This window comes from Haliotis cracherodii, unplaced genomic scaffold (assembly GCF_022045235.1).
Source record: "Haliotis cracherodii isolate W230 unplaced genomic scaffold, xgHalCrac1.p SCAF_14, whole genome shotgun sequence".
Taxonomy (NCBI): Eukaryota; Metazoa; Mollusca; class Gastropoda; order Lepetellida; family Haliotidae; genus Haliotis; species Haliotis cracherodii.
In genome coordinates this window covers 34,206,996-34,341,367 of record NW_027266269.1, presented here as the reverse complement: position 1 = coordinate 34,341,367, position 134,372 = coordinate 34,206,996, and the positions used below count along the sequence as shown (strand labels likewise).

Genomic DNA, 134,372 nt, shown 5'->3' with positions numbered 1-134,372 from the left:
GTGGGAGGAAAGCCCGAAGTGATGCAGGTCTCAGACGTTTACCACTTCGGTGAAACCCACGAGCACGGGTATGGTGCTGACAAACCTAGAAACATAATCGGGATTCGAACCCACAATCATAGGTTTCTGGCGTGTCCAAGGGACATACTGCTGAGCCATTGACGACAGGGCCGCCCGTGAACCCTTAACAGTGAGTGAGTGAGTGTGGTTTTTCTTTGCTTTTAGCAATATTTAGGCAATACCACGACGGGGGACACAAGAAATGGGCTTCGCACATTGTACCCATGTGTGGAAACGAACCCGGGTCATCGGCGTGACGAGGGAACGCTTTAACCACTAGGCTACCCGACCTACCGAACCCTAACAGATGACGAGACCACAATGAACGTGAATGATTAGCAAGGTCAAGATGTTTGCATGGAACATAGTTAAGGGTGAATTATGGTATGGTTTTGAGGTTTGCACAACTCGATCTGTTGTGTATCGTGACTCATTTGACGACACATTGGACGTCCGTCTATCACCTTTATGAAGGCATGAAGCAGAGAATCATATAGACGGTCTTTTGTACCATATAAAACGGTGAATTTGCCCAAACTTGTGACGGCTTGGTACACACCATGTTCCCCCAACACAGGTGAATGCTTACGTCCAATGTGTGACATAGTCACTGTGTTTAACCCTCTTGGTGCCACGGGACCATATATGGTCCTTCACTTTTCACACCCGCATAGTGCCAGGGGACCATATATGGTCCCGAGAAAATGCCCCTTTTAAACTGTGAATTTTGATATTCAACACTGAGTGCGCTAAGTCAAAACTATAACCATCATCACCCAAATCATCTTAGCTTTAACATCGTGTAACTCGTACTTTATACAGTGCTACGGATTGCGAAATATGGCGAGATTAGTAAAGTGGCTACCGCTCTTCTCGGCCTTTTTCTGCCATGTTTGAACACCAAGCGAATGACGGCGAATTTTGATTATGCACCCATGTCACATACACGTAAATATTTTCAGACAAAATCCTTGTTCATAAGAAAAAATATGACCTGAGTGATCAGAAAGACATATTTTTCCCAACTGTATACTTATTCACGTAAATACAATTCTGTTCACTCCTTATGAACAAGTTTATTTACACGTTTTGTATACTTTTATCGACTATCGGTAATGGCGGAATGGTCGGTACACATGAGAAAACGACAGTGTATATTACATTTATGACGTACATTGAATGAATTTATAACCATCATCACCCTAATCATCTCAACTTTAATATCGTGTAACTCATATTTTATGCAGTGCTACGGATTGCGAAATATGGCGAGATTAGTAATGTGGTTACCGCGCTTCTCGGTCTTTTTCTGCCATGTTTGAACACAAAGCGAATGAAGGCAATGTTTATTATGCACCCATGCCACATACACGTAACTATTATTATATCAGACAGCCAATTTGAAAAAGAAATCTGATCGTGCTGATCAGAAATGATTTACTTGTCCCCACTGTACAGTTATTGGCGTAAGAGTACTAACGTTTAGTCGGCCACGGTAGTTTTTTGTTCCAAGTATTGCATATGTTTATCGACTGTGTGTCATGGCGATTTAGCACGGCGCTACATACCAACCGACAGTGCAGATTGTCTTTTTATTTATGATGCTGAATTACAGAAAATATTCAAATCAAAGATATGGAAAGATAGCTATAATCGTTAACATTAAGTTGGTATTGTGTATATTTATGGGCAGGAGGTTCATGATCAAAACCTAAAACATTGAATGGCCAAGCCCGAAGTGATCGACAGGGCACGTTCGCCTCATATCTGTGCCGCGATTTCTTGTTTACAGGTTGTCCTACATACTTGCCCGTTCAGACAAATAACTGCTACTTTTTTCATATGAAATGACTAAGAGTCATGTGTGATTGCTCAAACTACCTGACCGTGTGAGTGACTTGCCCTAACTGTTTCACATTTTGTCGCAAATGGAGATTTCAGAAGTGTGGCCACGACATCTAACGTGAGTCGACGCCATATTGTAAACAAATTGTGTCAAGGTCGGTTCCACATGTGGTAGCTCAGGCCCCGTTTCTGTCGATGGTACACGCGATACAAACATAATGCAACTACTGAAAACATCAACATAACTTCTACAATGATGACATCAATACCTTTTTGTATTTGGATTAACCGCTTATGGATACGTTAATGTATTTTCTCGTCACAATTAATGATATTAAATCACAAAACAGTGTCGAATAACGAATTTCTGTATTTAGAATTTCCATGTCAAATATTTGAGGTTGGTGTTGGAAAATTCAAAATGGCTGTTACTGACGGTCTCATGTGGGGTCAGTAGTTCTGCTCTCTGATTGGTCAGTCTCACTTTGAGGCATAATAATTGACTATGTGCTGCTGTCGCCAATCAAGATGATTTTCTTGCATGGACATGTTTGACTCACTGCCGCGTTCACCAATACACCAGGGCAGGTGATGGTCTTGAATGGAAATGCCTGAATTAAATAACGAGCATCCCAGATTTTCTTTCATTCAACTTGAGGTAGGTTTTGGGCACCCGTGAGCTTCTGTTTGACACACGTATGGACAGTGCAGAAATAGTTTCATGGATGGATATACTTCTGTTGTGTTTGAAAGCAAGAAACAGCCGTGCATACTCTGCACTCAGCATAAAAATGATACCAAAGACATATTTCCTAGTGATATATCCGGAGGTTCTGCATATAGCGTGAACAATATTGGAGTCAGTTTACAGATCCTTGGCGGACACTAAATCCCCAGAAGTTACTTTATTTAAGAGAACAGATTCGTATCTTCCTGCAAGGTACGGCCTAAGCCAGCACCGCACCACGTTGTCGTGGTGTGATGGGATAAGGGTAAGGCTATTTTTCAGGGCATGGTGAAAGGCGACAATGCTTCTTGAAGAAAATCCTGAATAAGTCGAGCACTATGAGGCCGGGCGTTGTCATGTTGAAAGGTAATGCCTGGGCCATGACGACGCAAAAACGGTAGAACAACAGGGCCGATGATCTCGTCGCGGTAGCGTTGTCCATTGAGATTTCCCTCTATCAAACGGGTTCTCTGTTTTGCTGTAATCCCACCCCATACAATAAGGCTGCCGCCCCCGAACCGATCTTCTTCCATGATACAATGATTGACGTAACGTTCACCTCGACGTCGGTACACTCGAATCCGTCCATCGCTGTGGCTGAGGTGAAAACGAGACTCGTCAGTGAATAGAACTTGTCCCCACTGCATGGCCGTCCAGCGTAGACGCTGTCTGCACCACTGTAGACGTGCTTGACGGTGGTTTCCTGTCAAAGCACTCGTTCGGGTCCACAACGACATCTTGACATCTTTTGGGCAGCGGAAAATCACTCTTCTTTTTCTCCTTGACCTCTCATCTGCTTTTGATACTATTGATCACGCAATTGTATTACACAGACTCAACACACGACTTGGCACTCGGGGAACAGCTCTCCAATGGATCCAGTCCTACCCGTCTGACCGGACCATGTCTGTTAAATCCATGATCGTCATTTTACAACATGCAAAAGTCACTATGGTGTACCACAGGGTTCAGTCCTTGGACATGTGCTATTCACAATTTACATCCTGCCAATTGGAGATATTATCCAGAAACATGCTCTAACTTCCACCTCTATGCGGACGATAACCAGATCTACATTTCCTTTAAAACTTCCGAACTGTCTCTGAACCTCGCCGCCCTTGAGCGCTGTATTGATGACATACGATCCTGGATGAGCTTCAATTATCTCAAACTCAATGAAGAGAAGACTGAGTTTTTAATCCTTGGTTCGTGACAGCAAGTCAGAAAGCTTCACCCTGACTCTGTATACCTTCATATTGGTGATACCACTGTGTACCCAACTGCCAGTGCCCGTAATCTGGGAATCACCTTTGATTCAACAATGGCCATGGACACTCATATTTCACTAACCAGCAGAGCATGCTACCATAGCATCTATAACATCAGTAAAGTCCGCCATCTACTTGATACTCCAACAGTTAAATTGTTGATGCAATGTCTTGTGACCTCCAAACTGGATTACTGCAATGCATTGTATGCTAATCTTCCCATGAAAGCCATATCAAAGCGACAACGCATTCAGAACTCTGCAGCTAGATGCATCTTTAAAGTTCCAAGATCCAATCACATCAGTCCTGTCCTCAAAGCACTACATTGGCTTCCAGCCTCCTTTCGTATAAACTATAAGATATGTATCATCACTCATGACTGCCTCAACAATAGCGACTATCCAGACTATCTCAAACATCTTATATCCCTGTACTCCCCAGAGCGTGCTCTCCGATCCTCTGGTAGAACTCTACTGTATCAGCCTCTGTCTACTTCTGCTATGTCTGACCGTGCCTTCTCCTTTTGCAGTCCACAGTTATGGAACTCTTTACCTTTGAATCTGAGAAACTCTACTTCTAAGGAAACGTTTGTTTCTCCTCAAAACCCACTTCTTCACTTCAGCTTTTAAATAGATCTCCTGATTGTTGGCATATGTACCTAGACATTACTTTTTAACTTTGTCACAGCGCGAGTGAGCAACTGTCGATGGATATTAGGCGCTTTACAAATCAATTATTATTATTATAAATGGGACGTCTGGTGGGTCTTCTGGCGACAATCCCTGCACATCTGAGGCGATGACGTACGGTTTGTGAAAATATTCGTTGAAGGCCAGGGATGCTTCTTACAGTCACTGTTGCTGGCTGGAATCGATTTCGTAGGTGAGTTGTTCGTACCAGTTGTCTTGTCGACGATTATTGGTTACGCAGGGCCTGCCACTCCGAGGATGGTCTCTGGCTGCATTCTTCTGTTGCCAACGTTGCCATAAACACCAAATGGTGTTTCTGTGGACGTTAATTTGTCTTGCAACATCACATTGACTCGATCCTGCTTCAAGCATACCAATGGCTTGCAGACGCTCATTTTCGGACAAGCGTGGCATTTCGTTAGGTTGAATAATTGCGTAATTTTGTTGTTTTCTGAGTGGTTGTTGTCAGCACGATGCTAAACAATGCATATAGAATCCCGTTAACGCACATGTTTTTATACCCATTCTTGGGTAGTGAAATGCATGGGGCTTGCATAAAAGTCAACTTTTGCATGGAATGCATGCTTTTCTGTAGCAGTTGCATTTTTGTGACTTGATTCCATACATGTACTACAATAATGAAAACCAAACTTTACTTGTTTGAAAAATACACTAAAATATTGGTGTCACAGTAATTTTTGTTGTTGAGTTTATTTAAAACTATAATAACTGTGAGAAAACCTGACCTAACCTTGATGTAGTTATTCATAAAATATACTTTATTAATAAAACATAACGTTGGTGAAACCCAAATGAAGGAGGTGGGTTTTATGCCTCTTTTATCAAAACTTTTAGCAATATCACACGCGGGACACTAGAAATGGTCTTCACATACTGTACCAACGGGAAATCGAACCAAGGCCTTTGGTGTGACGAACGAACGCTTTAACCACGAGCCTACCCCACTGCCCTTTTTGGTGAAGAATAAGACCGCCTCCGTGGTCTAGTGGTAGAGCGTCCGCCCGGAGCGTGGAAGGTCCGCGTCATACCAAAAGACGTTAAAAGATGGTACTTGTTGTTACCCTGTCTGGCGCTCGGCATTTAGGGACTAAAACAAGGACTGGTCGGCTCGGAGTCAGTATACTGTGTCTGAGTGGGGTGTTCATGTTAAACTGCGGCATGGTATCTCAGTGGGCTAGCACTATAAATCGGCATCAGTCCGGACTAGTACAATCAGTCACATCCCACTCAGACACAGTATACTAACTCCGACAAGTGCTTGATTTAGCCCCTTAATAGCGAGCACCGATTGGTTTGGTTTGGCGTTTAACGAAGCACTCAGCAATATTCCAGCTATATGACGGCGGTCTGTAAATAATCGAGTCTGGACCAGACAATCCAGTGATTAATATCATGAGCATCCATCCACGCAATTGGGATCGATGACATGCATCAACCAAATGAGCGAGCCTGACCACCCGATCCTGTTAGTCGCCTTTTACGACAAGCATAATCGCCTTTTACGGCAAGCATGGGTTGCTGAAGACCTATTCTACCCCGGAATCTTCACGGGTTGAGCACCGATTGGAAAAGCCATAGAACAAATGCCCAAGGACCACTAACACAAGCCCCTTTTGAGCTTCGATCGTAACCCCCAATTGCTTCCTGCAGGAACGTGAAGGGCACCATCCTTCAAAGCGAGCGCTCCGACTGCCTCAAGTCAGTATAGGCCTCGGTAAGCTTTCAACATGTTTTATGGTAGATATGTGGAGGATATTTCCAAATTTAACGCATCCGTGACAGAAATCATGTCCGATGCAATTCCCTATTTTGATTTTTACATGTTCCCGTGTTTTTTTCAGGTGAACAATTGACTTGCCTTTGCAAGCGTTTGTGACGGGTGACACCTGTGGTCCGGGATACGCTCATCTTTAAGCACGCACTTCGTGACGTCACTATTTGGCAGTGAATCATAAACACATGTCCGATGCAATTCCCTATTTTAATTTTTACATGTTCCCGTGTTATTTTCAGATGTACAATTGACTTGCCTTTGCAAGTGTTTGTGACGGGTGACACCTGTGGTGCGGGATACGCTCATCTTTTAGCACGCACTTCGTGACGTCACTATTTGGCAGTGATTCATAAACACATGCTCATGATATAGTCGAAATCGTACAATTGCAGATATTTCTAATGAATGGAAATGTGTTTGTCGCTTAATTACAAAGGAATGGGACAAACGACTGTCTTAGCACGAAGACCGCTTTGTGGAACAACCCCCACAGAGCTCCAGATAAGCTTTTGGTGTTGTGGGTATTTTACACATGCATTCATAAAATCATTGGGTATCAGTAATTCTATCTGGGTATTCAAATTTCTGTAACCCACTAGTTTTTACACGTGGGCATTTAAGTTAAATATTTAACAACACTATTCATCTAGTCCCTGCAAACTGGTGTCGTGTGGGTTCGAGAGCTTTACAGGACTCACAAATACCATGATACTTCCACAAGAAAGTGTGATGGCAAATGATCATGATGTAACTGTCATCGTGGAGTTTGGCAAGATTGACGGAATGCCCGTTTATAATTTCAAAATAAGTTGCTGATTCGCTGATCGAATACGCAGGGTTACTTCACCATATATTGATGATACGCACAAGTTTTATTTTTGTAGCGTATCTGTAATGTTCGTTGCGTATTTGATACGCTTGTATTTTATTTTACTGCGTATTTCTGCATTTCTGATGCGTAATTTACGCAGATACGCAGCTTATCTGTAGCTCTGTGTCAGATCTGTTTGTCGACAAAGCTCCCCCAGTCAGAGAAACATATATGTCGTGCGAAGTAGATGCGCATCTGTCAGCGTTAACAGCTGTCCTGCCTTTTCACAAACAATATTGCTACAATTGTTTATTTAATTGTACACAAAACTTATAACATATTCTCTAAATGTACTATTGCCGCGTTATCTCAATTTTTATTAACCTATTGTTTCTCTATGGCAAAAAACGAAATACACGAAATAGAAAATTACTTCGTGTTGTTTTATGAACGTGTTTATATCGTTTTAAGATAAATGTAAAAATGGAAGATCGTTTTATCATCCAAAACTGGCTCCCACAAGAGATATCGCTTGGGTGAGATCTAGCGATATCTACACTGTAGATATCGCTGCAATGAAATTGCATCACCATGCAATGTCACTAGTTACCATGACAATCAAATGACATCACTAATGGCTCTGCTACTGAAGCTGTTAGCAGTACATTTTACACCTAAGACACTGTTTATTACTGTCAACAAACTGAAAAAGTTGGAAAAATGATGTTGGGTGATAAATAAAATCTCACCCTCGTGTCTTTTGATAAAAAATATATCAACCCTCGGAGTTTTCCACACTTATCAACTTGTGTTAATATATTTCATATCAAAAGACACTCGGGTGAGATTCTCTATATGTGCCATAGTAGGTGTGGTGGTAAAAAACAACAAGCAAAGTTTTGTTTGTTTGTTTGTTGTTTAATGCCGCTCTCAGCAATATTCCAGCTCTATGACCGCGATCTGTAAATAAACAAGTCTCAACGAGACAATCCAGTGATTGACATCATGAGCATCGATCCAGGCAATTGGGATACGATGACATGCAACCTGTTAGTCGCCTCTTACGACAAGCAGAGTCGCCTTTTACGGCAGTCATGGGTTGCTGAAGACGTATTCCAACCCGGATCTTCTCACCAGTATCGCGTTCATATTCAAAAGTACTTTGGCCCAGGTTGCCCCCGTTCTCAAGGCATATGCAGAGTTATGCCCCTTAAGGACGCCAGGAATTTACGATCATGGATTTGAATCAAAATTTCTCCCTGATTATGCTTCTGCACCTTAACCAAACTCGTGCATTACCGTATTTCCTACAAAAATCGGCTTCTCACGGAGCAGAGATTGATACAAACTTTTAATGTTTACCATGTTGATGAAAGCAAAGGACACGGATGTGGTGCTTGTAGATTACAGTATGAACAATATGTTTCCTTATCTAAATGTTTAACATACATTAAAGCAGGCTACTATTTTCTCATACCTTTGTGTAAATAATACTAAATTCACGTTGTCCTTGTCACATATAAAACCCCAGCAGAAATGACCAGAACTGGTTGTAGATAACACCTCCCTTGTTAACTGTTTGGTTAACTGTCTTGGAGCTTTTAGGACCTCTCCTGTGGATAGTTTGTATGTGGAAGCTACTGAACCTTCCCTCAAACTACGCCGCATTAAACTATCACTGCAATACATATCAATCAGTCAAACCAAGCATACAATGGTGTTTAAAACCCTCTGTCTGAAAAGCTGTTTTAATTTTTTTCAAACCTGGTTCCCAAACTTGGAATCAGAATTCAGCCATACATTGCTGCTAAAATAGATCTAAATATTATATCACTTTACCAACTTCTGTCTTCTCCTGCCTGGCAGATGGTATAGCCAGAGGTAGACCTCACTCTAACCCTGCTAAAAATTCCAAAACAAATCCTTTGGTACATCAACAAGAATATAACCAATTATGAAAAAAACATAATTCTCACAGATCCAGTCATACAGACGGGTCCAAGGATGGTGTCAAAGTTGCAAGTGCTACTTATCATTGGATTCAAAACTGTTTCATCAAGAATCCCCGATAATAGTTCAAACTTCACGACTGAGACCAAAGCTATCTTAACAGCTTTGACCTACATTAAAAAACAAATAACAAAATAACTGTAATATTTTCATAATATTTTCAGATTCCATGTCTTGTCTTCAGGCACTTAAAAGTGTCTCCTCAAATCATCCTATTATTATTATTCTGAAATAATAGTTTTAGAACCATATAATGATCTTTCTACTAGCCAATGTAACGTCTTACCACGTCATGTAGGCTTGACAGGTAACTCAAAAGCCCATGCTGCAGCTAAAGCATCTCTTGACAAACCATTATCTCCACTCCTTATACCGTACAGCGACTTCAAACCGACCATCAAGATTTATACTCGGGATCTCACGCAAAAGAGGTGGGACACCCAGGTAGCAATAAACTTCACGAATTAAAACTAACAATCAGTCATACCTACTTGGGCTGTCAGTTAAGACATGACAAGGTCGTTTCACGACGATGTCGTATTGGCCATGGTCGGTTTACCCACGAATATCTGCTTAAAACAGATGAGGGCGAACCTCCTAAGTGAATCCTTGTGATGAAAGGTTCACCGTCAAGCATATTTTGCTTGACTTTATAGACTTTGCAATTGCAAGGGATTTATATTACCAAACAGTAAATCTGAGAGCTCTCTCTTCCCGCATGAGTGGGTATCTGATTATTAGCTACTGGAAAGAAATTGATCTGTATCATAAAATTTAAATATCAGTATATACATGCATGCGAAAAGATTTTATTTTAGCAACAAAGATTATTGAAGGCCCAGGAGGTTAATGTACTGTAAAATGATTGTGACGTATTTGTCATCATCATCAACCAGTGTTTTAAGCCAACTCATTGCTGAGCATTTTTAATATTGGCTGGTATTGTGCACAGCCACCAGTGGCTAAATGACGTAAATCCTGCTGGGTATCGTGCAGGAGGCTCAGGTACTGTAAGTCTCCATGATCCCCAGCGAGGCGGCCTAGCTTTGGTTACTGGTGGCCTATAGTCCATGTTCTAAACAGTTGTAAATAATACTGTTGTGATAAAATATGTTTGAGAAATTTGTTTTTAAATTTAACTTTGCATTCAGGACTCAACTGTGTATAAATCAACATGTTCTCGTCGCCATTATATTAGGAGATGTTAAATTTTAACTTACTCACTCACGCAGACGAACGGGCGAATCTGGAATTAAAACCTGCAAATAGCGGATCCTGTCTCAGTCAATATAGGCAACTCTACACAGCCGACTGCCCTAGCAGAGACCACTTGGCCACCCGTGCCCCTAGATTCCGGGGTAGAATAGGTCTTCAGCAACCCATGCTTGCCGTAAAAGGTGACTATGCTTGTCGTAAAAGGCGACTAACGGGATCGGGTGGTCAGACTCGCTGACTTGGTTGATGCACGTCATCGATCCCAATTGCGTGGATCGATGCTCATGATATTAATCACTGGATTGTCTGGTCCAGACTCGATTATTTACAGACCGCCGTCATATAGCTGGAATATTGCTGAGTGCGGCGTTAAACAACAAACCAACCAACCCTCGGATGGTGGTTAACTAGGGACCATAATTGCAACCAGCATACCTTTAAATGAACATTTGTGTCATTTTTTTTCACCATCTGTTACTGTGACACAGCCCCCCCTGGAATACAGCTGCGATGATGCCTTTTCGTCCACGTGTGCACGACTAACTGTATTTAAAACCACCTGCGCCCACGTGTGCAGGACTAACTGTATTTAAGCCACCTGTGTGTCACCGACATCTTCATCCTACGGTGTCACAATGAAGGCTCTTGTAATCCTGTGTTTTCTCCTACTGCATGGTGAGTAAATATCGATAGGATAAAATATATAATATCTAGTTGCATGAAAGGCCATAGATAGAGGGATACGAACTATGTATTGTTTTACAAGTATTTCAGTTTCTAATACAGAAAGGTGTGTTAAATTATATAGGTACCAGTTGTTTGTTTGTTTGTTGTTTAACGCCGCACTCAGCAATATTCCACCTATATGACGGCGGTCTGTAAATAATCTAGTCTGGACTAGACAATCCATTGATTGATATCATGAGCATCAATCCACGCAATTGGGATCGATGACATGCATCAACCAAGTCAGCGAGCCTGAACACCCGATTCCGTTAGTCGCCTCTTACGGCAAGCATGGGTTGCTGAAGACCTATTCTACCCCTGAATCTTCACGGGTCTTATAGGTATCAGAGCGTGGGCTGTTTGATGCTGTTGCACGCCATCGTTAGAGGCACATATGTTTCATGGGGAAATAAATCTTGAAAGGTTTCCGGAAAAAGCCACATATGTATTATGTGCCAGTCAAGAAGTAAAAGTAAAATATTTGGTATGGCTTGACCAGTTAACCAAAGCTAACAACCGAATCCAAATAATTCACTTAAAACACGACGAACGCTTTTCTCCTTTTCTCCCAAAGAGATCATATTTGTACCAAGATTTCGCTTACTAGCTAAACAATGATCCCTTACAAGTGCCTGGATCCTTTGATAATTCCATATCTCACATCCATTCGTGGCCTAGTCGGCTAGGGCGCTGCAATTCGCTGTTCAGAGTTGCGTCCCTTGGGCCAGAAACCTATGATTGTGGGTTCGAATCCGGCTTCGCCCCGATTATGTTTCTAGGTTTGTCAGCACCATACCCTTGCTTGTGGGTTTAACTAAGTGCTAAACGTCTGAGACCTGCATCACTTCGGACCTCCTCCCAAATAAAGCTGACACGCCGTGATATAACTGGAATACTGTTTAAAGCGGCGTTAACCCCCCCCCCCCCCCCCCCCCCCTCTCTCTCTCTCTCCATAGGATGGGAGGATTATTTTGATATTGGTGTCCAGTAGTTTAAAGCAGAATTTTACCATATGTCCACATAAGATTAAGAACGCTCAAAGCAAACCTTTTATTACCGACTAAATATGATTAATGGATGCTCAAAACTGGCGTCTTCAATAGACCAAGATACGTAAAACTACCGCACCTGATTGATCATTGTGAAACTATTTGTCACTATGTCTTTCGAAACCGTAACTCCGATATGTGTGTGACCCTGCTTGTACTAGTCCGGACTACTGCCGGTTTTATAGCGCTAGCCCACTGAGATACCATGCGGCAGTCTGACATGGAAACGCCAGCCTCACATAGTTTACTGACTCCGAAACGGTCAATTACTGTTTTATCCCTTTAATGCCTAGCGCGAGGCAGGTTTACAACAAGTACCATCATTTAATATATTTTGGTATGACGCGGATAGGGGACCGAACAAACGACCTCCGACATTCTTGACCGACATTCTATCCACTACACCAGGGGATGGCTGCGAAAATAGAAAGAACAGCTGATTTAGATCTGGACAGAGTTCTTGTCCTCCGTTACATGGATCCAACTATCTGTGGCTTATTCATTGATAAACAGTGAAAAAACTCTGTATTAGTACACAACCTTGTTCGGATCACGGGGACACTCAAATCAGAATTCTGGTCCTCCGTTACACGAATCCAACTATCTGTGGCTAATTCATTGATAAACAGTGAAAATAAACTTGGCTTAACACACAACCTTGTTTCAGTCCATGGGGACACTCAAATCTCTGAGTACATGTTCCGTTACATACAGAGGCGGTCGGGTAGCCCAGTGGTTAAAGCGTTCTCTCGGCGCGCCGAAGACCCGAGTTCTTTTCCCGTCATGGGTACAATGTGTGAAGCCCTTTTCTGGTGTCCTCCGCCGTGATGTTGCTGGAATATTGCTTAAAGCGGTGCTAAACCACACTCACTCACTCTAAAAAATGAACTGTACTGGCGTTTAGTCAGCACTCAGAGAATACGTCTACATGGTTTTGATTAAAAACTTTTTAAAAATATTTTAAACATTCGCAAATTACACAGCTACTGAGACATCTTATCTTCAATCAACCACTTTGCATTTTTCGGCAAAATCTTTTGGAATATTACTCACTCACTCGCTCCGTTACATCGCACAAAAGCACATATTGATATAGATCTATTTGTATTATAGAGTTAACCTCACAGATCAATATTATCTAAAAGATAAAGAAGCCTAGATTTGTCATCCGAGTTAAAGGCCTTCTTGACATCTACAACGGCTACATGACATCGGCCTTCCCGCTCACTTATAAATATTTTTATATACACGTTTCTAGAGTATACACGTTTAATTATAATAATTATTAATTATTTTACTAGATTAGAATTATAACGAACTTGTCGAACAAAGAAGTTACAATTTATAAAAAACCCATTACAGATCAGAAGAATTTTAATCTAACAAAGCTTTCTCTGACTTAAGTAAATATTCAATTCATGTTACAAAAAGTGCACCCCTTGGACATATTGAGAATATATTCTTTCAAATAAAGCGATCTACCTTTTGCACACAACTATAACATACTTTGAGCCAAATAGGAAACAAACATAGAGAAATAGAATTGGTCAGCACAAATCTGTTTGAAAATAATAGCAGTATAATTCCATTTTTTCTGAAGGTGACTTGGAAGGTCACGAAGACGGCCTTGTTCAAAGACGAGGTCAAGATCCATGTCCCCCCGGAGTACCACTGGTCAATTGTTTTGTTGACCCCTGTTCGGTCGCCTCTTGTCCTTTATATCCAACAGCAATCTGCAGGTGAGGCCCTGATGTCTTGTCTCTGCATCTCAAACCATCCTTGTACAGAATCACAGTTTACTGGCGTATGTCTGAATTAACGTCACTATATAATCTTGGACGCGACGTAACCCCATTTCACCTCACCTCACCATTTCACCTCACCTCACCACTACACCTCACTATTTCACCTCACCATTTCACCCCACCTCACCTCATCTGTATTAATGGGGTGAGTGAGTGGGAGATTTAACGTGCGCTTTCCGACTAATAGCGTGTCTCGCACACGGACCCGGCCAGGCCATTTAGTGTGTTTCCGAAAAGGGGAAAGGTTGTTTGGCAACCCATTTGGGGGCTTTGAGTGGTTGCTTAAATAGAGTTTTGGAAATTTTGAGATTTGGAATAAATGTCGAGGGGGTTGGGTGGAGGACTAAGGGAGCATAGTGTGGAGGTTTGTTTGTTTGTTTATGTGATTAGGGTTTGGTAGTTTAATGGATTTTTAGATTCGATTTATAAGACCTGTTTTGAGTAAGAATATGCCTAAGGCTTTGAAATTTTCTAGTTTACTATTAATGGGGCCTTCTGCCGAGCTTATATACTGACGAGTATTCACCTGTGCCTCACGCTTGTTTTAGTAAATTCATTTTGATAGCACTTCCTTGGCATTTGATTGGCTAACCAAGCAATATTTTGTGTGATTGTTTCCATTAACCGACTATAGTTAGACCAATCCCACTTAGAAATTATCCTATTCCTGATTGGCTGATAATAGAATGGGCGGGGCTTGTATTGCATCATTGCGCTGAACGATGCCACTTATTCCGAACTGTTGTCTACAGTTCCGTGTGTGTTAATCATCAAACAAACAGTCTATGAAGTAAAAGCACCTTTTATTGTGATAAAAACGTAAAAAAGAGTGTGCACATTTTGTGTAAATTCATTTCGTGCAGTTTTCACACTGGTTTTTACATTTATGTCTCCATAAACTCTTAAAAATATTCAAATCAATTCTTAATGTAGTATGTGAAGAAACCTATGATCATGGGTTCGAATCCCGGTTCGCCCAGGATTTGGCACGGCCACGGCAACGGCCAATACAGTTGGAATATAGCGGTAATGTCACTTAAATCTATATGAATGGGTTACCTACACGTTCTAACGCCTCTCGTGCCAACGGGGTGGTCGGGTAGCCTAGTGGTTAAAGCGTTCGCTCGCCTAGCCCAAGACCCGGGTTCGATTGCCGACATGGGCACAATGTGTGAAGCCCATTTCCGGTGTCCCCTGCCGTGATATTGCTGGAATATTGCTAAAAGCGGCGTTAAACCATACTCACTCACCTACCAACAGCGTACACAACGTCTCTTAAGTTCATTCCTCCATTAACGCAAACACAATTGCAGTCAGGTCTTAAAGAGACGACAACATGAGTATCGGATGATTTTTAAAACGTGAATTGCTGATTTTGTGATAATCCCCCTCACGGCTTCAATAACACTGTACGTGCTGACAAATACTGGTCTACTGGGCCAAGATTATTACAGCTTAAATTCAACACAGTTTTTACATAGTTTGATGTTTGCTAACTGCGGTATATAACACCACTCACTCAGCATAGCCTTCCTGCATCTGTTTCCAGGTTTGCTTTCTTGCATCTTAAGCTTATTTCACCCTTATGTTTCAGATCAAACTTCTGCGGAGGGTGCAATGCCGAATTCTTCCTAAAAGTTGAATGCAATTGTGCTGCAACCCAATAACTTTGGCATGTGCAAATAAAAAAATATAATATCAATTATGTTTAATAGTTACTGTTATTCCTGGGGCACGGGTGGCCCGGTCGTCTGAGGCGCCGTGATTCGCTGTGCAGAGTTGCGTCCCTTGGGCACGCCAGAAACCTATGATTGTGGGTTCGAATCCCGGTTCGCCCTGATTATGTTTCTAGGTTTGTCAGCACCATACCCGTGCTCGTGCTGTTAAAGGCGGCGTTAAACCCAACTCACTCACTACTGTTATTTCTAAGTTTCGGATCGGAGTTGTAGTGACCATTTTCATTTTCCTGGGATATTAATATAAAGTAGGTCAGGAGTTAGAATAGGTCTTCAGCAACCCATGCTTGACGTAAAAGGTGACTATGCTTGTCGTAAGAGGCGACTAACGGGATCAAACCGCCGTCGTACGGCTGGAATATTGAGTGCGGCGTTAAACAACAAGTCCTTGTTTTCTCTGCTGACATAGGCATACCTAGATTTTCTACTTCACCTGTAGATATACCAAGACGTTGTACTTCACCTGTAGACATAGTTAGATGTTCTACTTCACCTGTAGACATACCTAGATGTTGTACTTCACCTGTGGATATACCTAGATGTTCTACTTCACGTGTAGACATAGTTAGATGTTCTACTTCACCTGTAGAGATACCTAGATGTTGTACTTCATCTGTGGATATACCTAGATGTTCTATGTGATCTGTAGAAATACCTAGATGTTCTCACCAATAGCAAATACCTAGATGTTCTACCTCATCTTTAGGTATGTCTACAGGTGAAGTAGAACATCTAACTATCTAACATCTAGGTATATCCACAGATGAAGTACAACATCTAGGTATGTCTACAGGTGAAGTACGTCTAGGTATAAATACCTAGATGTTCTACGTCACCTGTAGAAATACCTAGATGTTCTATGTCATCTGTAGATATGGCAGGTTTTATGTGGATGAATAAATCCCAAATAAAAACATCAAGAACTTTAAGAGAGAAAAGTTTTATTCTTGAGCCTTTCGCTGAAGCGGAATAATACTTGTATTCATTCAAAATTGCGTGAGCATCATAAACCAGGTTAATCCAAGTGCGACCTTGACAAAACAAGTGTAAACTTTTGTAAACAATGTGATGGGTGTCGTAACGGAAAGTTTTGCTTGCTTGTTTGTTGTTTAAAAGCAGCTCTCGGCAGTTCTATTGCATCAATCTAGGAATTAAGAAATTACCTTCATGATAGAATCAATGTTTTACGAGGCACTAGTATAATTTAATAACTATAATTGATAAGTATATGGATCAGATATCAAGCGATGATAACAATGTTAGAGGTGAGGTGAAATTGGGTTCAACGTCGCGTCCAAGATTATTGCACTTATATAGCGACGTGCATGTACGTGTGTTTGTGTGGCTGCTTGTACTAGTACGGACTGATGCCGATTTATAGTGCTAGCTCAATGAAATACCATGCCGCAGTTTAACATGAATACCCCACTCAGACACAGTATACTGACTCCGAGCCGACCAGTCCTTGTTTAGCCCCTCAATGCCGAGTGCCAGACAGGGTAACAACAAGTACCATCTTTTAACGTCTTTTGGTATGACGCGGTTGGGGATCGAACCCCAGACCTTCCACTTTCAGACAAATAATTAAGCAGTGATACAAAAACTGTTAAGATATTCTTTGTTATATAATAGGCATGAGTTAATAAACAATTGCTGGTTTTGTGATCTCACTTTGAGAACAATGCATCAACTTCAGAGACGTCTCAGTACCTATTCAAGTTACAGCCTAATATAACATTGCCTATGATTACGTAACACATTTATAATTAAAAATTCCATTTGTAAAATAATAACAAAGTGTAAAGTGTAAGCTCAACTCATTGGATATTCATTTATATCATAGCAGTGAACATTTGATATAATGCAGACATTATTATCAATTCACATTAAATCACGCATTGATAATTACTCATAATGTTTGGTATATATTTAAGGTAATCATAAATAACATCTGAACAATGTTTACAAAAAGCATTCATATGAAAGATTATAACAACACCTTTCTTGAACAATGACATCCCTTATAACTTATTGTAACTTAAATACAGTACATGTGACGTCATGAACTATAGCCGATTCAGATGTACACTTCAGAGTTAAATAGTGAATACAAGATTTAATACGGTAAATAATACTGGGATCCGCATTCAATGACTGAATACACTATACTAACTTCAGATAACAGCTATGCGCAAAATGATTAAATACGGTACGTGACGTCACTGCCGAGCGCTGGTGAGTGCGCCGTTATATAACAATGAGCGGTGCCGCCTGTGCATTCCGCGCTATGCGGGTCGAGCTTATACAAATCACACATGAATGAATACCGTATTTGAAACTTGAAATATATGTGAATTAAAACTGATTAATAGTGAACGTATATTCTATTGTGAATGTTTATGAACCTTATTGGAGATTTCGCCAAACAGAAAAATTGCTTGTGAACTGTAATTTAGAAATGGATATAAACACTGCTATAGGAAAGCCTGTTTCGTTATAACTATTCTACAACATAAAACTACTACGTTATCTTTAGCGTCCAATTTATGCTTAAAGTATAGTATCTGAGATATTCTATACAGCATCCATTCATCTTACCGAATGGAAATAATATGCATAAATTGGAAAACATAAATTTATCAGGCATTGCTTAAATTGCGTGCATTTATCTAGAACAAAAGTTACGTTGGAGTATTGTGGTCTAGTGCTATCTATGCCCTCACAAAGTAGTTACCTAATAAGAAACATATTTTTTTCAATATGAATAGTCTCCTGTACAAATATCAATCCGGCTTTGTACCAGGACCTTCTACTACCTCACAATTAATAGAAATGTATAATGATATTGTCTCATCTGTTGATAAGCACGAATACTATTGTATGGTATTCTGTGATATATCGAAAGCATTTGACAGAGTTTGGCATAAAGGATTACTTCATAAATTACAAAAATACGGTGTAACGGGCAAGCTATTACTATGGTTAGAAGACTATAGTAGTCAGAGGAGACAAAAGGTTTTTGTAAATGGCAGCTTTTCATCTTTGAAATTCACCAGAGCCGGTGTCCCCCAGGGCTCGGTATTAGGTCCCTTTTTGTTTCTGGTCTACATCAACATCTCGCTGATAATCTAGTGAATTCCACTCGCCTTTTTGCAGACGATACTTCCATTGGTACATCATCTCTTCACTTACAAATGATAGAACAGATTAAACAGTGATCTTGAGCTTCTCAATGCCTGGGCCATTAGATGGCTAGTTAAGTTTAACCCGGACAAAACAACATTTATTCTGTTCACTCATTGTAAAAAACGCACTGCAGATATTATTTATAACTATACCGCACTTAGCGCATCTATCTCGCACAAACATCTGGGCGTTACTCTCTCCCATGATATGAAGTGGACAACTCACGTTGATAACATTTGCCGCTCAGCTTCCAAAATGATTTGTTCGTTTAGAACCGTTAAATATTTACTTGATAGACAAACCCTGTCCGAAATCTATCTTGTTTTCATAAGGCCTATATTAGAATATGCTTCAGAGGTATGGGACAACTGCAGTCATGAAAATTCCGAAAAACTTGAAATGATTCAACTCGAAGCCGCTCGCATAGTAACAGGTCTCCCTAAATTCTCCTCAAGATCGAGTTTATATTTTGAGACAGGATGGGAATCATTATCTTAGAGAAGGTTAAATAAAAAACTTTGTAAATCTACAGTATTGTTAATAACCTATGCCCATCGTATTTACATGACATGTTACCACCCAAAGTATCAACTTTTAGTAGATATGAGTTACGAAATCAGAATAATCTGAATTTGCCGCAAGCACGAACAGTTACATACCAACAATCATTTATACCTTCTTCAATCAAATTATGGAATGAGTTACCCCCTGAATACAGAAGTGCAACATCATTATCAAATTTTAAACATATGATTAAAACAACCATGACAGCTCCACCTCCATACTTCTCAATCGGCAGCCGAAGAGCTGATATTTTACATACACGCCTAAGGCATTCTTGCAGTTCCCTAAATGCAGACCTCCTTAAAGTAAATTTATCTGATACTTTGTCCTCCTCTTGTGGAAACCCATGTGAAAACAACATACACTTTTTTCTTGAATGTCCCAATTACACTATTCCCAGAAATATCATGTTCGCTAACATTATAAAAGCTGGAACTACATGTACAATACAAAATATTCTCTACGGTGATCTATCCCTATCTGAAAGTCACAATAACCTCATCTTCAACAGCGTTCAAAAATATATACTGTCGACTAATAGATTCGAGTAACCCTTTATCATTAATACAGAATATTCTAGAACCGTATTTATCAGGCATAAGAACGCAAACAAATATACATAACGTAAATTATATCGAGTAACTGGGTCATGATAATGCATATTGAAGCATTTTTGCGATAGTGGCCCTACTATTGCGATACTATTGCGATAATTTTCACTTGCAATTATAGCAGGCTTTAGCAGCATATATTTCAGCATTTTGACTGACACCATCAAAATAATTATAACTTTCTGATACTATTTGTAAAGAAAACAAGAAATTAGAAGAAAACAAGTTCAAATTGACCTCTCGAAAACATTTTAATACAAAATTTCACTTCATGTAACTTGTCTTAGGTTACTGCAGTGTTTTAGCACCAATGTGAATGAATGTGATTGAATGACTAGTATTTGACTATACAAACTGTCAAACTAATTGTCACATTGGCATTCACTGAATGACTAAATGCGATTCAACATATCAATTAAGAAACAAAGTTAACAAAAACTGACATGTGGCGTCCGCCATCTTGTCAATGTTGCCTAGCGACGAGTAGCTAAGGGACGTAATTCTAAATCAAGCAGACAAAGTAGTGCAATCCAAAGGAAAGCACGACAGAGGTTAGATGATCATAGCAGTTGTTTCTATGTCTTTTAAGAAAGTAAATGTACCAAACAAATTAACTATCGCCAATAGTATCAATTGTTTCAAGTTGCAATCGATAGTGTACTATCGTGAGACAAACAATCGCAATCAATCGATTGTTCGATGTATCGTTACACCACTAGTCGAAGTACATGTACCTACATGTGCCTACATAGAGGTACGTCAGAAAAGGTGTCGGAATCCTCTGTTGGTGTGAAATCTTGTCTTGAGAAATATTTCAATCCAATACGACAACCTGGCATCAGCCACGGCAATACATGCTCACCCTTTTCGCGAACACCAGGTGTCATCACTGATTTTCAGTGATACACTTCCATACTTTTCACTGCTCCTTTGCCTTTCACGCCAATTTGAGCCCGTTTTCTCGGATAATCGAAACTGGTTATCCTCTTCCTTTGACGTTTTGTATTTACGTCAAGACGTGAACGTCACAAGGTCAGAGCAAACTCATGCTGTACATTGGGTGGAGCTGGTACGGCGTTATCAGAGGGGTGCTAAAGCGAGGTAGGTTAGCACTATGGTAATGATACATGAGTTCCTCTAACGATAGAAAGGATGCCGCTTTGTTGCTCTCCAGGAAGTAAACGTCCTCCTGAAACAAATGTTGTTGACAAATACTTAACATGTACATAAACTAGTGAGTGAGTTTGGTCTTACGCCGCTTTAACAATCTTCCAGCAATATCACGGCGGGAGACACCAGAAATGTCGGGAATCGAGCTTCGACGTGACGAGCAAACGCTTTAACCACTAGGCTACCCGACCACCCCAGTACATAAACTAAACTGGTACCCATTTTAATAAGACTTTTATCTATGATAGTCGGCGACTAGTTCAGTGAAAGAGTTTTTAGTTGTTTGTTGTTTAACGCCGCACCAATATTCCAACTATATAAAGGCGACCAGACAATCCTGTGATTGACATCATGAGCATCGATCTACGCAAAGGGGAAACAATTATATACATCAACCAAGTCAGCGAGCCTGACAACCTGATCCCGTTAGTCGCCTCTAATGACAAGCATGGGCTGACAGATGATATGCTTGTGGTAAGAGGCGACTAACGGGATCGGGTGGTCAGATTCGCTGACTTGTTTGATGCATGTCATCGATCCCAATTGCGTGGATCGGTGCCCAAAATATTGATCACTAGATTGTCTGGTCCAGACTCGATTATTTACAGGCCGCTCCTAGATTATACACTCTCAAAAAAGAAACGCAACCCCTATAATTTCAAGATGTTTATCTCAATATTCAAGTTATTATGACACATTTATTATTGAAGACAACAAAATGAAATTTGGCATGGTGGCAGTACAGTTATGCAAGTTTAAGTCCAGACTTCGACAGTTCTCTCACTAAGATTGACTTGAGGCAAGGGGGCGTCTTTCTCAGTACCTCGTATGAGCGCCACGAGCTGCGATCACAGCATTACACCTCCTAGGAACAGAACGGATTAGACGCCGGATTCTTTCCTGAGGGATTGCTCTCCACTCCTCCTGCAGTGCAACGGCTAGTGCATCCAACGTCTGCGGCGGCGGTGTACGTGGACGTACTCGTCGGTCCAGATAATCCCAAAGATGTTTGATTGGGTTGATGTCTGGTGATCGGGAGGGCCATGGTAACATGTTGACGTTAGAATTCTGGAGAAAATTCACTGTTGCATGAGCAATGTGCGGCCGGGCGTTGTCGTGTTGATAGAGCTCCCTCTGTTGGTCGATAATCGGCAGAAGATGAGGCTGTAAGACGTCATTGATATAGCGCTGGGCTGTCAAATTGCCACGAATGATCACCAAGTCTGATCTTTGGTTGTAAGACATGGCTCCCCACACCATGACGCTCCCTCCTCCAAATATGTCGACCTGCCGAACACAGTTCGGGGCAAAACGTTCGTTTCCTCTTCTATAGACACGTTGTCTTCTGTCACGGCGTTGTAAGAGAAAACATGATTTGTCACTAAACCAGATGCACCTCCAGTTTCTGATGGTCCATATCCGAACGTTGGTGCACCACCTGAGTCGTTGGCGTCGATGTTCGTGGCGTAAAACAGGTCCAATAAGTGGTCTTCTTGCACGTAGACCGGCCTCTCGTAGACGGTTCCTACTTGTTTGTGCGGACACTCTTCTAAAACCTGGCACTTGTGTTGCAGTGACGGTAGGTGTGGCTAGCCGATTACGTAGGTGGGTGACCCGGATGAATCAATCCTGAGGTGGTGTGGTAACACTTGGCCTACCACTTCTGGGGCGATCTTCATTTGCATGAAACTGGGTGTATCGGCTCCAAAGTCGTGAAATCGTTGTTTTATGAACATAGAGGTGCCGGGCAACGTTTCCAAAGCTTTGTCCGGCCTCAATACGACCAATGGCGATTTTTCGATCTGCAGCACTCAACCGTGTTATATTCAACCTTGTCTTTCGGTGAAAATGATAGAGTAAATCGCAAATCAACACATGCTTTTATAAACCCATACTTCTACTGCTCTTTCCATGAATTGCACGTGCATGAGGCTTTTGGCATGGGCCACGTGAAAATTTTGCTCACTATGATAAAAGTAACAATAAAATGCCCTTGTGCACGAAAATTGGTGTGTTTGGGCGCTTACGTTAATAAAAAGTGTACATGGTATAAGTGCATATCAGCGTTATTAAAGCTATGTGAGTATAACCTATGTTTTGTGTTTAATCCTGGAGAGTGCAAGGGCTGGCACACGAATGCTGAGAGCGATAGTTCGGAGCCAGAGTCGATAGACCAACTACCCGTGACTTAAATAACCGTTGGCTGACCAGGCAAGTGGTGGAGGCATGCCGCGCTTTGTCCACAACGGGGTTGACGACAATAACATAGGTACCTGTAGTAGGGCTCAGTTAACCCCACAACGCAGCTATGACCGTATCGACTGTGAATACATGTAATGCAAATTGAAGCTTGGTCCTTACACCCAATGTATAATCACATGAATACCTTATATCTGTTTGAATGGTCAATAATGAAAATAAATAAATAAATTAAGAGATACCTGAATGAACACTATAGTAAAACAAGTGGTTGACATCATGAGCAACTCATGCTGTCTGTATACAGTGATAGCAATCAACCAAGCCCGACCACAGAGAGCATAGAGCAGGACCTTTTCTAACAATATTGTATTCCTATGTTAAATGCTACGACTAATGTGCTTAGTATAACATATGCCTGGCACGTAAACAAATTGACTTATGGCTGGATAAATGAGTGAGTGAGTGAGTGAGTGAGTGAGTGAGTGAGTATGGTTTTACGCCGCTTTTAGCAATATTCCAGCAATATCACGGCGAGGGACACCAGAAATGGGCTTCACACATTGTACCCATGTCAGGATTCGAACCCGGGTTTTCGGCGTTACGAGCGAACGCTTTAACCACTAGGCTACCCGACCGCCCCACAATACTGATCAATCTCTCTTCATATATATACATATCTATAAATGAACCTGGGTCTACAGCGTGACGAGCGAACGCTTTAATTACTAGGCTACCTGACCGTCCTGTGGATAAATGAGAGTTCATATCAAGGTATACACAAGTGAAGAACCCAGTCACCTAGGGGCTCTTCATGTATCGTTTATTGGATTTAACCATACCTCAAAACATATCCTAAACTTTCTTGTGCTGCCTTCTAGAAACACAACCAAGACCTTCTGAAAGAGAATGACAATGGTGACAGTGTGGAATTTGTTCAGTGGTATGTTTTGTTTGTTTGTTCGATGTTAAACGCCGCACTCGGCAATATTCCAGCTATATGACGGCGGTCTGTAACACAATCGAGTCTGGACCAGACAATCAAGTGATTGATATTATGAGCATCGATCCACGTAATTGGGATTGATGACATGTATCAACCAAGTCAGCGAGCCTGACCACCCGATCCCGTTTGTCGCCTTTTACGACAAGCATAATCGCCTTTTACGGCAAGTATGGGTTGCTGAGGACCTATTCTACCCCGGAATCTTCACGGGTCCAGTGGTATGGGTGTCGTGGTTGTGCTTGGTACTGGCGTGTCAGAACTTTTGGCAAATGCGTGTGCAAAGGAATGTTCATTTTCCTTTATGTCTGGCATTTGAAGGCATTTTTTAAGAGTCTGCTACATGTAGAGGTTCTGTTAGTTTGAAATATCTTTTGAAAATATTCGATGGAATATAAGTATCAATGGAATATTACTTACCTGTCCATCTGTGCCATCCCTGACCAGATATACACCATCCTCGCCAAGAGTTTGAATGATTCTGGGTAAACATATCCATGGATGTCAATTCTATGTCCACAATACTGATGAGTGAGTGAGTGAGTGAGTGAGTGAGTGAGTGAGTGAGTGAGTGAGTGAGTGAGTATGGTTTTACGCCGCTTTTAGCAATATTCCAGCAACATCACGGCAGGGGACACCAGAAATGGGCTTCACACATTGTACCCATGTCAGGATTTTCGGCGTTACGAGCGAACGCTTTAATCACTAGGCTACCCAACCGCCCCACAATACTGATGATTCTCTATTCATATATATACATATCTATAAATGTTATGAATGATATATATATGGCAGCCTTAATGTTTTGATCTGTAAACATGTACTTGTCTCTTTTTGATTGGTTGGTTTACATCGCAAACAGCAATATTGCAGCTGTATGACGGCGAGTCTGGATCAGACAATCCAGTCACTGTTACAATGAGCATCGATTTACGCAACTGAAGGCCAATTAGAACCTGGATAATTGTGTTATTTGGTAATGTTAATCGGATTAATTATTGGTAAATGGGTAATATAAAGCCTTTACAAACAGGCCTGATATTAAAGTCAGTCAGGGTACGATAGTAATCAAATACTCACGATGAAGCCTTTTCCTTATCAGACCTGAGGTAGTGGATCGATCCCCAGTAATTTTTCTTTTTCTTCTCCGAGACAGCATCTGGGTCCTAGACAATGAGAAGTCGTTCGATGCTGCATTGTATCAAATAACCAGATTATTGTACTCGAATTATTACTATGATACAACAGGTCATGAAAAGGTCACAAGTACACTAATTGCAGGTGGACATATGTAGCGGCCATAAAATTTCCGAGTCCCGTGATGGGATTCGAACCACGGACCTTCTGAACCGAGGTTGGACGCCTTGTCCACATGACCAAAGAGGTTAACCCCGTTAGCAAGCTGACAAGGTAAGGATGTCATCTGTGGGATGACTCCACGCCCTGCTACATACTCCCCCGTCAACAGAAGGCACGTCTCGGGCCGCATAGTAGGGTACTGACGCTTATTTTGCTCAAATTTAATATGAACGTGCTCAGCACCACGTTGGGCGCCAATGTAGCGGCCATAAAATTTCCGAGTCCCGTGATGGGATTCGAACCACGGACCTTCTGAACCGAGGTTGGACGCCTTGTCCACATGACCAAAGAGGTTAACCCCGTTAGCAAGCTGACAAGGTAAGGATGTCATCTGTGGGATGACTCCACCCCCTGCTACACATACAGGTAGGTAAACTAGGTACAAGTGTTATATCAATGCAGAGTGAACACAGGTGAACTATTCTGTGCAAAAAAGCAGGGATACTTTGTTTTGAGGTGAAACTACCCGAAAATACACCAATATCTGGCAATGAAAGTAAGTGATTTATGGGGCAAGAACATTTCCGAAGAATCATGCGACGTTTGCAGAGTGCAGACCGTTTAGTGCCATAGGCATGTTGCAGGTCAAGCACACGTCAGAATATTGTTGACCAAACGCTCCAGCTGATTGTCAATCTGTCATCAACAGTTTGTGGGTTCGATACTAAAAAACACATATAACATTGATGATTGCCGATGATTAAACTAGCTTCCATGCAGATCAATACATAGTAGATACAGGTGGACATAGGTAATCTAATTACAGGTGGACATAGGTAAACTATATACAGGTGGACACAGGTAAACTAATTACAGGTGGACGAAGGTAAACTATCTTCCATGCAGATCAATACATAGTGGATACAGGTGGACATAGGTAATCTAATTACAGGTGGACACAGGTAAACTTGTGTATACCTGTACGTTGTTGAAACATACCATCCTTGTGTATACCCGTACATTGTTGAAACATACCATCCTTGTGTATACCTGTACATTGTTGAAACATACCATCCTTGTGTATACCCGTACATTGTTGAAACATACCATACCTGTGTATACCCGTACGTTGTTGAAACATACCATCCTTGTGTATACCCCTACATAGTTGAAACATACCATCCTTGTGTATACCCATATATTGTTAAAACATACCATCCTTGTGTATACCCGTACATAGTTAAAACATACCATCCTTGTGTATACCTGTACATTGTTGAAACATACCATCCTTGTGTATACCCCTACATAGTTGAAACATACCATCCTTGTGTATACCCATATATTGTTGAAACATACCATCCTTGTGTATACCTGTACCTTGTTGAAACATACCATCCTTGTGTATACCTGTACGTTGTTGAAACATACCATCCTTGTGTATACCTGTATGTTGTCGAAACATACCATCCTTGTGCATACCCATATATTGTTGAAACATACCATCCTTGTGTATACCTGTACGTTGTTGAAACATACCATCCTTGTGTATACCTGTACGTTGTTGAAACATACCATCCCTGTGTATACCCGTACATTGTTAAAACATACCATGTTTGTGTATACCCGTATATATATATATATATATATATATATATATATATATATATATATATATATGCCTCATAGCATTTATTCACCTGATGAAGGAGTAAGCATATACTCCGAAACGTTGCGTTCCTCATAATAAGAAGTTTACTTCCATAAATTCTCTTCCTTATGTGTATCACTTCTAAATGTCTTTCAAAGAAAAATTCATTTGTGTTTTTGATTATTTGAAAACTTACGGTCAGTGCCGGGGTATCTGCTTGTTCCTTCTTTTCCACACTAGCTCCATCAGGTGTTCCCCGTCTGAAATAACGAAATACACTACACAATAATTCATGACACACACACACACACACAACTGAGCGTTCAGTTAGATTCGTTTTTAGCCGTAAATCGGCAAGAGAGTTAACTCACTTTAAAAGTCCAGTTTCCACCCTTGCCGAACTAGGCTGGAATTCCTGGGCTCGATTGTAGCGCCACCAGTGGCTGTTGCCACTTATGTCACTTCTAAACCTCTCCTATGGACCAATCAGATTCCACCTCTCGTATCACTTACGATCTGATCGATAATCAAGTTCTATATCGTGATAAAACGGGTCTTACATCGTGAAATGCATCAAATCACGTGAGCACCTTGATTAATAATATGAAGAGATTTTGGAAAATATCTGCTGACAACGAGTGGCCAGTGCACATGCTTTGTAAATCCTGCAATCAACCAAAATCTGCACGACAGTTTACAAACCGGATTTCGATTTCGGTGAGCGATTTCGATTTGACTATGCATAGACTCGTTAGTCCAGACAAAATGTAACTCCATAATACCAGCCTAGTTCGGCAGGGGTGGAAACTGGACTTTAGAGTCAGTTAACTCCATCGCCCCGGGAAGATGTAATTCGGATACTACAGCAGAAACCAAGTTAGCTTAATGTCGGAGACCGTTACAAAATGACACAGGTTGTAGACATTCATTAACAACGTTGGTGAGGTCACGAGTATGGTAGAGACACACAAATGGTTATAATCGGGGCGAAACTAAGAATAGAACCGGTCAAGCAGATCAGGGAAGCTAAGGCACGTAACTCTGCACACAGAATTATAATTTGTTCGGTCACCCATAAACCGTTGTTTCTCCCTGTAATTATACATGTTCTCGAGACCCCTGAAGATCTGGGGTGTAAAGGTCTTCAGCAACCCATACTTCTCATAAGAGGCGACTTTCGATCAGGTGTTCCAGTTCACATTCTTGGTTGATGCATGTCATCGTATCGCAAATGCGTGGATCGATGCTCATGATATCAATCACTGGATTATCTGGTCCAGACTTGATTACTTGCAGACCGCCAAACAAACAAACATGTTCTGGAACATGTATTAAAGACGGCCACAATGGTCTAGTGAAAAAAGCGACTGCCAAGAGAGCGGAAGGTCAGGGGTTCGATCCCCGTCGCATCATACGAAAGACGCGAAATTATGGTACTTGTTGTTACCCTGCCTAGTGCTTGGCATTAAGGCGATAAAACAAGAACTGGTCGGCTCAGAGTCAGTATACTGTGTCTGAGTGGGGTATTCATGTTAAACTGCGGCATGGTGTCTCATTCGGCTAGTACTATAAAATCGCCATTAAGTCCCGACTAGCACAGGATTTGGTCACCTTTGTTCACCTCCTTTGTCCCTGGATATTAACGCCGCTATAGCACGCTCTCTTATCCGGCACAAGTCTGCATCTTCACTGTCTGAAATTAGAAATTAATGTAAAAAAACATTCAAACCTACATGAATTACCAGAATTACCATTTATGTTTCAGTACATTGAGTGAGTGAGTTTGGTTTAACGCCGCTTTTAACATTATTCCAGTTATATCACGGCGTGTCAGCTTTATGTGGGAGGAAAGCCTGAAGTGATGAAGGTCTAAGACATTTACCACTTCGGTGAAACCCACGAGCACGGGTATGGTGTTGACTATCCTACAAACATAATTGGGGCAAATCGGGATTCGAAAACACAATCATAGGTTTCTGGTGTGCCCAAGGGACGCAACTCTGCACAGGGAATCGCGGCGCCTTAAGCCACTGGGCCACCCGTGCCCCCTTTCAGTACATTGGTTCAGCTTCATGATTTGGCTGGCTCAACTTTCGGGTTAAGGGTAATTCCAGAATCTAGGATGACACGCAATCAATGTCACCGTCTGATCGCCCAATCTATTTGTTCGCCTCTTACGACCAACATAGGTTACTTGAGATCTGTCGTTACCAGTCTTTGCAGATAGAACATAAGTTTGTTGAAACAAGATGCACTTTCCTGCACCCTCAGTAGAATAAGAATTTATTTCGTTAAATGAGTTAAAATATTTTAAACCCAAATTAAATAAATACCTAACTACACACTTATTTCTTGTTTCATTTTGGCGTACCAAAGCTTATCAATCAAAAACCATAAAACCATAACTAAAAACTGATAAAATTGTATTCCTTCTTACAATCTCCCTTTCGTTTTGCTGTGTAGCTTTGTGGCACAACAAACTCCTGCACGTTGATATAGATGTCTGATTCAATCTCTGAATAAAACCATAACTAAAAACTGATAAAATTGTATTCCTTCTTACAATCTCCATTTCGTTTTGTTGTGTAGCTTTGTGGCACAACAAACTCCTGCACGTTGATATAGATGTCTGATTCAATCTCTGAATATATATTTGAATCCTCGGCACTGTAATCTCCCAGATCTCTGATTGGTCGCGTGGTCCCGAGATTTGCAAGTACCAATTCGGTCTTTATCATTTTCATACATTCCTGAAACGTGGAGAATTTAGTTAACATTGACGTCAAAGGAGGGCTATTTCTGAAACTGTTTGTTTGTTGTTAAACGCCACACTCAGCAATATTCCAGCTATATGACGGCGGTCTGTAAATTATCAAGTCTGGACTACCCGAACATGTCAGTTGCCTCTTACGACAAGCATAGTCGCCTGTTACGGCAAGCATGGGTTGCTGAAGACCTATTCTACTCCGGATCTTTACGGGTTATTTTTAAAACTGTTGAGGGTTAGCCCAGTCTTCTAAGACAACCGTATTCGCTGTGATAAATAAAAGCAGCGATAAAATCCTTTCCATATCAAAAGAAATCTCTGCATAAAGCACAGTCGATTGTACGATTCCGACTATATTATACTACTCAAAGGAAGTTAAGGATCACCTGATTCTTTCATATTACTATAGCTAATCTCTCATGTCATGACAGATTAACTTTACCATTATGAAAGAATCGGGTGATCCTTAACTTCTTTTGAGTAGTATATTTATACTGGAGGCGAGTGGGACAAAAAAATTAACAACTAACGAGAGATGCATAAAACCATATATCGTGATACTGCTATGATGTGTTTTAATTAATACATATCAATCTCAGAGTCCTTGTTTAATATACATATTGTTGATAATAATAATAATATAATAATAACAAGCATGAAATACTCATGTCGGGTCTGTGCAATGCATTAGCTCCTGTGAACTATGTTCACTGGGCCTTTTTGTAAAAAGATATACTACATTTTTCAAGATCTGCTTCGGAAACGAGGACTATCGCCATTTTCGGTCTAAATCAAAGTCTTTGCCATGGAAACTCAAAAAATAACTCTTAAAAAAAATCCCAAACTATCCAAAGGCACTAGTTCACCACTAGACCAAACAATGTGCAAAATTTGGTGAAGAAAAATGGTACGGTTTTCAAGATCTGCTCCGGAAACGAGGACTACTGCCATTTTCGGTCTAAATCAAAGTCGTTGCCATGGAAACTCGAAAAATAATTTTTTTAAAAATCCCAAACTATCAAAAGGCACCAGTTCACCACTAGATCTATCTATGTGCCAAGTTTGGTGAATAAATATGGTATGGTTTTCAAGATCTGCTCCGGAAATGAGGTTTATCGCCATTTTCAGTCTAAATCAAAGTCGTTGCCATGGAAACTCGAAAAATATATTTTTAAAAAATCCGAAACTATCAAAAGGCACCAGTTCACCACTAAACCTATCTATGTGCCAAGTATGATGAAGAAATATGGTACGGTTTTCAAGATTTGCTCTGGAAACGAGGACTACTGTCATTTTCAGTCTAAATCAAAGTTTTTGCCATGGAAACTCGAAAAATAACTTTTTTTAAAAATCCCAAACTATCAAAAGGCACCAGTTCACCACTAGATCTATCTATGTGCCAAGTTTGGTGAAGACATATGGTACGTTTTTCAAGATCTGCTCCAGAAACGAGGACTATCACCATTTTCAGTCTAAATCAAAGTCGTTGCCATGGAAACTCGAAAAATATATTTTTTAAAAATCCGAAACTATCAAAAGGCACCAGTTCACCACTAGACCTATCTATGTGCCAAGTATGATGAAGAAATATGGTACGGTTTTCAAGATCTGCTCTGGAAACGAGGACTACTGCCATTTTCAGTCTAAATCAAAGTCGTTGCCATGGAAACTCGAAAAATAACTTTTTTTTAAAATCCCAAACTATCAAAAGGCACCAGTTCACCACTAGACCTATCTATGTGCCAAGTTTGGTGAAGACATATGGTATGGTTTTCAAGATCTGCTCCAGAAACGAAGACTACCACCATTTTCAGTCTAAATCAAAGTTTTTGCCATGGAAACTCGAAAAATAACTTTTTAAAAAAACCGAACTATCAAAAGCCACCAGTTCACCACTGGATCTATCTATGTGCCAAGTTTGGTGAATAAATATGGTATGGTTTTCAAGATCTGCTCCGGAAATGAGGTTTATCGCCATTTTCAGTCTAAATCAAAGTCGTTGCCATGGAAACTCGAAAAATATATTTTTAAAAAATCCGAAACTATCAAAAGGCACCAGTTCACCACTAAACCTATCTATGTGCCAAGTATGATGAAGAAATATGGTACGGTTTTCAAGATTTGCTCCGGAAACGAGGACTACTGCCATTTTCAGTCTAAATCAAAGTCGTTGCCATGGAAACTCGAAAAATAACTTTTTTTTAAAATCCCAAACTATCAAAAGGCACCAGTTCACCACTAGACCTATCTATGTGCCAAGTTTGGTGAAGACATATGGTATGGTTTTCAAGATCTGCTCCAGAAACGAAGACTACCACCATTTTCAGTCTAAATCAAAGTTTTTGCCATGGAAACTCGAAAAATAACTTTTTAAAAAAACCGAACTATCAAAAGGCACCAGTTCACCACTGGATCTATCTATGTGCCAAGTTTGGTGAATAAATATGGTATGGTTTTCAAGATCTGCTCCAGAAACGAAGACTACCACCATTTTCAGTCTAAATCAAAGTTTTTGCCATGGAAACTCGAAAAATAACTTTTTAAAAAAAACGAACTATCAAAAGGCACCAGTTCACCACTAAACCTATCTATGTGCCAAGTTTGGTGAAGAAATATGGTACGGTTTTCAAGATCTGCTATATCATGAGCATGTGTTATGAATCAATATCAAATAGTAATGATACAAGGTGTTCACGAAAAGGTGAGTGTGACCTGCCCCATCGGTGGCACACGTCACAAACACATGCAAAGGCAAGTCAATTGTTCACCTGAAAAAACCATATGGTTCAAGTGAAAATAGGGAATTGCAACAGATATAAGATTTGTCAAATTTGTAAATGTCCACGTCTACCATAAAACATTTTAAAAGCTTTACTGAGAACTTGAATGTTGAAACCTTGTTCAAACTACTTATGAGCAAGAGTCGTATGATGTTGTTTGAAACCTGTTTAGATCTTGCAAGGAAGTTGATACTATACGCGGTATAGTCACAGTCACTCATGATCATTCAACCGCCTTCTTTGTGCAGTGGACAGAGAGGAAGGCCGGTGTTTCGATTCCCTGCCGCGTCACACCAAAAGACGTTTCTGTTAAGATGGTACTTGTTGTTACCCTGCCTGACGCTCAGCATTAAGGGGCTAAAACAAGGACTTGTCAGCTCAGAGAAGCATACTCTGTCTGTATCCTTGTTAAACCGTCATGGTATCTCAGTGGGCTAGCACTACCAAACTGGCATCAGTCCGGACTAGTACAAGCAGCCACACACGTGCATGCACGTAGCTTTGTTTGTTTGTTGTTTAACGTCACACTCAGCAATATTTCAGCTACATGATGGCGGTCGCCTTTTACGGCAAGCATGGGTTGGTGAAGACCTAATCTAACCCGAATCTTCACGGGTAAGTAATACAAGTGTAATAATCTTGAACGCGAGGTCAAACCCCCGTGAAGATCCGGGAAGGAATAGGTCTTCAGCAACCCATGAATATTTTAGTTTAAGCAAAAAATGATGAGCAATGACGCATTTATGTTGTGAATAGTTTCTTTTATAATTTGTGACGGAGAGTGTGAAGTACAAAGCGAGCAGTAGCCCATGCTTGTCGTCAAAGGCGACTATGCTTGCCGTAAAAGGCGACTGTGCTTGCTGTAAGAGGTGATTAACAGAATCAGGTGGTCAGGCTCGCTGACTTGGTTGATGCACGTCATCGTATCCAAATTGCTTGGATTGATGCTCATAATGTCAATCACTGGATTGCCTGGTCCAGATTCGATTATTTACAGACCGCCGTCATATAGCTGGAATATTGCTGAGTGCGGCGTAAAACTACAAACCAACCAGCCATTTCACCACTTCATTGTCAGTTGTATCTTGTCATACCTTCATTTCTTTCTCTGATGAAGCTGAGAATAAATATGTCTTGTAATCCGAGTAGGCGTGAACTAATTTGAAAACCCAAGGTGCTTCCTTTGGTGGAATCTCAAATGCCCTCGAAACACTGAAACATAAACAAACACATAAGTCCCTTGTACAGTACGAGTTAGGTGAGTATCATCCTGTCTTTCATTGTGTCCGCCGTGATATTGCTGGGATATTGCTAAAAGCGACATAAAATCATACTCACTCACTTTCATTGTGTGTATTTATGCAGGACCCGTGAACATCCGGGGTAGAATAGGACTTCAGCAACCAATGCTTGCCGTAAAAGGCGACTATGCTTGTCGTAAGAGGTGACTAACGGGATCGGGTGGTTAGTCTCGCTGACTTGGTTGATGCATGTCATCGTATCCCAACTGCGTGGATCGATGCTCATTATATCAGTCAGTGATTGGGATACAATGACATTCATCAACCAGGTCAGCGAGCCTGACCACACGATCCCGTTAGTCACCTCTTACGACAAGCATAGTCGCCTCTAATGACAAGCATAGTCGCCTTTTACGGCAAGCATAGTCGCCTTTTACGGCAAGCATAGTCGCCATTTACGGCAAGCAAAGTCGCCTTTTAAGACAAGCATAGTCGCCTTTTACGGCAAGCATAGTCACCTCTTACGACAAGCATAGTCACCTCTATCGACAAGCATAGTCGCCTTTTACGACAAGCAAGAGTTGCTGAAGACCTATTCTACTCCGGATCTTTACAGTACGGAAATAAAGTCTATCTTTAATGCTTTAATCGCTCAAAATTCTCTTGAACATTTACTACAAACAAAACAAAAACAACAAAACTCACGAATTATATCCGTATAAGGAAAATGATCCAACTGGTGCACTTGCAGTTTCTTTGTAGTAGTAATACAGGCAGCCTTCACATAGCACCACAAACACTTTTGGCCCTTAAACATGTGTTTGGAGCATGAGATGATCATTAAATCAATAATAATAATAATAATAATCAAAATGAAGGAAAAAACAAGAATAAATATACTCAACAACAAAAGTTCCTGTGACACCAATATTTAAGTGTATTTTTCAAACAAGTAAAGTTTGGTTTTCAATATTGTAGTACATGTATGGAATCAAGTCACAAAAATGCAACTGCTACAGAAAAGCATGCATTCCATGTAAAAGTTGACTTTTATGCAAGCCCGTGCATTTCACTACCCAAGAATGGGTATAAAAACATGTGCGTTAACGGGATTCCATATGCATTGTTTAGCATCGTGCTGACATCAACCACTCAGAAAAACAACAAAATTACGCAATTATTCAACATTACAAACTGCCACGCCTGTCCGAAAATGAGCATCTGCGAGCCATTGGTAGGCTTGAAACAGGATCGAGTCAACGTGATGTTGCAAGACAACTTAACGTCCACAGAAACACCAACTCGTAACCAATAATTGACAAGACAACTGGATTCAAACAACACACCTACAAAATTGATTTCAGCCAGCAACAGTGACTGCAAGAAGCATCCCTGGCCTTCGACGAATATCTTCACAAACCGTACATCACCGCCTCAGATGTGCAGGGATTGTTAGCCAGAAGACCCGGCAGACGTCCCAGTAGGGACAAGTTCTATCCACTGACGAGTCTCATTTTCACCTCAGCCACAGGGATGGACGGATTCGAGTGTACCAACGTCGAGGTGAAAGTTACGTCAATCATTGTGTCATGGAAGAAGATCGGTTCGGGGGCAGAAGATGGTATGGAGTGGGATTACAGCAAGACAGAGGACCCGTCTGATAGTGGTAGAGGGAAATCTCAATGGACATCAGCCCTGTTCGTTTTTGCGTCGTCATGGCCCAGGCATTACCTTTCAACATGACATCGCCCGGCCTCATATTGCTCAACTTGTTCAGGATTCTCTTCAACAAAACAACATGAATGTCATCCCCTGGCCGGCTCGCTCCCCTGATCTCTCACCGATCGAGCACATGTGGGATGAGATAGATTGGCGCCTACGATGTCAACCACGTGTTCCACAGGCACTCCAAGAACTTCGAAACATGCTCCAGCAGATATGGACAAATATCCCACAGGACTTTGTGCGATGCCTGGTCCATTCCATGAGACGAAAATGTGTTGCTTGTATCGCAACCAGAGGTGGACACACACGCTATTGATTTGTAAATTGACATTTTGGATAGTTCATGGTTTTTATGAAATCACGCATTTCTGAAGTCAGTATGGCAAATTAAACCATTTGAACACTTACAGGAGTCATTTATCTGTAGCAAACAAAATTGTTTCAGATTTGGTTAAAACATAACTTTGCATTAAATCTAATTCAATGTCAAAAGAACTTTTGTTGTTCAGTATATAAATGTGTCAACATCACCAAATTACAAACTGAAATTTTTTCTTCTATTTCGGAGGACCTGTGGTCAATAGTCTTAGTTAGATCCATCAGTCGCGCCGGGTTAGAAGTGATCTTCAGCAATCCATGCTTGTCATTAGAGGCGACTAACGGGATCGGATGGTCAGGTTTGCTGACTTGGTTGATGCATGTCATCGTATCCAAATTGCATAGATCGATCCTCATGATGTCAATCACTGGATTGTCTGGTCCAGACTATTATTTCCTGACCGCCGTCATACAGCTGGAATATTTGAGTGAGGCGTTTGACAACAAACAAACAAACAAACTTTGCTTTATAAGGATCCCATGGTCGGCATTCAAAATTCGCCTTAGTCATACATGTATTAGCACCGTGCACTGGGGCTTGACCAAAGTGGTAAAACCTCTAATTGAGACGTGCATCACTTTGGGATGGGCCACATTAAGCTGAACGCTGTTTTGTGACAAAGCTCTTCAAAGGGGCGGCTAAGTCAATTCCCTCACCCGCTATTAGTGAAGTGAGTATGGTTTTACGCCGCTTTTAGCAATATTCAAGCAATATCACGGCGGGGCACACCAGAAATGTGCTTCATACTTTGTACCCATGTCGGGAATCGTATCCGGTGTTGATATATAGTCTGCTAATCTAGTCCAACTGCGCATGACGGAAGTGGGGCTGCTGGGAAAATCTTGTGTTGTGAGAAAGTGAGAGAGCATGTGCCGGCCGGCGTGACAGGTTGTTTTTGTGTGAATGGTGTAAAGCTGAGGAAGAATAAAATAAGCAAAGTGTCTACAGCGGTTGGTTTTGGTTATTGGACTGGCATTAACGTCCGGGTCTTCGGCGTAACGAGCGAATGTTTTAACCACTTGGATGCCGGACTGCCCTTCACCCACTATTAGCGACCTTGCACTCACAGTGAAACATTCGTCCCTTTTTCCACAGACACTGCTTCCGCAGCCAGGATCTGTGGCCACATCCTGGCAGGGCCTGCAACTCCAGACATCCTGAGAATGGAATATCCCTTATGATCAAGATCTATCTAGTAATAAAAAGGGTCTTACCTCGCAAAGTTAATAAAATTACTTGAGCACCTTGATTAAAAACATGAAAAGATTTGCAAAGTATCTGTCTACGCCAAGTTGGCGGTACACATGCTTTGCAAATCCTGTAGTCTACAGAAATCTGAACGTAGGAATCTATGTTGTTTACGAACTAAATGTCTAGTTCGTCACGCAATTTTGATCGGACTATGCATAGACACGTCAGTCCATCCAAAATGTAACTCCGAAATTTCAGCTTAATTCGGCAAGGGTGAAAAATGGACGACAGTTAGTAATCTCCTTTGCCTCGTGGAGATTGTATACATGTAGCTGTTTGATATATGTATGGCTATAGATCTATCTGTATGATATATGTATATGTCCGCATACATTTAGCTGTTTCATACATATGTATGTTTGAACCAAAAAAATAATTGCACTGAATTACCCAGATTATCTTTTGGCAAGACTCCAATATCGATAGTTCTTTCTTTGGGAGGTTTGAGATCTGGAAAAAATAAACTTTTCATTCTAGAACCATCTCACAATCAAGGGATACACTGCCGGACAACAGAAACTATTCACTTGAAAACATTAAAAACGCAATCAAAATGCAGAAGTTGTCCACAAGTGGCAACCTTCAGTGGACCACCCATGGCGTGTCCATTTTGTTGTTGTTGTCGTTTAACACCACACTCAGCAATATTCCAGCTGTATGGTGGTCTGTATATAACAGAGTCTGGACTAGACAATCCAGAGATTGACATGAGCATCCATCCACGCAATTGGGATACAATGACATGCAACCAAGTCAGCAAGTCTGACGCCGTTAGTCGCCTCTTACTGCAAGCACAGTCGCCTTTTACGGCAAGCATGGGTTGCTGAAGACCTATTCTAGCCCGGATATCTAGCTGATATATGAAGGTCCAACGGTGGCAAGCCACTACACCATAACCGAGGTATCATGTCCCAAGCACCCCATTCCTGATCGTAAGAGGCGATCGAATCGGGCTGCCCGTGACGATCCGGGGTAGAATAGGTTTAGTTGTTGTTTGAGTTGAACATAGGATTGGTTGGTTGGTTGGTTTGTTGTTAAACACCGCAGCTATATGACGGCGGTCTGAAATAAACGTGTCTGGACCAGACAATCCAGTGATTGACGTCATGAGCATCGATCCACGCAATTGGGATACGATGACATGCATCAACCAAGTCAGCGAGCCTGACCACCCGATCCCATTAGTCTTTAGTCTGTATCATGTCGTTCAGTGTCTAGCACTGCTTTATCTAATCGATGAAATGTACCTTAGCGGAGTGCATTGAAATTAATAGAAGGGGTCTCAGCCAAGCAGATGCTGGCATCGACATGTACATGCTAATTTTACCTACCTGGTAGCAACTGATGCTGGAAATACCACACACTTCCTTCAATCTTCATGTTCTGTAGGAGTCCAATGACATCCGAGTCGGTGACAATGTTCACGATACCTGGTATCTTCTCCTTCATAATTTCTTTGGTGACATTGTCAGCATGGAGGATACAAGAACAAATGTTGACGCGACTGAAAACGAAAAAACATATTTCTGTTGTTTGTTTGTTGTTTAACGCCGCTCTCGGCAATATGCTTTATGACGGCAATCTGTAAATAATCAACCAGACAATCCAGTGATTGATATCATATGAACATCGATCCACGCAATTGGCATGGGATACGATGACATGCATCAACCAAGTCAGCGAGCCTGACCACCCGATCCCCTTATTCGCCTTTTACGACGAGCACAGTCGGTTTTTACGGCAAGCAGAGGTTGCTGAAGACCTATTCTACCCCGGATCTTCACGCGTCAACATTAAAGTACTGTCGGAAATGCCAGAAAAGCATTTATTAAATACGAATCATGGAACCATGAAAATAGCACATATGAAAATAATGCAAATCTACCTATTCTAACTGACACTGATTACCCTAGAAAGGGACTTTTAAAGGAAAACTGATGACAAACTTTGTTTTCTCTCTTTTTTTTTTGAAATTTCAAGATGCTAAGTTGAAATTTCAAGATGCTAAGTTGAAATTTCAACTTAGTATGATGAAATTTCAAGAAAAAAATAAAAAACCAAATGTCCCTAAAAGGTTTCCGTAGACTTCCCTCATTGGACATTAAATCTGAATAAATCTGAAATATGTTAAATCACAGGTAGGTAGATCGGTAGTTTCAACATTCTATCTTGTTTTAAGAGGCAAAAAGTATTTTTCTAGCATTTGATGGTGATGTATTTGATACGGCCATCATAGTTTTGTTTTGGACTTTTTTTTTGCAATTTGGGGGGGGCTGTTTTCAGCTAAGTAACGTTTTGGTATGGTTTGGTCAAATCCAATTTTCAAGTGAATACTTCTTTTACCCAGCAGTTTAGTTTGATTGTTGGTTTGTTGTTTAACGCCTCTCTCAGCAATATTCCAGCTATGGGACGGTGGTCTGCAAAAGAATCGAGTCTGGATCAGACAATCCAGTGATTGACATCATGAGCATCGATCCACACAATTGGGATTGATGACATGCATCAACCAAGTCAGCGTTTTGTTTGTTTGTTTGTTTCTTGTTTAACCCCGCACTCAGCAATATTCCTGCCATATGATGGCGGTTTGTAAATAATCGAGTCTGGATCAGACAATCCAGTGATTGACATCATGAGCATCGATCCACACAATAAGGATTTGTGACATGCATCAACCAAGTCAGCGTTTTGTTTGTTTGTTACTTGTTTAACGCCGCACTTAGCAATATTCCAGCCATATAACAGCGGTTTGTAAATAATTGAGTCTGGATAAGACAATCCAGTGATTGACATCATGAGCATCGATCTACGCAATTGCGATACGATGACATGCATCAACCAGGCAGCAAGCCTGACCACCCGATCCCGTTAACCGCCTCTTACGACTTTACGTCGCCTGTTATGGCAAGCATGGGTTGCTGAAGACCTATTCTACCCCGGATCTTCACGGGTCTTTAGTTTGAAGTGGTACCTCGCTGCTTTCACTAAGGCCTCTGACTGTAGGACCAGCAATGTAGGCCCTGACTTCTGTAAGCGTTTAGCCACTTCCAGAAGCAGCACCTTCCTTCCACATGAAGGGTGTGTTCTCAACTCCACTTCCGCTGCGTCAATGTTATGAGTTAATGCACAGAACTGATTCAGAGTGAGAAACCACAGCGAATCTTCGCCTTCGCTGCAAACACAGTCGGTGATGGCCACAGACATCAGGAAAGCTCTGGTAACTTTTAGGTACTTCTGTTCAGGCATTGCCAATGTTACTGGCACACAGAGCCGTGACGTTTTAGCCTTAATGGCATCAATTGCGTGACAGAAAAGGACATCGTCTGTCACATCAGTTTTAGTCAGGAGACCAAAGACAACACTAAATTGTTCATCCGTCAGCTGCCGGATCCCTTTCACTAATCCTTTAGCGATGCTCTGGGTGTATTTTAATGCTTCACATTTTGCCTTCCTTGTGCTCCTGTCTTCAATGACTGTAAAGACAGTAGTTGGTTTTCCTGTGAGAAATAGAATCACATCATAAAGGGCCTCCTTCGGCTTGGGCTTGGAGTTGATATTTGCTGATACAGCCATCGACCTTGCTGTGAAGGCAAATCCGGTGTGGCACGATATAGCCAGCAATCTCTCCCTGATAGCAATAAGGACCTTGTCATCAAAACCTGGGGCCACAACTGGATAGATACACATCCTGCCTGAAAGTGGAAGTGAAAGTGAATGTGGAAGTGAAAGTGAATGTGGAAGTGAAAGTGAAAGAGGAAGTGAAAGTGAAAGTGAAAGTGAAAGTGGAAGTGAAAGTGAATGTGGAAGTGAAAGCGAAAGAGGAAGTAAAAGTGAAAGTGAAAGAGGAAGTGAAAGTGAATGTGGAAGTGAAAGTGAATGTGGAAGTGAAAGTGAGAGAGGAAGTGAAAGTGAATGTGAAAGTGAAAGTGGAAGTGAAAGTGAAAATGAAAGTGAAAGAGGAAGTGATAGTGGAAGTGAAAGTGAAAGAGGAAGTGATAGTGGAAGTGAATGTGGAAGTGAAAGTGAATGAAAGTGAAAGTGGAAGTGATTGTGGAAGTGAAAAAGGAAGATGAAAAGAATAATTTCCTTAAATAACATCTAAAAGATACATCAATAAACAAATCTATATATTTTAAAGAAGATCATGTTTAATGTCAAACAAAATCCACGATGATTGCTCTAACAACAACGAGGCAGTCGGGTAGCCTAGTGGTTTAAGCGTTCACTCGTATTGTCGAAGACCTGGGTTCGATACCCGACATTGGTACAATGTGTGAAGCCCATTTTCTGGTGTCCCCTGTAGTGATATTATTGGACTATTGCTAAAAGCGGCGTAAAACCATACACACTCACTCGCTTTAACTACAATATGGTGTTTAGGATCAGATCATTGTCCCATATATGACAAAATCTAACAGACTGTGACCATATATTAATCAATAAATAAATCAATCTCTGCTGTTTCATAGTTTGTTTGTTTGTTGTTTAACGCCTAACTCAGCAATATTACAGCTATATGACGGTGGTCTGTAAATAATCGAGTCTGGACCACACAATCCAGTGATTGACATCATAAGCATCGACCCACGCAAGCATAGTCGCCTTTTACGGTAAGCATGGGTTGCTGAAGACCTATTCTACCCCGGATCTTCACGGGTCAAGCTTGGGTTGCTGAAGACCTATTCTACCCCGGATCTTCACGGGTCACTGATGTTGAAATATTACCTCACTCACTCTGACCACCTGATCCCATAAGTTGTCTTTCACTGACAAACTGTTTAATGGTCATATAACAGTCCTTAGATGCGACAACATTGGAGAGATTGTAAATAGAAATGACCAAAAACTATTCAATTGCAGACGGATAGATCAAAGTTATTAATACCTTCTTGGAACACATGATGTTGTATATTGTCAAAGCTGTTGGCGACTTGCCAAAAATGAGGGGGGTTATGATCAAATGACTTCACATTTACTTCCTGTATCCGATTTTTTGAAACTTTTTCTGAAAAAAAAATCACAATATCAGCCTTGACAGCAAAGTACGGACAGAGACGCAATGATAAAATTGTTTTAATTTTACGTTCATGTTAACATAAATAAAATAAAACCTTTTCCATAATTAAAATATGTTTCTTCTAAAAGCAGAATCCACTGCAAGATTCGGACCGTATTATGAGCATGTATTTATGAATCACTATCAAATATTGAGGTGAGCGTATAATTCCCACAGGTGGCAGCAGTCACAAACACATGCAAAGGCAATCAATTGTTTACCTGTGTTAAGGAAAATCACCTTTTTATATGATGCTTGTTTGTGTGTTTATTTGTTGTTTAAGGCCGAGCTCAGCAATATTACAGCTATATGACGGCGGTCTGTAAATAATCGAGTCCGGACCAGACAATCCAGTGATTGACATCATGAGCAATTGGGACACGATGACATGCATCAAACAAAGTCAGCGAGCCTGACCACCCAATCCAGATAGTCACCTCTATAATATGGACTCAGTCACATATTCAGGATTTTTACTGCCGTCCTTGATAGGACCATTCCCGATTAAAATTTGTCAAAAGTCTGATCAAGATTCCTGTGATTCACAAACAATCAGATAGTGTTCAGGAAGAGTCCCGATTCAGCCGTTTCCAGTCGAGCTCGTCCCCATTCTCCCGTTCTCAATCCGAATCTGATCAGATTTGTATCTTCCGCATGATAAAAAACGACAGAATCTGTCCCGACAGCGTCCCGATTCTCCCGATTGCGATCCGACAGAGATCCGACAGAGAACTGACAAAGACGGTTCGCATTCGGCTAGACCTGGATGCAATCTGGACTCAATCGACAAGAAACGGCAATGAACAATTCATGCCCGTTCATCGCGACAGCTTACCAATCCACAGGATAGCATCCCGATCCACAGGACACCGTCCAGACAACACAGGAAAACATCATTACGATTTTGATCCGATACAGCAGAGTCTGGCACGACATCGTCACGATTGTAGGCTGACTAGACAAAATTGGCTGAGTTTCCCGAATGTTACGGGACGCACCATACTGTCGGGAGTGCTTGGCCGACCTCTCTGGATCTCTCCCGATCTGTAGGACTCTGTTACGAACGTATACGACTGCGTTCAGACAATGAAAGAACATTCCAGATCATTGAGGATAGTAATCCGACTTTTTCACTTTTCGTGTGGTAGCGCTGTCTGATCTCAAATGGGAGCAATAATCGGCACCGTGTGAAACTGGCCTTACGACAAACATAGTCGCCTTTTACGGCAAGAATGGGTTGCTAAACTTATTATCTGAGCGAACAAGGGAACACATGGTACAAGTCAAACTAGGGAATTGCATCGGACATCATTTTACAAGTCACTGATGGGTCACGAAATGGTGAAAAATAACACTTACCAGTTAATTTGGTTTGTTTGCAATTTGACATGGCACTTGAGACTCTGAAAAAAGTTGTAATAAAACATTACAATAAGTCAACATTTTTCATATATTAAAAAAAACGCCACATCTTTTGATAAGTAAATAACACACAGGTCAAAATTAATACCAAAGGTTCTAGATGATTAAAAAACGTTAACCTTTATAATACTTCCATGTCAGAATGATGAGATCTGATTGGTCCACATGATCTTGATAAAATACTATGTATCCCGCCGTGGAAGGAAATAAACATTTCAGTGGGAGAATAAGTCCCTTCAACCCAAAAGCAAAAAGCTGCACACTTTTTCAGAGTCGGTGAAAGTCTCGTGACATTGCACAAGTTAACCTCAGCTCAATCGAACAGCTGTTTTCTATCAATTTTGAATTTGTTCTAATTCTTTGATGTCATATTAAAATATATCGGTAACACAAATTTGTTATACCAGGATCATACGGAAGAGTAGTAGGGCCACGGTGAATTTTTATGTGTGTAAGTATCTCCTACGTAGGACTTATTATCTCCTACGTAGGACTTATTATCTCCTACGTAGGACTTATTATCTCCTTAGAACTTAGTATCTGCTACATAGGACTTACTATCTCCTACGTAGGACTTACTATCCTCTACGTAGGACTTACTATCCCCTATGTAGGACTTAGTATCTCCTACGTAGGACTTAGTATCTCCTACGTAGGACTTACTATCTCCTACGTAGGACATCCTATCTTCTTAATTCTAAGCCATACTAAATCCTACGTAGGAGATAGTAAGTCCTACGTAGGAGATAGTAAGTCCTACGTAGGAGATACTAAGTCCTACGTAGGAGATAATAAGTCCTACGTAGGACTTAGTATGGCTTAGAATTAAGAAGATAGGATGTCCTACATAGGAGATACTTAAGACAAAAAATATTTCACTGTTGCCCTGCTACGTTCCGTAGGATCACGAGGGGTACATGGGGTTTTATGTGTCCCCTGTGGTAGCCGGAGTGGTAGAAAACCTCACCCGGTACGCATAAAACCCCATGTACCCCTCGTCTTCCTGCTACAATGTATAATATCACTGACTAAAATTAAACCGGTAGTCACAATGTGGGTCATGGATCTCATTCACAAAGCGATTTTAGCTGTACCGACGTAATCCCACTTGGCAAAAACTTTTGAGAGCCCATGGTGCTAAGATCGCTTTTAGAGGCAGGGATGATTGCTTGTCATGGAACTCTAAGGGTGTAGATCCTTGCCCATCTCTTAGCAACTGGTTTGCTTGTCCCAGACTCAATTTTTATCTCCAGACAGCAATGTTTGTTTGTTGTAAATAATCAGACAATTCAGTGATTGATATCATGAGCTTCAATCCACACTATTGGGATCCAATGACATGCATCAACCAAGTCAGCGAGCCTGACCACCCGATTCCGTTAGTCGCCTCATACGCCAAGCATGGGTTGCTGAAGACCTTTTCTACCCCGGATCTTCATGGGTCTAATAGATTATTAAATTCATTTCAATTAATGGCAATTAAGCTATACTAAGCCAAATATTATATTACATCTCAGAAGTCGTCGTTGCCATTCCAGAAGCTCTAGTCGTCTTGGGGAATCGGTTTTGTACATGTCATAGGCTTCAGGTCCGGCTCTGTGGTAAAACATCAGCCCGTTGACTGCTGGAACGGCAACTTCAAGAACAAATAGTTTGTCACGCACTTGATGAAACTCTATCTTCACAGTGTCTGGAGATAAGGGTGTTGGTTGAGCTTCAACGTCAAATGGAAGAACCAGTGTTTCAGCACCGATCTTCTCCTTGATGAAATCTTTAAGCCTGGAATGTTTCTCAAGTGGAACAGCTATTCCTGTGGTTGAGTAAACTTTTGATCTGTATGCTTCATATATTTTTTCTCGTTCTAGGATTCCGAGATAAAACGATCCGCCACCATCGATCTTCGTGAAGGCGCTCATGTAATGTCCAATCTTTGCTCGGTTCCAGATGTAATCTGCCAGCTTTGAAGGGTTATTAAGCAGCTCCCTCTCTATATGTTGATCACAGTCTTTGAATTTGAAACCCTTAACTTCAATGCTGCGGCTCTCTCTCAGCTCCTTCAGACCTCGTATTTTGCTAGTAGTGTCTTGGAATGGTATCTTACGTGAAAGAAATTGTACAATGTCAGAATTGCACGGATCGATGATACTGTTGTCCAGGGGGAGTTTCGTCTTAAAATCCACGGTAACAACTGTGAGAGATGGTATCACTGTCACACTAACTACACCCCGATATTGATTCTGATCTATACCACCACCTGTATTTCTTCCCACATAGCAATCCTCTTCATTAATGTTTTCTTCAACGCAGGTCAACCAATTCTTTTTGTACACTTGGACAAAGAGGCTTCCGTCTTCAATAAGATCATTGAGCTTTGAATCAACTAATTCATGAAAATGGTCCAGATAGCTGTCTGCAACATCCAGATCATGAATATGTACAAATACGGCACCGCCCCCTGAATTTCTCAGGGCTGAGGTGTACTTTTTCAATTCCCCAAGGAAATGGTCACGGTTGAATCTCCAGTCTTTCTTCTTCTGCTCAGATACTGGAGGCCTGTGGTGGTTGATGAGCGATGCATCCACGTGTAGAAACAGAAACTGATCTTCAGAGGATAGAATAGTATCCGAATTCTGGGATAATTTCACGCAGGTGGCACATTCTGAAAGTAAATGGTATTGCTGAAAATGTGACAATGACAATTCTTTTTTACCCGCAAGATAAGGAACGATGGGGAGCCAAGTGGTTAAAGCGTACGCTCGTCACACCGAAGATCCAGGTTCGATTCCCAACATAGGTGTGAATCACGTTTCTGGTATCCATGACTGTGATATTGCTGGAACATTGCTAAAATCAGCGTAAAACCGCACTCACTCAACTCACTCACCCGCAAGAGAATTCTTTGTACATATGAAAGTGCTTGCAGATTGAATACATAAAATGACGTAAAAAACAAAGATTTGGTGTTGTTTGTTGTTTAACGCCGCACTTTGCAATATTCCAGCGATTTGACGGCGATCTGTGAATAATCAAGTCTGGACCAGACAATTCAGTAAATTAGCATCGATCCACGCAACTGGGATACGCGAATACATGCATCGACCAAGTCAGCCAGTCTGAACACCCAATCCCGTTAGTTGCCTCTTACACCAAGCATAGTCGCCTTTTACGCCAAGCATGGGCTGCTGACCCCGATCTTAAAAAAACCAACGAGAACTAAAACAGGACAGAACGCATTAAAATAACAATCATTTAAGAGACTGGTACTTGATGGGATAAAAGATCTTAGAGATATATTTATTTTTTAACGTGGCAATAAAAAACGAAGAAGAAAGGTAGAAGTGCATACTCTTGGTTTAACAAATGGTCGCGATCAGCTAAACGTTTCAGTGATGTGCAGTACATAGAATATTCTTCACTTTTACTTGGACATGTTTTATGCTTTGAGAAATACTTTGACAATAAACAACAAAGTAATACTCAACCGATAGCATAAACTTGCAATTTCAGTTTTCCATTACATTATACCCTTCAACAGCCAGTCGCCTAAGGTGCCGCAATTCGCTGTGCAGAGTTGCGTCCCTTGGGCACGCCTGAAACCTATGATTGTGCTCATGGGTTTCACCTGAGCGATAAACGTATGAGAACTGCATCACTTCTGGCTTTCCTCTCACACCAAAAATTTTAAAATAGGTCTTAAACGCAACTCACTCACACCAATATTCAACATGCATAGAGGTGATATCAGTAAGTCTATATTAACCAACCATGTAAGTATCAGTAGTGTATTACCCATGTAGTTTTCTTTTGACATCAAATTTGGGCTTGTTTCGGAAAAAGTACCGTCTTCAGTAAACTATGAATATAACAAACACGCTTATAACGATCTGACCGGTATACCGAACTTATCTTTGGGTCCCGGCCAACTGCTGTATATATGTTGTATATATGCTGATAAAACGAACTATACTCAACAACAACAGTTGCTGTGACACCAATATTTTAGTGTATTTTTCAAACAAGTAAAGTTTGGTTTTCAATATCATAGTACATGTATGGAATCAAGTCACAAAAATGCAACTGCTACAGAAAAGCATGCATTCCATGCAAAAGTTGACTTTTATGCAAGCCCCGTGCATTTCACTACCCAAGAATGGGTATAAAAACATGTGCGTTAACAGGATTCCATATGCACTGTTTAGCATCGTGCTGACAACAATCACTCAGAAAAACAACAAAATTACGCAATTATTCAACTTTACGAACTGCCACACCTATCCAAAAATGAGCGTCTGCAAGCCATTGATATGCTTGAAGCAGGATCGAGTCAACGTGATGTTGCAAGACAACTTAACGTCCACAGAAACACCATTTGGTGTTTATGGCAACGTTGGCAACAGACGAATGCAGTCAGAGACCATCTTCGGAGTGGCAGGCCACGCATAACCAATAATCGACAAGACAACTGGATTCGAACAACACACCTGTGAAATCGATTCCAGCCAGCAACAGTGACTGCAAGAAGCATCCCTGGCCTTCGATGAATATCTCCACAAACCGTACGTCGTCGCCTCAGATGTGCAGGGATTGTCGCCAGAGGACCCGCCAGACGTCCCATTTTGACAGGAAACCATCGTCAAGCACGTCTACAGTGGTGCAGACAGCGTCTACGCTGGACGGCCATGCAGTGGGGACAAGTTCTATTCACTGACGAGTCTCGTTTTCACCTCAACCACAGCGATGGACGGAATCGAGTGTACCGACGTCAAGGTGAACGTTACGTCAATCATTGTGTCATGGAAGATGATCGGTTCGGGGGCGGCAGCCTTATGGTATGGAGTGGATAACAGCAAGACAGACGACCCGTTTGATTGTGGTAGAGGGAAATCTCAATGAACAGCGCTACCGCGACGAGATCATCGGTCCTGTTGTTCTACCATTTTTGCGTCGTCATGGCCCAGGCATTACCTTTCAACATGACAACGCCCGGCCTCATATTGCTCGACTTGTTCAGGATTCTCTTCAACAAAACAACGTGAATGTCATCCCCTGGCCGGCTCGCTCCCCTGATCTCTCACCAATCGAGCACATGTGGGATGAGATGGATCGGTGCCTTGGACGTCAACCACTTGTTCCACAGACACTCCATGAACTTCGAAACATGCTCCAGCAGATATGGACAGATATCCCACAGGTCTTTGTGCGACGCCTGGTCCATTCCATGAGACGAAGATGTGTTGCTTGCATCGCAACCAGAGGTGGACACACACACTATTGATTTGTAAATTGACATTTTGGATAGTTCATGGTTTTTATGAAATCACGCATTTCTGAAGTCAGTATGGCAAATTAAACCATTTGAACACTTACAGGAGTCTTGTATCTGTTGCGAACTGAAATTGTTTCAGAGTTGGTAAAAAACATAACTTTGCATTAAATCTTATTCAATGTCACAGGAACTTTTGTTGTTCAGTATACGATTATTACGAACTAAAATTAGTGGTCCAATGTAGTTCGTTATAAATGTAGTTTACTGTCTTTGCAATTTGCGCTAACGATGTAATGTTAGTATCTAACTCTGGTTTGATGCTTGTCATGGTGGTCAGGCTCGCTGGCTTGGTTGATGCATGTCATTGTATCCCAATTGCGTGGATCGATTCTCATGATGTCAATCACTGGATTGTGTGGTCCAGTCTCGATTATTTACAGATTGATGTCATATAGCTGGCATTTTGTGTGTGCGGCGTTAAACAACAAACAAACAAACAAACAATTAAACATAAGTTATTATTACCTTTTTCCATTGCCTCAAGACGCCATCTGAAAATATATAACAGGTCACTGTAATCAGGGTGACCATCCATTTGGCAATCTGTAATTATTAGAAGCATTAATTTGTTAAGTATGATAACATGTGGAGATCTTTTGAGTACAGTGTAATTGCTGTTATTATCGGCATAAAAAGCATAGTGCCACAACATTATATGGTTTATAATTAAAAAAAATGAAAATTGTAAACCATTTTCAGATGATTCTGACCCTGGACATCACTGGCCACTCTGATCAAATATTAACAAGAAAAGCTGACGCAAATATTAGTAAAATCTAAATATTTTTTACATTTGTATACTTATCCTGCATTACTCCGTATTGCATTTACTGCTGTCTTTTGACAGAGAGACGAACTGTGTGAGATCCAGCTGCTGAAGAAAGTTGTCCCAACCAGTACAGGAAGTAGCGCCCTCTCACATCGGCACGTGACCAGGAAGTCATGACGTCACATCAAAACACATAACTGCTTTAAACATAACATCGGAAACTTCGTGGGGAGGCAGCGTAGCGAAGGGAGGGTACTTAGACTGCGTAAAGCAGGATAAGTATACAAATGTAAAAAATATTTAGATTTTACTATTTTTTTTAACTTATCCTGCATTACTCCGTATTGCATCTTTATCAGACGGCATGGCCGGTTGGCATACCTGCAGATGTTAACCATAATAAACCCACGTCAAGGTCCGATGAATCCGCAAGACATACAAGTGATGACCGGAACATCTACGACCAATCCTGTCTTCAGGAAACAAGAGTCGATGCATAAACGAAACAACCGAATAGGTAACCAAAATAGAATGAGGCGGGTAGCCATAAACTAGAACTTACCGAAGAGCGAAAGCGAAATGCAGTAGAGCCCTCTAAATCTGAGGTGATAAACACCAGAGAGTTCGACGGGCCCCGCTCAGGGGTATCGAAGAATCAGCGACCAATATCTACGACCAATCCCAAGAGCGAATGCGAAACGCAGGAGAGCCCTCTTGTCTGGAGGCGAGGAACTCCGATGAGGTCGACGGGCACCGCTCAGGGAATCGGAGAATCAGCGGCGTTGGCGTTGGCGCCGGTGTCAACATCGGCTACCATTCCTGTCGTCAGGAAACGAGAGTGGATGCAAAAAGTAAAACACGGATAGGAGACAGAAATAGAATGAGGCGGGTAGCCCAAAACTAAAACTGACCTAAGAGCGAATGCGGAACGCAAGAGAGCCGTCTTGTCTGGGGTGATAAACACCAGAGAGGTCGACGGGCTCCGCTCAGGATATCGGAGAATCTGTGGCGTCGGTGATAGGTGACCTGCTGGGCTACAACCAGGGACCAAAACTGTGAACGCCATCTTCCAAGGCTACATCACGGAAGTAGTATAGTCTCAGTCCGCAGGAACCCCTTTTGGTTGATCCGGTTGATCTAGACGATCCAGACGGATGCGAATGTGATTGGTTGATCCAAGTCACGTGATCGGATAGGATGACTCATGCATCAACACCGCGTCGGGAAAGGGCGGGGGATGAAAGGCGTGTGTGTTTATAAGGCAGAAAAGAATTCGTAAGTAAACAAAAGTAAAGGGTTATGAATAGAGCTATGTGTATGGCGTGCTACCCTGAACAGACAAGCAGCCCAGTTTGAATTGAGCGCGCTTGACAACTCACGTGACCTCATCGTTTCAAATTGTTTATTGGTAATAATAGTTTCGTTTATTTCAGGCGTTAGTAGCAATTACAAATAGTGTACAACTCACGTAGTCGTTTCAAATAACCCGCGCTCGCTAGAGCGTGCGACCTGGTTTGATGAATACAGGGTGTGTGTTGAAAGTACATCATACCACAATAGAGACGGGTTGTGTCACTACGATATACGCCGGGTAATGTAGGAATAATAAATGTACGTCTAGCTGGATCAAATTCATCTTGTACGATCTACACGTTGTACACCATGAACGTTAGACAACCTATATAGAAAAATATATAGGCAAAATATATAAGACTACACAATCAGCAAGCTAGCAGTGTCGTTTAATTACATTTAGATAGAAAACTGATAAGTACATGTACCAGTGTGACGGCACGAAGCTAGGTTTGTTGGGAAAGTGATGGAAACAATCTATAGGACATTTTCATGTTTACAATACTCACCCTTAATTCGAAGAGAGAACAGAGTTTATCATGGAAAATTGTTTGACAGGAAAATGTTTTATTGGAAATATATATGTCGAAGCAGGTTAATTCATAGCTAATGTATAGCAGAGTGACTAAGCGACCGACCGCCCATAACAATGTCAACATACCCCGGCCTTACATTAATGTCAACATACCAGCCTCGCCTGAGGCTTCCCATTCATAAAGTTTGTGACCAGTGTCCCGTATTTATGATATGTTAGGGAAGATGTGTTGTACGTTTGTTATTCTAAAAGGGAGTTACTTCAGAGAGGATATATATGGGTATTCCCCTCATTAAACCTTTCTTTCGTTGGTGTCTATTAAACGTATCCTTTATTTAATACATTTGAATGATGTAGGAAAGTATGTGCGTGTAGATGTTGTACCTATATCCGAACACGAATGTATGACACCTTTCAATAGATCAATTACAGTTCTAACCACGACACGCAACATGACTATGAGCGTGGTTAGCAGTTCATATTCATAAACACATCGTAAATGACAGACTTCTGATGAATGAACTCGCCCGCACACATGTCTATAGGGTTATGTTCGCCCGAACTGTAAACAGTGACACATTGATAACAGGAAGGGTGTGTGGAATGCACTCGTCCTTGTAAAGTTAAAATACGCTTTTAAACTCACAATTTAAATGATGACATTACTTTTTAGATGTATTCGTATCAGTGAGGGAGTGAATTTAATTTTCCGCCACATTCGGCATTATTCCAGCTCTAGAACGGTGGTCTGTCAATAAACGAGCTTGGACCAGACAATCCAGTGATCAACAGCATGAGCAGCGATCTGTGCAACCAGGAACCGATGGCACGTGTCATCCGAGTCGGCGAGACTGACCAACCGATCCCCGTCAGTCGCCGATAAGCATGGGTTACTGAAGGTCGATTCTATTACTCTCGCCAGCAAACGTATTGGACGTGAACAACATGAAGAAAGCATCAGAGATTAGACTTGACCCTAGAGATATATTTAGGAAGACTACGTTGAGAAAATCACAACAGAGAAAGAAACCACAAGCAGCCAAGAAGTCGACGCTGAAGACAAAGAAGAGACAGGTAACACCTAAAATGAAAACGATGACAACCAAACAGGGATCGAAGACAACACCCCAACCCGTGAAAATACAACATGTGTCGGAGGTGAAGGCTGTGCTGGAACGGGCACTTGCTGCCTTGAAGCGTCAACAGAGTCAAGGGTATAAAAGAAAGCTTCATACCCTCTAATCGCACACCGTATTGGATCACCATGGGGGTTGCCACCTGTCCGGACTGTGAAAAAATGTTTTCAAGGAGAGATGTCATGTTACGACACAGGAGAAATAAACATAGCATACCACCGCCGTTGCAAGCCCACCCGCCGCCGCAAGTCCACTGGCCATTACAAGCCCACCCGCTAACCCCGCCGCCGCAAGCCCATCCGCTACCGCCGGCGCCGCCGCAAATCCACCCGCCATTACAAGCCCCCACGGTAACGCCGCCGCCGCCGCAAGTCCACCCACCGCCGCCGCTGCGTCGAGCCAACCCGCCGTTACAAGCACATCCGCCGCCGCCGCCGCCATCGCAAGTCCACTCGTGGCTGCCTCATTTACCATGTATATCTGATCTTCGAGAACAATTCAAGTTCCTGATTCCCTCAAATGCGCTCGTTGTGGGACCCAGTGGTTGTGGAAAGTCTGTGTTTACCTCATGTACTCCGGCATGGGCTGATCCAACCCAAACCTACCCGCATCGTTTGGTGTTATACTCAATGGCAGCCATTGTATCAGGACTTCGGTGAGTAGCTGCCTCAGCTGACCTTTGTAAAAGGAATTCCCTACGATATCTTGGACGAAGATTACTTTGATGCTCGTCAACAGAACGTGTTGGTCCTGGATGATTTCCTGGCCGAAGCAAAGCACGACAAGCGTATTTCGCGGCTGTTTACTCAAACCTCACATCACAAGAATGTATTGATCTTGCTCTTGATACAAAATCTGTTTCCGAGAGGTAAGGAATCGAGAGACTTTGCTTTGAACGCGCATTATGTCACCCTGTTTCATTCCCCCATAGATAAACAGCAAATCAAACTCTTCGCTCGTAGAATTTTCCATGAACATATGGATCACTTTATGGCTATGTATGAAAAGGTTGCTGAAACACCCTATGGACAACTCACCATCAATCTGAAACCTACCACCAAAGATAAGGATCGACTGCATGTTAACCTCATAAATGAGGAAAACAGGAGAACAACAGCACAGTCTGAACCTGATCTGCGTAGGGAGAAGTTGACTACAACAGAATCTCTGGATAGTCCTCTGACACAAGAAGAGAGATTGCCCCAACATCAGCTTACTCCAATTGAAACCGATTCAGAAACGAGTAGTGAGACATCATCGACTATGGCCAAGGCTTGCGCAGATTGCTCGGATGCTGATAGATAACATGCACGATCTACAGCGACATATCAAACACTGGTGTCTGGCCAATAGCCTTCAACCTAAGAGAAAGCGTGCCAGACTCGAGAGTGATGACGATGACAGTGACTTTGACGACCTAGCCTCTTCCCAGAAAGGCAGTGGTCTTGCCGTCAAACCTTCACCTGGGAAGTCAACGTTCACTAATATGGAAGCCGAGGAGTGGCAAAATGTAGGCTTACAACGCATCTGGAAGAAGGTGTACGATACGTTTCATGACAAGATGAAACTGCAGAAAAAACAGTACAAGCGACAGGGACGAACGCAAGAATGGATTGAGAGAAGATTGAAACTGAGGTGGGAGGATCTAGTGCGTAGTACTCTCAACTATGCGATGGAATATACCACGTACTTTAAAGAGGCACCTCTGTTTCAAAACATGTTCTACAACCTGGGAGACATGAATCCTTCCACGGAACAATCCGTTCTCAAAAATAAAATCAAACTCCTCCTAAAACCCAAGATGAAAGAGATCCTGCCTTTGATGGATATGCCGTAAATAGAAAGTGAGACTGAATCTGATAGCGTTGCAGAGGATAACGACGGTGATGACGAGGAGGAGGATGATGATCGTGAGCAGAACGATTAGGCATAAATACCCATCACTACTATATCAGTCTAACAGTCAGAAGAGAATGCCGAGTCAACGCCACGCGTCTAGTTTGATTGATATTTTGAAAACACCTCGTAAACTGAGGCTTTTGAACGATAAGAAACGTCGAATTTCCCTCTACGTGAGAGGAATTGTGAAACTGGGACCTCCTGGACGGAAATCGTTACAAGCAATGGATAAAGCATACACTATAGACAACCATTCAACCTTAAAACAGCGTAGGAAAGGAAACATTCAACAGTGCGAAATGTGTTTCAAAACATGGACTCGCTGTTTAAACAATAGGGCCTTCGAGCAGCAGCAGCATGTGTATATGAGTGACTAAATAATGTTCCAGAGTAAATACTATTGTCCATTCGTATATCACGGCTTTGTATGGAACCGATTGACTCGAATCAATAAATGATATACGAATGAAATGTTTGTTTTTTCTCAGTTTTTGCATATTAGTATATAGTCTTCGTCATACTACACCCGTGAAGGTCCGGGTTATAGAATCGACCTTCAGTAACCCATGCTTATCGGCGACTGACGAGGATCGGTTGGTCAGTCTCGCCGACTCGGATGACACGTGCCATCGGTTCCTGGTTGCACAGATCGCTGCTCATGCTGTTGATCACTGGATTGTCTGGTCCAAGCTCGTTTATTGACAGACCACCGTTCTAGAGCTGGAATAATGCCGAATGTGGCGTAAAATTAAATTCACTCCCTCACTGATACCAATACATCTAAAAAGTAATGTCATCATTTAAATTGTGAGTTTAAAAGCGTATTTTAACCTTACAAGGACGAGTGCATTCCACACACCCTTCCTGTTATCAATGTGTCACTGTTTACTGTTCGGGCGAACATAACCCTATAGACATGTGTGCGGGCGAGTTCATTCATCAGAAGTCTGTCATTTACGATGTGTTTATGAATATGAACTGCTAACCACGCTCATAGTCATGTTGCGTGTCGTGGTTAGAACTGTAATTGATCTATTGAAAGGTGTCATACATTCGTGTTCGGATATAGGTACAACATCTACACGCACATACTTTCCTACATCATTCAAATGTATTAAATAAAGGATACGTTTAATAGACACCAACGAAAGAAAGGTTTAATGAGGGGAATACCCATATATATCCTCTCTTAAGTAACTCCCTTTTAGAATAACAAATGTACAACACATCTTCCCTAACATATCATAAATACGGGACACTGGTCACAAAATTTATGAATGGGAAGCCTCAGGCGAGGCTGGTTTGTTGACATTAATTGTAAGGCCGGGGTATGTTGACATTGTTATGGGCGGTCGGTCGCTTAGTCACTCTGCTATACATTAGCTATGAATTAACCTGCTTCGACATATATATTTCCAATAAAACATTTTCCTCGTCAAACAATTTTCCATGATAAACTCTGTTCTCTCTTCGAATTAAGGGTGAGTATTGTAAACATGAAAATGTCCTATAGATTGTTTCCATCACTTTCCCAACAAACCTAGCTTCGTGCCGTCACACTGGTTCATGTACTTATCAGTTTTCTATCTATTTTCAAAATAGCACGTTCAGAAGTAAAACTGTGCACATCATGTTACACGGTTAAAACTCAAACCGTAGGGCTTATTTGTCATCGCGTTTAATGGAAAAGCTAGCATTGAAACATCAACTATGCAAGTCGGGACAGGGCTGAATAATTCTTTACAAATGGTTCACAATAGTACGCAGCGCGAGTGATTCGAAATCCGGCTGCCTTCAGCGTTATAGTCAATGCAGGGTGACATGACTACCTCGTTCTTGCGCGCTAAATGTAATTAAACGACACTGCTAGCTTGCTGATTGTGTAGTCTTATCTATTTTGCCCATATATTTTTCTATATAGGTTGTCTAACGTTCATGGTGTACAACGTGTAGACCGTACAAGATGAATTTGATCCAGCTAGACGTACATTTATTATTCCTACATTACCCGGCGTATATCGTAGTGACACAACCCGTCTCTATTGTGGTATGATGTACTTTCAACACACACCCTGTATTCATCAAACCAGGTCGCACGCACTAGCGAGCGCGGGTTATTTGAAACGACTACGTGAGTTGTACACTATTTGTAATTGCTACTAACGCCTGAAATAAACGAAACTATTATTACCAATAAACAATTTGAAACGATGAGGTCACGTGAGTTGTCAATTCAAACTGGGCTGCTTGTCTATTCAGGGTAGCACGCCATACACATAGCTCTATTCATAACCCTTTACTTTTGTTTACTTACGAATTCTTTTCTGCCTTATAAACACACACGCCTTTCATCCCCCGCCCTTTCCCGACGCGGTGTTGATGCATGAGTCATCCTATCCGATCACGTGACTTGGATCAACCAATCACCTTCGCATCCGTCTGGATCAACCGGATCAACCAAAAGGGGTTCCTGCGGACTGAGACTATACTACTCACGGAGGCAGTGGTTGGCGAAGGCGGTGTCCGATTGACAAGAACAGGCTTCCATGAGCGTCTGGATGTACAGTTATACTGTGAAGAGCCATGGTGAATGCGATCCGGCGGCTTCATAAGCTTTGAGGATGACCGCCCGGTGCCACAGGGAAAAGTATTCCGGCTGACCAACGACTGCGACGAAGGGGAGACCGGCAGAAAAAAGGTGTTTCCTAGACTTGCGGCAGGCTTTAGATCGTCGTAGAAAACCTTCTGTGCCCTTACTGGGCATAATAACGCTCCTCCTCATCCTCGGCACCCACAATGGATTAGGGGGGAGAGGATAATGAATTATCTATCAGACTGTCCTGGGAGTTGATTCTTAACGATGAAGTCCCAGCACGGTCCATGATGAACGGCGCCCTGGGTACAGCATTCGAACCGGCACGGGAGACGTCGAGGGCGTGGAGCTCATTGACTCGAGTGGCAGCAGCCCAAACCAGTAGAAACACCGTCTTCTTCCTTAGGTCGTAGAAGGAAGAAGAGTGGAGTGGTTCGAAGGGAGCCGCCCAAAGGGCCTTTAAGACCACATTCAGATCCAACGCAGGCGGTCTGAACTTGGCCTTTCGGTCTTCAAGACGGAACGAACGCAGCCAGGCCTGTAGTTCGGGAATTTTCGTCATTCTCCGATCGTCCAGGATGACAAGAACGGAGTTCATGGCGACCAGGTATTTGCAGGTGGTAGAGCCTTTGTAGATGGACGGTGGGCTGAAGCAATAGCTTTGGCTGCTCTAGCAGAATAGCCCTTGGCTCATGGGGCTTTCTGCAGATGTGCCAGGCGTGCAGACGAAACCATGCGGGTTTTAGGGTGTGGCAACCGACTGTGTGGATGGAGCAGAAAGTTGGACCACACCGGAAGTTCAAGGGGTCGTCTCTGGTGATGTTTCCGAGGTCGATAAACCAACTTCTGGCCGACCACCAAGGCGCGACCAAAATCAGTGTCAGGTGCCGAGTGGCCTGGATCTCTGAAGAACCCTGGGAGGGAGAACCGGGGGCGGAAACGCGTACGCGTCTAATCCTTCCCAGGAACAACTGAAGGCGTCGTATCCGGCACCGGTGAAATGTAAGGCGACACTGGCAGTTCAAAGATGTGGCGAACAGATCGATGTTTGGGGTGTCGACCGTTTGACATAGTCTGGCGAAGACCTCTGGGTGGTGCTTCCATTCGGTGGGAGCCACCTAGTTAGGCCTGGACAGAGCCTGTGCCAGAGCATGCTATTGTATGGGGACTTGATATTTTTTCAGCTACACCTGCAAAACCACATATTTTAAAATTAAAACTATAAGTCTAAATAGCATCTTGCAATGTATTTTCTGTATCTGATAATTATTTTAAACAGCCTAACGTATAACTAGTAGTAGACTCATTTCAAGCATCACCTGGACAATTTGTTTTCTATAATTTTCTATAAAATCCCAGCCCCCAAGAAATGGTAGGTCGGTTTATTATATAAACGTGTGTACAACAACCTAGAATGTTATGAATGAGTGAGTATGGTTTTACGCCACCTTTTGCAACATTACAGCAATATCACGGCGGGGGACACCAGAAATGGGCTTCACACATTGTACCAATGTCGGGAATTGAACCCGGGTCTTCGGCGTGACGAACGAACGCTTTAACCACTAGGCTACCCGACCGCCCTAGTGACGCTTTGAATAACACGGTAATGTAAGGCTCTTTTGTGGATTAAGCAGCGCTTTGAATTATCGCTCGATGGACGCCTTTAACGCATTTGTGTCAACCACAGATTTCGGATAGCTGATAAGCGACATTCTTTGTACGATATGATGCAAAAAATATGTCAGCACATTTTCATAATCGATACATTTCATACTTATACAAATGATTGATATGTTTGCATGGAAGGGAAAGAACTCGTTCTTCGGACTTCAGAGGTCAAGGACGCTCGATAACATCATTTCCTTCGCGATCGCCTAACAACAACGTTCGGGACAGGGATTTATGAAATAATATTTCAGTATTTCAGTCAGGCCTAAAACAATTTGTTTGTTTGCCTCACAACATGTGTCAAGCGTATATTGCTCTTTTTATGTGACTAATTCGACTTGTGGTCACCGGGCGTCCGTGCAAGCTTTATGATGGCGGTCTGTAAATACTCGAATATGGACCAGACAATCCAGTGATTGACATCATGAGCATCGATCCACGCAATTTGGATACGATGACATGCATCAACCAAGTCAGCGAGTCTGAGAGTCGCCCCTTACGACAAGCATAATCGCCCTTTACGGCAAGCATGGGTTGCTGAAGACCTATTCTACCTCGGATTTTCACGGGTCCACATCGAATGACGACTTAATAGACAACTGGGTCATCCGTGTCTTCCTGAGAATAGAGAAACGTATGTACACTTTGTCCTATATGTTGTCATGCTTAGTCACTACGAGAGTTGCAAAACCTGTAACCTGAGAACTGACGATACGTTCCACGTGAGGATGGCGCTTTCAAAGCTGCTCGGGCGGAACCGGGAAGACTCGTCGCACAGCACTCGAATCCCCGGGGTCAACAATTAAGACATTGCGTAAAACATACGCTGCTTACATCAGGGTCAACGGATACGACATGGAAACTGAAAAAAACCCTGCTTGCTCAGACAGTTTTCTGTTGGTTGGTTTTCTTGTCTATGGGTTACGCCAGTTAAGGTTCACATCGATGTATTTGGGAAGAGCGTGTCATTTATTTGACAACGTGTCAGTTTCACACGTGGAGGCATGCGATGTTTGTTGTTTGACGCCACAGTCAGAAATATCCCCGCAATAACACGGCGGCTTGTAAATAATCTAGTCTCGACCAGACAAACCACGGGTTGACATGATAATCAAGATGAAGTGAGGTGAAATGGGGTTTAACGTCGCGTCCAAGATTATTGCACTTATATAGCGACCGCCTCCGTGGTCTAGTGGTAGAGCGTCCGCCCGGAGAGCGTCCGGCCGCGGCCGCGTCATACCTAAAGACGTTAAAAGATGGTACTTGTTGTTACCCTGTCTGGCGCTCGGTATTAAGGGCTCAAACAAGGACTGGTCGGCTCGGAGTCAGTATACTGTGTCTGAGTGGGATATTCATGTTAAACTGCGGCATGGTATCTCAGTGAGCTGGCACTATAAATCGGCATCAGTCCAGACTAGTACAAGCAGCCACACAAACACACACACACACATACATGCACGTCGCTATATAAGTGCAATAATCTTGGACGTTAAACTCCCATTTCACCTCACCTCACATTCCAAGACTGTCACGAAACTGTCACCAGTGAACTGCACTTACCTTCTGGTCAACAGAACCTGCGATACATCTTCGCTATCCACGTAACTGTGAGAATACCATCCATAAAATTCACACGGCAAATCGAATGGTAGTGGACTCCAGCCAACCTACGTACTGTAACACTAGCTTGGTTATCAGACCGAGGCAACCTTCTCCAACAAGACAAGTCATGGAAAGAACTTCCTGGTCTATAAATAGATGTATACCCAGCTAGTGATCACTTTACTGTACATCATGTCAATGATCTAGTTTTAAGGGAGGTTGTGTAAGCCATCTCAATTCACTGTACAGCACTACGTCCCCCACCCATACAAGAAACCTATGATCGTGGGTTCGAATCCCGGTTCGCCCTGCTTACGTTTCCCTGTTTGTCAGCATCATAACTGTGCAGGTGGGTTTCCAAAAAGCTATAAACGACACCACGTTTTTTGTGTTTTATTTTAACGCCGCACTCACCAATAGCCAATAGTCTGGACACAGCATACTGACTCTGAGCCGACCAGTTCTTGTTTTATCCCCTTAATGCCGAGCGCCAGGCAGGGTAACAACAAGTACCATAATTTCGCGTCTTTCGTATGATGCGACGGGGATCGAACCCCTGACCTTCCGCTCTCTGGGCAGTCGCTCTATCCACAACACCACAGTGACCGTCTTTAATACATGTTCCAGAACATGTTTGTTTGTTTGGCGGTCTGCAAAACGGTTTTGGCCAGATAATCCAGTGATTGATATCATGATCATCGATCCACGCAAAAGGGATCGATGGCATGCATCAACCAAGTCACCAAGTCTGACCACCAGATCCTGTTAGTCGCATCATATGGCAAGCATGAGTTGCTGAAGTTCTATTCTCAACCCGGATCTCCAGCATGAAGCCGACACGCAAGTTGGTTTAAACGCCGCTTAAAACAGTATTCCAGTAACACCATGGCGTGTCAGCTTAGTGTGGGTGGAAAGCCTGAAGTGATGCAGGTCTCAGACGTTTACCACTTTGGTGAAACCCATGAGCACGGGTATTGTGCTGACAAACCTAGAAACATAATCTGGGCGAACCGGGATTCGAACCCATAATCATAGGTTTCTGGCGTGCCCAAGGGACGTAACTTTGAACAGTGATTGCTGCGCCTGAGACGACTTGACTATCGCGTAGATCGATGCTTATGATGTCAATCAATGGATTGTCTGGTCCAGACTCGATTATTTACAGACAGCTGTCATATAGCTGGAATATTGCCGAATGCGGCGTTAAACGTCCAACAAACAAACAAAACTGAGTATGTTAATATGTTTCAACAAATAAAAATTATATTATCGAGAGTATACTTCATTCGAGGTCTCTAGCGGAAAGAAAGAATGTCTGTAAAATTATGTTACTGCAATTGAGAAACCATATTCAGCGGGCGTACCCCGTGACGATCCGGGTTAGTATTGGTCTTCATTAACCCATGCTTGTCGTAAGAGGCGATCCACGACTGACGTGATCGGGTGGTCAGACTCGGTTGATGCCTGTAATTGTATCCCAACTACCTCGAACGATGCTCATGATATCAATCACTGGATTGCCTTGTCCAGACTCGATTATTTACAGACCGCCGTCAAATATCAGGGATATTGCTGTGTGCGGCGTTAAACAAACAAACAAACAAACAAACAAAGAATCCAACACTCAAACATCGTGTATTACATTACAACAAACAGAAAACAATTATTTAACTTAATCACACTTGTTATATATCCGTTGTCTGGAGAGGGCGACAATTTTACAAATACAACACATCCACCCTTCAATATGCATTATCTTAATAGTACAACACATTTCATGAACACAACAATTATGTAAACAAGATATTTTTGTCTAATACTAGAAACCTATTAGTTTGCCTAAGGTTATACAATAACAATTCACCCGTAAAGATCCGGGCTAGAATAGGTCTTCAGCAACCCATGCTGTCCGTAAAAGGCGACTATGCCTTTCGTAAGAGGCGACTAACGGGATCGGGTGGTCAGGCTCGCTGACTTGGTTGATACATGTAATCGTATCTCAATTACGTGGATCGATGCTCATGATGTCAATCGCTGGATTGTCTGGTCCAGACTCGATTATTTACAGACCGCCATCATATAGCTGGAACATTGCTGAGTGTGGCCTCGATCTACGCAATTGGGATACGATGACATGCATCAACCAAGTCAGCGAGCCTGACCACCCGATCCCGTTAGTCGCCTCATACGAAAAGCGTAGTCGCTTTTTATGGCCATCATGGGTTGTTGAAGACCTATTCTGACCCGGATCCTCACGGGTGAATTTAAAGCTTGTACATTTTATAAACATCCTTATAGAAGCTGTACATTCTGTTGATATCTCATGTAATAAATATACGATCCGTGGTCATAATTTATCGAACAATAAAACACTGCAGTGAGAATAAACCACGCGTTTATTGTACGATAAACAGTTCCTACTCGTCGTTCTTTTTTTAAACATCTCCCTGAAAGATCTGCTCACACGCAATGTTCAACTCAATGGTAATACAGTTGAAATGCTGACCATGCAATATATTGCTAGTAAGTATGTAACAGCTAATAAATAAACTGAGGGCCAAAAGAAACGTTACCAACATTAACTGATTTGACACTTTGAAACAAAGATGCCAACGAATACAGCCTTCATGTTCTCTGTCGTTCTTTGCACGTGCTTAACGGATTTTGGTCATTGGTTACGATGATTAACACCAACGAACATGCCAAGACTGACCGCTGTCCAGAGGGAGAGAGCCATAGGTATGCTGCAGATGGGAGCGACGCAGAGAGCGGTTGCCATTAACATGAACTGCTCCAAGATGACCATTACCAAACTGGTCGCACGTCTCCGACAGACTGGAAGAACCGCAGACAGACCACGGAGTGGCAGACCAAAGGTCAAGACCCCGCAGGATGACCGCTTTTTACGGGTACTTCATCTGAGGAACAGATTTCTTACCGTGACGTCATCAGCTGCCAACAGCTTAGGACATCCGGTCAGCAGACAAACAGTGACCAGACGACTACGACATAATGGTCTGCGGGCTTATAGCCCTTTCAAGGGCATGACCTTGACCCGTCAACATCGACGTGCCAGATTGACGTGGTGCAGGCAAACTCAGCGATGGCAACAAAGGGAATGGTGGCGAGTGCTGTTTAGTGACGAGAGCAGGCTCCAACTCTTCAAACCTGATGGGCGGACGCGAGTTTATCGACGACATGGTGAACGTACGGCTCTTGTTGTGTCCAGGAGGTGGAACCTTATGGGGGCGGAAGTGTGATGGTCTGGGGCGGCATTTGCGGGGACGAGAAGACGGAACTTGTCATCATCGAAGGCAATCTGACAGCACAACGCTACATTGACAATATGTTACGGCCATGCGTTCTTCCTTTCATCCAGCGTCAACATTGGACGGTGTTCCAACAAGATAACGCCACACCCCATAAAGCACGTATTACTAGAGGCTTCCTCAACGCCTACAACGTGACTGTCCTGCCGTGGCCAGCTCGATCACCAGATCTGTCACCTATAGAACATCTCTGGGACCAGCTGGGGCGTCGTCTCCGGAAACGTCAACATCCTCCCTTCACGAGACAAGCGCTGATCGTTGTCCGAATGGAATCGGGTACCTGCAGTCGATGTGCCTACTCAGTTCGACGCCGTATTCGAAGATGCATTGCCGCTCATGGAGGTCATATTCCGTATTGAGCTGTCTGGGCTGTCGTCACCTTAAAGTTGTAACCAATGTTGTTGATCGAACACTGGACGAATGACACCTTGTCAAGAAATGTTCCTGTTGGAGGTCAAGGACTTTGTTGTTGAATTAGTAAATTCGCATTTTACTGTTCTGAATGATGAATTTCTAACATCCAATTGTTATTGCTGCTTCAAATTGTGTTTGTCATATTTTAGCCTAGAAATATCGTTGGTAACGTTTCTTTTGGTCGTCAGTTTAACTGCCAGTGCCATCTGTATTAAGAATTAACTTTTCACAAACTTAGAGCTACCACTGCAAAAAAAGAGGTATAAAACTAACAGCTATACGTAGACCAAAGTACTTATTGCCAAACCTGCAAAGCAACATTGTCTCTCATTAACAGGAGGGAATTCGACAACAGTTCACGATATCTGCATCCATCAAAAATGGTCACCATCAATAGTGTTGACAATCCATTAGGTTCACATTCAAAAATGAAGATCCGGGGTAGAATAGGTCTTCAACAACCACTGACGTTGGACTGACGTTATCACGTTGTTGGGTGTGTTCCCTGTTGATTGGACTGACGTTATCACGTTGTTGGGTGTCTTCTCTGTTGGTTTGACTGACGTTATCACGTTGTTGGGTGTCTTCTCTGTTGGTTGGACTGACGTTATCACGTTGTTGGGTGTCTTCTCTGTTGGTTGGGGTGACGTTATCACGTTGTTGGGTGTGTTCCCTGTTGATTGGACTGACGTTATCACGTTGTTGGGTGTGTTCTCTGTTGGTTTGACTGACGTTATCACGTTGTTGGGTGTCTTCTCTGTTGGTTTGACTGACGTTATCACGTTGTTGGGTGTCTTCTCTGTTGGTTGGGGTGACGTTATCACGTTGTTGGGTGTGTTCCCTGTTGATTGGACTGACGTTATCACGTTGTTGGGTGTGTTCTCTGTTGGTTTGACTGACGTTATCACGTTGTTGGGTGTCTTCTCTGTTGGTTGGACTGACGTTATCACGTTGTTGGGTGTCTTCTCTGTTGGTTGGGGTGACGTTATCACGTTGTTGGGTGTGTTCCCTGTTGATTGGACTGACGTTATCACGTTGTTGGGTGTGTTCTCTGTTGGTTTGACTGACGTTATCACGTTGTTGGGTGTCTTCTCTGTTGGTTTGACTGACGTTATCACGTTGTTGGGTGTGTTCCCTGTTGGTTTGACTGACGTTATCACGTTGTTGGGTGTCTTCTCTGTTGGTTTGACTGACGTTATCACGGTGTTGGGTGTGTTCCCTGTTGGTTTTACTGACGTTATCACGTTGTTGGGTGTGTTCCCTTGGGGTGGGACTGACGTTATTTCCTTCTTGGTTGTGTTCCCTGTTGACTCGACAGACGTTATCCCATTGTTGGGTGTATTCCCTATGGATTGGACTGACGTTATCAGATTGCTGGGTGTGTTCTCTGTTGGTTTGACTGACGTTATCACGTTGTAGGGTGTGTTCTCTGTTGGTTGGGGTGACATTATCACGTTGTTGGGTGTGTTCTCTGTTGGTTGGACAGACGTTATCATGTTGTTGGGTGTGTTCTCTGTTGGTTTGACTGACGTTATCACGTTGTTGGGTGTGTTCTCTGTTGGTTGGACAGACGTTATCACGTTGTAGGGTGTGTTCTCTGTTGGTTGGGGTGACATTATCACGTTGTTGGGTGTGTTCTCTGTTGGTTGGACAGACGTTATCAGATTGCTGGGTGTGTTCTCTGTTGGTTTGACTGACGTTATCACGTTGTAGGGTGTGTTCTCTGTTGGTTGGGGTGACATTATCACGTTGTTGGGTGTGTTCTCTGTTGGTTGGACAGACGTTATCATGTTGTTGGGTGTGTTCTCTGTTGGTTTGACTGACGTTATCACGTTGTTGGGTGTGTTCTCTGTTGGTTTGACTGACGTTATCACGTTGTTGGGTGTGTTCTCTGTTGGTTGGACAGACGTTATCATGTTGTTGGGTGTGTTCTCTGTTGGTTTGACTGACGTTATCACGTTGTAGGGTGTGTTCTCTGTTGGTTGGGGTGACATTATCACGTTGTTGGGTGTGTTCTCTGTTGGTTGGACAGACGTTATCAGATTGCTGGGTGTGTTCTCTGTTGGTTTGACAGACGTTATCACGTTGTTGGGTGTGTTCTCTGTTGGTTGGGGTGACATTATCACGTTGTTGGGTGTGTTCTCTGTTGGTTGGACAGACGTTATCACGTTGTAGGGTGTGTTCCCTGTTGGTTGGACTGACGTTATCACGTTGATGGGTGTGTTCCCTGTTGATTGGACTGACGTTATCACGTTGTTGGGTGTTCTCTCTGTTGATTGGACTGACGTTATCACGTTGTTGGGTGTGTTCTCTGTTGATTGGACTGACGTTATCACGTTGTTGGGTGTGTTACCTGTTAGTTGGGCTGACATATCACGATACTGGGTGTGTTCCCTATTAGCTTGACTGTCGTTGTCACGTTTTCTGGTTTGTCCCCTGCACCTTGAACTGACGTCAATCGTTGATGGGTTCCCCCTCCTGCAGGACAGGAGTGTTTTGGTGGTCTCCCACATCGGTTTGTACACAGACAGGTAGAAACACAATCGGAAACAATCATAGATTGTGTCCAGCACAAATAATACAGGAATCGGTGGATGTAAAATACTTTGTGCCTCATTAGAATTTAAAAAATAAAAAACCAGTTCCATATATGCGAATACTATAGCTTGAATCATGACCATTACAAAGGTCAGTCTCATCAGTTTGAGTTTCTTCTGTGTTTCAGAGATGGCTCTGAGTGTGTAATCTGGTTGCACCCTTCGTCTGTGATAAGTTACTTTTAGCAGTATCACTACACTTCCAATTATTATCAAACAGCTTTTAAGTAGGTAACCCACTGTCCACCATGATGTTGCAGCGTTCGGATTGGGTAATAAAATGATTGCTTCACAGTCCAATACAAAAAAAGTCATATGACAAAGGTATCAATCCCCAAACGAAGCACAGTATCCAAGTTGTTATTATGATGACTACGACCCTTCTCCATGTGACGATAGTCTTGTAGGATGCTCCCTTGCAGACAGCCAGATACAAGTTGACGTTGATGGCAAACAGGAGACATAAGCTGACAGATTTACCTGTTTGCCTCAGAACCTGAGCAGCTTGTTGATATGAACTACCTCGTGCCACGGCCCTGGTATAGAGAAACGTCATGCTGGATACTTCTTGTATCAACCATGCTACCTGTTCGTTCAACAGCAAAACTCCAGAGAATCCCCTGAGTGAGGGTGTCAGGCTGATGATCACAATAAGGGAGACTGTGTTGACCACACATACCGATTCAGCTACATATATTGGAATATGACTTCTAAAAGATGTTCCGTTGCACTGGTCCATATTGGAACATGAATTGCAGAAACAGTTGTGATGTTACACTGCTCCTTCGGTCTGAAAGTGAACACATGGAAAAGGATATGCTACCACTTGTGACTAGGACAGCTGTGTGATTCCATAAAGCACAGAGCACACCCACTGATCCAACGGGATGTCAAGAGTTGTACGTCTTCATCATTCCGAAGATGAACTCACAAGACAATCACATCTGAGAAACTCCCAGTCGCCAACAACAGTGAAATATGATAGAATAGAAGAGATGTATGTGGTCGCATTAACTCTGAAATGTAACAAAGGTCTCAGCACGTATTGGGAGAGGGCGTTATAACAATCCCACTGGGATTGATATTAGAAGCATTAGTGAAAGAATCTTTGTTTTGTAAATGTGTCATTACCCATTAACTATCTACAGCGTAGGGTAACTGGCGTCATGTCGATTTTGCCAAGTCTGTCCACGTCAGCAGTCATTATCTGACAAAGACAGTGGTCCACCTGAACTCAATGCATTGTGTCTTGTTTACGATGAATATGTTAATTGGTCCTACCACGATAGACCTTCAGGCACATCTCCTTGGTAGCAAAACAAGAAATATAACCAGGGTGAATCTGGGATTTGATTCCACGATCATATATTATTGACACGTCCGACAGTATTTCATGAAAAGAAGATATACAGTAAACTACGGTTAAAACGAACTCAAAGCGACCACTGATTTTAGCTTATATACAGCAAATGGCCGGGACCAAAAATATGTTCGTTATATCCGTCAGCTCGTTATAAGCGTGTTCGTTATAAACGTAGTTTACTGTATTGTGCGAATTTCAAACCTGCTTTCAGATTAGAGTTACTTGCGTTGGGTTTGAGTAGTGACAGGATGAAAAAAATAAATTGTCAGCAATACTGTATTCATTCCTGTTACATTGATTATTATTGATTATTATAAGTATTGATATAACTTCCGACGATATGCAGTGCAATGTAATATTCAAAGTACAGTAAACTACGTTTAGAACGAACTGACGGATATAACTAACTTCGGTTATATCGAACAAAAATCAGTGGTCCCTTTGAGTTCGTTATAACCGTGGTATGTTCATTGAGGACAATTGTTTAGTGACAAAACTAAGTATTTGAAAATAAATTGGTACACAGACATGTAACAATTTATGTCGCATAATTCCATTGGCTTTCTCTAGGAAATTTAATTTGAATGTTAATACTACTAACAAGGATTTCCAAAGGCTGATTCCCGTAGTTCGACCATTCTTTCAGTAGATCAGACATCAGACAATTCTAGATTATATGCAATTGTTGTTACTGTTGGTCCTCTACTGTTAGTCCTCCATATACTATATATATTGTGTACAATGTTCGCCTTTAGAGTGTTAAAGACGGTGTTATCTATAAGGGGGCACGGGTGGCCCAGTCGTCTAAGGCGCCGCGATATTCGCTGTGCAGAGTTGCGTCCTTTGGGCACGCCAGAAACCTATGATTGTGGGTTCGAATCCCGGTTCGCCCAAATTATGTTTCTAGGTTTGTCAGCACCATACCCGTGCTCGTGGGTTTCACCGAAGTGGTAAACGTCTGAGACCTGAAAAATGTGACCTGCATCACTTCGGGCTTTCCTCCCACATTAAGCTGACACGCTGCGATATTAATGGAAATACTGTTAAAAGCGGCGTTAAACCCAACTCACTCACTCACTGTTATCTATAAAGTGTGTCTACTTTGTAGATACATCTACCTACGCCTAGAACATTCAATGTAACTGACATACTTATGTATCATGCAAATGCACCATGAATACAAATGTATTTGACCCGTGAAGATCCGGGGTAGTATAGGTCTTCCGCAACCCATGCTTGCCGTAAAGGGCGACTATGCCTGTCGTAAGTGGCGACAAATTGGATCGGGTGGTCAGGCTCGCTGACTTGGTTGAAACATGTCATCGATCCCAATTGCGTGGATCGATGCTCATGATGTCAATCACTGGATTGTCTGGTCAAGACTCGATTTTTGTCAGACCGCCGTGATAGAGCTAGAATATTGCAGTGCGGCATAAAGCAGCATAGCAACCAACCAAACCATCAAATCGACGACGACATGTACACATTCTTCAAGTCAACACAGGGACATCGACGACGACACATTTTTCTGTCAACACAAGGACATCGTCGACGACACACTCTTCTGTCAACACAGGGACATCGACGACGACACCATTCTGTCAACACAGGGACATCGACGACGACACCCTTCTGTCAACACAGGGACATCGACGACGACACATTTTTCTGTCAACACAAGGACATCGTCGACGACACACTCTTCTGTCAACACAGGGACATCGACGACGACACCATTCTGTCAACACAGGGACATCGACGACGACACCCTTCTGTCAACACAGGGACATCGACGACGACACATTTTTCTGCAACACAAGGACATCGTCGACGATACACTCTTCTGTCAACACAGGGACATCGACGATGACACACTCTTCTGTCAACACAAGGACATCGACGACACACTCTTCTGTCAGCACAGGGACACCGACGATGACACACCCTTCTGTCAACACAGGGACACCGTCGACGACACACCCTTCTGTCAACACAGGGACATCGTCGACGACACACTCTTCTGTCAACACAGGGACATCGACGACGACACACTCTTCTGTCAACACAGGGACATCGTCGACGACACACTCTTCTGTCAACACAGGGACATCGACGACGACGACACTCTTCTGTCAACACAGGGACACCGTCGACGACACACTCTTCTGTCAACACAGGGACATCGACGACGACACACCCTTCAGTCAACACAGGGACATCGACGACGACACTCTCTTCTGTCGACACAGGGACATCGACGACGACACACTCTTCTGTCAACACAGGGACACCGACGACGACACACTCTTCTGTCAACACAGGAACATCGACGACGACACACCCTTCTGTCAACACAAGGACATCGACGACGACACACTCTTCTGTCAACACAGGGACACCGACGACGACACCCTTCTGTCAACACAGGGACATCGACGACGACACACTCTTCTGTCAACACAGGGACACCGACGACACACTCTTCTGTCAACACAGAGACATCGACGACGACACACTCTTCTGTCAACACAGGAACATCGACACGCTCTACAAGTCAACACAGGGACATCGACGACGACACACTCTTCTGTCAACACAGGGACATCGACGACGACACACTCTTCAGTCAACACAGAGACATCGACGACGACGACACCCTTCTGTCAACACAGGGACACCGACGACACACTCTTCTATCAACACAGGAACATCGACGACGACACACTCTTCTGTCAACACAGGAACATCGACACGCTCTACAAGTCAACACAGGGACATCGACGACGACACACTCTTCTGTCAACACAGGGACACCGACGACGACACACTCTTCAGTCAACACAGGGACATCGACGACGACACACCCTTCTGTCAACACAGGGACATCGACGACGACACACCCTTCTATCAACACAGGGACACCGACGACGACACACTCTTCTGTCAACACAGGGACATCGACGACGACGACACCCTTCTGTCAACACAGGGACACCGGAGCGACAACCTTCTGTCAACACAGGGACACCGACGACGACACACTCTTCTGTCAACACAGAGACATCGACGACGACACACTCTTCTGTCAACACAGGGACATCGACGACGACACACCCTTCTGTCAACACAGGGACACCGACGACGACACCCTTCTGTCAACAGAGGGACATCGACGACGACACACCCAACACAGGGACATCGACGACGACACACTCTTCTGTCAACACAGGGACACCGACGACGACACCCTTCTGTCAACACAGGGACACCGACGACGACACCCTTCTGTCAACACAGGGACACCGACGACGACACACTCTTCTGTCAACACAGGGACACCGACGACGACACCCTTCTGTCAACACAGGGACATCGACGACGACACACCCTTCAGTCAGCACAGGGACATCGACAACGACTATATGGAGACAGTTTACTTCGTAGTAGCTGCAGTATTGCTACTGGCGACTACAGAGGCACGTCGGACAACATACTATCGTAGAACGTCCATTTCGTAAAGGTATTATAGTGTACGTAAACATTCGGATAGACTGACATTAAGCTTGTTTCGCCGTCCGCCCCTCCTGTCCATTTTTTAAGCCCTGTTAAACTACTTTTCTACACTGATTTTGTTTTTTGACAAGATTCCATCGTTTTGGGCACACCATGCCGGACTCCATTAGGAACATGACCGTGGTCACCATGGCCTTTGGACCATCTCTTAATAGTGTCAAGCAGCAGGCTGTACGACCCAACGGTGATGTTGTTTATGGGAATAAACTTAATTTTAATAACTTTGTAACATTCAACAAATTATATTTGAAAACTTACCCCTTGCGACGCAATCAATTTTGACAAAGGGAAACAATTGAAAGAAAGCTGTTTTTACTGGCCTTATCACAATATTCGGAACATACAATAATTACGTTTTACAGCTAGCCTTGCGGTGAAAATTGGTTGTTGTGCTGCATGCCTGTTATCAGTAGAAGCAACAAAGCCATTTCCATAATCATAAGAAATCTCCGCTAAAAGGCTATTGTACGATGCCGACTATGTCATTATCATGTACTATTGAACATTACTGTAAATCTTGATATTAACGCCAGCGTGAATTAAATGCGAAAAATGCGAGTGGTCTTTGCTCGCATCATTAAACATCGCATTATGTGAACAATAAGACATTTTGGATAGCAGAAATACCAACTTAGACATACGCTGAAAACAAACAACTATGTATTCCACATCACTGTTTATTGAGCAGCAATTGTTACAAGTATATAAACAATGTCATTCAAACACTAATAAAAACCTGTGAATTGTCACTGCTGGGGTCAAGACACACTTAGGTCATCACTGATCACACCTGCACGTCCAGACAGACGCCACCCAACATGGTGTCTTTGCTCTTTGCGACTGCATCAAAGGCCGACACGAGCCAGCGTGCACGTATTGTTTTAGCTGAAGTACTCTACTAAGCGCTAATAAGCGGTGCTATTTGGTGTGTGATTGAATTAATGTAAGGTTGGATTAAGGTGTGGATTCTCCTGTAAACCTGTATTACATATTGCATGAAGATACTTCTCTGTCGTGGATAACTTTCATAAATTAAATAAAACATAAACTACCGAGCAAAAGAAAGTTTTCACCGACTTCACTTGACCAAACAGCAAAAAAAAAGGCATATGTGAGATTTATGATGATTAATTTATAAACAGAAAACATTTTCCATGAATTATAATGACAATGCATGTTAAAGCCGATATTGCATTCTCCGCAATACACAAAGAAAGAATCAAGGGGTCCAAATTTAAAATTACACAAATCAGAGTTCATTGAAAAAGTGCATGAAGAGTCCATTAATGACACAGTAGTCAGGTAGCACGTCATCAATAGCGAGTGTGACCACCCTGGGCATCCATGCACGCCATTGACGTCGTCAGTCGGCGGATAACGTAAACAGGAATCTTGTTCCATATGTGTTCAATAGAGTCTGTTCAAGTTTCTGTCGGTTCGCTGGAGTCGGTACATGTTGTCTCAGCTGACGATCAAGATGATCCCAGAGATGTTCAATGAGGTTCATGCCTGGAGAACGGGTGTGCAGAGTTGCGTCCCTTGGGCACGCCAGAAACTTATGATTGTGGGTTCGAATCCCGGTTCGCCCCAATTATGTTTCTAGGTTTGTCAGCACCATACCCGTGCTCGTGGGTTTCACCGAAGTGGTAAACGTCTGAGACCTGCATCACTTGGGGGTTTCCTCCCACATTAAGCTGATACGCCGTGATATGACTGGAATACTGTTAAAAGCGGCGCTAAACCCAACTCACTCACTAATTGTTTTTTTTAAAAGAAATTGAATTGTTCCATAAATTTTGATTAATGTATTGAGTAAATAATATAGTTTTTTGTTTTTTGTTGTTGTTATAATTGGCAGCATAAATGTGATAACTAAGATTGTTAGTGGCTGTATCCTCGGAGGGGGTTGAAGTAGTGTAAAAGATTGTCCCCTGGAGAGGGTATGTGAGACCACGTCATTCAAAGTAGATTTATTCTTTGAACACCCTTTAATCGTAGAATATATGTTGTTTTAAAAAAGCTTATTATGTTGTTTTTTTATAACATTTTAATAAATGTGTTCATAATCGCCAACAGCTGAAGGGATGATGTAAATCCGCCTGGGGTCCTTGCAAGAAGCTAAAGTACCGTAAGTCCCCATGGTCCCCAGTGTGGTGATCTATACCTTCAGTTGTTGGAGACCAATATGTAGCCTGTTTTTTATATTTTAAGTATTTTTCTGTGATAAGTCTAGTTATTTTAATGTCCTGTGCTGGCATTTTTTTTTTATATGTATCATTCAAAGTATTTATGATGTTTAACCTTTGATAGTCACGATATGGCAGAAATATTGCCGATGTGGCTTACAATTTAACTCACACATTGACATCGGCACACGCACGCACGCACGCACGCACGCACGCCCCCCCCCCCCCCCCCCCCCCCACACACACACACACACCTGCACCACACACACACACACACACACACCACCACCACACGCACACACTGAAATAATCGGTTCCCAACCCGGCAAGAATGATAGCCAGTTCCCGGAGCTCTCTATTACCGAGAGTGTAACGAAGGTGTCTCGGCTGGGAAGGAGCTTGGTTGTCAACAAGAAAAGGGAGGTAACTCTCAAAATATACATGAACCAAAATGGCGTCTCTTGTTGCTAGTCAAACGTAAACAAAGACATTTAAAGGCAATTGATCTGTTGAGTTCGGTGTTTTCTTATTGACATTCGTGATTTTAGGCATTTTAATAAGCTGTTTCGTTGAAACGCAAGAATGTAGTTAACCTAGCACTGCCTTTGCGGGCATATCTTCCTTTTGGAAGATACATGTCGGTTGATAAGCGAACAAAGCAGCTGATCAGTTGATATAGCACTTGACAAACCTTATTTGTGATACAATGAAAATATACGTTCAGCCTATACCTTCAATATGAGTTCGAAGTATTACCAGGACTATCAGTTGTGTATTCACATATTTCTTTCCTTGTGATGAAATGCCACAAACGCAAATGTTTTTTTAAAAAAAACTACACGTCATTATTCATAATCCTAAACAACAAAATCCTCTCTCAGTCTGATCTAGATCTACTGGAAACTAGTACTTTGGATTTGGCGACAAATAGGAGTTGTTAATTAAATAAATCTTTGGAAAATTTGAAAAAGTGCAAAAATTTCAAATGTGTGGCACACTTGAGCAAGGTGTCAAACATTGTTGTGCAGAGTTACATACCTTAGTTGTGCCAGGAACCAGTGATCATGTGTTTTGATTCCCACATTTACCATGATTATATATTCTGCTTTGTTTATGTAGAATACCATTTGTTTTGCAAAGTTGGGACTGTCTATGTAATGCCTTGAAATATGCCAGAAGACTTCATGTCCGATCATTAAATCATTTTTAATCAGACTGAGGCATACACACATGATTGACAAGTTGCAATCTTAAAAATTATTTTCAGGCCAGACATTTTTATTTCTTTATGATTTTATTCTTAAAAATCATATCTGTACAATGTGATTATTTTGCCATGTGCCCTGTGATAAGAAGAAAATGCAACAAGATCAAGACTTGATTGTTTTTACAAATTCTGTTCTTCCTGTCATTTGTGTAATTGTTTCACTTTGTCCATTTGCTATACATAATAAAACCAGCTTGTCTTGTTCAATTGTATTGTAACTGGAAATGTATATGCAAAAGGAAACAGAAATATAGAAATATACCAAAAAGATATTAAAAAATGTTTTTTTTCTGATATAGATTTTTCAGTTTTCATTTTTCCAGGTCAGCAAATTCCATAAAATGTTAAAAAATAACTCTTCTTATTCTCCCTTAGTGAGCATCCCTGATGGGGTGTGGGAACAGTACATCAAGCTCTGGAGAAGACCTGGGGAAGAAGGGAGAAGGCGGGAAGAAGGGAAAAGAGCTGGAGAAGAAGGAAGAAGACCTGGGGAAGAAGGAAGAAGACCTAGGGAAGAAGGGAGAAGAAGGGAAGAAGGGAGAAGACCTGGGGAAGATGGATGGGAAGGCAGATCAAGAACAACATAGTCAACAGCACAATAGCCACCAAACGTTGCAAACATCACCAAGTAAACAAGTACCTCCTACAGGGCAAGGTTAGGTTTAGATCACTGCTTGGTAGGCGAGCCAATTTGAGAGAAAAGACACCAGTGAAGATCCAGATTAGAATTGGTATTCAGCAACACATACTTGTCGTAAAAGACTAGTCTCTCATGCAGCGCCAGAAACAAATATATCCAATACAGACCTTGCAAGTCTATAAGTATAATAGTGAGCAAGTCTAGATCACTGCAGTTTCTGAAAATGAAGAGTCTCTGGGCTCCTTTTTATTATCTTTTATTAAGATGATTTAACAACTGTTTTTCTGTAAAATATGCTCATTTCAGAAACTAAATGTTAGTCCAGTAAGAGCTAGGAGACTACACTTGTAGTAAGAGGCAATTAACAGGATTGGGTGGTCAGGCTCGCTGACTTGGTAGATGCATGTCATCTTATCATAATTGTGTAGATTGATGCTCATGATGTCAATCACTTGATTGTCAGGTGAAATTGGACTTAACGTCGCATCCAAGATTATTGCACTTATATAGCGACGTGCATGTACATGTGTGTTTGGCTGCTGGTACTAGTCCGGACTGATGCCGATTTTATAGTGCTAACCCACTGAGATAGCATGCCGCAGTTTAACATGAATACCCCACTCAGACACAGTATACTGACTCCGAGCCGACCAGTCATTGTTAAGACCGTTGATGCCTAGCGCCAGGCAGGGTAACAACAAGTACCATGTTTTAACGTGTTTTGGTATGACTTGGCTGGGTATTAAGCCTCGGACCTTCTGCTCTATGACTGGACAATGGAGACAAATGAACTGATCTGAAACCCTGTGTTGTATCTCAATACTTCTTCACATCATTTATGGCTATCTCAGTGTTTTGTTACATTTTCCTTTGCAGCTCAAAATAAAACTTCCAATGCCAATACACCTACGCCAGAACCCACATCAGAAATAAAAACAAAAGAAAAGGAACATGCAGTTCCTACAAAAACAACAGCAGAAGAAAAACAACAGCTTGAAGGAAATCTAGCTATGTCAAGCTCACCAAGAAAGACACGTATTCAGGGTGCTTCCCAGGGAAAGACAACTCTAGAAGCTAAGAAAATTGAGAGTGAAGCAAATGAGAGTTATCTCCCCCTGGAGCCTGAATCACAGCGACGGTTTGATGCAACGTTGCAATGTTGTTGTTTGTTGTTGACTCCAGACAGTGTTATGAATGCAGTAGATAAGAATGTCACACGACTACAGCTGCACAATGCTTTGCCCTCAACACATTCCGTGTTTCACTTGGTGAAGAAACTTCAAAATTTACGGGTAGGTATGAAAATCATCAATCTCATTAAAATCAGATCTTAGTTCTCGCTACCACTAAACAGAGATCTGAGGACATCCCATTAGGGGTCACGTCAGAACGAGCTTTCATTCGACCAATCATGAAAGTGACTTTTGGAATGTGATTTCTAATCATGCAGCCTCGAAAACTTTAAAACGGGGTATTTCGAACGATAGTTACGGGCTTAACTACTGAATCTATACAATTTAGACCATATATTAGCCATTCGAGAATGTTCTTTTGTTCAGGTTTCAAATTTTGAAGTGAGAATTTGTCAAAATATGTTTCGAAGTGTAGTTGCCGATTTGAAATTAGTGCCGTAAAGCACGAGAAAGCTGCCTTCTGATTGGCTAATGTCGACTTCTTGTCAGTAGCTCCATTGGTCGGCCAGAGTTCGCGTAAGGTCAGTCTGATGTGACCCGTAATGGGATCTCAGATCTTTGTTCAGTGGCGACGAGAACTAAGATCTGAATTTAAGGAGATTGGAAAATCATGAAATTGTTGACAGTGATCTCACTGGGTATGACTTGCATGGACCAAACACTCCTGTAACTAGTGAGACCAACTTGCTTTACAGATTTTTTTTACGGGAAAACACCTGTTGGTAGGTGGAGAAACAAAAACAACTAAAAAATCAGTTTTTTAGTTTTCTGCTTTATACAGGTCCACTGGTTTTAAAAATTATAAATGGTTTAACGTGGGAGAAGAGCTTTCAACACAGCCGTTGGTTTAACCAATGCAAACTTTGGGAATACTGTCGTTCATCTATGCATCCTATCAATTTCAGGAAAAACAACAAACTTTATTTGGATTCCCATGTTTAATATGTGTCAACTTTAGTGGGTCCTTATTTAGCAAATATGTTTTGGGTGCAATATGCTGTCAGCTTATCGGTGGGATAAAAAAAAGAGAACAAATATGTTCCGTTGCAACAAAATTTACAGTCGTCCGATCCGTAAAGCAAGTAAAAAACGTGTGGCCTCTATAACAAAAGACTTACATGGCCAGAAATATGTATTAAAACAGGAAATGCAGTTATGGAGTTCAGTGGATCCTAATTTGCCAAATCACCAATCATTCTGAAGTCTGTTCTATTTTAAGGCAGTAGACAAGGGTAATAGACATATGTTAGACAGTTAGACACATGCTGTAGACCTTAGACATGTATTGTACTCGAGAAATGAACACTTGATAGACAGTCGAGTTGAGACCACAGCTTGTAATGGGCATTAAACAATTCCAAAGTCCATGTTTTTATTCTCATTTTATTCTCTCTCTCTCTCTCTCTCTCTCTCTCTCTCTCTCTCTCTCTCTCTCTCTCTCTCTCTCTCTCTCTCTTTCTCTCTCTCTCTCTCTCACCATCACCTACTCACTCAACCATCCACTCACACACTCACTCACCCTACCATCCACCCACCCACCCGCCCACCCACCATCACTCACCCACCCACATACCCATTCATTCACCGACCATCACTAACCCACCCACCCACCCACCCATTCACTCACTCACTCACTCACTCACTCACTCACTCTTGCAGGTATTGGACCTCTCCGGCAATAATCTTGGCCCCCAAGGTTTCCGGAGTGTCTGTTTGGCAATGTGTTCCAACACTTCAGTCATCAGGCTCAACCTCGCAGACAACAGATGTGACACAGACAGTGCTGTGAGTATTTGCAGCAATAGACCAGTGAAGACCTGGCAAGAATAGGTCTTCAGTAACCCATACTTGCCTTAAAAGGCGACTATGCTTGTCAGAAGAAGCGACTAACAAGATCGGGTAGTCAGGCTCGCTGAGTTGGTTGATGCATGTCAGCATATCCCAACTGCGTTGATCGATGCTCATCAAATCAATCACTTGATTTTCTGGGCCAGACTCGATTATTTACAGACCGCTGTCATATAACTGGAATATTGCTGAGTGCGGCGTTAAACAACAAACCAAATCTGCAGCAGGTACTAAGCACATGCTTGGAATTAGTGGTGCCTTGCTTACTTGTTTAAATAATCCTGGTGAAAGTTAACTAAAATCCTTAAATCGAGCCCTGGCACTAGGATACACATTATAGTAAGTAAGTACTGTATTTGATGTAATTAGCGCCCCACTCTAATAAATGCCTACGGCCATATTTGCTAAGCATGCGAATAGTATTTTTGTAAGAGACATGGATGTCTAAGGGGGTAAAATACGGATACAGATTGTTTTCTGCGTTCGCCAAACCACAAAAATTTACCTGCATTATAATAAGTGCCCTCCTTTTCTAATTTTGAGAGCGCCCTGGGCTCTTATTATGTCAAATATAGTATTGTTTTACGTTGCTTTCAGCAATATTCCAGCAATCTCACAGAAGGAGACTAATACAGATTATAACATTTGCTGTAGACGAGATGGTGCCACAAATCTTTTGGACACCCAGGGGGCACAGATGGCCCAGTTGTCTAAGGTGCCATGATTCGCTGTGCAGAGTTGTGACCCTTGTGGGTTCGAATCCCGGTTCGCCCTGATTATGTTTCTAGATTGTGGGTTCGAATCCCGGTTCGCCCTGATTATGTTTCTAGATTTGTCACCACCTCACCCGTGCTCGTGGGTTTCACCGAAGAGGTAAACGTCTGAGACCTGCATCACTTCGGGCTTTCCTCCCACATTAAGCTGACACGCTGTGATATAACTGGAATACTGTTAAAAGTGGCGTTAAACCCAACTCACTCACTCATTGCCTGGGGCTTTGAATCCCGGTTCGCCCCGATGATGTTTCTAGGTTTGTCAGCACCATACCCGTGCTCGTGGGTTTCACTGAAGTGGTAAATGTTTGAGACCTACATCACTTGGGGCTTTCCTGCCACATTAAGCTGACACGCCGTGATATAACTGGAATAGTGTTAAAAGCGGCGTTAAACCCAACTCACTCACTCATTGCCTGGGGCTTTGAATCCCGGTTCGCCCCGATGATGTTTCTAGGTTTGTCAGCACCATACCTGTGCTCGTGGGTTTCACTGAAGTGGTAAATGTTTGAGACCTACATCACTTTGGGCTTTCCTGCCACATTAAGCTGACACGCCATGATATAACTGGAATACTATTAAAAGCGGCGTTAAACCCAACTCACTCACTTACTCACTTTTGGACATCCAGAATAAGATGATTATGAAAAGGAATGTTTTGTTTTTGATTTGTACAAAAAGTAAAGAATGGAGATTGCACTTAGTTTGAGCATGTCATGAATATTTAGCTTTGAGAGTTTTAATCACCGACTGTGTCCTGCCACCTCCAGGAGTGTGTAGGGAGACTGGTGGCTCACAATACGTCTCTAGTGTACCTGGACGTCTCCAGTAACAATCTGGGAAAGGATTACTTTTCTCGCTGTGTCGGACCAGCTCTCAAGTCCAACTCTACTCTACAAACACTGAGGTATGTTTTTGTTTATTCCATCTTTTTAATTGTGAGTGAGTTATATCGTGGCATGCCAGATTAATGTGGGAGCAAAGCTCGATGTGATGCAGGTCTCCGATTGAAACACAGGGGAACGGGTATAGTGCTGAGAAACCTAAAAATATAATCAGGGCGAACCGGGATTCGAACCCATGAGCAAATGTTTCAGGCCTGCCCAAGGGACACAACTCTGCACAGAGAACTGCAGCACATTAGCCAAGTGGGCCTCAATAATACAATTGTTTAAAAGCACAGTAGGTTTTGAATGACTTAATTCAAAGGTTGGTAGGTAGGATTCGGTCCCATGTCAAATATTAAAGTTAAATATAATATTGAAATATGGAAATATTGGACAATGTGGAATTAAATCGAAATAGAGAATCTCACCCAAGTCTTTTGATATCAAATATATCAACAAGAGTTGATAAAAATGGAAAAACTCCAAGGCTTGCCGAGGAGTTTTTCCACTTTTATCAATGAGTGTTGATATATCTGATAATAAACAAGACACGAGGGTGAGATTTTATTTATCATCCAACATCATTCTTTCAACTTTTTCAGTTTGTAGACAGTAATAAGCAGTGTCTTAGGTGTAAAAAGTACTGCTGACAGCTTCAGTAGCAGAGCCATTAGTGATGTCATTTGATTGTAATGTCATGGTAACCGGTGACGTCACAATGGTCTGCAAAGCATTGTGATGCAATTTCATTGCAGCAATAGCTACATTGTAGATTTTGCCTGATCTCACCCTTGCGATATCTCCTGTGGGAGCCAGTTTTGGATGATAAATAGAGGTTATCACGCGAGTGTGTTTGGGGATGGTAAATATCCTGCATTAGGAATAAACATTGTATTTAGCGAGCCTTGGTGATGTATTTTTGTGTGACCCGTAATGGGATGTCCTCAGATCTTTCTTTAGCGGCAACTTAGATCTGATTTTAATGAAATTGCTTTCATACCTTACCCACTTGCACAAAGTGACCATAACTCTAAGACCATTGTTTAAATCCCATACTTTAACGTAGACTTACAATTATCTCAGCGTGAGATTGCCTGGTGTAAGTGGAACCTTGTCCTTTGCAAGGAGTGCCAATTATCCCAAGCAGAGTCTCCCTTTAACACCTAGTTTTGCTGCTCCCAGGGCGAAGAGCATCGGTTCAACCAACATGAAGGTGCTGCTGGACGTCCTGGTGGACAACATCACGCTGTCCAACGTAGATCTCAGCAGCAATGGGCTGTCCGACCGGGCCAGTCTCGGGACAGCATTCTCCCACTGGATCAAGGTAGGGGCCAGTCTTGGCACAGCATTCTCCCACTGGATCAAGGTAGGGGCCAGTCTTGGCACAGCATTCTCCCACTGGGTCAAGGTAGGAGCCAGTCTTGGCACAGCATTCTCCCACTGGTTCAAGGTAGGGGCCAGTCTCGGCACAGCATTCTCTCCCTGGATCAAGTAGGGGCAGTCTCGGCACAGCATTCTCCCACTGGATCAAGGTAGGGGTCAGTCTCGGCACAGCATTCTCTCCCTGGATCAAGTTAGGGGCCAGTCTTGGCACAGCATTCTCTCACTGGATCAAGGTAAGGCCAGTCTTGGCACAGCATTCTCTCACTGGATCAAGGTAGGGGCAGTCTCGGCACAGCATTCTCCCACTGGATCAAGGTAGGGGTCAGTCTCGGCACAGCATTCTCTCCCTGGATCAAGGTAGGGGCCAGTCTCGGCACAGCATTCTCCCACTGGATCAAGGTAGGGGCCAGTCTCGGGACAGCATTCTCCCACAGGGTCAAGGTAGGGGCCAGTCTTGGCACAGCATTCTCTCCCTGGATCAAGGTAGGGGCCAGTCTTGGCACAGCGTTCTCTCACTGGTTCAAGGTAAGGCCAGTCTCGGCACAGCATTCTCTCCCTGGATCAAGTTAGGGGCCAGTCTTGGCACAGTATTCTCTCACTGGATCAAGGTAGGGGCCAGTCTCACCACAGCATTGTCCCACTGGATCAAGGTAGGGGCCAGTCTCAGGACAGCATTCTCCCACTGGATCAAGGTAGGGGCCAGTCTTGGCACAGCGTTCTCTCACTGGTTCAAGGTAAGGCCAGTCTCGGCACAGCATTCTCTCCCTGGATCAAGTTAGGGGCTAGTCTTGGCACAGTATTCTCTCACTGGATCAAGGTAGGGGCCAGTCTTGGCACAGCATTCTCTCACTGGATCAAGGTAGGGGCCAGTCTTGGCACAGCATTCTCCCAATGGATCAAGGTAGGGGCCAGTCTCGGGACAGCATTCTCCCACTGGATCAAGTTAGGGGCCAGTCTTGGCACAGTATTCTCTCACTGGATCAAGGTAGGGGCCAGTCTTGGCACAGCATTCTCTCACTGGATCAAGGTAAGGCCAGTCTTGGCACAGCATTCTCTCACTGGATCAAGGTAAGGCCAGTCTTGGCACAGCATTCTCTCACTGGATCAAGGTAAGGCCAGTCTTGGCACAGCATTCTCTCACTGGATCAAGGTAGGAGCCAGTCTTGGCACAGCATTCTCTCCCTGGATCAAGGTAGGGGCAGTCTCGGCACAGCATTCTCCCACTGGATCAAGGTAGGGGTCAGTCTCGGCACAGCATTCTCTCCCTGGATCAAGTTAGGGGCCAGTCTCGGCACAGCATTCTCCCACTGGATCAAGGTAGGGGCCAGTCTCGGCACAGCATTCTCCCACAGGATCAAGGTAGGGGCCAGTCTCGGCACAGCATTTTTCCCACTGGATCAAGGTAGGGGTCAGTCTTGGCACAGCATTCTCCCACTGGATCAAGGTAGGGGCCAGTCTCGGCACAGCATTCTCCCACTGGATCAAGGTAGGGGCCAGTCTCGGCACAGCATTCTCCCACTGGATCAAGGTAGGGGCCAGTTTGGGCACAGCATTCTCCCACTGGATCAAGGTAGGGGCCAGTCTTGGCACAGCATTCTCCCACTGGATCAAGGTAGGGGCCAGTCTCGGCACAGCACTCTCTGACTGGATCAAGGTAGGGCCAGTCTAGGCACAGCTTTTTCCCACTGGATCAAGGTAGGGGCAGTCTTGGCACAGCTTTTTCCCACTGGATCAAGGTAGGGGCCAGTCTTGGCACAGTATTCTCCCACTGGATCAAGGTAGGGGCCAGTCTCGGCACAGCATTCTCCCACTGGATCAAGGTAGGGCCAGTCTCGGCACAGCATTCTCTCACTGGATCAAGGTAGGGGCCAGTCTTGGCACAGCCTTCTCTCACTGGATCAAGGTAGGGGCCAGTCTTGGCACAGCATTCTTTCACTGGATCAAGGTAGGGGCCAGTCTCGGCACAGCATTCTCCCACGTTGCTATATAAATGTCATCATCTTGAAGCAACTTTGAACCACATTTGACCTCATCTCACTGACGTAGGTAGGCCACATTGTTCTCATTGATGCTTTAAGATGACTGATGAAGGGAAGGGATTTGATAAGGAACGTTTCGTCCACGGGTAATGTAAAATTATTAATAGAAAAAATGTGATATTGTTTTTCTAGTTATCAGACATGTTTGTATGGCTGACAGGCAGCCTCATAAGCTTTTATATAGCATCATCAAGCACAGCTGGACTGCTGGAGTAGAGCTGAAATGGGTGCAGTAGGGTGTTTTTTAAACTACCTTAGGAAAACTTACTATTTCCAATTCAATGCTGTGTGTACTGTCTTCACTTCAAAGCAAATTATCTTCTGAAATTCTCCTAAAAATCCGAATTTTGACACATGGCAATATCTGTGAGGTCTTGCATATATAAACTGTCTGCCAGTATGTTTACAGGTCTGACTGATTGGTCATGTAAAGTTGGACTATTTTCGTTTCAGAAGCCAGGCTGTTGTCTCACCTGTGTCTCACTCAGCAGCTGCGAGATGAACCCAGCTAGCCTGTCTCTTCTGTGTGATGCCATGTCTCACAGCAACTGTCTCATTTCAGAAGCCAGGCTGTTGTCTCACCTGCGTCTCACTCAGCAGCTGCGAGATGAACCCTGCCAGCCTGTCTCTTCTGTGTGATACGATAGCTCACAGCAACTGTCTCATTTCAGAAGCCAGGCTGTTGTCTCACCTGTGTCTCACTCAGCAGCTGCGAGATGAACCCTGCTAGCCTGTCTCTTCTGTGTGATGCCTTGTCTCATAACAACTGTCTCATTTCAGAAGCCAGGCTGTTGTCTCACCTGCGTCTCACTCAGCAGCTGCGAGATGAACCCTGCCAGTCTGTCTCTTCTGTGTGATGCCTTGTCTCACAAAGACTGTCTCATTTCAGAAGCCATTCTGTTGTCTCACCTGTGTCTCACTCAGCAGCTGCGATATGAACCCTGCCAGCCTGTCTCTTCTGTGTGATGCCATGTCTCATAACAACTGTCTCATTTCAGAAGCCAGACTGTTGTCTCACCTGTGTCTCACTCAGCAGCTGCGAGATGAACCCAGCTAGCCTGTCTCTTCTGTGTGATGCCATGTCTCACAGCAACTGTCTCATTTCAGAAGCCAGGCTGTTGTCTCACCTGCGTCTCACTCAGCAGCTGCGAGATGAACCCTGCCAGCCTGTCTCTTCTGTGTGATGCGATAGCTCACAGCAACTGTCTCATTTCAGAAGCCAGGCTGTTGTCTCACCTGCGTCTCACTCAGCAGTTGCGAGATGAACCCAGCTAGCCTGTCTCTTCTGTGTGATGCCATGTCTCACAGCAACTGTCTCATTTCAGAAGCCAGGCTGTAGTCTCACCTGTGTCTCACTCAGCAGCTGCGAGATGAACCCTGCCAGCCTGTCTCTTCTGTGTGATACGATAGCTCACAGCAACTGTCTCATTTCAGAAGCCAGGCTGTAGTCTCACCTGTGTCTCACTCAGCAGCTGCGATATGAACCCTGCCAGCCTGTCTCTTCTGTGTGATACGATAGCTCACAGCAACTGTCTCATTTCAGAAGCCAGGCTGTTGTCTCACCTGTGTCTCACTCAGCAGCTGCGAGATGAACCCTGCTAGCCTGTCTCTTCTGTGTGATGCCTTGTCTCATAACAACTGTCTCATTTCAGAAGCCAGGCTGTTGTCTCACCTGTGTCTCACTCAGCAGCTGCGAGATGAACCCAGCTAGCCTGTCTCTTCTGTGTGATGCCATGTCTCACAGCAACTGTCTCATTTCAGAAGCCAGGCTGTTGTCTCACCTGCGTCTCACTCAGCAGCTGCGAGATGAACCCTGCCAGCCTGTCTCTTCTGTGTGATACGATAGCTCACAGCAACTGTCTCATTTCAGAAGCCAGGCTGTTGTCTCACCTGTGTCTCACTCAGCAGCTGCGAGATGAACCCTGCTAGCCTGTCTCTTCTGTGTGATGCCTTGTCTCATAACAACTGTCTCATTTCAGAAGCCAGGCTGTTGTCTCACCTGCGTCTCACTCAGCAGCTGCGAGATGAACCCTGCCAGTCTGTCTCTTCTGTGTGATGCCTTGTCTCACAAAGACTGTCTCATTTCAGAAGCCATTCTGTTGTCTCACCTGTGTCTCACTCAGCAGCTGCGATATGAACCCTGCCAGCCTGTCTCTTCTGTGTGATGCCATGTCTCATAACAACTGTCTCATTTCAGAAGCCAGACTGTTGTCTCACCTGTGTCTCACTCAGCAGCTGCGAGATGAACCCAGCTAGCCTGTCTCTTCTGTGTGATGCCATGTCTCACAGCAACTGTCTCATTTCAGAAGCCAGGCTGTTGTCTCACCTGCGTCTCACTCAGCAGCTGCGAGATGAACCCTGCCAGCCTGTCTCTTCTGTGTGATGCGATAGCTCACAGCAACTGTCTCATTTCAGAAGCCAGGCTGTTGTCTCACCTGCGTCTCACTCAGCAGTTGCGAGATGAACCCAGCTAGCCTGTCTCTTCTGTGTGATGCCATGTCTCACAGCAACTGTCTCATTTCAGAAGCCAGGCTGTAGTCTCACCTGTGTCTCACTCAGCAGCTGCGAGATGAACCCTGCCAGCCTGTCTCTTCTGTGTGATACGATAGCTCACAGCAACTGTCTCATTTCAGAAGCCAGGCTGTTGTCTCACCTGTGTCTCACTCAGCAGCTGCGAGATGAACCCTGCTAGCCTGTCTCTTCTGTGTGATGCCTTGTCTCATAACAACTGTCTCATTTCAGAAGCCAGGCTGTTGTCTCACCTGTGTCTCACTCAGCAGCTGCGAGATGAACCCAGCTAGCCTGTCTCTTCTGTGTGATGCCATGTCTCACAGCAACTGTCTCATTTCAGAAGCCAGGCTGTTGTCTCACCTGCGTCTCACTCAGCAGCTGCGAGATGAACCCTGCCAGCCTGTCTCTTCTGTGTGATACGATAGCTCACAGCAACTGTCTCATTTCAGAAGCCAGGCTGTTGTCTCACCTGTGTCTCACTCAGCAGCTGCGAGATGAACCCTGCTAGCCTGTCTCTTCTGTGTGATGCCTTGTCTCATAACAACTGTCTCATTTCAGAAGCCAGGCTGTTGTCTCACCTGCGTCTCACTCAGCAGCTGCGAGATGAACCCTGCCAGTCTGTCTCTTCTGTGTGATGCCTTGTCTCACAAAGACTGTCTCATTTCAGAAGCCATTCTGTTGTCTCACCTGTGTCTCACTCAGCAGCTGCGATATGAACCCTGCCAGCCTGTCTCTTCTGTGTGATGCCATGTCTCATAACAACTGTCTCATTTCAGAAGCCAGACTGTTGTCTCACCTGTGTCTCACTCAGCAGCTGCGATATGAACCCTGCCAGCCTGTCTCTTCTGTGTGATGCCATGTCTCACAGCAACTGTCTCATTTCAGAAGCCAGACTGTTGTCTCACCTGCGTCTCACTCAGCAGCTGCGATATGAACCCTGCCAGCCTGTCTCTTCTGTGTGATGCCATGTCTCACAGCAACTGCCTCATTTCAGAAGCCAGACTGTTGTCTCACCTGCGTCTCACTCAGCAGCTGCGATATGAACCCTGCCAGCCTGTCTCTTCTGTGTGATGCCATGTCTCACAGCAACTGTCTCATTTCAGAAGCCATACTGTTGTCTCACCTGCGTCTCACTCAGCAGCTGCGAGATGAACCCTGCCAGTCTGTCTCTTCTGTGTGATGCCATGTCTCATAACAACTGTCTCATTTCAGAAGCCAGACTGTTGTCTCACCTGTGTCTCACTGAGCAGCTGCGAGATGAACCCTGCCAGCCTGTCTCTTCTGTGTGATGCCATGTCTCACAGCAACTGTCTCATTTCAGAAGCCAGACTGTTGTCTCAGCAGCTGCGAGATGAACCCTGCCAGCCTGTCTCTTCTGTGTGATGCCATGTCTCACAACGACTGTCTCATTTCAGAAGCCAGACTGTTGTCTCACCTGTGTCTCACTGAGCAGCTGCGAGATGAACCCTGCCAGCCTGTCTCTTCTGTGTGATTCCATGTCTCACAGCAACTGTCTCATTTCAGAAGCCAGACTGTTGTCTCAGCAGCTGCGAGATGAACCCTGCCAGCCTGTCTCTTCTGTGTGATGCCATGTCTCACAGCAACTGTCTCATTTCAGAAGCCAGACTGTTGTCTCAGCAGCTGCGAGATGAACCCTGCCAGCCTGTCTCTTCTGTGTGATGCCATGTCTCACAGCAACTGTCTCATTTCAGAAGCCAGGCTGTTGTCTCACCTGCGTCTCACTCAGCAGCTGCGAGATGAACCCTGCCAGCCTGTCTCTTCTGTGTGATGCCATGTCTCATAACAACTGTCTCATTTCAGAAGCCAGGCTGTTGTCTCACCTGTGTCTCACTGAGCAGTTGCGAGATGAACCCTGCCAGCCTGTCTCTTCTGTGTGATGCCATGTCGCACAACAACAGTCTCACTGAAATTAATCTCAATGGAAACGAGGTAGTATAGCTGTTCTCACTGATTTCTCAAACCAAATGTTCTCATTTCATTATCGTGTAAGGTGCCACAAGTCACTGTGCAGAGTTGCTTCCCTTAGGTTCGAATTCTGTTTGCCCTGAGTAGGTTACTTGGGTCTATCCCCCGTGAGTGAGTGAGTGAGTGAGTGAGTGAGTGAGTGAGTGAGTTGGTTGGAGTGAGTGAGTGAGTGAGTGAGTGAGTGAGTGGGTGGGTGGATGGGTGGGTGAGTGAGTGAGTGAGTGAGTGAGAGTGAGTGAGTGAATGAGTTGGGTTTTATGCAGCTTTGAACACAATGTTTCAGTCAGCAAGAATGCAGTATACCGGACACCTTCCTCCATTTTGGTAAGGGATGTGCACAAGCTCATTCCCCATTAATGGTTTTCTATCAAATGCCATTTTTGTCACCTCGCTAAAATAACAGGGTGTTTGGCGGGCATGGTCCCCCTTCATTGTCTTGAGTTTAATACTTTACAAAGTAAGTGTAATGTTTAGTTACCAAAGTAAATACAAAATACAAAGTGTTTGCTGAAATGTGGCTCTGACGGATGTCACTGATGAGGTTGTCTCACAACATTATGGAACTTCTATCTTCAAGTTCTCTTTTGATGTTGATGATTTCGACATTTATGCATAGTTTTGATATTCAATTTCAAGGTTTAACATATTAAAACCCGTGAAGATCCGGAGTAGGATAGGTCTTCAGCAACCCATGCTTGCTGTAAAAGGCGACTGTGCTTGTCGTAAGAGGTGACTAACAGGATCGGGTGGTCAGGCTCACTGAGTTGGTTGATGCATGTCATCGTATCCCAATTGCATGGATCGATGCTCACGATGTTAATCACTGTCTTGTCTGGTCCAGACTCAATAATTTACAGACTGCCGTCATCGAGCTCGAATATTGCCGAATGTGGCGTTAAACAACAAGCAAACAAACAATCATATTAAACCATACAAATGCAAACAGGGTTATTTTTTCTGCTCATTTTGGGCTTTATCTCCCCATTTTTCAAATGTAGTGATGCTGTTGCGTGCAGCTTTATTAGTAGCATCAAACAAACATGGCGGATAGGTGTCCAGTATAATGCATGTGTACCTTTCGCACATATATGAAAATCCAAATTGAAGCCTGTCTTAGGAATTTACCACTTTGGAGAAACTCACGAGCAGGAATATGGTGCTTACAAACCTAGAAAGATAATCAGGGCAAATCTGGGCGTTAATCCATGATTGTAGGTTTCTGGCACACTTAAAGGACACTGCTTTAGAGATTTTGATGCACTAATGTTCTGATTATAATATCCCTTTGATGACTGATCCAGAGTTCCAGATAAGCTTTTGGTGTTGTGGGTATTTTACCCATGCATTTTAAAATCATTGGGTATCAGTAATTCTATCTGGGTATTCAAATTTCTTTTACTCACTAGTTTTTACAGATGTGGGTATTTAAGTTAAATATTTACAAACACTATTCATCTAGTCCCTGCAAAATGGTGTCGTGTGGGTTTGAGTGCTTTATAGGACTCAAAAATACCATGATACTTTCACAAGAAAGTGTGATGGCAAATGATCGTGACGTAACTGTCATCGTGGAGTTTGGCAAGGTTGACGGAATGCCCATTTATAATTTCAAAATAAGTTGCTGATTTGCCAATTGAATACGCAGGGTTACTTCACAATATTTTGATGATACGCACAAGTTTTATTTTTGTAGCTTATCTGTAATGTTCGTTGCATATTTGATACGATTGGATTTTATTTTACTGCGTATTTCTGCATTTCTGATGCGTATTTTACGCAGATACGCAGCTTATCTGGAGCTCTGTTGTTGTGTTTTTGGATGATCCTCCCCATGTCCTTGTACATTTATTCATGACCCTCACCAAATATGTAATCAGTAAACTGTCGTAAGAGGCGACTAACGGGATCGGATGGTCAGATTCGCTGACTTGGTTGATGCATGTCATTGATCCCAATTGCGTGAATCGATGCTCATGATACTAATCACTGGATTGTCTGGTCCAGACACAATTATTTACAGACCGCCGTCATATTGCTGGAATATTGCTGAGTGCGGCGTTAATCAAACAAACAAACAAACAAACAAACAAACAAACAAACAAACAAACAACTGTGTTCATAACGAACATGCTTATGATAAAATGACGGATATAAAGAATTTTGAGGGGGGGTCACGTCTTTTTGCAGTATATCTGCTGTATACATGCTTTTAACTATGATAACAACAAACTAATATTAGTGGTCCCTTTGAGTTCATTATGACCGTGGATTACTGTATTAATTTTTATGACCCTCCCCTAGAGACTGTCATAATTTTGGGTGACACTCCCCTGATTCCCTCAATGTTCCCGTTGTGGATCGGGTGGTCAGGCTCAGTGACTTGGTTCATAGCGTCTCAACATACCCCACCAGCATGGATCATTGCTTACAATGTCAATCACTGGATTGCCTGGACATGACTCAATTATTTACAGGCCATCGTCCTAAAGTTGGAATATTGTTGAGTGCAAGGTTAAGCAAAAATGCACAGTGTTTAACTATCTTTACAACACCACACTTCAGGGTTAGAGGGGCGGTCGGGTAGCCTAGTGGTTAAAAGCATTCGCTCGTCACGCCAAAGACAGGTTCGATTGTGACATGGGTACAATGTGTGAAGCCCATTTCTGATGTTCCCTGCCATGATATTGCTGGAATATTGCTAAAAGCGGCGTAAAACCATACTCACTCACTCACTCAGGGTTAGAAACTAACAGTTTTTGTCCACTAGTCCTTAGGATACCTTTACTATTGGGCAGTTTGGTAAGGACTACAGGAGTACCGCCAATTTTTAACACTGTACTTGTATCATGACAGTTTGGCAGTCTCAAGCTTGTGGCGAGGTTCATCGCATCCGCATGTCATCAGGGAAAAGTGAGGAATCTCCACCTCAACGATGCGAGAGTCACTGACCAAGCTGTCTCCGTACAAGGTCAGTATAAAATCAGGAGAATTTCAGTACAGAGGTTTCAAACTCAGATTTGATACCTTATTTGATAAAAATTCAGGTTTTGAATTTGTTTTTGAAAGACCTTAGTTGAATGCAGAGTATGGTCCATTTACTTAAAAATAAACGGGACATTTTGGTGACAGCAGAAGTTATGAGGGGCACCTCTGACTTGGCCACTTATGACACCAGTGCTGAGCACCTATTACTTGGCCACTTATAACACCAGTGCTGGGCACCTATTACTTGTCCACTTATAACACCAGTGCTGGGCACCTATTACTTGGCCACTTATGATGCCAGTGTTGGGCACCTATTACTTGTCCACTTATGAAGCCAGTGCTGGGCACCTATTACTTGTCCACTTATGATGCCAGTGCTGGGCACCTATTACTTGTCCACTTATGACACCAGTGCTGAGCACCTATTACTTGGCCACTTATAACACCAGTGCTGGGCACCTATTACTTGGCCACTTATAACACCAGTGCTGGGCACCTATTACTTGGCCACTTATAACACCAGTGCTGGGCACCTATTACTTGGCCACTTATGAAGCCAGTGCTGGGCACCTATTACTTGTCCACTTATGACGCCAGTGCTGGGCACCTATTACTTGTCCACTTATGACACCAGTGCCAGTCACCTATTACTTGTCCACTTATGAAGCCAGTGCTGGGCACCTATTACTTGTCCACTTATGACACCAGTGCTGAGCACCTATTACTTGTCCACTTATGACGCCAATGCCAGTCACCTATTACTTGTCCACTTATGACACCAGTGCTGGGCACCTATTCTGACTTGTCCCAGCCTTGTGACGAGTGGTTGTTTTCTCTCGCCTCATCCAAAGCTGTCATGTATTCAGATCTGCCCGAGCAGCCGGATCCTACATCTGTATCCCCAGCACTGCAAGTTCTTAGTCTACACTCTAGCAACATCGCCGACTCACTATTCTCAGTACTCAGAGACTGGACAAAAGGGAGACAACTCCACATCACGGATCTTGATGTCACCAACAACCAATCACTTACACCAGATTGTGTGGAAGACATTATCAGTATGACTTCAGGTAAGTCTTATGCATGAACTATCAGCTTTAATTGAATGTAAGACATTTGAAAAAAAGATATCCCTGATTTAAGGAGTTATTTTTCAAAACACACAGAAATGATATATTCCTGTGTTATAGGTTTTTGCATTCTTTAGAAACATTTGTAGTTTTCTTGCTAATCACAAGAACAACTGTAAAACATCTCACTTATAAACGACGACTTTATTTTAACAACAGGCCATCATCTGAGTTTTACAATACCTGTGTGACGCCACACCCGTAGTTAAGTGCGAGTAATCCTAATAAACATGGCCGTTCAAATACATATGATATCCGAAAACCTCCCGACGATACATTAAATGAATTTAAATGTTTAAAATGATGAATCCAGTTGATATGATAGTTGTTACATATGTCTACACTAAATGTTTTTATATCGAGGAGGAGTAGGGCCTTGGTTTTGAAAAAAATACTTTGTTCAAATAGATAGTAATTAATGTAAATGTAAAAATGTGTTATAAAAAAAGAAAACCTGTATGTCTTGAAACAGTGTCTTTCAAAAAACCCAGGTCCCCCCCTCACTGAAATACTAATGTAAACTGTGTCAAAGTTTACGCCCACTCCATATTTTCCTGCCCGTGAATATCCGGGGTAGAATAGGTCTTCAGCAACCCATGCTTGCTGTAAAAGGCGACTATGCTTGTCGTAAGAGGCGACTAACGGGATTGGTGGTCAGACTCGCTGACTTGGTTCATGCAGATCATCGATCCCAATTGCGTGGATTGATGCTCATGATGTCAATCACTGGATTATCTGGTCCAGACTCGATTATTTACAGAAAGCTGGAATATTGCTGAGAGCGGCGTTAAACAACAAACCAAACCAAACCTAAAATCATATTTTCCAGATTCATCTGGTCACAGTTCTCTACAGAGGTTTTCCTATGGATTGAACAGCTCAGATACTCTGCCTCAGAAGCTGAACATCAGTTCTCTCCCTTGCCTTACTTACCTCAACCTGAGGAAGGCCAAGATTTCTGCTGCAAGGATTGTTGACATATGTGGGGGGTGTCTGTCTGCGGAGTCAGTGCTGTCCATGTTGGTGTTGGATGGCCTCAAGCTTGCTGGTACAGACGTGGTACCTCAGTTGTGTGGTAAGTGTTGGTGTGTGTGTATGGAGTCAGTGCTGTCCATGTTGGTGTTGGATGGCCTCAAGCTTGCTGGTACAGACGTGGTACCTCAGTTGTGTGGTAAGTATTGGTGTGTGTGTATGGAGTCACTGCTGTCCATGTTGGTGTTGGATGGCCTCAAGCTTGCTGGTACAGACGTGGTACCTCAGTTGTGTGGTAACTGTTGATGTGTGTGTATGGAGTCAGTGCTGTCCATGTTGGTGTTGGATGGCCTCAAGCTTGCTGGTAGAGACGTGGTACCTCAGTTGTGTGGTAACTGTTGATGTGTGTGTATGGAGTCAGTGCTGTCCATGTTGGTGTTGGATGGCCTCAAGCTTGCTGGTAGAGACGTGGTACCTCAGTTGTGTGGTAAGTATTGGTGTGTGTGTATGGAGTCAGTGCTGTCCATGTTGGTGTTGGATAGCCTCAAGCTTGCTGATACAGACGTGGTACCTCAGTTGTGTGGTAAGTGTTGATGTTTGTGTATGGAGTTAGTGCTGTCCATGTTGGTGTTGGATGGCCTCAAGCTTGCTGGTACAGACGTGGTACCTCAGTTGTGTGGTAAGTGTTGATGTTTGTGTATGGAGTTAGTGCTGCCCATGTTGTCGTTGGATGGCCTCAAGCTTGCTGGTACAGATGTGGTACCTCAGTTGTGTGGTAAGTGTTGTGGCGTGTGTATGGAGTCAGTGCTGTCCATGTTGGTGTTGCCTATCAAACAATTCAACCTATTATTGTTCACATATATATTTTAAAATGCCTACCGGCAATGTTAGAATATTTTCATTTCAAAGACTTATGGTGATGTTGGTCCAGCCTATTTGCAGTACCATAAGTGTTGCCATTCTTTCAGGTCACCTGAAACATTCCAAGGTAACGACCTTGAGTTTTGGTGGGTGTTCATTGGCTGATAGTGACCTTTCAACCCTTTGTGACCTTATCGGTCAAGGTCATCCAATCCACATGCTCAAGCTGTCAGCCAATCGGATCACTGACACAGGAGTGAGGGCTGTCGTGGAGTCTCTTCTGAAGCAGACAACACATCCTCTCGGAGTTCTGGATCTCTCGAACAACACGGTGAGATAAAAGATTATTACCGTTGCATGTTTTCGTATTGTGAAATATCACTTTTACCTTACTTAACACTATGCCTATACAGGTAAGTATTCAAAATATTGCATTTAATCAGAAATGGTCATTATTAGAAATATTGTATACTGGTATGGAGTCAAACATGGGAACTAATCACTGTATTATATAATATCATTGTTGAAATGTCAAAATTTTAGACCTATTTTCTTTCACTCAAGTAAAATAAAAAGCTGCCTCCCCTCCCCTCCCCTCCCCTCCCCTCGCCTCCCCTCCCCTCGCCTCCCCTCGCCTCCCCTCCCCTCGCCTCCCCTCGCCTCCCCTCCCCTCCCCTCCCCTCCCCTCGCCTCACCTCCCCTCCCCTCGCCTCCCCTCCCCTCCCCTCCCCTCCCCTCGTATCACCTCCCCTCCCCTCCCCTCCCCTCCCCTCGCCTCCCCTCCCCTCGCCTCGCCTCCCCTCCCCTCCCCTCACCTCCCCTCCCCTCCCCTCGCCTCAATTCCCCTCCCCTCGCCTCAATTCCCCTCCCCTCACCTCCCCTCGCCTCGCCTCCCCTCCCCTCGCCTCCCCTCCCCTCCCCTCCCCTCACCTCCCCTCACCTCACCTCCCCTCGCCTCGCCTCCCCTCACCTCCCCTCGCCTGACCTCCCCTCCCCTCACCTCCCCTCCCCTCCCCTCACCTCCCCTCCCCTCCCCTCCCCTCACCTCCCCTCCCCTCCCCTCACCTCCTCTCGCCTCCCCTCCCCTCCCCTCCCCTCGATCTCAATCACTGGATTGTCTGGTCCAGACTTAGTTACAGGCGGCCATCACATAACTAGAATATTACTGAGTATGGCGTTAAACAACAAACTAACAACCAAACTTGGCGTCTACCCTGTCACATTGTTGGTTTCAGATCGGCAGTGATGGTGCTGCAACTCTCAGTCAGCTGTACCTTACAAAGACACATCAGTCGTCTCTGCACAGTCTCAACCTGGCAGGCAATACTATTCGTAAGTTCCCCGTGGGTATTCCAGGTTCTAGGTCCCTGCTACCTATGCTGGTTGTAGAAGGTGAATTAATGCATCAGGTAGTCACACTCGGCAACTTGGCAAATGGCGTGTCATGGAACACCAACGGGCTTGATATTTGATAATAATATCAGCCCCTTTAAGATCTGGGTTAGAATTGGTTCTCAGCAACCCATGCTTGTCCTCCCCGTGAATATCCGGGTTAGAATAGGTCTTCAGCAACCCATGCTTGTCTCCCCCGTGAATATCTGGGTTAGAATAGGTCTTCAGCAACCCAGACTTGACTCCCTCGTGAATATCTGGGTTAGAATAGGTCTTCAGCAACCCATGCTTGTCTCTCCCATGAAGATCTGGGTTAGAATAGGTTTTCAGCAACCCATGTTTGTCTACCCCGTGAATATCCGGGTTAGAATTGGTTTTCAGCAACCCATGCTTGTCTCCCCCGTGAAGATCTGGGTTAGAATAGGTCTTCAGGAACGCGTGCTTACCGTAAAAGGCGACTATGCTTGTCGTAAAAGGCGACTAACGGAATCGGGTGGTCAGACTCGCTGACTTGGTTGATGCATGTCATCGATCCCAATTGCGTGGATCGATGCTCATGATGTAAATCACTGGATTGTCTGGTCCAGATTCAATTATTTTGAAAACAACAAACCAAACCAAACCAAACCAAAACCATTTGCTTTAACATTTCTCATTGTAAATTTTCAAAGGTTAAGTGGAAACAATTTCTCAACACGTCCTTATTGTTTGATAGGACTTTTTATTATGGGCTCTACTTTGAGCACTGGTAAGTCATTTTTTAAGATGTTTAAAGACACTGAGACATGAACTGACAGTGTAACCGATGTCTTGGCATTACAGGTAAAGATGGAGTTATCTCCCTTATCTCCGTGTTGGGTGAAGGGCGGTGTTTGAAGACGGTCTACCTCAATGGCCAGCGCGATGCTATAAGCGAGGTGGACATGGAGGATGTATATGGGAGACTGGCCGCGACTCTGGGTGAGTTGGAAGACATTCCTGGTAATATCCTGGTAAAAACTACAATTGGAAAGCGAGCAATAGGGTAGCGAGCACATACCATATTTTCTTGAGTATAGTGCACACCCAAGTATAATGCGCACCCCCCTCTAGCGGAGTCATCTTAGCACTATGACTATAGACTACTATGCTGAAGTTAGGGAGTTACGATCATCTCAGTGATATGACTATGCTGAAGTGAGGGAGTTACGATCATCTTAGTGATATGACTATGCTGAAGTGAGGGAGTTACGCTCAACTTAGCACTATGACTATAGACTACTATGCTGAAGTGAGGGAGTTACGATCATCTTAGCACTATGACTATAGACTACTATGCTGAAGTGGGGGAGTTATGATCATCTTAGTGCCATGACTATGCTGAAGTGAGGGAGTTACGCTCATCTTAGCACTATGACTGTGCTAAAGTGAGGGAGTTACGATCATCTTAGCGCTATGACTATGCTGAAGTGAGGGAGTTACGCTCATCTTAGCACTGTGACTATGCTGAAGTAAGGGAGTTAAGATCATCTTAGTGCTGTGACTGTGCTAAAGAGAGGGAGTTACGATCATCTAAGCGCTATTACTATGCTGAAGTAAGGGAGGTACAATCATCTTAGCACTGTGACTGTGCTAAAGAGAGGGAGTTACGATCATCTTAGCGCTATGACTATGCTGAAGTGAGGGAGTTACGCTCATCTTAGCACTGTGACTATGCTGAAGTAAGGGAGTTAAGATCATCTTAGTGCTGTGACTGTGCTAAAGAGAGGGAGTTACGATCATCTAAGCGCTATTACTATGCTGAAGTGAGGGAGCTACAATCATCTTAGCGCTATGACTATGTTAAAGAGAAGGAGTTACATTCATCTTACTTAGCACTATGACTATAGACTACTATGCTAAAGTGTGGAGTTACGATCATCCTAGCACTATGACTCTGCTAAAGTGAGGGAGTTACGTTTATATCAGCACTATGACTGTGCTAAAGTGTGGGTGTTACCATCATCTTGACTCTCGTAACTCTATGTTAACGTGTGGGACTTACAATCATCTTAGTGCTATGACTGTTGTAAGTCTATATCATAGTATGGGCATTACAATTATTCATCACGTCACATCACTTTGTGGAACATATCCTAGGTCCCCTTAATTTTTAATACTGCATGATATGATGTAATTACTTTGATCTGTTACAGGTTTTAAGGTCTGTAAAGTGGGTGATAATTTTCAGCCCAACAGCAGTGATCTCCCTTCCTTACCAGAAAATCTTATAGTCAACCTGAAACACCTAGGAGGACAGCCAGGTAGGTAGCTATATACTTCATGTCTATCTGTGACTGTGACCCCTGAAGATCCGGGGTAGAATAGGTCTTCAGCAACCCATGCTTGCCGTAAAAGGCGGCCTGCAAGCCCCAGGTGATGAGATCGTATCCCGCAAATGACCAGGTTGTTCTTCAGCCTTGAGACCAGCAATGTTTACAGGTCTTTACAGTGTTGTCGCTACCCCTAGTGTACAGAACATGCACCCTGTGCACTCAAAAGAACCCTCTTCTCCGATGGTGGATGGCTAGATGGTGGAGACGCCAACACGTACATACACCGAAACACATGTGTCAAAACGTGTGGTGTCACCCTGGGCAGGTGACTTAGTTCAAATGTGCCTCTGTTCACCCAGCAGGGAATGGGTACCCGATATGTGAGGTGGATGTGAAAACCCTCTAGCACCCACAGGCAGCTTGGGTTGTATACTCCCCAGGGAGTCGAGAATGATAACTGGAATGCAAGTCTCTAAGTGGCCCAGTCCCTCTAAGGTCATGTTTCTCAGTGCAGAGTTGTGTCCCTTGGGTATGCCAGAGTCCTGTGATTGTAGATTCGATTATGTTTCTAGGTTTCTAGGTTTCCGTGATCGTGGGTTTCACCAAAGTGGTAAATGTCTGAGACCTGCATCACTTTGATCTTTCTAGAACATAAAGCTGACACACCATGACATAACTGGAATACTGTTCAAAGCAACGTCAACCCCAACTCACTCACTCTTTTTTTGTATGCTCCTTGCAGGGTCACTAGGAAAGCTATTGCACTCAAGTGCTATTGTAACAGACACTACACAGGATCTGCTGACTGGCCTCACACTGTCAGGAGTTCTAGAGATCAGTGCAGCACTCAAAGGTCTGGGTAAGAAAACCAGGGACTTCTCTTCGATTTCTAAATAAATTCCCTTGGTATGCAAATTGGGAAACAAATTAATCAAAATTGAGATTTATATAGGTAATATTTTCTTAAATTCAGCTTGTTCAACATTTTGTATTATCGTCACATTCAGTGGAATTACGTATCATTAAGTATCAAAGCCTCTTCTTCATTGGCTTTTAAATATGATTGTGAATAATTAAATGCTTGTTTTTAAGTTTGGTACGATGCTGTCCATCTGTCCAGGGTGTTATTATTGTCCCCCTGTGTGACACGTAATCCTATCATGATAAATGTAACTATCATCAACCAGTGTTTTAAGCCAACTCATTGCTGAGTATTTTATATTGGCTAGTATTGTGCACAGCCACCAGTGGCTAAAGTGATGACGTAAATCCTGCTGGAGTATCATGCAGGAAGCAGAGGTACTGTAAGTCCCCATGATCCCCAGCGAGGTGGTCTAGCTTTGGTTACTGGTGGCCTATAGCCCGTGTTTTAAGACTATACATGATATTGTCATGCTCCAGCATGTTTCATAAAGTGACTAGTACAAGCACCCCCCCCCCCCCCCCCCCCCCACACACACACACACACACACGCGCACGTCGCTATATAAGTGCAACACTCTTGGACGCGACGTTAATCCCAATTTCACCTCATCTCACCTCCTCCATCTCTTGTGAGTGAATGTTGTATTTTTAGCCAACCAATCAAAACAAGGCCTGGCTCCAGCGAAAGGGATACCATCAGTGCTCTGACCAATAAGCACTCAGATTACATTTCACAAACAGCAGTATTTCCTATGTTCCAAAGCTTTGTGGCCATCTTCACTACCCATTGATTCAATGTCTGGCAGGGGACACGGGTGGCCCAGTCGTCTAAGGCGCCATGATTCGCTGTGCAGAGTTGTGTCCCTTGGGCACGCCAGAAACCTGTGATTGTGGGTTCGAATCCCGGTTCGCCCCGATTATGTTTCTACGTTTGTCAGCACCATACCCGTGCTTGTGGGTTTCACCGAAGAGGTAAACGTCTGAAACCTGCATCACTTGGGGCTTTCCTCCCACATTAAGCTGACATGCCGCGATATAACTGGAATACTGTTAAAAGCGGAGTTAAACCCAACTCACTCACTCACTCACTCATGTCCGGCAACAATAGAGTACACATAAAGTTCATTCACAGAGACAAGCTCATTTGACTTTCGTGAGTTGTACACTGCCGCATTTCATTGTCTGACGTATAGGCGTTACAGTGGTCCCATGTGTTCCCGAGTGATGGAGGAACGTATTGTATACAAACTGACCATGTGCTGCTGGTAAACTTGACCGTGCCCATGTGCAGGTTCCGCTGAGTGTGTCATGTCTGCGGAGGAGTGGAACCTCATCACCGGCGCCAACAAAGACAGAGAAGTGCCATCATGGCTACAGGTGAGACCATCGGCCAAGCTGGAGACGTTGACTGAATGCATATTGTGTGCATGCATGCATGATTCAGGTGTGCATTGTAAAGTTTTATAGACATGACGGTTTTGTGGACAACAACTTCTTTATTGTTTGTGTGGTTTCATGGCTACTTCTGACCTTTGCATGCTGATATATCAACATTGTAAAGTTTTGAAGACATGACGCTTTTGTGGACAACAACTTCTTTATTGTTTGTGTGGTTTCATGGCTACTTCTGACCTTTGCATGCTGATATATCAACATTGTAAAGTTTTGAAGACATGTCGCTTTTGTGGACAACAACTTCTTTATTGTTTGTAACAAGGTTTCATGACTACTTCTTGTCCCTTCATCAGGGGAATATTGATTACGTAATTAGGTAAAGATATTGAGTTTTAATGAGAGGCTTATTTTACATAACAGTATAACACAGGAGTAACTAAGATCCCACCCCATTACTCTACTTTCACTGTAATTTATTGGCTTTTCTCCCATTTATCCCATTGCACCTTTGTACATTTATCTTTTTTTGTGTAAACATATCAGCGTGTTGTGTATCACTCAATACTCATTTCCTATATTCTCAATACACTTACTGAGACCTGTGAAGACCTGGGGTAGAATAGGTCTTCAGCAACCAATGCTTGCCTTAAATGGCGACTATGCTTGTCATAAAAGGCGACTAATGGGATCGGGTGGTCAGACTCGCTGATTTGGTTGATGCAGGTCACTGTGTCCCAATTGCGTGGATTGATGTTCATGATGTCAGTCACTGGATTGTCTGGTTCAGACTTGATATTCAGCATGGAAAAAGCGTTATAGGAATGGCCAATTATTGTTGTTGTTGTGGAGAACTGAAAAGGAAAAAAACTTTGTTTTGGTTTGAGAGTTCTTGAAGAAGCCCCCATGTTGATCCGCCACTGATAACTGTTCTGTAATTGTGGTCTCTGGATTGGCCACTGATAACTGTTGTGTCATTGTGGTCTCTGGATAGGCCACTGATAACTGTTGTGTCATTGTGCTCTCTGGATAGGCCACTGATAACTGTTGTGTCATTGTGGTCTCTGGATAGGCCACTGATAACTGTTGTGTCATTGTGCTCTCTGGATAGGCCACTGATAACTGTTGTGTCATTGTGCTTTCTGGATAGGCCACTGATAACTGTTGTGTCATTGTGGTCTCTGGATAGGCCACTGATAACTGTTGTGTCATTGTGGTCTCTGGAACTGCAACTGGTAACTGTTGTGTAATTGTGGTCTCTGGTTTGGCCACTGATAACTGTTGTGTAATTGTGGTCTCTGGATAGGCCACTGATAACTGTTGTGTCATTGTGCTCTCTGGAACTGCAACTGGTAACTGTTGTGTCATTGTGGTCTCTGGTTTGGCCACTGATAACTGTTCTGTAATTGTGGTCTCTGGATTGGCCACTGATAACTGTTGTGTCATTGTGGTCTCTGGTTTGGCCACTGATAACTGTTCTGTAATTGTGGTCTCTGGATTGACCACTGATAACTGTTCTGTAATTGTGGTCTCTGGATTGGCCACTGATAACTGTTGTGTCATTGTGGTCTCTGGTTTGGCCACTGATAACTGTTGTGTCATTGTGGTCTCTGGATTGACCACTGATAACTGTTCTGTAATTGTGGTCTCTGGATTGACCACTGATAACTGTTGTGTCATTGTGCTCTCTGGAACTGCAACTGGTAACTGTTGTGTAATTGTGGTCTCTGGTTTGGCCACTGATAACTGTTGTGTAATTGTGGTCTCTGGAACTGCAACTGGTAACTGTTGTGTCATTGTGGTCTCTGGTTTTGCCACTGGTAACTGTTGTGTCATTGTGGTCTCTGGATCTGCCACTGATAACTGTTGTGTCATTGTGGTCTCTGGTTTTGCCACTGGTAACTGTTGTGTAATTGTGGTCTCTGGTTTTGCCACTGATAACTGTTGTGTCATTGTGGTCTCTGGATCTGCCACTGGTAACTGTTGTGTAATTGTGGTCTCTGGTTTGGCCACTGATAACTGTTGTGTAATTGTGGACTCTGGATTGGCCACTGGTAACTGTTGTGTCATTGTGGTCTCTGGAACTGCAACTGGTAACTGTTGTGTAATTGTGGTCTCTGGTTTGGCCACTGATAACTGTTGTGTCATTGTGGTCTCTGGATAGGCCACTGATAACTGTTGTGTCATTGTGCTCTCTGGATCTGCTAATGATTACTGTTGTGTAATTGTGGTCTCTGGATCTGCCACTGATCGCTGTTGTGTAATTGTGGTCTCTGGATCTGCTACTGGTAATTGTTGTATAATTGTGTTTTCTCACCCCTCAGCTGCCTGATCACCGACAGCGGGCGGTGTACCTGTGTGGTCTCCCTGGCAACGTGTCAGTGCAGAAGCTGGAGGGGATGCTGGAGATGGAGGCTGACTGCAGCGTGGAGGAGGTTGTGCTCATCAAGGTGACGGGGATAGGGAGTTGGGTTTTACACCGCTTTGGTTTGTTTGTTTGTTGTTTAACCCCGCACTCAGCAATATTCCAGCTATAAGACGGCGGTCTGTAAATAATCGAGTCTGGACCAGACAATCCAGTGATCGATGTCATGAGCATCGATCTACCCAATCGGGATACGATGACATGCATCAACCAAGTTAGCGAGCCTGACCACCTGATCCCATTTGTGGCCTCTTACAACAAGCATAGTCACCTTTTACAGCAAGTATGTTCTCTGCTTTGGATAGTATTCCAGTTTTATCATGGCATGTCAGCTTGATGTGGAGGAAAGCCTGGAATAATGCAGGTCTTAGAATTTGCCAAAAATAACAAATCAGGACCCACAGACTTTAGAATTTATGCTCTTCGTAAGCGGTGACTATGCTTGTTGTATCGGGGTCAGGTGGTCAGACTCCCTGACTTTGTTGATGAGATCATGTCATCGTATCCCATTTGCGTGGATTGATGCTCATGAGGTCAGTCACTGGATTGTCTGGTCCAGACTTGATTATTTACAGACCGGCATCATATAGCTGGAATATTGCTGAGTGCAGCCTTAAACAATAAACAAACAAACAAACAAACAAACAAACAAACAAACAAACAGAAGCTGCAGGCTTTAATTAAACTCTTAAGGCCTTCATTAAAAATATTGCATCTAACTGTGACAAATAAATCAACATTAGAATTTACTACAGGCCAAGAGGACCCTCACAAATTTGAAACTGCGGCCCGACACAAGATCTACCTGCCACGGGCCTATGGCCAAGCACTTATTTCGTGCTCTGCTCTTAGATGTTTACCCGTTTGATGAAACCCGGTAGCTCGGGGCTGACAAAGCCAGAAACATCACCAGGGCAAACCAGGAATCGAACCCACAATTTTGGGTTTACTAAGGGATGTAATGCAATGTGCGATGGAGTGTCCGACCCAACCCCTCACACACTCATGCATTGATCAGTCGGGCAAATGACCACCTTCGTGGTCTGATTCTGCATGGATTGCAGGTGGTTCAATTCCTGGATGTGTCCTACCAAAAGATGTTAAACAATGGTACTTATTGTTACACCGCACCGCACCACACCACACCACACAGAGTACCACACACCACACACCACACCACACACCACACACCACACCACACCACACACCACACCACACACCACAACACCACACTGCACTGCACCGCACCGCACACCACACACCACACCACACAGCACTGCACAACACTGCACCGCACCACACACAGTACCACACACCACACCGCACCGCACCGCACCGCACCGCACCACACCATCACACACCACACCGCACCACACACAGTACCACAGCACAGCACAGCACAGCACAGCACAGCACAGCACAGCATGCCACGCCACGCCACGCCACGTCGCGCCGCGCCGCACCGCACTACACCACACACCACATCACACACCACACCACACACAGTACCACAGCACAGCACAGCACAGCACACCACACCACACCACACCACACCACACCACACCACACCACACACTGAATTGAACAAAATATACCTGTACCTGAAAAAAATCCCAATTTTGAACAAAATGACAAATTTTCTTCTGATTTGGCTGCGAAAGTCATCTAGTTGGGAATCCTAGGTAAATACTACTAAGTTATGTGATGTTGTCAGCCCGATCATGACGCTCTGCATCATTGTCAATAGATTTTAGTGACATTATATTGACTATTATTAACTCAGCTTACTTGACAGCACAGACTTTTACTAGACTCGGGCTTCAGGCTAGAGGTAAAATTTGTTGTTTTTGCCGGTGTAGGATCCAGTGACAAAATCTAACACTGGAGTAGCGTGGGTGTTGTTCTCTGATGGAGTCTCCGTCGACAAAGCCATTGACTTCTACCATCAGGGAGAGGTAAGTTTAAAACATTGATTATCAGTTCTGTACTAAAGCCTAATGGTGACACTTTGGTAGCGTCATTTTATTTTTTTCAAATCAAAATTTCTGGTTTAATCACTAATTTTTTTTTTTTTTAGTTTCAGTTTTATTCTGAAATGTATTTCAAAAACTCATAATTTTCATTTTTTTGTTGTCCCTTCAATTTTTTTATCACTATTTCTATTATTTTCTCATAATTTTGACTTTTTCTTCACAATGAGTATCAATCAACAGATCAGTACCTTTTGCAAGCTTTAGCTAGTTCAGAAGGAGAGAGAAACCGATAAAATTAGTGAAGAAGTGGTTTGATTGTTGTTTTGTTTGTTTGTTGTTTAACGCCTAACTCAGCAATATTCCAGCTATATGACGGCGGTCTGTAAATATTCATGCCTGGACCTGACAATCCAGTGATTGATATCATGAGCATCGATCTGTACAACTGAGATATGCTGACATGCATTAAACCTGATCCTGTTAGTTTCCTCTTACGACAAGCATGGGTTCCTGACGACCAATTCTAGCCCAGATCTTAACAGGCCTTAGTCATTGAGAGCTGTATGGATGAGGAGCGTTCAGGTGACAATGGAATCAGATTGTGCTGATATCATCTACAAGGGTGCCACCCTCCTGTTTTGTACTTGGGGCGGTCGGGTAGCCTAGTGGTTAAAGCGTTCGCTCGTCACGCTGAAGACCATTTCTGGTGTCCCCCGTCGTGATATTGCTGGAATATTGCTAAAAGCGGCGTAAAACCAAACTCACTCACTCACTCACTCACTCACTCACTCACTCACTCACTCACTCACTCACTCACTCACTCTTTCACTCACTCACTCACTCACTCACTCACTCACTCACTCACTCACTGTGCAGTACACTGGATACTGAGCCCTGTTAAGTGGTATTCCTGATGCCACTGTGCAGTATGCTGGATACTGAGCCCTGTTCAGTGGTATTCCTGATGCCACTGTGCAGTACACTGGATGACCTGAAATGTTTTTCTGGCACGTAGATGTCAATGTTTCATTGTTGTAATTTCTTTTTTAATTTTTTTTTTCTTGCAATGATATACTGCTGACTTTGTTTATGCTTGTCATTGTATCCCAACTGCTCATGATATCAATCACTGGATTGTCAGGTTCAGAACTGATTATTTACAGACACCATCATGTTGGTTGAATGTTGTTGAGCGGGCGTAAACAACAGTGAGGGAGTCAGTGAGTTTGGTTTAACGCCACTTTTAACAGTATTCCAGTTATATCGTGGCATGTCAGCTTAATGTGGGAGGAAAGCCCAAAGTGATGCAGGTCTCAGACGTTTACCACTTCGGTGAAACCCACGAGCACGGGTTTGGTGCGGACAACATAATCGTGGCGAAATGGGATTCGAACCCACAATCATAGGTTCCTGGCTTTCCCAAGGGACGCAACTCAGCACAGAATCGCGGTGCCTTAGACGACTGGGCCACCCATGCCCCCTGCATTAAACAACAAACAAACAAACAGTTACTACTTGAATGAGGAGCAATTACTTACATATTACAATATGATAACAATGATTAGTATTATTATTTGATTGTAGGCCATTGACCCATCCAGCACTGACCCATCTTGACTCACTGTCTATCTCCTTTCATATCAATTGTGGGGCAGTCAGGTAGGCTTGTGGTTAAAGCATTCGCTCATCACACCGAAGACCTGGGTTCGATTCCAGACATGGGTACAATGCGTGAAGCCCATTTCTGGTGCGGCCATCATGATATTGCTTGAATATTGCTAAAAGTGGCGTAAAACCATACTCACTCCCTCACTAACTCATATCAATTGCTTTGCAGGCGAAAATATTTGGTCAGCCATTTTCCATCTCTCGGATATGTGTAAAGATTGATGATGAGATGAACTTGGCACTGGAAGCAAAAGCAAGGTGGGTACAGAGATTGAACAACACGAGGGTCAGCACACTGCTCAAACTATGTCGCCATTGCTGCCCTCTATCTACAGGGAGGTTCCATGGTCTAGTGCCAATGTTTGGCCAAATTCTGGCTTGTTGGGCTTAGTTGAAGTGTGGGTAGGGTTTGTTCCCAGAGCATGACTCATGAATAGAGGTGCGTGGTATTATTGGTATACCAGTATATCATGATATGTAGAAGAAGAGAGGAACATGCATCACAATATGTTTGGACAATTCTGGTATTTTGCAGTTTTCAAAATCATGCATATCTTGCAAAGTACATTTTAGTCACCAACCTCTCCCCAAGAGCAGATACTTCCAAAGTACATTTTAGTCACCAACCTCTCCCCAAGAGCAGATACTTCCAAAGTACATTTTAGTCACCAACCTCTCCCCAAGGGCAGATACTTCCAAAGTACATTTTAGTCACCAATCTCTCCCGAAGGGCAGATACTTCCAAAGTACATTTTAGTCACCAACCTCTCCCCAAGAGCAGATACTTCCAAAGTACATTTTATTCACCAATCTCTCCCCAAGAGCAGACACTTCCAAAGTACATTTTAGTCACCAACCTCTCCCCAAGGGCAGATACTTCCAAAGTACATTTTAGTCACCAACCTCTCTCCAAGAGCAGACACTTCCAAAGTACATTTTAGTCACCAATCTCTCCCCAAGAGCAGATACTTCCAAAGTACATTTTAGTCACCAACCTCTCTCCAAGAGCAGACACTTCCAAAGTACATTTTAGTCACCAATCTCTCCCCAAGAGCAGACACTTCCAAAGTACATTTTAGTCACCAACCTCTCTCCAAGAGCAGACACTTCCAAAGTACATTTTAATCACCAACCTCCCCCAAGAGCAGATACTTCCAAAGTACATTTTAGTCACCAGCCTCTCCCCAAGGGCAGATACTTCCAAAGTACATTTTAGTCACCAACCTCTCCCCAAGGGCAGATACTTCCAAAGTACATTTTAGTCACCAACCTCTCCCCAAGAGCAGATACTTCCCAAGTACATTTTAGTCACCAACCTCTCCCCAAGAGCAGATACTTCCAAAGTACATTTTAGTCACCAACCTCTCCCCAAGGGCAGATACTTCCAAAGTACATTTTAGTCACCAACCTCTCCCCAAGAGCAGATACTTCCAAAGTACATTTTAGTCACCAACCTCACTGTCCACATACCTGTGATGTATGGGTGTCACGATAAATCGAAATATCAATATTGCTATTGGTAAGCACTTAAAGTCTTTAAATCGATTGTTAAATCGGTTTCCGATCAATATTATCAATTTCAGTTCGGGATATTGATAGTTTTGATTGTCGTTTCCATATCAATAAAATACATGCAATGCTGTTCAAATTTGTGTTTCTTTTGATCATGAGTGGTAGTAATTTACACATGGTAATGTGGAAGTTTCATTTTCTTAAATTATTAGGGTAAAGAAAAAACAAATCAGTCATATCTCAAACTTTACTTTTTATTTGTTGTTATGGTTATCACATTCAAAGGAAGCTTCAAAGAAAGCTTCAGTTCCAAGGTTTAATTGAACTCTAACATGTCGTAAATCCATCTAAAATGATACACTGAAAACTGTCGATATTTATAGCAATAGTTGCTTGCTTTATCAATAGTTATCGCAATAGTTGCTTGCAATATCAGTAGTTACTGCAATAGTTGCTTGCAATATCAATAGTTACTGCAATAGTGATTGCCAGACCAATAGTCACCCCTGCTGTGATGTATTGATGGTATTGTATTGATAGTGTTGTATTGATGACTCTCGTGTCCACATACCTTGGATGTATTGATGGTGTTGTATTGATAGTGTTGTATTGATGGTGTTGTATTGATAGTGTTGTATTGATGGTGTTGTATTGATGACTCTAGTGTCCACATACCTGTGTTGTATTGATGGTGTTGTGTTGTATTGATGGTGTTGTATTGATGATTCTAGTGTCCACATACCTTTGTTGTATTGATGGTGTTGTATTGATGACTCTCATGTCCACATACCTGTGATGTATTGATGTTGTGGTATTGATGGTGTTGTATTGATGGTGTTGTATTGATGGTGTTGTATTGATAGTGTTGTATTGCTGACTCTAGTCTCTGCATACCCGTGTTGTATTGATGGTGATGTATTGATGGTGTGGTATTGCTGACTCTAGTCTCTGCATACCCGTGTTGTTTTGATGGTGTTGTATTGATAGTGTTGTATTGCTGACTCTAGTCTCTGCATACCCGTGAAGTATTGTAATTGTGTTGTTTTGCTGAGTGTACATCTCTTCCTCCAGACAGGACCAAGAGACCCGCCTCCAGGCCCGCCGTGCGGAGGATGCAGCTCACCGGGCCCTCATCCTGCAGAACACAGAGGAGTCGTGGAAACGTCACGCCTACCGCCTCGCTCACCCGGCATACGCCGATGGCAGGATTTGGTGATGAGGGTCGTAAGCGACAACTATGCTTGGTTAGGTGATTGGGTTGCCAGGCTCGCTGACTTGGTTGATGCATGTCATGTTATCACAATTGCATGGATCGATGCTCATGGTGGCAATCACTGGATTGTCTGGTCCAGCCTCGATTATTTACGGACCGCCATCATATACCTGGAATATTGCTGAGTGCGGCATTAAACGACAAACAAACAAATGAATAGTACAACTGATCTACTGTTGAAAGCAGTTTTAAACTAAACTCTCCTACTCATACTTTTCAGCACTGCTGATAGGTGTATGTATCTACTCCTATGAAAATAAATGTGGTTTGGTAGGCTTGTGGTTAAGGTGTTCACTCGTCACACCGAAGACCCGGGTTCCATTCCTGACATGGGTACAATGTCTGAAGCTAATTTCTGGTTCCCCCTGCAGCGATGTTGCCGGAATATTGCTAAAAGCGATGTAAATCCACACTCACTCACTTACTCACTCACACCAGTATGAAGTGAAAGTTTACTTCCTGTCCTGTAAGAACCCCTGTTAGCATTCACAAGATTCGGTAGCGATCCAGTTGTTGGACTGCCTCCGTCGTCTAGTGGTAGAACGTCTGTCCAGAGAGTGGAAGGTCTGTGGTTCAATCTCTGGCCACGTTACACCAAAAGAAGTTATAAGATGGTACTTGTTACCGTGTCTGGCACTCAGCATTAAGGTGCTAAAACAAGGACTGGTCAGCTCGGAGTCAGTATACTGTGTCTGAGTGGGGTATTCCTGTTAAACTGCAGCATGGTATCTCAGTGAGCTAGCACTATAAATCGGCATCAATCTGGACTAGTACAAGCAGCCACATGCATTTAAACCCCATTTAACCTCACCTTATTTATATTGACTGTAAGTGACAGCGAATGATTGAAGTGTTGGTAAAATGTCAAGTGCTGTTGTGGCCCGATTGTAACAGAGATCCCTCAGTGACATTTGTCTATATGTCATCTGTTGTTACGGCACAGGTGTCTCGGCGCCAGGAGTCTTCAGCCTGTCATCCCTTTATTCAGTCAAGTCCAACTTTGAAAAGGAAGAGTGACAATTTAGTCCTCAATGAGTGACTCATTCAGAGAACTGAGAATGAATTCATTAGAATGGGACAATAAGTAAATGTAACCTTTATACATCAGCAACGGGGAGTAGTTAATGTGTCAATTCATTTATGACAATTTTCAACTGACATAAAATTCATAAAAAAAGATATTTTTTTCCTCAGCCAAACATGTTTTTTTCTTGTTTTGCTTAGCTTCTGTTATGACACTATTTGTCAAATATATTGCCAAAATAATTCATTCAACAAATGTGTGTATGAACTATTATTTTATTGATGTAGTGTATATTGTTAAAGCATTTATATTATACTACTCAAAACGAGTTAAAGACCACCCACAATTGAAAGGATGTGTTGCAATACCCATGGCACCAAGCATCACAGATGAACTATAGTGGTATAAAAAAAATAAAATTCTTAGCTTCTTTTGTGTAGTATATAGAGAATCCCACCCAAGTGTCTTTTGATATCAAATATATCAACACGAGTTGATAAAAGTGGGAAAACTCTGAGGCTTGTCGATGATTTTTTTCCACTTTATGAACGAGTGTTGATATATTTGATATCAAAAGACACGAGGGTGAGATTTTATTTAACATCCAACATCATTCTTCCAACTTTTTCAGTTTGTAGAAAGTAATAAGCAGTGTCTTAAGTGTAAAAAGTACTGCTAACAGCTTCAGTAGCAGAGCCATTAGTGATGGCATTCGATTGTGACGTCATGGTAACCAATGACTTCACAATGGTCTGCAAAGCATTGTGATGCAATTTCATTGCAGCGATATCTACAGTATAGATATCGCTTGATCTCACCCAAGCGATATCTCCTGTGGGAGCCTGTTTTGGATGATAAACAACAGTATTATTCAAATCTACATATGCAGAAAAAACACATTTCATGTGGACAGCATGGTGGCTTCCTTAGTGTTCTATATATTTTCATGTGGCATTTGACATGAAGCACTTGTGATATTTTACAGCTGTTACAGAATATGTTTATCATATGTGATAATGTTGTTATTTGCAATTGTTTGATTTCTGGAGTTTGTTTTATACCAGTTTCTGTGAATAAAGAGGAGTGTACGGACATGGTATTTGTTCAGTTTATTACAATATATACTACATTCTTCTTTGCTAGTAAGGGGCACGGGTGGCCCAGTCATCTAAGATGCCGCGATTCGCTGTGCAGAGTTGCGTCCCTTGGGCACGCCAGAAACCTATGATTGTGGGTTCCAATCCTGGTTCGCCCCGATTATGTTTCTAGATTTGTCAGCACCATACCCGTGCTCGTGGGTTTCACCAAAGTGGTAAACGTCAGCGACCTGCATCACTTCGGGCTTTCCTCCCACATTAAGCTGACAGGCTGTGATATAACTGGAATACTGTTAAAAGCGGCGTTACACACAACTCACTCACTCTTTGCTAGTACCGTATTTGATTGGTGAAGGCATGGGTGGCCAAATCATCTAAGGAGTTCTGTCCCTTGGACACACCAGGAACCTATGATCGTGGGTTCATCCTGGTTATTTCTAGATCTGTCAGCACCATACCTGAGTGGGTTTCACCGAAGTGGTAAATGTCTGAGACCTGCATCACTTCAGGTTTCCTTCCCACATTAAGTTGACATGCTGTGATATAACTGAAATACTGTTCAAAGCTGCATGAAACCAAACTCACTCACTCACTTGATTAGCTTACTAGCAACATGGTGGCGTGGGTAGCCTAGTGGTTAAAGCATTTGTTTGTCATGCCAAAGGCCTGAGTTCAATTCCCCACGCAGGTACAATGTGTGAAGCCCATTCCTGGTTTTTCCCCACCCTCATATTGATGGAGGGCGGTCGGGTAGCCTACTGGTTAAAGCGTTCGCTAGTCATGCCGAAGACCCGGGTTCGATTCCTGACATGGGTACAATGTGTGAAGCCCATTTCTGGTGTCCCCCGCCGTGATATTGCTGGAATATTACTAAAAGCGGCGTTAAACCATACTCAGTCAGTCAGTCAGTCATATTGCTGGAATGTTGCTGGAATATTGCTGAATGGAGAGTAAAACAAACAAAATCCATCCAGATGTGTTAATTAAACTGTGTTTATTGTACATAAATGTTTTTACAGGTGTTAAAATGTGAACCCTATATACACTATATTGTGATATACAAACAAACAAAACAATCAACCATCACCGTAATGAAACAGAACTTCAAATATTACACATGAAATAAGAATAAAATATATATTTACTCATGGTAAAGAGTATTTTAAAAACTGGACATTGCACCAATCAAATCTTTACATGTATATTCAAATCAAAGCGATAACATATTCATATATTTTGTGTTATATACCATTCTTTAAAGGGACTTTTCATATCTTATAGTAGTGGGGTGGGGAAAGTCCAATAATAATGTTCAAATTAGAACTTTTTTATTTGAATAAAATTGGAACTGTCATTATTTCATTTATTCGAAGAGGTAACGTATGGGAGTAAAATGTGTGATTTTAATGAGATCGGTCCTCTATAACTCCATTTTCCCCTAACTATTGTCATCTGCCCGAGGCAAGCGAGTCCACTTACCTATATCAAAGCCTAGTTTCTACATCTGCCTCAGGCAAGCGTGTCCACTAGCCTATATCAAAGCCTAGTTTCTACATCTGCCTCAGGCAAGCGAGTCCACTTGCCTATATCAAAGCCTAGTTTCTACATCTGCCCGAGGCAAGCGAGTCCAGTAGCCTATATCAAAGCCTAGTTTCCACATCTGCCCGAGGCAAGCGAGTCCACTAGCCTATATCAAAGCCTAGTTTCTACATCTGCCCGAGGCAAGCGAGTCCAGTAGCCTATATCAAAGCCTAGTTTCTACATCTGCCCGAGGCAAGCGAGTCCACTTGCCTATATCAAAGCCTGGTTTCTACATCTGCCCGAGGCAAGCGAGTCCACTAGCCTATATCAAAGCCTAGTTTCTACCCTTGCCACATCAAGGCCACTTTTCTTGGCTCGACCCTGGCGACATCTCGCGTAGATTACCTGTTGTGTCCCTTGTAATGAAAACGCGATATCCAATCAGATCGCTGTTATTATCTCGTTTTGCCAAATGTCGACTACCATGGGCGACGACCTCGTATAACGAAAAACATTCACGATTTCATTCCTGACACAAAAACATAGGCAACCGTCGGGGGTTTAAAAGATGAAAAAGACATACTCATGTCAACAAAGACGGGCAGCGGTAAATCACTTTCATACGAAGGTGTACCAGTCGTGGAAGTTGATTTTGTGAAACGTTCTCTGATTGGACTATCGATATGTGCGATTTTGTCCAATCATATTTAGCACAGGAAAGTGGGCTTGATGGGGCAAGCGTGGAACAAAGACTTTGATATAAAGGCTAGTGGATGCTCTTGCCTCGGGAAGATGGGCGGTTATGGACCAGTGGTGGAGGCGACAGAAGGCAGTGTATGGTGCTTATCCACTATCTACACTGGAAAGACATGCCACATTGAAGCATCAAATTAGCAGCATCAACAAGATCCAGTTTGAAGGCTTTGCTGTTTTTTAGAACAACGTTTCACATTATCACGATTAATCCCCAATACAAATTACAAGAATATGTTTTATTGATTTCTTTCGTTTCTTTGTAAGGACTTGTCAGGTCTACTTCTGATACGTCGTTACAAAGGATAAAAAAGTTATCCATAAAAAAGGGTCATGCTCTTATAACTAACAAACGCCATCAAAAACTTAATTCCCAGAAGGCATCTGAGCCTTTCTGATGTTGTGACTTTTCAAATCCTTCAGATTGATAATATATCTTTAAAAAATAATTCTTTGGCTAGATGTCCATGAATTCCTAGGTCCCCGGATGTGGTGCTCATCAGTCTCGTGCAATACATTGTACATCCAAATATGGTAACATTCAGGAGAAGTCTAGTCTTCCAGTGATGAAGTTCCCCAGGGCGCCGGGGTCGTCTGCTCTGTAGTACTCCGCCGACAGCTCCCTGAAGTACTCAAGGTCGATCTTCTTCTCGTGGTTCTAAAATCATGAACATATATTCATGAACATATATTCACGATCATTATTCATGATCAAACCATCTAACCACTGTTCCATTGTCATCATATAGAGAATCTCACCCTCGTGTCTTTTGATATCAAATATATCAACACGAGTTGATAAAAGTGGAAAAATTCCGAGGCTTTGGTCTGGAAAGCATTGTGATGCAATATACAGTGTAGATATAGCTTGATCTCACCCTTGCGATATCTCCTGTGGGTGCCAGTTTTGGATGATAAAAATAGTTCTTGGTTAGACCAAAATGCTACTTACCATGGATGTCTTGAAACGACATGTGCTACTTACTATCGGTGTAAGGGACATATATGTGATATTAACATGGATATAATGAATATATAATAGTATTCATACGTACCATGGAGAATATAAGGAAGCATGCGCGGGCATCTTTGCAGGAGACTCCGAAATCACCGAGGACGTATTCAAACTCATCCACGTCAATGAGACCATCACCTACATGAAACAACATCCCAGTCGTTAAAAGTAACACATGTTTGAATGATTAACTCGTCATCGTTCTGCTAACCCGTCAAGATCCGGGGTAGAATAGATCTCATGCAGCAACCCATACTTGCCATAAAAGGCGACTATGCTTGTCGTAAGAGGCGACTAATGGCATCGGGTGGTCAGGCTCGCTGACTTTGTTGATGCACATCAACGTATCCCAAATGCGTGGATCGATGCTCATGATGTCAATCACTGGAATGTCTGGTCGATTATTAACAGACCGCCGTTATATAGCTGGAATATTGATGACTGCGGCGTTAAACAACAAACAAACAATCAACGTTCTCCTTTTTCAGATTTGTGAGACGACATAGTATGTTTTATCCAAAGTTTGCAAGGGCGGATCAAGTATTTTTGAAAGGAAGGGGCCCAAAATATCAAAAATCCTCCCTGAAGATTATTTTACCGCCTACAACACACTACATTTGGTTTTCATGGGGTGGGGGTGGGAGGTGGACCCCATTAGTTAACGAGTCACTTATCATTACGTCACAAGTACAGATCCTTTATCAGTCTATCGGGAAATGATGATTGATTCTATCAGAGAAATTAATACAATATGCACGTCAATTACATGACAATAAACATAGACGTTGATATCACGCCGTAACACACGATTTGTAGGTACACTTTTGCGTGGCAAAAGAAAGTATGGCCTTAGCCTGGTCAATTTTAACATGGAGTCCACGCAAGACGGCACAAAGTAAGTATCTCAAGTATCGCGATATGTATCGATACGCGAGGTGGGCGTATCACGACACCTCTTCAGTCTTGATTTAGACTTGACCGTTGAGCAAATTAAAGTTCACCAATTAAAATCTATCCAATCAGGGCACAGTTATTTGATATATCTTTCAATCATAATGTTCATTTCAATGCCAGAGACACACTATGCAACAGGTGGTTTGCACGAACTGGCTACGGATGAACATAACAATGACTCGTTGCAAATATCACCTGGCTAACGGGCTGGTGCGACAGCTAGTCTATCGCACACTCGGCTTCCGTGAACTTCCCTGATCCACCAAACAATTAAGTGAGTGAGTATGGTTTTACGCCGCTTTTAGCAGTATTCCAGCCATGTCACGGCGGGGGACACCAGAAATGTACACATTGTACCCATGTCAGGAATCGAACCCGGGTCTTCGGCGTGACGAGCGAACGCTTTAACCACTAGGCTACCCGACCGCCCCCCAAACAATTAAGAGATATAAGACACCGCTTTTTGTTTCAATGTTGTTCAACGCCACACTCAGCAATATGATCAAGTCTGGACCAGACAATCCATTGATTGACATCGTAAGCACCATACGGATAAGGGATACGAGTGAGTGAGTGAGTTGCGTTTAACGCCGCTTTTAACATTATTCCAGTTATATCGCGGCGTGTCAGCTTAATGTGGGAGGAAAGACCGAAGTGATGCAAGTCTCAGACGTTTACAACTTCGGTGAAACCCACGAGCACGGGTATGGTGCTGACAAACCTAGAAACATAAACGGGGCGAACCGGGATTCGAACCCACAATCATAGGTTTCTGGCATGTCCAAAGGACGCAACTCTGCACAGCGAATCGCGGCGCCTTAGACGACTGGGTCACCCGTGCACCCTAAGGGATACGATGATATGCATCAACCAAAGTCAGCGAGCCTGACCAACCGATCCATTTAGTCGCCTCTAATTATCGCCTCTTAGGACAGCTTGGTTTGCTGGTGTTCACTTCTAGTCCGGAGTCCCCAAGGGCTCTTAATTTTGTAGCACGGTTTTCAAGTTATGCTCCAGAAACGAAATACGGACGGACAGATGGACGGACCAGATGATGACTATATGTCAAAGCATTATATGCCGAGGGTAAAACATTTTACTAAATCCTTTGTTGACATGTTTTCAACAAAAGAATAAATAACAGACTACCAAAATAGTCTCTCGAATTATTTCTATTCAGTTTTTAATTCTAGGCGCTCTTTCAACCATGCGTCACGCCGAAGACCCGGGTTCGATTCCTGACATGGGTACAATGTGTGAAGGCCATTTCTGGTGTCCCCCGACGTGATATGGCTTGAATATTGCTAAAAGCGGCGTAAAACCATACTCACTCACTCACTTTCAACCATGGGGTACATGGAACCCACGCTGATAAAGCATCCCAACAGGACTGAAATTTCATTCGGTTGAACAGAGGGAATAAGAATGAAATGGATTTCTCTTCGAGGTGAAGCCAGATATAAAGGGAGGTAATTCAAGGTAGAGGGCGCTACCGGAAGGGGTATATATAGGAATTGTAAAGCCCGGGTGCTTCAATCTATCCTGTGGTGTCGCCGTTACAGTGCGATCTCTTTATTTTATGTTTATGTCCTGTGCATTGTGATTATGATCATTTTCTGTTCACGTGTTTGCAATCTTGGTCGTCACAAGTATGGTTCTGAACCACAAAGCATGGATGGTACCTGGTACATGCATGTATCTTACAGTAAGATGGTACAGTGTCGGTGACTGACGTGCTTCTGAAATGATATGGATCAAGCCTAGTGATGCTACTGGGTTTGTAAAATAAAATTTCAATACAGAAAAAATGCCTCGGCGAGTTCCACAGGGGAAGGGAAGCCACATTGTGTGTTTGTTGTTTATATCTGGCTTGAGGGGATTTAAGAAAAGAACAGGTCTCGTAGAAATCCAAAGCTTCAATCACCGCTGCAAACTTACAAGGCTGCGTTGCCTGAATAAATCTAAGCACTACGACTATCAGCTTACAGCACATACTGCTATTCATTTCACACTGGTAAAACAGCAGTTAGGAATGAGTGAATGAATAAATGAGTATGGTTTTACGCCGCTTTTAGCAATATTCCAGCAATATCATGGCGGGGGACACCAGAAATTGGCTTCACACATTGTACCCATGTCGGGAAACGAACCCGGGTCTTCGTCGTGACGAGCGAAAGCTTTAACCACTAGGCTACCCGACCGCCCCCAGCAGTTAGGACAGATGTAGGGAGAGCTGTACGAACCCGTCCGGTCGTAGAGGTTGAACTTGTACTCGATGTATCGCTTCAGCCAGTCGGGAAGATCATACTCCTCGTGTCTATCCACCTCCTTCTTCTCCTTGTCGTTCTTCCTCCCGTTCCTCTTGAAGCCTTCCTTGTGGAACATCTCCCACATCCGGATCTGGAACACACACAGACATCTTAGGCCGCGTGAGAGTGTAAGAGTTAAGTGTCTAACGCTAATACCGTTTGGTTTTGGAGAGACCTCGTGTCATTTTGGGTGAGTGGGTTTCATTCTGTATTTCAGTTATTTCACAGCTGAAAGGTTCAAAGGGACACGGGTCCATAAAAACACGAGCACTAGTAAGGTGAGGTGAGGTGAGGTGAGGTGAAATTGGGTTTAACGTCGCGTCCAAGATTATTGCACTTACATAGCGACGTGCATGCACGTGTGTGTGTGTGTGTCTGCTTGTACTAGTCCGGACTGATGCCGATTTATAGTGCTAGCTCACTGAGTTACCATGCCGCAGTTTAACATGAATACCCCACTCAGACACAGTATACTGACTCCGAGCCGACCAGTTCTTGTTTTAGCCCCTTAATGCCGAGAGCCAGACAGGGTAACAACAAGTACCATCTTTTAACGTCTTTTGGTATGACGCGGCCGGGGATCGAATCCCGGACCTTCCGCTCTCCGGGCGGACGCTCTACCTCTAGACCACGGAGGCGGTCTGCACTAGTAAGGTGCCGACAGATCAAGGATTATAATAGGATCGAATATGGGATTCGAACACACAATCAGCGGATCCTGGCAACAGACCTCTACAAATGTTCAAATATGGCAACTAGACCACTTTGTCACATTTGTCCCCAAGGTCCCACCTACCCCCGACATGCATGTGATAATGAGTGAGTGAGTATGGTTTTACGCCGCTTTTAGCAATATTCCAGCAATATCACGGCGGGAGAACCAGAAATGGGAGTCAGACATTGTACCCATGTCGAGAATCGAACCCGAATCTTCGTCGTGACGAGAGAACGCTTTTACCACTAGGCTACCCGACCGCCCCTTATGTGATAATGGGACCACCCGATCTCTTGAGGACCATCTCTGTGGTCTTGTGGACTAGAGCGTCTCCCCGGGGAGCGGAAGGTCGGTGGTTCGATCCCCTTACCGCATCATACCAAAAGACGTTGTAAGATTGTAGCCTGTCGCTCGGCATTAAGCGGACAAAACGAGGGCTGTTCATTCGGAGTCAGTATACTGTGTCTGTGTGGGGTATTCATGTTAAACTGCAGCATGGTATCTCAGTGGACTAGCGCTAGTAAACCTGCAAAAAATCAAGACAACTGCTCGCAGGCACGCACACACACGTGCTCCACGTCGCTACATTACTACACTTTTCATTCTATAGGGCTGTGACGGACCTTCTTTAGCTTATTGTGTCTGGTAAGTATTCACAATGTCTCAAACCAATCACCCAGCGTCTATTGGAGGCCCGGCTTCTATTAATACCCCCATTTCACTATGACCACAAATGTCCCGAATCGTCACGAAATGGAAATATTTTGTATTGTATCAATTGATCGACCCGGCGTCTATTAGAGGCCCGGCTTCTATTTTTTGCACTGAACAATTGACCCGGCTTCTATTAGAGTCCCGGCTTCTATTAGAGTCCCCGCGTCTAATAGAGGAAATACGGTATATCAACAATTTAGGAATACTTTAAACTCACCCATTCATCAGCTGTGACCTTGCCATCATTGTCCTCGTCAGCCTCGTCTGACAACCGCCGCCATATTTCCACGAACAGCTCTTGTGTACGCATGAATTTATCCGTACCGACCTTCCATCCGCTCAATTCGCAGATTTTCTGAAAGATATCACGTCTCTTAGTTTTACCTTAGTCAGGACAAGCGTGTCATCTGTAACATATGCTATTCAATATAATCTAAAGAACACCATAACAGATTAACCAAAGCATTAAAAATGGATTGGGATTGCTTTAAGTTTTTTTGAGTAGTATATGTTGCAAGCGCACGCACGCACGCACGCACGCACGCACGCACGCACGCACGCACGCACGCACGCACGCATGCACACACACATCGCTATATAAATGCAACAACTTTGAACCAGGCGTTAAACCCCATTTCGGAGACGATGGGGGTAGCCTAATGGTTAAAGCGTTCGCTCGTAACGCCGAAGACCCGGGTTCGCTTTCCGACATGGGTAAATGTGTGAAGCCCATTTCTGGTGTCCCCCTCCGTGATATTGCTGGAATATTGCTAAAAGCGGCGTAAAACCATTCTCGCTCACTCACTCACTTAAACCCATTTGACCTCAGCTCACCTCATTTTTTATATCGAGTTTCAGTAGCATCTATCACGTCAATAAATATCATTCTTCAAATGGTCGTATCTGTCAACATGGTATACAGAAAAGGTTATTTACTTTGATATTACCATGTGTGCATTGCGTGGTTTTAACACGTGGTTGAAGAATAGCATCTCTTGGAGAGAATGAGTGACGTTTTACGCCGCTCTTAGCACTATTCCAGCAATATCACCAGAAATGAGCTTCACACATTGTACCCATGTCGGGAATCGAACCCGGGTCTTCGGCGTGTCAAGCGAACGCTTTAACCACTGGGCCACCCGACAGCCCCATCCCTTGGAAAACACAACACTAAATTACAGAATGACAACTGCGTGTGTTTTCGAGAAATCTGATAGAGGTTGTGACACAGAAAGAGGGGAGGTGGGGGGGGGGGGGGGGAGGGGGGGAGGGGGGGGGGGGTTGCTGAGACACGAGCGTTGATGAAGTACCTTGATGAAAGAACATGTAAAGAAAACAAGACACGAAATGAAGATACGTTTGAGGATGACTGCCGACTTACTAGTAAGAAATCGGCTGCTAAAATTATGCGAGACAGAAGTGACACAGACGATGACCATATATCTGGTCGTCGTGAAGATGTCATGTCTAAAACGTCTGTCCATCACGTTGTTATGGCTGGACGACGTGTTACAATTTACCATATCCCTGACACCATTGGATCGGTTTTGTCTCAGTAGTCCTATTGACACATTCCACGAAAGCAAGCTGTCTGCAAAATAGCTGCCCAGAATGTTGTCGCCAGATCATAAGCTGACACGACTGGACATATTCGTATTCAGAGACCTATTGATCAGTTATCAGCAGAATCCTGATAAATGTCTGAGGCAAATTGTAATCCGTGATAAGACCTTGATCCACCACCTTCGTCGAGACGTCAGAGCAAACAGTCGAAACATTTGGTCACTACAACAGACATACAAGCGGATGGCTTCAGTTTGCAATATCATGACGTCTGTTTTCTGTGACATTTAAGCACATCTATGACGTCATTCTATTATTTAAATGCTCCATCATGTTTCAGGGATGAACCATCACTTCGATTGATTTACACTTGGAATAGACGGAACAATTTATTTATGTATAAACAAGTGAATGATTTCAAATTTTGTCAGAACTTATGAATTGCCAGCGGGGTTCGAACCCGCATCGTTTGAATTCAGCACCTCTAATCGTCGACATCAACTACGGCGACACATAACAGTACGGTGTGACATTAACTAGGTCTATTAACTATTTTAAAATATTTGCATACTCCTTAAACGCTAAAACAAATAGGTTCATAATCTTGTGTTGCAGAAGAGTAACCATACCAATGTTCATATTTAAAGCAATTAGGTAAACCTTTGACGTGTAAAATATTCGACTTATTGCTACATTTGCTAAAATTCCCGTCAGCATGTATTTACAACGTGCAAGCGATTGATACAATACCAGTTAAGGACCCCTCGAACGGAGCCGTACCACATGTGAAGATCCAGGTAAGAACAGGTCATCAGCAACCCATGCTTGCCGTTACAGGCGACTATGCTTGTCGAAGGAGGCGACTAACGGGATCAGGTGGTCAGGCTCGCTGACTTGGTTGATGCATGTCATCGTATCCCAATTGCGTGGATCGATGTTCATGATGTCACTGGATTGTCTGGTCCAGACTCGATTACTTTACAGACCGCCGCTGAGTGCGGCGTTAAACAACAAACAAACAAACACATTGTCAACATACTCAGGCCTATCGACGCTCGCTGGAATCTGTTCACGTTTCACACCCGACATACGCTTAATAATGACACTGAGGATACATACATACACTATTGGATTTACCTGTCTCGCGAGATCAAAGTCTTTCCATTCCAGAGCTCCGTCTTTGTTGAGATCTGAAACACAAGAACATGTAGAATTTGGACACAATATTGCCGAAACACCGAGTCCGATAGTATATGGGATGTCGATGAGGACGCTAAGAGGCATTAGAAACACGAGGAAATTCTTTCCTTTTACTATTTCTGAGCGTTTGGTCGTTGTGCGAGAATTCGATGTACAGTAAACTACGTGTATAACGAACACGCTTATAACGAAGTGACGGATATAACGAACTGTTGTTTTTGGTCCTGGCCATTGGCGGTATGCTTGAGTTTAAACGCTTATAACGAACTACGGTTATTACGAACAGAAATTATTGGCCCCTTTGAGTTCGTTTTAACCGTAGTTTACTGTAGTTTACTGTATAGGTTTCATATACTGATCAAATAATATATTTGGGATATTTTTTTGTAGGGAAGAAATGTTTTTTTTTATAAATATGTACAGTATATGAACCATATTCAAGTAGAAATATATGCAAATAAGTCCATACCTTACAGTTATGAAGAAAACGTTGAAATATACAGACGAATTCGTCCTGTTATGCTTGTTTGAAAGGGGTGCGATTTGGTTTTTTTCAAACAGAACAACCTGATCAATATACGTTTCTATTTTAAAAAGTCATAAATCCAGATTCCATGGAAACCCCGATAAAATCAAATGTGGAGTGATGCATTGCATAAATAAACAACATGATATTACAAACATTAATATAAATAGTCATATAGTGTTATTATGATATTGAATTTATAACGCCATACACACAGTCGACACATACACACTCCTACTCCCGTCAGAGAGCGTATTGTATGCTGAATCAATATATACAGTGGTAATACAAGAACACACATGGTGTACGTTGAAGCAGCGGGGTCGGCGGTATGGCACAGCGTGTAAGTGAAGTTGTAATAAATAGAAAACAGATATCAAGAGCAGACATATTTTTTTTTATCTACTATCAAGGTAAAACCACATCAAAACTAGCCTCCTATGATTTGTCAATCATCAATTAGTGACGGTACTTAATCACCGCCACTGTGCTGTTCTTTATCTTCAAAAGTTGTCTGAAATGAACCGATTGGAATAAAAGAACCACGTCGTCGGAGAAATACTTTGGGCCTTAGATTCGTGATTCGTTCCCGACAGGCAAACACACTACCGTCTGGGCCGCGCTGGCCGTGAATGTACAGTAAACTACGTTTATTACGAACACGCTTATAACGAAGTGACGGATATAACAAACTGTTGTTTTTGGTCCTGGCCATGGGCGGTATCCTCTGGTTGAAACGCTTATAACGAACCACGGTTAAAACGAACACAATGTATGAGTCCCTTTGAGTTCGTTATAACCGGAGTTTACTGTATGCCAAGGGCAAACATTGAGGTGCGTGCAGGGTTAAAGATTGCTTAGTTGGTGACAAACATGATCGTTTTCAGAAGATATGCTTTTCGAATTGTCGGAGAGCAATACAGTAAACTACTTTTCTAACGAACACGCTTGTAACGAACTGACATAAAACGAATTGTTTTTTTTGTCAATTTGCTGTTTATATGCTGTATACATGCTTATAACGAACTAGAATTAATGCTCTATTTGAGTTCGTTATAACCATAGTTTAACCGTGATTTAATATCAGAGTATGGTTTTCGCTTTGTTATGCCAATGGTAAGTGACAATAAATATAATAACGATGTCCATTACTAGTACTACTACTACCACTACAGACCCGTGAAGATCCGGGGTAGAATAGGTCTTCAGCAACCCATGCTTGCAGTAAAAGGCGACTATGCTTGTCGTAAGAGGAGACTAACGGGATCGGGTGGTCAGGCTCGCTGACATTGTTGATGCATGTCATCGTATCCCAACTGCGTGAATCGATGCTGGTGATGTCAATCACTGGATTGTCTGGTCCAGACTCGATTACTTACAGACCGCCGTCATATAGCTGGAATATTGCGTTGGAGTGCGGCGTTAAACAACAAACAAACTACTACTACTACTACTACTACTACTAATTCCATGATGATGATGATGATGATTGTTCCTGATGACTACATACATGTGAAACCGATTAAATCGACACGCATTATTTGACACGGGTGAAAACCAATAGGAAATACATCAAAACAAAAACAGGATCATTTACTCACCAAAAAACGTGTAATACTCATGCAAAAGCTTGTTTTTCTGGAACTGACTCAGGTCAGGTTTGACCAGCCCCAGAGTGCCGCCCATCGTCTTCGATACTGCAACCAACCACAACAGCACCGTCAATACCACTCCATATCGGCAATCAAGTTAGCAGTTTGTTATCACTGCATGACGTGTTCATTAGGATCTGCGTTTGTGACAGTGATTCCACCAGCAGACAAACTGTCGCCTTGCAGGACAGCGAGCCTCGACACCGAGCCACGCACACTGTCAATTACAGATCCCGACATGAGATCTCGTCAGCTATTGTACGACAACCTGCATAACACACAACTCCGAAGTCCGAAATGTTTGGATCAAGGGTGGTATCCGTAAACAGCTGGTAAAAAGACTCGTGAACAGTTAAGAAAATAAGCTGTTTGAATTACCGTTTCATAATAAGATTAATATCACATTTATAACATACGTTGTGGTAAAATAACAGTAAAATGAGGGATGTAAGCTAGTGGCTGAGTTATAGACGAACGTCACCGGTTAATCGATAACAGCTGGCGTTTGGGAGTCCCGATGTCACGTGATATGCCGATATTATCACGTGACCTGGCGATCAACCTGTTGCAGGTGTTTTGGTGTGAAGGCGAAGTAGGCTGGTCGTAAATCCACCATATTGATATTTACCATAGACACAGGGTCATTGATTTCACAACGCGCATTCATAAAAATCTGTATTTGTCGTGCGGGGTAGTATTCAACTGGCCCTGTCGTGTCAATATTTGAGTTTGACGACATGCAACATTTTAGCTTTGATTAAAATAGAAGTGTGTATGCATGTGTGACATTTAGGTATAACAGAGGTATATTTTGTGAAAAAAATATTCGACATCAAGTTAAAACAAGCATCATCTTTTAACGTATTTAAGTATCAAGCAGCCGAGGAATCAAACCAGCGTCCTTCAGCTGTATCCTCCAAACCACGGAGACGGACTCCAAACGAAATCGGGACCGCCTCCGAGGTCTAGTGGAAGAGCGTTTGCCCGGAGTGGAAGGTCCGGGGCTCGATCCCCGGGCGCTTCATATAAAATGGCGTTAAAGGATGGTACTTTTTGTTACCTGACTGGCGCTCGGCATTAAGACACTAAAACAAGGTGTGGTCGGTTCGGAGTTAGTATACTGTGTCTGAGTGGGGTATTCACACGCACACACACGCGCGCGCACGCACGCACGCACGCACGCACGCACGCACGCACACCCACACACGCTATATAAGTGCAATAATCTTGGACGTGATTTCACCTCACCTCACAATGGTCCTCTTTCAAACATTTCCACTCACTCACTCAACTATTTTAACAAGATAGAGGAAGTATCCTTGCGAAGGATGACATATTCAAAGAAGCACTAATAAAATAATAAAGTTAAAACAGCATTTCACCTAAGGAAACGAAATGAAACCTTTATCATTCATATTCATATATACAAATGAATATATACTCAGCTACAAAAGTTCCCTTTCCAATCGGTTGCATAAGCCTTTCTGGTGTTTTCTTTCAAATCGGATACGAAAATATTAAAAACATGTAGCATAAACGCAACATTAGCAGAAAGCATGAAAAGTGTCTTTAATGCAGCAATCATGCAATTGATGACGTAAGCCAGGGAATAGTGAGTGAGTTAGTTGAGTATTGAGACATGTCCCTGATCCTACTGTTGTTTGTAAAATTGTAAGTCTGTGTTAAAATGTGCGAGTTACGAAAGTCTTAGCGACAAGGCCCTCTCTGACTGGCCCTTGAAATCTATTGTTTATTTTTTGCTTAACGCCGCATTCCAGCTATATGACGGTGGTCTGTAGATAACCGAGTCTGGGCAAGATAATTCAGTGATTGATCAACTCAATTGGGATACGGTGACATGCATCGATAAGTCAGCGAGCCTGACCTCCAAATCCCGTTTGTCGCCTCTTGCGACAAACATGGATTGCTGAAGATCAGTGAGTGAGTGAGTTGGGTTTAAAGCCGCTTTTAACAGTATTCCAGTTATATCACGGCGTGTCAGCTTAATGTGTGAGGAAAGCCCGAAGTGATGCAGGTCTCAGACGTTTACCATTTCGGTGAAACCCACGAGTACGGGTATGGTGCTGACAAACCTAGAAACATAATCGGGGCGAACCGGGATTCGAACCCACAATGATAGGTTTCTGGCGTGCCCTTAGGCGACTGGGCCACCCGTGCCCCCTTTCCCATATTAAGAAATTGCGTGATACATCCATATGTCACTGTCCCACTCATGTTATATGAAAGAAACTGTACTCTTAGCCACGAGGCCGCACTCAACAATATTCCAGCTATATGACGACGGTCTGTCAATATTCGAGTCTGGGCCAGACAATCCAGTGATTGACATCATGAGCATCGACCTACGCAATTGGGATCGATGGCATGCATCAACCAAGTCAGCGAGCCTGACCACCTGATCCCGTTAGTCGCTCCTCACGACAAGCATAGTCGCCTTTTACGACAAGCATGGGTTGTTGAAGACCTATTCTACCCCGGATCTTCACGGGTCATATATCAGCGTGGAATGACACCTTACCAACATTGTAGGTTTTGTCACACAATATAAATTGTATATCGTGAAATCCAGGCTAACGAGAGCCGCGTGGTTCACGTCAATCATTTGTCAAACGTAATGAGATGAGATGTAATGAACGTGTGAGATGTAATGACATGAAATACCACACGACAGATGTTAATTGACAATGCGATTATACAACAAGGCCACTGAGGTCACAGAATGTAATAACTGTAAAGTACGATTGTACTAATTCAATTATTTCTAACATCCCTGAGTGGAAGATGTTTACTTCTTGTTGCTATTTATTTGACGTCAGCAGACTTATCATTAACATCGCCGAGAAAGAATCATGTATTTCCAGTATTGTCGTCCTGATACAAGTTTCCGGTTTAGAGAATCACGGGTACAGGAAAAGCGTACAGTACTTCGCGTAGATGGAGATCTTAGAAAAAGTAATCGTCAACTTTGTGACATTTGTTTGTTTGTTTGTTTGTTTACATGAACCAATTCTGACCACCGGGTCCCGTTCGTCGTCTCTTATGACAAGCATGGTTTGCTGAAAACCTATGCTCGACCCTCGGATTCAAGTGTACAGTCAGGGCCATTGGGGTCCCGATCAACTAACGGATCCTACTGAGTTGGGTGCATGGCTAAAAAACCCATATAACAGTAAAAGACTAATATTTGGTTAATCAAAAGCAAATTGAAATTATTTCCCTTTCTTTTTGAAAAAAAAGGATTCCAGTAGTGTGTGAGTGAGTGAGTGAGTGAGTGAGTGAGTGAGTGAGTGAGGGTATTCAGGCCTAGGGCGTTTACGTATACCCCACTTTGGTTCGTGTTGTTGTTTGTTTGTTTGTTGTTTAACGCCACACTCAGCCATATTACAGCTATATGACGGCGGTCTGTAAATAATTGAGTCTGGACTAGACAATCCAGTGATTGATATCATGAGCATCAATTCACGCAATTGGGATCGATGACATGCATCAACCAAGTCAGCGAGCCCGACCACCCGATCCTGTTAGTCGCCTCATGCAACAAGCATAGTCACCTTTCACGGCAAGTATGGGTTGCTGAAGACCTATTCTACCCCGGAAATCACGGGTCCCACACTTTGGTGAAACCCACAAGTACCAGTATAGCAGTTACAAACCTAGAACCGTAAACAGGGAAAAAGGAAATTCGTCGACACGACAATAGTTTCCTGGCATGCCTAAGGGGGGCAAATCTGCACACCGAATTGCGGCGCCTTAGGCGACAGGACCACCCGTGCCGCGTCTTGGCCAGACAAAACAGTGACTGAAAGTTTGATAAAACACCCGGAACATCGGGGCACGATGAGACGCAATCAGACTCTCCCGATCCTCTTTTGTAGGTTCTCCAAACATGGGGTACTGGAGACGTACAATCATTCAGGGATCCCCACGGGGTTCTCCTTAAGATCCCCACGGGGTTCTCCTGAAAGAGTTCCCGGATGCTCAGAAGCCACCGTGCCTTATAAGGCACCGCGTGAAGATCCTGGTTAAAACTGATCTTCAGCGGGGGTACGTACGGGTGGCCCAGTAGTCTAAGGAACCGCGATTCGCTGTGCAGAGTTGCGTCCCTTGGGCATGCCAGAAACCTATGATTGTGGGTTCGAATCCCGGTTCGCCCCGATTATGTTTCTAGGTTTGTCAGCACCATACCCGTGCTCCTGGGTTTCACCGAAGTAGTAAACGTCTGAGACCTGCATCGCCCTGCTTTCCTCCCACATTAAGCTGACACGCCGTGATATAACTGGAATACTGTTAAAAGCGGCGTTAAACCCAACTCACTCACTCACTGATCTTCAGCAATCCATGTTTGTCGCAAGAGGCGACAAACGGGATTTGGAGGTCAGGCTCGCTGACTTGTTGATGCATGTCACCGTATCCCAATTGAGTTGATCAATCACTGAATTATCTTGCCCAGACTCGGTTATGTACAGACCACCGTCATATAGCTGGAATGCGGCGTTAAGCCAAAAATAAACAATAGATTTCAAGGGCCAGTCAGAGAGGGCCTTGTCGCTAAGACTTTCATAACTCACACATTTTAACACAGACTTACAATATTACAAACAACAGTAGGATCAGGGACATGTCTCAATACTGAGCAGGCACTGAACACGCGTAGGAATGATAATACCAAACAATATGTAGCTTCTTAATATAATTACCAAAGTAACACTCAGAAGCATGTTTTCAAAGTGACCTAGCGATAACATAAATATATATATTTATACGTACATTCTCCGGATAGTCGACGAAACATCTCCATGGCTCTGTGACCAAGTTGAGTCTACTGGCATTTAAGGCGTCGTTTATTAAACTACTAAAACTTGAAGCAAATACTCCAGCCATCCCGGCTGCGTTTTATCGAAAAGTCGATGCCAATCCATTCACAATTCTGTTCCGTCCACACAGGGCGTTCTTTGTAGTGAGTACACTGTATGGATTTTTAACTGAATTTATGAACTGATATTGCTGAAAATGGTCAATACGTAGTGCAACGTCGGAGAAATGAATTTGAAATTGTCACTTGCTCTGTCAAGCGTTCATTGGTCCATTGTGAGGTTAACCATAGTGGGTGTAGCGTATTGACATTAGCGAAACGCTACTTGGATCGCTATGGCCTAACAGGACTATTCTGCCTCACTCTGAACACGATCGGCCATTTCTCCTGAAAACAAACTGTTGAGGTGACTTACAGCCATTGTAAGCCGGGACTAATTTGGACCTATCGACCCCGCTCGCACGTGACCGTCAAGTTATATAAACATCTCATTCGTGACCAACTCGTGTTATTACGGGACAAGCCGAATAACGACTCGTGCCCCTCTCATGGCCATTTTTGCGACCGGGATCCGTCTTAGCGCAAACGGGCGTAATGGTTCACATATATTTCCCCATATGGCATATATATTTCAGATGCAGTTTGACGCTCATAGGGACATGCGGAATTATACAGTATGATTGAACACATTTAACTGTTTCTTGGGTATATATTTAGATGCAAGACACATGTAAAATCAAAAATTATTTCCGAGATATTCTTTGACGAATCATACGCGCATTCTGATTGGTTTGTCGTATTTTCGCACACAACATTCATCGATAGGGGGACGAGTCTTCTTGCAGGTTACGGAAAGTGGCGAGTGATGACGGAAAGTGGCGAGTGGTGGCGAATGATAAACATTTCAGCTTGCAGTCGACAGCCAGGAGCACATCACATAGGCATCTCAATATATACTGAACAACAAAAGTTCCTGTGACATTAAATAAGATTAAATGCAAAGTTCAGAAAATTCGTGATTTCATAAAAAATACCATTAACATGCCGAAATGTCAATTTACAAATCAATAGCGTGTGTCCACCTCTGGTTGCGATGTAAGCAACACATCTTTGTCTCAAGGAATGGACCAGGCGTCGAACAAAGTGCTTTGGGATATCTGTCCATATCTGCTCGAGCATGTTTCGAAGTTCATGGAGTGTCTGTGGAACACGTGGTTGACTTTGAAGGCGCCGATCCATCTCATCCCACATGTGCTCGATTGGTGAGAGATCAGGGGAGCGAGCCGGCCAGGGGATGACAATCACGTTGTTTTGTTGAAGAGAATCCTGAACAAGTCGAGCAATATGAGGCCGGGCATTGTCATGTTGAAAGGTAATGCCTGGCCCATGACGACGCGAAAACGGTAGAATAACAGGGCCGATGATCTCATCGCAGTAGCGCTGTCCATTGAGATTTCCCTCTACCACTATCAAACAGGTCCTCTGTCTTGCTGTAATCCCACTCCATACCATAACGCTTCCGCCCCCGAACCGATCTTCTTCCATGACACAATGATTGACGTAACGTTCACCTCGACGTCGGTACACTCGAATCCGTCCATCGCTGTGGCTGAGGTGAAAACAAGACTCGTCAGTGAATAGAACTTGTCCCCACTGCATGGCCGTCCAGCGTAGACGCTGTCTGCACCACTGTAGACGTGCTTGACGGTGGTTTCCTGTCAAAATGGGACGTCTGGCGGGTCTTCTGGCGACAATCCCTGCACATCTTAGGCGACGACGTACGGTTTGTGAAGATATTCGTCGAAGGCCAGGGATGCTTCTTGCAGTCACTGTTGCTGGCTGGAATCGATTTCACAGGTGTGTTGTTCGAATCCAGTTGTCTTGTCGATTATTGGTTACGCGTGGCCTGCCACTCCGCGGAAGGTCTCTGACTGCATTCGTCTGTTGCCAAAGTTGCCATGAACACCAAATGGTGTTTCTGTGGATGTTAAATTGTCTTGCAACATAAAGTTGACTCGATCCTGCTTCAAGCATACCAATGTCTTGCAGACGCTCATTTTCGGACAGGCGTGGCATTTCGTAATGTTGAATAATTGCGTAATTTTGTTGTTTTTCTGAGTGGTTGTTGTCAGCACATGCTAAACAATGCATATGGAGTACCGTTAACGCACATGTTTTATACCTATTCTCGCGTAGTGAAATGCATGGGGCTTGCATAGAAGTAAACTTTTGCATGGAATGCATGCTTTTCTGAAGCAGTTGCGTTTTTGTGACTTGATTCCATATATGTAACAATATTGAAAACCAAATTTTACTTGTTTGAAAAAAACCCTAAAATATTGGTGTCACAGGAACTTTTGTTGTTGAGTATAGCTTTCTCACCACTGCTTACATTAAATAGAACTACATTCCTGACAACTAATCATTATCCAAATTCAATGCAATGAACTGAATCTCAACAGAAACAATGTATTAACAGTAACAATAATTGTTAAGCGATAAATGACACTACCATATAACAAGTGTGAGAAAGATATTGCTTCAGAGGCATTTTGAATGCCAGTTATCAAAATAATCTGATTGTAATTGTGATAGAATCATCAGGTATTGTTAAGTTTAGAATTGTTTAAGCATGCATGGTTGCCATGATAGGATAAAACAATATTCTTCATGAAGTTGGCAAAGCTTGTGTATCAGATGTGGCTTATCCTCCCCTCCGGGATAGAATAGGTCTTCAGCAACCCATGCTTGCCGTAAAAGGCGACTATGCTTGTCGTAAGAGGCGACTAACGGGATTGGGTGGTCAGGCTCGCTGGCTTGGCTGATGCATGTCATCGTATCCCAATCACCGGATTGTCTGGTCCAGATTCGATTATTTACAAACCGCCGTCATATAGCTGGGTGCAGAGTTAAACAACAAACAATCAAACAAACTATACACTGTGATGTGAACACCATGAAGCTGACAGATATTCACCAGTTTGTCCGTGAACGTCTATTGTGGTAGGAATAATTAACATATTTATCGTAAACAAGACACAATACATCGAGGTCATGTGTACCACGGTCTTTGTCAGATAATGCCTAATGTCTGTTTGTTTGTAGACCTATTCTATCCCGGATCTTCACGGGCCTAATGATTAATGACATCAACACATTCAGTGTCAGGACAGTGGCCAAATTACACCTGGCTAAATCCCTATGAATCCATCTGCCCACGCTGTAAATGGTTAATTGGTCTGCGTCAAATTGAGTAAACAGATTCTATTACGAATAATAATTCTCAGTGTGATTATTATAGCTATTACGTCTTGAAATACGCGCTGCACAACATGTTGCCATGGAAACAACTATCATCAGTCAAATAGTAATTTAAATCATACAAAGACTGATTATTTTCTGCGAGTTGCTAACAATGACTTTTCACATCTTTTGTTACATTACTGAGTGAGACCAAGCATCTCAACTGTTCTATCATATTTCACTATTCTTGAGGGCACGAGTGGCCCAGTCGTCTAAAGCGCCGCGATTCGCTGTGCAGAGTTGCGTCCCTTGGGCATGCCAGAAACCTATGATTGTGGATTCGAATCCCAGATCGCCCCGATTATGTTTCTAGGTTTGTCAGCACCATACCCGTGCTCGTGGGTTTCACTGAAGTGGTAAACGTCTGAGACCTGCATCACTCCGGCTTCTCTCCCACATTAAGCTGACATGCCGTGATATAACTAAAATAAGAGCTCATTTAACACGACGCCCCTGCGTATATAATTAAATGTGTGGTTGGTACTATATAATCCCAGTCCAACGTAGCTTTGATATTGCTTGCAGTCCAATCAGTATGTGTAATCCTGGCTATTGACGATGTTTGGTTGGCGTGTTGTTATTAATGCCAGACAGATGTCAACCCAATTGGATAAAGGTAAATAACACCCGGTATTTCCAATTAAATGCATGTCCATTATTTGTAAGAATATATCCATGGTAACTAGATTGACGTTTAATACTGTGAAAAACGTCACTCGTAATTTCTATTTTATCATATTTCACTGTTGCTGGCGACTGTGAATGTCTCATGTGTGATTGTCTTGTGAGTTCATCTTCGGAACGATGAAGACGTACAACTCTTGACATCCCGTTGAATCAGTGGGTGTGCTCTGTGCTTTATGCGATCACTAAGCTTTCCTAGTCACAAGTGGTAGCATATCCTTTTCCGTGTGTTCACTTTCAGACCGAAGGAGCAGTGTAACATCACAACTGTTTCTGCAATTCATGTTCCAATATGGACCAGTGCAACGGAACATCTTTAACAATTCATATTCCAATATATGTAGCTGAATCGGTATGTGTGGTCAACACAGTCTCCCTTATTGTGATCATCAGCCTGACACCCTCACTCAGAGGATTCTCTGGACTTTTGCTGTTGAACGAACAGGTAGCATGGTTGATACAAGAAGTATCCAGCATGACGTTTCTCTATACCAGGGCCGTGGCACGAGGTAGTTCATATCAACAAGCTGCTCAGGTTCTGAGGCAAACAGGTAAATCTCTCAGCTTATGTCTCCTGTTTGCCATCAACGTCAACTTGTATCTGGCCGTCTGCAAGGGAGCATCCTACAAGACTATCGTCACATGGAGAAGGGTCGTAGTCATCATAATAACAACTTGGATACTGTGCTTCGTTTGGGGATTGATACCTTTGTCATATGGCTTTTTTGTATTGGACTGTGAAGCAATCATTTTATTACCCAATCCGAACGCTGCAACATCATGGTGGACAGTGGGTT

General features: G+C 43.1%; 5 protein-coding genes across 5 annotated transcripts; 2 read left to right on the top strand and 3 right to left on the bottom strand.

The window, feature by feature from the left end:
• Positions 1 to 18,944: 18,944 nt before the first annotated feature.
• Positions 18,945 to 61,033, bottom strand: LOC139461206 (uncharacterized). The gene is made up of 18 exons (XM_071242805.1): positions 60,880 to 61,033; positions 49,829 to 49,854; positions 45,548 to 46,696; positions 43,975 to 44,018; positions 42,445 to 42,564; positions 40,531 to 41,251; positions 38,894 to 39,066; positions 37,953 to 38,012; positions 37,379 to 37,468; positions 34,913 to 35,015; positions 34,061 to 34,178; positions 29,983 to 30,169; positions 29,031 to 29,112; positions 27,616 to 27,679; positions 25,550 to 25,635; positions 24,890 to 24,950; positions 24,309 to 24,365; positions 18,945 to 21,286 (listed from the first exon to the last, which is right to left on the bottom strand). Exons 3-18 carry the CDS (start codon positions 45,568 to 45,570, stop codon positions 21,131 to 21,133), a joined length of 2,145 nt encoding a protein of 714 aa, XP_071098906.1. The 5' UTR covers positions 45,571 to 46,696; positions 49,829 to 49,854; positions 60,880 to 61,033; the 3' UTR covers positions 18,945 to 21,130.
• Positions 61,034 to 65,086: 4,053 nt separating this feature from the next.
• Positions 65,087 to 67,177, bottom strand: LOC139460390 (uncharacterized). The gene has a single exon (XM_071241885.1). It carries the CDS (start codon positions 67,175 to 67,177, stop codon positions 65,087 to 65,089), a length of 2,091 nt encoding a protein of 696 aa, XP_071097986.1.
• Positions 67,178 to 67,337: 160 nt separating this feature from the next.
• LOC139460389 (uncharacterized) lies at positions 67,338 to 72,142 on the top strand. The gene is made up of 2 exons (XM_071241884.1): positions 67,338 to 67,352; positions 70,166 to 72,142. The coding sequence occupies exons 1-2, from the start codon at positions 67,338 to 67,340 to the stop codon at positions 72,140 to 72,142; spliced, it is 1,992 nt and encodes a 663-aa protein (XP_071097985.1).
• Positions 72,143 to 74,810: 2,668 nt separating this feature from the next.
• On the top strand, positions 74,811 to 109,847 carry LOC139460763 (uncharacterized). The gene is made up of 20 exons (XM_071242234.1): positions 74,811 to 74,860; positions 76,026 to 76,305; positions 77,167 to 77,582; positions 79,143 to 79,268; positions 80,875 to 81,011; positions 82,174 to 82,315; positions 88,746 to 88,874; positions 91,764 to 91,878; positions 92,762 to 92,965; positions 93,855 to 94,100; positions 94,966 to 95,189; positions 96,094 to 96,190; positions 97,073 to 97,210; positions 98,425 to 98,532; positions 99,287 to 99,403; positions 100,760 to 100,845; positions 103,185 to 103,310; positions 105,145 to 105,240; positions 107,096 to 107,184; positions 109,510 to 109,847. The coding sequence occupies exons 2-20, from the start codon at positions 76,038 to 76,040 to the stop codon at positions 109,652 to 109,654; spliced, it is 3,009 nt and encodes a 1,002-aa protein (XP_071098335.1). The 5' UTR covers positions 74,811 to 74,860; positions 76,026 to 76,037; the 3' UTR covers positions 109,655 to 109,847.
• Positions 109,848 to 112,882: 3,035 nt separating this feature from the next.
• LOC139460762 (calexcitin-2-like) lies at positions 112,883 to 129,618 on the bottom strand. Its single transcript, XM_071242233.1, has 7 exons — positions 129,543 to 129,618; positions 124,704 to 124,799; positions 122,514 to 122,566; positions 120,031 to 120,168; positions 118,319 to 118,475; positions 115,162 to 115,259; positions 112,883 to 114,764 (listed from the first exon to the last, which is right to left on the bottom strand). Exons 1-7 carry the CDS (start codon positions 129,571 to 129,573, stop codon positions 114,648 to 114,650), a joined length of 690 nt encoding a protein of 229 aa, XP_071098334.1. The 5' UTR covers positions 129,574 to 129,618; the 3' UTR covers positions 112,883 to 114,647.
• Between the last annotated feature and the right edge of the window lie 4,754 nt (positions 129,619 to 134,372).

Excerpts from the sequence above, each read along its gene's own strand:
- LOC139460762 (XM_071242233.1), bottom strand. The coding sequence starts at position 129,573 with ATGGAGATGTTTCGTCGACTATCCGGAGAAT. Across the intron at positions 115,260-118,318 it reads CAACCTCTACGACCGGACGG|GTGATGGTCTCATTGACGTG; the intron begins GTTCGTACAGCT and ends TGTTTCATGTAG. Across the intron at positions 114,765-115,161 it reads GCTTCCTTATATTCTCCATG|AACCACGAGAAGAAGATCGA; the intron begins GTACGTATGAAT and ends TCATGATTTTAG.
- LOC139461206 (XM_071242805.1), bottom strand. The coding sequence starts at position 45,570 with ATGGCAACGACGACTTCTGAGAT. Across the intron at positions 25,636-27,615 it reads CAGATACCCCGGCACTGACC|GACCCAGATGCTGTCTCGGA; the intron begins GTAAGTTTTCAA and ends CTCATTGTCTAG. Across the intron at positions 21,287-24,308 it reads AGTTTAGGATATGTTTTGAG|GAGGACGTTTACTTCCTGGA; the intron begins GTATGGTTAAAT and ends CATTTGTTTCAG.
- LOC139460763 (XM_071242234.1), top strand. The coding sequence starts at position 76,038 with ATGGGGTGTGGGAACAGTACATCAAGCTCTGGAGAAGACCTGGGGAAG. Across the intron at positions 79,269-80,874 it reads GATGTGACACAGACAGTGCT|GAGTGTGTAGGGAGACTGGT; the intron begins GTGAGTATTTGC and ends TGCCACCTCCAG. Across the intron at positions 103,311-105,144 it reads AGGAGGTTGTGCTCATCAAG|GATCCAGTGACAAAATCTAA; the intron begins GTGACGGGGATA and ends TTGCCGGTGTAG.
- LOC139460390 (XM_071241885.1), bottom strand. The coding sequence starts at position 67,177 with ATGTGGGAGACCACCAAAACACTCCTGTCCTGCAGGAGGGGGAACCCA.